The sequence below is a fragment of the Callospermophilus lateralis genome, chromosome 18 (assembly GCF_048772815.1).
Source record: "Callospermophilus lateralis isolate mCalLat2 chromosome 18, mCalLat2.hap1, whole genome shotgun sequence".
NCBI classification, from domain to species: domain Eukaryota; kingdom Metazoa; phylum Chordata; class Mammalia; order Rodentia; family Sciuridae; genus Callospermophilus; species Callospermophilus lateralis.
The window spans coordinates 10,320,886-10,450,732 of NC_135322.1; the positions used below are offsets into that span (position 1 = coordinate 10,320,886).

Here is a 129,847-nt window from a genome sequence, read left to right on the forward strand (position 1 = left end):
ACGAGTTCAGTGCTAAATTTGCGGCTGCGCAGCTGCAGCCTGCTGATCGAGCCGGCTAGAGGGCAATTGTGCGCTTGCGCCGTGTTGGGGAAATGAGAATGAATCCCGGGCTGTGAGGTTGTCTGAGCTGACTGGCGCTAGGCGCGCGTGCGCCTTGGCTCTCGGCGCGTCCGGGGGCGGGGCCCAAGAGAGGGGAGGGAGAGGGCGGGGGGAGGGAAGAGGCCGCAGACGCCCGAGCCCTGACCCACCGGCAGGCAGGGGCTGCGGCGGCGCCGGTGAGTGACCCGCGGCCCGACTCGGTCCCCCCCCCTCCGCGACCCTCACTCTTTCTGAAGTCCCAAATAGCCTCCGTTGTCCCCTGCTGGTCTCGGACCCCCGTTATCTCCGGAGGTCTCCTCAATTCCTGGCAATCCCAGCGCCCCCACAATCCCCGCAGACCCTAATCCCTAATATTTTATCGTCCCAGCTCTGTCGCTGACCCATTAGCTCCCATCTCACCGCTATTTCCTGACATATCCTCTCAGGGCCCCGTCTCATGGGTCTTACAGATCCCCCATTGCCCTCGGAACCCCCAGAGCGCCTCTCTGCTCTAGATGTCCTCTTGCTGCATAGTCCCTTCGGCTTCTCCTTATCCCCATGCTTCTTCGGCCCCCGAGACATCCGCATTCTCCTTCTCTTTACTCTTCTCCCGTGCCCCCGTTCTCCTCTAACTCCTGCAGACACCTCCTTTCCTTCCACTTTTCTTTATTTCCCTCCATCCCTCCAGACCCTCCCCCAATTTCCATCAACTCTTTGGCGAGGCACTCTGCGCCGCGAGAAGCACAGAATGAGCGCTCAGCCGGTGTCAGCTATCAGTAGGCACTTCTGACAGCCCGCCGTCCCCGCCCCCGCCCCCACCCCTGCCCAGGGGACTTAGGAGCCCTTGTCCGGGCGGCGGGGGACACTGAGCCCCGGCCAGCGCTGTACGCCCTTTGCCCGCAGCGCCGGCGCCCCCCATGCGCCAGGCGGCCGGACAGCGGCGTCGGGGGGCGCCATGGCCTCAGCGGCGGCGGGCGAAGCGGAGGAAACTACCCGGCTGCGCAAGCCGCGCTTCTCGTTCGAGGAGAACCAGATCCTGATCCGGGAGGTGCGCGCCCACTACCCGCAGCTCTACGGCGCGCAGAGCCGTCGGGTGAGCGTGGCGGAGCGGCGGCGAGTGTGGGACGGCATAGCCGCCAAGATCAACGGCATCACCAGCTGGAAGCGCACGGGCCAAGAGGTGCAGAAGCGCTGGAACGACTTCAAGCGCCGCACCAAGGAGAAGCTGGCCCGCGTGCCGCACTCCACGCAGGGTGCCGGGCCCGCCGCTGAGGACGCCTTCTCCGCGGAGGAGGAGACCATTTTCGCCATCCTGGGTCCTGGTGTGGGGGGATCAGGCGCTGGTGCCGGGCCAGAGGAGCCTCCTGCAGCCGCCCCCTCACAGCCTCCTGCCTCCTCACAGCCGCCGGCCCCTAGCGCCTGTGCCCAGCGCTATGTGTTGTCGGAGGACCGACGGGCAGGTGAGTTTCTTCACCATCACCTCAGCGAATGCAAATGCACAGTCTTCTTGCGTTGTTCAAGTCCTTTATGTAGCTAAGCAGATCCTAACTACAACTCTGGGAAGCGGGTGCTGTTGTCCCCATTATACCGTTGGGAAAATTAAGCTCAGAAAAATAAAATGACTTGCTTCAGGTCCCACAGCTAATGACTGCCAGAGTCAAGAATGGAACCAGACCTAGGAGACCTGGCTTGAGTCCACCCCGGGGATCATCTCTGCACAGGCAGGACTCATTAAACTCATCCTAGGGTAGTGATTTTGGAAGTAGACTGTCTCCAAATAGGGTGCCAGTCACAATTTTGCCACTCAACTATGGCATCCCAGAAGCCACTGCGTGTCACTTTCTGCCTCTGTACATCACTTTCTGCATCTGTAAAGTGAAGATAAGAATAGTCTCCACCTTCAGGGGTTGCCGGGAAGACTAAATGAGTTAATTTGGGCGAAATGCTTTGTACAGAGTCTGCTAACAGTCAAGGTTAGCACTGGATATAATGGTTAATGCTGGGAAGTACATAATGTTTCACTAATTTATAAGTCAAAGACTGGAGAAGCCTGGTAACTTTCTCAAGATCATGCCTCCAGTACAGGTATGGAGAACTGGGTACAGAGACTCACTTCCTGCTTAGCCTAGTCTCTGGATTATCATTTCTTCTACTCCATTTCTGAATACCTGCCCTGTGCTAGATGGTATAACACATCAGTGACTGGGACAGCTGGGGGAAACTGCGATGGTTCTGAGTGATGGGACTGGCTGGGGCAGGGGAACCCAGGGGTTGTGGGAGTCCAGAGACAGCATCTGGCTCAGCCTGGGGGTTGGGGGATGGAGGAGGGGATGTCCAAGCTGAATGAGACACAGCATGCATGAAACAGCCAGGAGTATTGGCACAGGCCTGTAATCTCAGCAGCCCTGACACTGAGGCGAGAGAATTGCAAGTTCAAAGCCAGCCTCAGCAGTTTAGCCAGGTCCTAAGCAACTTAGAGAGACCCCATCTCAAAATAAAAAAACAAAAAAGGGCTGGGGGTGTGACTCAGTAGTTAAGTGCCCCTGGGTTCAATCCTTGGTATGGAAAAAGAAAAGAAAAAAACAGAATGAAGAAGAGTAGAGAAAGTATTCCTGATAAAGGGAAGAGCATGTGCAATGCAGAGAGGCAAAAAAAAAAAAAAAAAAAAAGCCAATTTTTTGAAGCAAAATCATTGAACAAAAGTTTTTAGATGAAGTCAGAAAGGTAGGCAAAGTTGAGACTATGTTAGGCTATGGTGGGGAGTTTGAATTTTATTCATAGTGAAGGGTTTGAGAAAACAAGGAACATGGATAAGGCAACTCAAGAGCATATGATTCATAGAGGCTCATTCTCCCACCCAAGGTCACACAGCAAGAGTGTGGGGACCCAGCACATGTGTTTGTCCCAACTCCCAGTCCATGCACTTAACCACTGGGTATGTTGCCCAGCAACAATAATTGATATTTTATTGAGTTACTGAGAGTTAATGGGTATACCAGAATCTGATTACACATGGCTTGTAAGTCAAGGTCAGGACTTTGGACTTCATCATATGGGAATTTCAGAGGCATAAAAGTGTCTTGAGCAGGAAAGTCACATTCTCGGTTCAGGACCTTTCTCAGTTTGACTTAAACCTTGATGTTTTTGTAAATGACCCCAATGAACCAGAGCACAGAGGACAAAGTTATTTTTTATAATGCTTTATTAATTCACTCGTTCAATACGTATTTATTGAGAATCTCTTCCAAGGCAAGGCAGTATTGCAGGTGCTGGGAATACTGTAGATAAAAAGATGAATTCCCTTCCCTTACAGAGCTGATGTTGTAGTTGGGGGAAGCAGGCCACAAACAAGTATCCCCCCAAACATATCATATATCAGGAAGAAAAATACAGCATATTAAGAAAGTAGTAAAGATAGAAGGGAGCGGTATAGGCAGGGCATTCCAGGAGGGCTTCTCAGAGGTGATAAAAGGAAGCAGAGTCCTGAATGGAGACATTGAGCCTAGTAGATGGTTTCCAGCTAGAGGAAGCAGAATGTGCAAAGTCCCTGAGGCAAGTATGGGCAGAAAGCATCCATCATTAGACTCCCACACTGTGTAAAACTCATAAATGGAGAACTGCTCATATTGAAGGACAGAAATGGGGCCTGGGGCAGCCTCGGGCAGTTAGAGTATATATAAACCGAGCGTGGTGATGTACTCCTGTAACCCTAGCAACTGGGGAGACCAAGGCATGAGGATTGCAAGTTCTAGGCCAGTCTCAGCAACTTAGCAAAGCCTCTGTCTTTTCAATTAAAAATAAATAAATAAAAAGGACTAAGGATGTATCTCAGGGGTAAAGTAACTGTGGATTCAATCCTCAGTACAAGAAAACAACAAACTAAGGATCATTTATCTCTGACATAGTATTTGAAAGAATAATAGCATTGAAGACTTACTATGTGCCAGGCATTGTCTTAAACCCTGTATCTATAGTGGGTCCAGGGATCCCCAGGGTGATCCTCAGGAGGATGTTCTAGTATTTAGTCCCATCTTTAAACATGTGCTCAATTACAGGTGGGAAAACTGAGGCCCCAAAGTTATGAATACATATGATTTTAGCTGCCATAGTGGCCTTTCCCTGACTCCTGTGAGCCCTGTGGGTTTGCAGGCTGGATCACTTTCCATTCCTTTTTATTCAATAGCCTAGAAAAGTCAGGTTTCCAAGTGACGCATTTTCTATGCTCCTTATAAGGAAGACTTGACACCCCCACCCTGCCCCAGAGTCATAGCCCCTGCCAAGCTGTAGTTAAAAGCACAGGCTCTTGGGGCTTGGGATGTGGCTCAAGTGGTAGCGTGCTCGCTTGGCATGCGTGAGGCACTGGGTTCGATCCTCAGCACCACATAAAAATAAAATAAAGATGTTGTGTCCACCTAAAAAACTAAAAAAAATAAACATTTAAAAAAATTTTTTAAAAAAAGTGTAGGCTCTGGAGCTAGCCTGGATCCAGACCCCTCTTCCACTGCTCTGGGACCCCACCCTGGTCCTCAGGTCACCTCATCTGTGGAATGGGGTAACAGCAATAGAATCCACCCAGAGAGTGGCTGAGAGGACTGGATGAGAAATGTGTCAAGGACTATCAGGTCCAACATCTCTCTCCTGGCCTCCCAGGCTGGCTGGTCCAGGGGGCTGGGCCCCCAGCACTTAGACAGGAGGTGGCTGGTGGTTTGGGGGAGACTAGGACCATCTGATCTGGCCAGGAACATGAAGGCAGCTTCCCCAAGGAGGGAACATCTGAACTGAGCAAGGGGAGGTGCCAGGCCAGGTGGGGTGTGACACAGGGGGAGGGAGCAGCATGTGTGTTGGCCGTGAGGGAAGAGCTGAGACCTCATCTCTGTCTCCGAAGGAAGGGCTGGACTTGCCCCGTGGGCACTGGGACCTGCCACAAGGACCTGGGCCCTGGGCCCAGTCAGTGCTAACTCTGGAAGTCACAGTTCTTTCCTCATTTGAAGAAAAAAGAATTGCTACTAGACGTTATTCTAGCTGCTGGGTAAATAGCAGTGAGCAAAATGGAACCGACTTCAGGAGGAGACAGATAACAGAGATGGCCTGCATGCAGGGCAGATGCATGCTGGGAGAAAACCAGCTAGGGCTAGGAGGGAGAAAAAGGAAGATGGTGGCTATTTTGTATGATGGTCAAGGAAGATGATCCCCAGGAGGCCGCATTTGAACCTGGAGGAGGTGAAGGAGGAAGCCAGACAGGTGAATGGGGAAATGTCCTCCCAGGCCAGGGCATCAGCAAGTGCAAAGGCCCTGAGTCAGGAGGAGGCTGAGTTTTGAGGGCCAGCAGGGAGGCCAGAATAGCTGGAGCCTGTGAGGAAGGTAGAAAGAAGGGAGGAGATGAGGTCAGGGAGGCAATTGGGACCAACAGTGCAGACCTTGGGGCCTCAAAGACTTTGCCTTTATCCTAAGTGGAATGGGGGTCTCAAGAGGGCTTGAACAGAGAAAGGACAGTGTCTGACTTATGTTTTTTAGAACAGCTTTGTTGAGATGCAATTCTCACAGCATGCAACCCACCTAGATAATTCAGGGGCTTTTAGTATATTCAGCGTTGTGCAGCCATCACCACAATCAATTTGAGAACATTTTCATCATTCCAAAAAGAAACCCTGCACCTCTAAATCACTTAAGCCATTTCCCCCAGCCCTAGGCAACCACCAATCTACTCTGTCTCTAGAGATTGGCCTCTTCTGGACCTTTTGTGTAAATGGAATCATGCCATACAAGGTTCTTTGTGACTAGCTTCTTTCCTATTGCCTGATTGGATTTTGGTTGAACCCCTCGGCCGCTGATGAAGAAGAAGTGGAGACAGGGAGCCCAGTGAGGAGGCAAGCGCAGTCCTCCAGGTGGAACGGGACAGCGGTTGGAACAGGGTGAGGGCTGGGGAGGTAGAGAGAAGAGGTTGAGTGTTGCATTTAGCTTGAAGGCAGAGCCAGTGGTGTTTGAAGTGGATGGTGTCTTGAGAAGGAAAACCACAGTGAAGGTGTTTAGCCCCTGCAGCTGGAAGGATGAAGCTGCCATCTAGCAGTGATGTGGGTGGTGGAGGAAGGAGAGGTGGGGGAGGATCAAACGCTTAGCTGTGAGCAAGCACATCCAAAGCATTACGTGGTTCAGGGACTGTGCCCAGGACGCAGCTGGAGACACTGAGAAGTAAAGTCGGGTTCAGGGCAGAAATTCAGGCTGGCCCAGAATCTGGAAGCCTTTGGGTACAGATAGTTCAAATTCAGGAGTATGAATGAGATCCCAGGTGAGTGGAGACCCAGGAAGAACTGGAAAATCCTGGCCTCCTGGTTTGAGGGAGCCTCCAGAAGCACCTCCTGTGTTGGAGCACTTCTGTCTCAGGCCTCCCACCTCCCCTGGGTCTAGCACTGCAGCCTGAGAGGTGTGGCTGTGTCCAGATGGTTCACAGCCTGGCAGAGAGTGGCTCTTACTCTGAGTGAGATGGGAGCTGCTTGGCCCCAAAGGAGGCTTACAAGACCCCTTTCTGCTAAAGCTGGCACAGACCTGATAGGTTGAATGTATTGATTCTTCCCTGGAGACCAAGACTGACCCATGGTCATAGGCATCTGTTCCAAGGCATCATGTGACTTAGGTTTTTTATATTTTCTTTTATTATTATGATGATGATGATGATGGTACTGGGGATTGAACCCAGGGGCATTTAACCACTGAGCCACACCCCCAGTCCTTTTTATCTTTTATTTTGAGATAGGGCCTTACTAATTGCTTAGTGTCCCGCAAAATTACTAAGGCTAGCTTTGAACTCAGGATCCTCATGCAGCAGCCCCCTGAGCTTCTGGGATTATAGATGTGCTCCACCTCGCCCTATTGCTTAGGGCCTCACTATATTGCGGAGGCTGGCTCTGAATTTGTGATCCTCCTGCCTCAGCCTCCGGAGTCACTGGAATTAACAGTCAAGCACCACCTCTACTGGCCTGACTTAGGTTTTAAAGAGTTTAAAGGACCTTTCGGGCCAGGGTAGGGGAGAAATGAAGGAACCAGAGGTGAGAGGGGAATCATGCATACCTTACCTGCATGTCTCTCTCTACAGATACACCAGCCCACAGCAAGGGGGGCTCCAGCAGCCCGGAACCCTGGGCCCGGCCCTCCCGCAACCCCCAGGAAGGGGGCTGCCCACAGTCCAAGGAGCGTGAGTCCCCGCCCCCTCCGGCCCTGCAGACGGTCCAGCTGCCCCGCCTGGCCTTGTCTCCACCACCCTCAGCCCCTCCACCGCCACCCACGCCGCTGGCCCAAGTGGCACCCTCATCTCCCAGCCCCCCGCCCCCTCCTAGACCTCCTCCCACGCCCGTGGTCCCAGACCCCTCCCTGGACTTCCTGCGGGCCCAGCAGGAGACTGCCAATGCCATCCGGGAGCTGGCTGGCACCCTTCGGCAGGGACTGGCCAAACTGAGCGAGGCCCTCAGCGCCCTGCTGCCCCTTCTGCCGGGAACCCCAGTCGACCCGCTCCCCGCGCCGCCGCCCCCGCCCCCTCCCGCGCCTCCCAGGCCCCCGCCGCCCCCGCCTGCGCCCAAGGTGGAAGTAACCCCAGAACCCGTGTCGGTGGTGGCTGCTGTCGTGGATGGGGCTGTGGTGGCAGCCAGAGGAGTCATCATAGCCCCTAGGAGCGAGGAGGGGGCGTCCCGGGCGACCCCAGCCCCGCTCCCTCCGCATGACTCCCCCCCACACAAGCGGAGGAAAGGGTTCCCTGCGCGGAAGAGGCGGGGCCGGTGGAAATCGCCCTGAAACCTCCGCTGCCCGCGCTGCTGCCTGCGCCCCCTTCCCCCAGCTTGGCGCAGTCGCGAGAGGGGCGATGCTCCGACCCCTCCCAGCTGCACGCTGGCTCCCTGCTCCAGGGGGTGAGCACCCCACTCCCTGTGCTAGTTAGTGCCTGATTCTCTGGGGACCTCTTCGGAGGCTTCCCCAGCCCCTTTCTCTGGTACAATGCTGTCTGCCTGGCTGCCTCCCCTAGCCCTGACTTCTAAGCCATCTATTTTATGTTATTTATTATAATGCCCTTTGTGGGTTGGGGTGGGGGGAACCTCTCGGGTCTGCACATCCCCTCTGCCCTACCAACTCCTGTTCTTAACTTGAAGAGAATTGACCCGTGGGGGCCTCCCCAACCCAGACTTTGGAGGGGGTAAAAATTGCTAGACAAATCAGAATATGGATGACAAAGAGGATGTAACTATCTGTACCCTAAGGAGAGGAGGGCAGGGTTCTGACTGAGAGGTGTGGGTTGGGTCCTCCACCTCTCATTGCCTCTCTGACCTCCAGAGCTTAGCCCCCTCCTTTCTCCTCAGTGGTGACAAGATATCAATAAACTTATTTTTCATACAATTACTTGAGGCTGTGTCTGAGACAAGCCTGAGAGCTCCACACCTCCGGCTGCCCCGCCCCCTCCCGGGCAGGCCACACCCTCTCCAAGTTGGAGGCAGGTGGTTCGTTTTCCAGCCCCCCCCCCCCCTTTAAAGCCATTTCAAGTTCTGTGTTCAAATGAAATCTGCCTCATCCTTCAGGTACCAGCCTGAACGTCCTGGATCTCCCTCCCCAAGGCAGAGATGGGTCTGCCTCTTAGATTCTCACAGTTCTATTTCATGATATGTCTAAGTGAACCCAGGCCTTATCTTTTTATTACATAGCCTCCAGAATTTGAGGAAGACAAGAACTTGTTTTTGCTTTTCTTTTTATTTTTTTTGGGGGGTGCTATTTGGGTTTTGTTTAGGTGCTGGGGATAGAACCCAGAGACACTTAACCACTGAGACACATCCCCAGCCCTCTAATTATTATTATTTTTTTTAATTTTGAGACAAGGTCTTGCCAAGTTGTTTAGGGCCTCCCTAAGTAGCTGAGGCTGGATTTGAACTTGTGATCCTCCTGCCTCAGCCTCCTGAGCCGCTGAGATTGCAAGTGTGCACCCCCATGCCTAGATTGCAACAGGTTCTCTTGTACTGCCTGCTGCAGGGTCTGGTAGCAAAGTAAATAATAACCACTACACTGGACTCAGGCCTGGTGTTGCCCAGGCCAGCTGTTAACTGGGGGCCTACATTATCCTCATCTGTGAATGAGCATAAAGATGTAAGAGTCTTTACTTTCTACTATTAGATGTATACATTCTTCAGGTCTCAGCTCAAATATTACCTCAGGAAATGTTTTCCTGACACCAGTTAAATTTAATGTCTCTCTCCATCACCAGACTGAACTTCCTCAGGGAAGGGTGTGAACCTATCTCTAATCACTCCTGTGTCCCCAACATTGCCTAGCACACAAAAGCGGTAATATACTGCTTTTTAAAGTAATGTACAGCTTATAAACAAAAATTTCCACTTAAGATACTTCTGTTTTCCTTTTTCTGCCAGAGTGAGGATGGAACTCAGGATCTGGGCATGCTAGGCCAGCACTCTACCATGAGCAACAGCCCCAGCCACATGGCAGTCCTCTGTGCCAGGCCCCAGGCCAAGTTACATGCATTCTTGCATTCCAGACTGAAGGAACCCAAGGAAGAACAGACTCTAAAGATCTCCATTCCCAGCCCTGAGAAGTTTCTGGAATGTCACAACTGGTCACAGGCCAGTTGGTCCCACCTGAAGCCTGAATCTGGCCAGAACTCAGCTCCCACTAGTTTTTTTGTTTGTTTGTTTGTTTGTTTGTTTTGTTTTGTTTTTTAATGCAGGGATTGAACCCAGAGGCTCTTAACCACTGAGCCACATCCCCAGGCCTTTTTTTATGTTTTATTTTGCTAAGTTGCTTAGGGCCTTGCTAAGTTGCTGAGACTGGCTTTGAACTTGTGGTTCTCCTGCCTCAGCCTCCCAAGATGCTGAAATTACAGGTGTGCACCACCTGCCCAGCTCTCACTAGTATTTAAAGAATGGCACAAAGGCAACTCCCCCCCTCCCAGTAATAAGGATTGAACCCAGGGATGCTCTACACTGAGCTACATCCCCAATCCTTTTTCTTATTTTGAAACAGGGTCTTTCTTGCTAAGTTGCTGAGACTGGACCCAAGACTTCTCATCCTCCTGCCTCAGTCTCCCAAATTGCTGGGATTACTGGCGTGGACCACCAAACCCAGCACAAAAGCAATTTGGGAGCTAGGTGTGGTAGTGAGTACCTGCCAATCCCAGCAATCTTGGAGGCTGAGACAGGAGGATCACAAGTTTGAGACCAGCCTAGCAACTTAGCAAGACCCTGTCTCAAAAAAAAAAAAAAAAAAGCTTGGCATGCTTCTCAGTAGTTAAGCACCTCTCCAGTACCCCCCAAAAAAGGTAAGTTTGGGGACATGAATGGCCATTTTTAATGGTTCTGTACTTTTAACTGATTTTTTAAAAAAACAGCCCACAATGCTGTGCTGCTGTCTGCCTCATCAGAGCTAAGTGATGCTGGCATCCTGCCCTTGAACTTGCAGGAGGGTTCCTAAATGAACTGGATCTTCTGACTAGAGTTTCTCATGAATAATGTCTACAAAGAAATATTTTAAATTTCAGATTTAATCAGCATATATGCAAAAGGTCTTGTGTTGAAAAGATAGAGCCACAAGATAAAAGCAGCGTGGATGGCTGCCTCACATACCAGGGCAGCTGCCTGGGGGTCCCCAGGACTCCCCTCAGAAGTTTGCAGGAACAAAAAGTAAACTGTTTAAAAAATAAAAATAAAGAAGTAGGGAGGATGACAGACTGAGGGTATAGCCCAGTGCTAGAGGGCTTCAGCATGAGGCCAAGGATTCCATCCTTAGCACCAAAAAAATAAAACGTAGCTAGTACATGAAACTTGTGATTGTGGAATAGTATTCCTTAGGATGAAGCAAAAATGGGTAATCTTTTCCCTCCAAGGGAGAAAAAGTGTTAGAATAATAATAGAGTTGGTAGGTAATTGTAAAACAAACAACTTTAGATAGCAGAAAATCCGGGCAGCTGTAGCGCAGTGGGTTGGGAGCAGAGGAAGGCAGGCGGACTCCCCAGATTGAAAAGCACTCTGCGTGCAGACTGGCAAGTCATCCACGTATTTTTGAGCACAAAACACGGACCCCAGCCCAGAAAGAGGAAGGAGCTTATATGCGTTAGAATCTGGAGACCCGCATCGCCCCTCCTCAAAGTCTGCCTTCCCACAGTTTCCAAGACTGGGAGAGAAGACAGGGGGTCCTCAAGCCTGGCTGGGCCCACCACGTAGTAAGCACTCAAGGTTGGGGAAGGGTGGTCTGGCGCTTGCACTCCCCGCAGCAATCTCCTTTTGTTCGCCATTTCCTGGCCCCTTCTCGACAAAAAGGCCTGCAAAAGAGGGTAAGGTAACCCAAACCCCATACACCGAAAGCACGGAAAGAGCCCCAAAAAGTTGGGGGGGGGGTGCGTCAGCGAGAATAGCGAAGGCCTCCCCCAACCTTCCAGACAGCGGAAGTGCGTCATTCGGCCGCCCCGCAGAGCATTTTGGGAATAGTAGTGAAATTGGAGGGGTGGAGCAGAGAAGCCGGCAGTGTAACCCTTTGGAGACCGAAGCGATCAGGCAGAGTTGGAACAGAATTAGAAGGCGCTCGGTCACTCCCCTCTAGCAGATCAGAAAACTGAGGCAGGCACTAGGCTCGAAAGCCCTTAGCCATTTCCGTTCTCTGGCTGTGGTCCGCCCCAGAGGCTGATATTTAGAATGCTGAGAGAAGTCACAGTGCCAAGTATACACAAACCTCCAGTGGCCGGCTTCCCTTGCCTACCCTGAACCATCCAATCAGGACCTCTTCGATCCGCCCCAGGAGCTGTAGCTTTCTTAATCCGTCATTGGCCTTCTTCTAATGGGCGGGGAAACGGAGGCTCAGCAAGGGCAAGACTTTGGCCTAAAGGTGCACAGCAAATCAAAGCAGAAATGGATTGCCCCGCAGCCTGTCCAGTTTCGGCAATTTCTTAATCCGTGGTATCTTTGATCATTCGTATCACATCATCATGACCCTATTCTCCTCTGAGCGCGCAGAACTCCCCGCCCAGTGGCTAGTAGTATTGAGGATTGCTGGGCGAGAGACGGCGTTCCCCCACTGTTGCCCGCTGTCCCCTTTAAGAGACGGCCCCGGCGGGACTACGTTTCCCAGAAGGCTTTGCCCGCGCGTTATGTAACTTTCCCTGCGAAGCGGCCTCTGGGGCAGAAGGAGGTGGAGGCGGCGGCGGCCGTTGCAGCAGCGGCGGCGGCGAGAGCGGCGGGACCCCGAGGCGGCGGCGCCCGCGGCCCATCGCGGGGCCCGAGTTGTGCGCCTCAGCTCGCAGCCCGGACCGAGTGGGGGCGCCGACGAGCCTCTGTCTGCCTTTTCAAGGGAGGCGGGAGTGAGGAAAAAGGCTTAGGGCCCAGGGGGCGGGGAAGGGGGGCCGGGCCTGGATCCGGCGGGGAGGCCGAGCCGGAGGCCGGACTGTGGCTCGCGCTGTCCCGGGAGCGCGGATCGAACGTTGGCTGCGCGGATCGAACGTCGGCGGCGGGTGGAAGGCGGGGACCTGGCGGCGCGCGCGCGGGGACCATGGCGTCAGTACAGGCGTCCCGCCGCCAGTGGTGCTACCTGTGCGACCTGCCCAAGATGCCGTGGGCCATGGTGTGGGACTTCAGCGAAGCGGTGTGCCGCGGCTGCGTGAATTTCGAGGGCGCGGACCGCATCGAGCTGCTAATCGACGCCGCCCGCCAGCTCAAGCGCAGCCACGTGCTCCCGGAGGGCCGCTCGCCCGGGCCCCCAGCGCTCAAGCACCCAACCACCAAGGACCTGGCCGTGGCCGCCGCGCAGGGTCCCCAGCTACCGCCTCCGCAGGCCCAGCCCCAGCCGTCGGGGACCGGCAGCGGCGTCTCCGGCCCCGACCGCTATGACAGAGCCACATCGTCTGGCCGCCTCCCGCTGCCCTCGCCAGCCCTGGAGTACACCCTAGGGTCCCGCCTGGCCAATGGGCTGGGCCGAGAGGAGGCCGTGGCTGAAGGGGCGCGCAGGGCCTTGCTTGGCACTATGCCCAGCTTGATGCCCCCCGGGCTGCTGGCAGCTGCGGTGTCTGGCCTGGGAGGCCGAGGCCTGACGCTGGCGCCCGGCTTGAGTCCTGCCCGTCCACTTTTCGGCTCCGATTTCGAGAAGGAGAAGCAGCAGAGGAATGCAGACTGTCTGGCAGAACTGAATGAGGCTATGCGGGGCCGGGCGGAGGAGTGGCACGGGCGTCCCAAAGCTGTGCGGGAACAGCTACTGGCGCTGTCTGCCTGCGCCCCCTTCAATGTTCGCTTCAAGAAGGATCACGGTTTAGTGGGGCGGGTGTTCGCCTTCGATGCTACTGCCCGCCCTCCGGGATACGAGTTCGAGCTGAAGCTCTTCACTGAATACCCCTGTGGTTCTGGCAATGTGTACGCTGGGGTCCTGGCCGTGGCTCGCCAGATGTTTCACGATGCTCTGCGGGAGCCTGGCAAAGCCCTGGCCTCCTCTGGCTTCAAGTACCTCGAGTATGAACGCCGTCATGGCTCGGGCGAATGGCGCCAGCTGGGCGAGCTGCTCACTGATGGTGTCCGCAGTTTTCGCGAGCCCGCTCCTGCCGAGGCCCTGCCCCAGCAGTACCCAGAGCCGGCCCCTGCAGCTCTGTGTGGCCCACCTCCACGAGCCCCATCCCGGAACCTGGCACCCACGCCGCGCCGGCGCAAGGCCTCCCCTGAGCCCGAGGGCGAGGCGGCTGGGAAGATGACAACGGAAGAGCAGCAGCAGCGGCACTGGGTGGCACCTGGCGGGCCATATTCTGCTGAGACCCCTGGTGTGCCCTCACCCATTGCTGCCCTGAAGAATGTGGCGGAGGCCCTGGGTCACTCTCCCAAGGACCCTGGTGGCGGTGGAGGCCCTGTGCGTGCAGGGGGTGCTAGCCCCGCAGCCTCCTCCACCACCCAGCCACCTACCCAGCATCGCCTAGTGGCCCGCAACGGTGAAGCAGAAGTCAGTCCCACAGCGGGGGCCGAAGCTGTCAGCGGGGGTGGTAGTGGCACAGGGGCGACCCCTGGAGCTCCCCTTTGCTGTACCCTGTGCCGAGAGCGCCTGGAAGACACCCACTTTGTCCAGTGCCCCTCGGTGCCCGGACACAAGTTCTGCTTTCCCTGCTCGCGGGAGTTCATCAAGGCGCAGGGCCCGGCTGGGGAGGTGTACTGCCCCAGTGGAGACAAGTGCCCGCTGGTGGGCTCCTCTGTCCCCTGGGCCTTCATGCAGGGCGAGATCGCCACCATTCTTGCTGGTGACATCAAGGTCAAGAAGGAACGGGACCCCTAGGCCACCACTGCCACCAGGCTACTGCTTCCTCCCCCCTTGCCACCCACCGCAACTGCGGATAAATTATTCCCTCCTTCACCCAACCCGTGCCATCCCCACCTGTGTACATACCCCCTTCCTCTGCCCAGATGGGTCCCCTGGAGTAGATGCATTGTGGGTGGGGGGACAAAGCTTGTGGCTCCTGTCAGAGGGGGTGTTTGGGGTTCCGTGGCCCCTCCAATTTCCCTCTCCCCTCTTTGGCTTGGCTTTGCTGCTGCTTGTAGTTGGGGAGAGGTGTCCGCTCCTGGAGAAGGGGCCCCCTGAACACTCGCTCTTTATAAACGAAGCAAAAGCATTTTATTGCCCCCCTCTCCCACCCTGTACCTCCTTCAATAAACCGAAAGATGGTTTTTTTTTTTTTTTTTTTTTTCCTTCCTTTCTTGGTCCCTCAGTTGTGTAGGATGCTGCGCCCCCTCTGGGACTAAACTGTTCCTGCAAGGGAGAGGACGCTGCGTTGTAACCTCCAGGTGGCGCCCTTCGCCCAGGCGGGCCGCTAGTATTATAATTGCTGTTTTAACACTGGTCAAAAATTGTGGCCATCGGTCCGTTTTCCAGGTGACAGAACTGAGGTTCAGATGGGGTGGCCTTTTCATGGGAACCACAGACAAGCTCGTAACAGGCTAGCCTTCCGTAGCCGGCCTACATAATCTACCCAGAATGTGGCGTCCTCGAAGGTTGGAGGGCAGGCAGCGGGAGGCTTCTTGGAGGGAACGAGCTGCTAAGAGAATTGAGGCCAGACTGCTAGCGGGACTGCCAAAGAAGAGGAAAGTAAACAGATACCTTGAACTAGGTGACTGCTTGCTTGCCTCAGTTGGTACCAGGAGGCAGATGTTTGGGAAACCTGAACTGGGGTCCTCATCTCTGGGAGGCCACCCTAGAACACTGTCACAAGCAGGGTAAAAGACATACCCCCCCACACACACACACACACACATGCTGCGGCTGCCTGTGATGTTCGCGGCCTTGTCCCGCACCTGTCCTGGTGACTGATCATTAACCAGGACTTCCTGCTTGCTGGCGTCACGGGGCGGGGCCTAAGCGTGCTGTGGCAAAGTAGGGGTTAAAGCGAGAGGGCGGCCCCGGGAGCCCAGGCGTCCCCCACTCTTACGACCTTTCGGTTCCGGGAAGGGTGAATACTGGGCCAAAAAGGCCAGCGGATGGGCGAACAGAGGTGGAGAATGATCGCACCCTTCCAACTGCGCTGTGCTCAGACGGCTCTGAGACCCACGGGTCCCCAGGTGTTTCATCACCTAAATCCCAAGAACCCTAACATCCTGACCTACGCTTTGGGATCACAGGGGTCCCACCCACACCTGCAGACCCAAAGTCCTAACTCCCAAATGCTAAGGACCCTGTGGCTCCCTCCACATCTGGGGGACCCATCCCCCCATTCATCAGCTTTCAGGTGCTCTGCCACCGCTGGCACTGCCAGTCTGGGCTCTGGGCAGGGCTGAGAAAACCACCCCTGATTAAATATGCTAGGTGATAAGCAAGGGAGATGCTGGAGGGAGCTCCAGACCGGGCTCCCTCCTGACCCAGCTCTGCAGATCCAAGCCAGGGTGCCCTCCTCCCCCAGATCCTCAGGACTGCAGGCCTCCAGACATCTGGGCCTCTTGCCCCAGTAGGGGGCTGCAGAGCTGTGGAGTGGAGGACACCTGGTCCTTTAAGAGCAGCTGGTAGGTGGGTGGGGGGCAGGGGAGTCACCCCCAGCCTAGCTGGTGTGTATTCTAGATAGAGGCTGGGTTAACCATTAACTGAGCAGGCGGCCTGACCTGTGGTGTGGGGGCTGGGTCAGTCCCCTTCCCCCAATGCTGGGGTGGGGCCAGGGTGCTGGGGTTCTAGATTGATTTGGGAATTAGTAGGTGAAGAGACACGGAGAGAGACCCAGGCAAAGACACAAAGAGACCAATTCCCTGAAAGAGATAAGGAGGCACAGGAGCCAGAGACCCAGAGAGACAGGGAGAAATGGGAGAGAGCCTTGGAGATGTGGGACAGGAGGCAGAAACAGAGGGAGAGACAGATGCTCAGAAGTGAACTGAATGGAGAACTGTCCAGGGGTGAGAGAGACCAATACAGAGATAAGGTGCCAAGAACAGAGATCTAGAAGAAAGGGGCAATGTAGAGAGAGCAGAGGGGAGCGGGGGTATGGCTCAGTGGTAGAGCACTTGCCTGACATCATGCAGGCCCTGGGTTCCATCCCCAGATTCTGCCAAAAAAAAAAAAAACACAAAAACCGCAAATGGGAGACTGAAACCAGGGCAAGACCTCTATTGGAATTGAGTCAGGACATCTCAACCCCTAAAGTTCTCTGACAGACGGAGAACATGGGAGCTCTGGGAGGAAGATGAGACTGGCCCTGCTCTGGTCATTTGGTTCCCAGAGATCAGAAAGAGGCCTAGTTCATTTTTCCCTATCCCCATCCTCAGCTGACTCCTCCAGGTTGCCCTCTCTGACTCCATTAGGTGCCATTTCTGGGTTCCTACAGCCCCCTCTGCTTTCAGGCCCTGGCCCTGCTCATTCTAATCATCACTGTCTGACAGCTGGACTGGAAGCCCCCTGAGGGCAGGGTTAGGGCTGTGTCCCCAGCATCACCCAGCACAGGGCTAGGGAGCTGGATGCATTGATGAATGTGCTTCTCTCCCTCTCATTCACGGCAAGACAAGCCTGGAGCAGGTGATCTGGGCACAGCGGGGAGAGAAGGCAGCCCCTGTTCTCGCTGGTGTTCAGGTGGAAGACACAGACAGGCCTATGAAATATATCAGCCATGGAGCAGTAAGTTCTAAGAAGAGAAACCAGGGAAAGGAGATGAAGAGTGGCAGGGGGCTGTTGTAGGAGGAATGTAGGGAAGGGGGATGACTCTAAGAACAGGAGGATCAAGCCAGGGGAAATCTCCCTGGATAGTGCACGCAAAGGCCCTGAGGTAGTTTATCCCGGAAGCGGTCAGATGGCCAGAGCATCTACTGCATGGGGGAAAGTCATAGGGAATGAGATCAGAGGGATCATGGGGGAGCTACAGGAGCAGTGGCTCTGATAATGATTTTGGATTTCATTTGAATAGGAACAGGTGGAAAGTTTCAACAGTGGCTAAAGGAATGGAGCAAATGAGACAGAAATGGCCAAGACTCAACCAGGTCAGACATAGGTCTCTGTGTCCAGTGCTACACAGAGGGCCTAGCATGTGCCCGATGACCATGTGCGCACGAGTGAATGAGACCCAAAGTGACAAAGAAAAATTCAAATGCATCTAGGTGGATGGACTCACGGACCCCCAGGAGAGGCCAGTTAAGGACCTGGGGACACCCAGGGACAACAGATGCAGACAGACAGACAGCAGCCCAGCTGAAGAGTCCCATTCCTTCCAGAACCTCCCCACCAGGAAAGCTTCCCAGGAGCTGGAAAAACCCCCCCAGGCCTCCCTGCCTGCCCCACCATGGCGTGCCCACTCACACCTCGGGCAGAGGAAGCTGGCAGGCCCCACAGGAACCTTTCTGTGCCCCGGGGGGGTGGGGGGTAGGCGCGCAGGCGGCAGGGACGAAGGGAGAGGAGTGGCAAGCAGGCAGGCAGCGGGCAGCGGCTGCACAAAGGACCCAGTGTCTGCCCCTCCTGCACCGGTACAGATATAAATAATATGTGCCTATACCTTTATATAGATATACCAGAGGGCTGGGGAGGGACGCTGGGGGCTGCACACTCCCCTAAGGGCCCTGGCATGGCAGAGTCGGCCCCTGTGGGGGCTGGGGGCTCAGAGAGCCGCAGACATAGTGGCTAAGAGCGAGAGACTCTAAGAAACTTAGTTAGTGAGAAGGGTACTGATCCTGGGGGCTCTGACAGCCCAGAGCCAGGCAGTGGCAGACAGAGTCACTGGTTCCTCTGGAGACACATCGATGAAATGGAACTTCACTGGAGAGCGAAAAAGCCACAGGGAGAGGGACGCGACAAAATGAAGACAAGGGTCATTTCAGAGAAAGGCAGAGCTACAGAGAAACCAGGTGAGAGACAATCAGGACAGAAAGACAGAGGTCAGAGGCACCCAGAGAGAGGACGAGACAGCAGGCTGGGGTCGAGGCAGGGACTTGGGACATTGGTGTCAAGGGTAGTGGGCAGCCAGGACACGTCTCCAGTGGGAGGGGGTCTGTAGACTGGTCCAGCCCAGCCCAACCGAGCAGGCAGAGGGGCAGGGGCAGAGGCCAGGAGGCGGCCTCGGGCCGGATCTTGGTGTTTACCTGGGGCAGGCACTGCAAACAGGCGCCTGGCCTGGCCCAGGCAGCCAGGGTGGGATGGGCTGGGCCCCAGCCCTGGCACCAGTGGGCCCGACACGCCCACCTGTGGCCTGCGTGGTGAGTAACACCCACAGTGACACCTGGGCAGATGGTGACACATAGCAGAGGGGGACAGACAGTGACACACAGTGACAGATATAGGCAGACCCACAGTGACAGACACAGAAGACCATGACAGGCAGAACAGAGACAGACACATGAACACAGTGACCCCTACATCAACCCAGTGGTGGACACCAACCCAAGACCGACACCCCGAAGAGAGACGCCCACAGACACCCGACACCCAAGCTCATGAGTGAAGCCCAGTGACAAGCACAGCAGTGCACATGGTAAAGCACCCAGACCGCTGGCCTCTGGGGTGCTGCCTTCCATAGCAGCAAGTTGTGGCAGGCAGCAGGGGTGACCACCACAGACGGCTGGGGCCCCCAGGCCATTGTACTGCTGTTGTCCCTCCCATCTCCATAGCGGCTGTGGCTATGAGACTGACTCTGAGCCAGACCACCTGGGGTCAGTTGACACACCACTCACTGGCTGTGTGACTGTGTGACACTGGGCAAGTCACTTCTCCCCTCTGTGCCTCAGTTTTACCAACGATAAAGGGGGGAGGAGTTGGAAGGGATTGGATGGGTCGGTTCTGTAGGGGGCTCATACAATGCTGGACACGTGGTAACCCTAGTAGCCCCCCACCCCCCAGGTATCAAACCCAGGGGTGCCTTACCACTAGACACAGCTCCACCCACGCCTTAGCTTTTAAATTTTTTTATTAATTAATTAATTATTTCTTTGGTACCAGGGATTGAACCCAAAGGGCACTTAACCATGGAGCCACATCCCCAGCCCTTTATTTTTTATTCTGAGACAGGGTCTCACTAGATTGCTTCCAGCCTCCCTAAGTTCCTGAGACTGGCTTTGAACTTGGCTCCTCCTGCCTCAGCCTCCCCAGTAGCTGGGGATATATGGGCCTGCCTCTGCGCCAGCCTTAGGAGCTTCTAATTATTATATATTATCATTGGTGGCCTCATTACTGTCTCAAACCTTCTGATGCAAGGGTGGCCTTCTGCCCACAGAAGGGACCCTGCCCTATCCTCTGTTTCCCCACCCAAAGGCCCCTCCCTTGGACTGTGTCACCTCAGGCGCCTAGCCCAAGCCTGGCTGTGTCCCCATGGCTACCCCTCCATCCCTCATCCCTGGCGTCCTCCTGTCTGTCCATGCGTCCCATGTCTGATCGTGGTACTTTTCCACGCTGGACATCAGCCGGCTGTCCCTGGGTGAGGGTCACACCTGCCCACTCCAGGCCGGCTGGTGGCCACCAGACACCCTGAGGGATGGCCCCACCTTCCCCTAAGGACCCTACAACAACACCCCGCCCCTCCGGCCACCTGAGGTCCCTACTGGGGCGGCCTGAGGCCCGAGCCTGGGGACAGGAAGCCCCAGGCCTGGCCGCCCTGAAAGCCTCTTTCAGCCTGGGCCTCCTCCCGCCACCACCGACTCCTCCCGCGGAATAATATTTGGGCTGTTGGCCGGGGGCGGGGGCCAGATCCGGAGGCCGCGGGGAGAAGCCAGAAACCGCAGGGCTTCCTGCCTCGGGCCCAAGACTCCGGAGAGACCCCCAAGCCCGCGGGAGGGGGCGGGGGCCCGGGAGACTGAGGGCCTTTCTCTCGGCCCCAGTTGTTTTTTCCAGGAACCAGGAGGAATTCCCCGGCCTGCCCAGGACAGCAAGGCTGGTGGACGGCGACGGGGTGCCAGCACGGCAGGGGGCGGGGGTGACACGCAGCCGGCCAGGCGGGCACAGCGACAGAAATAGAGGGCCTGGCCTGCGAGGTGGCAGGTAGAGAGAGGCGGAAACTCCGGACCTGGGAGGAGGCGGGAGGCCAGGGAAGCCAGACCAGAGCCAGGAAAAGATCGCAGGAGAGGAACCCAAGAGAAAGGAAGAGCCAGAGACCCAGAGAGGTGAGAATGCCAGAAGAGTGAGAGAAGAGTTGGGGACAGAGTGACACTGAGACTAGGAGAAAGGAGAGAACTGGGAGACCGGAGGAGCAGGCAGTCACTCACTCACAGGTGGCTGAACAGAGTCTCTGGTTTTTGGATGACAGAATGGCTGGCTGGCTGAAGAAATGAATGAGTGGTCAGGGTGACCAGAGAAGCCAATGCCACCAAGAAAGGCAAAAGCAAAGTGAGGACAAGCCACCGTCAGAGCCTGGCACAGTGGCACACACCTGTGATTCTAGCAGCTCAGGGGGCTGAGGCAGGAGGATTGCAAATTTGAGGCCAGCCTCAGCCACTTAGCTGAGCAAGACCCTGTTTCAGAATAAAAATTAAAAAGGGCTGGGGATGTAGCACTGTGGTAGAGCACCCCAGGGTTCAACCCGAGTACCCCCCCACAACACACACACACACACACACACACACACACACGACTAACCTGCCCTCCTGTCTCAGCCCTGCTGAATGACCTGGCCCAGACCCTTCCCATTCTGGGCCTCAGTTTCCATAATGAAAAGAGAGGTGTGGAGTGCAGGGCTGTGTTTCTGGGACAGCCTCCCCTGGGCAAGCCCTGGAGGAACAGATACCCCAGACCCCAAGCCAGGAGAGGAGGACCCAGCTCCTTCCCCACACACCCACCTGCCTGCAAGGGACAGCCAGCAAACTCCGCACAAACTCACACACAAACGCAACATGTCAGGCACACGGCCGAGACAGGAATCACACACACACACAACAGCAGGCAGACATGGAAGCCGTCACCCACACACTCTTGTGGAGGCAGTGGGGAGACACAGTGATACACGGGGACCTGCAGGTGTGAGGCCCAGGGAGAAGTGCACAGAGAAACACGGAACAAAAAGACACACACACGAGTCTGATATTGTGACCCAGAGTGAGCCCATGCCCAGAGTATGGACAGACACACAAACCCACCCAACGGAGGGCTACAAGCAAGTAGATTCCCTGCAGCAGACCGCAGGAATCCCGCCAGGCAGCCATGCTCCACAGGCACAGAGCAGGCCACACTCATACCCTCCAACATGCACACGGCCTCCAGTTCAACACCTCATCTAACCTTTACCCCCACCCCCAGCCTAACCAAGATGTGAGCAGCCCCTAGGCTTCAGAGCTAAAGGTGTGTATCTGCGAAGTGGGGGCAGGGAGATGACCTTGGTCACCACAGAGCCACCTCCCCCTGCTGCTCTGGCCCCACTGCTGCGGGGGCTGCTATCGATGAACAAACTGTCCTTGGGGTCAGGGACAGCAAAGAGCCAAAGGTCAGGTCGGTGCCTCCCTCAGCCCTTCCCCCAAAGGAAGCCAGCTCTTGGGGGCAGAAAGGAGAGGGGACAGGGGAACAGAAAGTCAGGTGTTCAAGCTCTGCAGGGCCCGCCAAGGAAAAGAAACGTTCAGTGAGAGGCAGACACGGTGCCTTTAATGGTCACACAGCCAGTATCCCGCTTCCCAGGCAAGAACTAGACTTCAGTAGAAATTCCCCACACCTTGACCAGCCACTTCTGGGGTCTCCTGGACCAGGGTGGGGGATGAGCCTCAGAGAGAACCAAGGAATCTTCTCTCTTCCATCCCCCACCCAACCTGCACTGAAGAGACAACTGACCACATGGTGCACGCAGGGCTCTGTGGTCATCCTGGTGCACAATGGTGTCACCTGGCCCACAGGTAAATATCCAAATACCCCATGAGTCAAAAGAGATGTCATGCAGAATGGTGGCCAAGGACACCAGAGCCCCCAATGGGCCAAATATGCCATTGAAATGATATCACCACTGTGCCCAAAGTGTCCATCAAAATGTCCATCACAGAATCCAAAGAGCCACCCAAGATGTTGTCCCAGATGGCGGCCATCAAAGCACCCCACGGATCAACCCATAACATCAATCAACATGACAGTCTTCGCAGTACCCCACGGGCCCACCAAGACGTCCATGGCGGTTATCACAGTACCCAGTGGATCATCACAGTAAGTAATAGACCAAACGAGGTGTTAGCCAATGGGACAAGCAACATGTCACCAGAAGGACCAGGCCCCAAGAGCCTGCTGGCGTGAACCACAGCCATACCCCACCACCATGTTCCCATCCCCCTGCTAGGATGCATTGAGCAGGGAGCGGGCATAGAGGCCCTGGTAGTAGACCCCAGGCTCCCCACTCTCAGCCGCATAGCCCCCAAACCCCACGTCCAGTTTAGGAGGTGCCGGAGTCTGTTCCGACATCAGGTTGTTGATGGAGAAGGGGTGGTTGAAGTTGTAGGGCGCATCCAGCTTCAGCTCCCCGGGGAGCTCCAGGCCAGTGAAGTAGGATGTGGAGGAAGGGGGCGAGCCACAGTCCAGAGCCCCCACATCTTCCCCTCCCTGGGCCTCTGCTTCAGGGGGTGGAGGCTGGGGCTGGGGCAGGGAGGTGACTGTGGCAGTAGGGGTGGTGGAGGTGGCAGATGCTGTACCGTTCCTGGTGGCAGTGGCCCCGCCGTTCCCTTTCTTCACCTTCTCCTCTAGTTTGAAGCGCTTCTGGCGACGCAGGTAGCAGCCGTTCTCAAACATGTTCCCGGAGCTGGGGTGCAGGGCCCAGTAGGAGCCCTTTCCCGGCTTGTCTGGGGAGCGTGCCACCTTGACAAAGCAGTCGTTGAAGGACAGAGAGTGGCGGATAGAGTTCTGCCAGCGCTGCTGGTTCTCCCGGTAGTAAGGGAAGAGGTCCATGATCCACTGGTAGATCTCGCTCAGGGTCAGCATCTTGCCTGGGGCCTGCTGGATGGCCATGGTGATGAGTGAGATGTAGGAATATGGCGGCTTGGCATGAGCCAGGGGCCGCCGGTACCCCTTGGGCATCTCTTTCCCGTGCACCAGCCCAGGTCCCGGGGCCCCGTACCCTGAGCTGCTGCCTCCGCCACCACTGGCACCCAGGCCTGGGAAAGTGGGCCCCAGGGGCGCTGCAGGAGCTGGGGGCGCAAGGGGTCCTGAGGGTAATGGGGAGGAGGGAAGCCCTCCAGTGGGGTAGGGAGAGCTCAGAGGGTTCAGGGTCATGTAGGAGTTGAGAGGGGCCATGGTGGGCACTGGGGTCACTGGAGAGTAGACCTGCGGAAAGAGAAAGAGATAGGGGGAAGGGTTAGCAGGTGTCCACGCTGCTGGTCAGCAAGGGATTAGCAGGTGTCCACGCTGCCTGTCCACCTCCTATAAAAACCTCTTCCGTCATTATCTCCCTCTGAAGGCAGCTGTCTTTCAAAGTCTCTTCTCCCTCCCTGTACACCAGCTCTGTACCCCCACCCCCCACCAATGCTCCCACATTATCAAGGGCATGTTGGAAGAGGTTCTCAAATTGTGGTCAGGGACAACCTGGGGAAATCTGAAACCCTTTAGGGACACATGAGGTCAAACCCATGTTCAGAACCATCTCACGATGTCCAATGGACTTTTCCAGAAGTTCCATGCAAGCGACATTGCAAAAGATGGGACTATGAGAAGCAGCTATGAGACTCCAGCTGTCCTATCAAGCCAGACTTGACTTGGCAAAATGCGAAACAGTGCCACTTGTCTCACTAAAGTTTTGAAATATAATTGCTTTAATAAAAACATGTTATTTGTATTAATAAATGATTGTTAATTTAAAATGACTTAATATATATATTTAAAATTTCTTCATCTTAATTTTGAATATGGTAAATATCGATACACAGAACCCCCAACAGTTTCCGTCTTCATTTTTTTAAAAATATGGTATTAGAGATAGAACCCAGGGCCTCATACATGCTAGGCAAACCTTAGCAGACCACTTCTTACCATCTTCAGTAAAATTTAAAAGTGTAGAGACATCCTGAAACCAAATAAAATCAGTTTTTTTAGAAAAATTCAGTCTCTGTAGAGACTATCAAAACTTGCCAATGCCAAGTATATTGGGAAAAGTTGTTTTCAGTTAGCAATCCTCACACCTCAGATAAATGTCATTGGCTATGACATTGCCACTGTGCGAAACTTTCAGAATCAATTTTTTTGACTTAAAAAAATGAGAAATTAATCAAAATTAACCAAGTCAATTGAGAAACTAATTTATCTAATAAATTTGTACTTTTCAATTTAATAAGTACTTAATATAAATTGCTAATAATCTAATCATCTGTATAGCTCTTTATCAGTCTTTTAAGTTATAAAATTACAGGGTTTTTGTTTGTTTGTTTGTTTGTTTTTGAGAGGTCTTACTCTGTTGCTCAGGCTGGCCCTGTACTCCTGGGCTCAAGTGATTCTTCTGCCTCAGTCTTCCAAGTAGCTGGGACCATGGGCATACATCACTATGTCAGTTTAAAAATTACTGTTTTTATAGATCAAAATCATCAGGGCTTGGTGGTGCTGGTCGTAATCCCAGCATCAGGAGGCTGAGGCAGGAGGATCGTGAGTTCAAAGCCAGCCTCAGAACCTTGGCAAGACCCTGACTCAAAATAAAAAGATAAAAAAGGCTGGGGATATGGCTCAGTGGTTAAGTGCCCTGGGTTAAATTCCCAGTACTCACCCCACTCCTAAAAAAAGATCAGAAATCACATTTTTACCTAACATATGTATTTCTATGTACCATCAAATCTAACACTTGACTGTAAGCTATACATTATTTTATATGTAAATGAAAAAAAAACCACAGCTAAAAATCACTAGATATCATGGATTATACAACATAACCCATTCTCAGAAATGTTCAAATGGGGAAAAAGTGCACGTTAGCTCAATGAAATATGTTAGTCATTCTGCACATTTTAAAATCACCCTGTAGCCAGGTATGGTGGCACATTTCTGTAATCCCAATGAGTCACAAGGCTAAAGCAGGAAGATGGCAAGTTCAAAGCCAGCCTCAGCCATTTAGCAAGGCCCTAAGCAACTTAGTGAGATCCTGTCTCAAACAAAATAAAAAGGGCTGGGGATGTTGCTCAGTGGTTAAGTCTCTCTGGGTTCAATCCCCAGCACCAAAATCAAAATCACCGTCTATACAGTCACTCAATGATCCATTCAACACGTAGTCATCAGCCACCTCTGTGCCAGGCACGGCTCCAAGCACTTCCCAGAACTGTCAGCTCCTCATGTCCTTAGACCCACACTCTGGGGGAAGTGCTGTGAGGATGCTCTGAGCTTCTACAGCTACAGCTGAAAAATTGAGGCCCAGACCTATGTCGTGGATCTTGCAATAAAAGCAGAGAGCAAGGGCTGGAAATGTGGCTCCATGGAAAAGTGCTTGAGGCCATGGGCTTGCTCTCCAGCACCTCAAAATACACACACACACACACACACACACACACATAAAATAGCTGGGGCTGGGGCTCAGGGTGGAGTGCTTGCCTAGCACAAGTGAGGCACTGGGTTCGATCCTCAGCACCATATAAAGATAAATAAATAGAATAAAGGTATTGTGTCCATCTACACCTCAAAAATTTTAAAAAGAAAATAAATACAAAAGCAGAGATGGAGACAGGTGCAAGTGTCTGTCCTCCTGGAGCTGAAGAGGACAGTGAGCGCACAGTGTGCTACACAGTGGCCTCTCTTTATGTACCCACAGCTCAGCTCACCCACTGTGTTCCATCCTCTCATCCTCAGGTCTCCATCTGCCCCAGTCTGTCCCAGTTGGGGTCTCAGGGTGCTAAGGTGCTGCCAGAGCCCTGGCTAGAGCCACCTTGGCTATGGGTTAGTGGAAACCATCCGGATCCTGCTGGCCCCAAGGTCCAGTCTGTGTATCTGTCTGTTTTTCCCTTTCTTGGTGTATGTGTACTCCTCTTCCTCTCCGGGTCTCTCTACCTCCTCCTTTTTCTTTCCCTGTCTGTTCTCCCCGTGGTCCACCCCCGTCTATTTTTCCCCAACCTCCCTCCCCAGCTCCCTCACCCCCATATCTCCCCTCCCAGTCCACCCTTCCTCCTGCAGCACATCTCCGCATCTGTTTATCTTCCTTCCCTCAGCATCTCTGTCTCCCCAGAAGTCTCACATTGAACTTGGAGCCACAGTTCCTCCCCTGGTCCATGCACTGGTTTCCCCAGGTTGGCAGCTTCTGCTCTCTCAAGAATAAGGGAAGGGATGAGCAGGAAAGGTGTTGGATTCAGGTGGATCCACAGAGTGTTTCTAAATCTCCTTGAGCTCTCTGGGACCCCAGGGCCCTCCTTTTTTGGCTCACTACCCACCCGGAAGTCCTCCTTGAGGTCTGACCTCAAGCACTCCAGCTGCTCTAATCCACCCTAGGCTTTCCCACACCCGTGACTGGGATGAACCCCTAATGTCCGGGTCTGAACCGGATCTCCCCCTACAGGGTGGGGCTGAGATTGGGGGGAAGCCCTCAAGGGATCTGCACCCCCACCCAGGAGGCTGCAATTTCTCCCCTTTCATTTCCTTATTGTTTCTGGAGAAGGGTGTGACAGGGAGCAGAGACAGTGGGAAACCAGAGCCTGGTTTTTATGGGAGGCTTCATATTTCCCACCTTTAAAATGGGGGAGCAACTGGGTCAGCTGATCTGCGTGAGCCTTGGACCAGTGGGGACACCCCAGGGTCAGAACTTTCCATGTTCCCTCCAGACAGCGATCCAAAGGTGTTTACTTCACCCAGCAGGAGGGTGAAGGGGACAAGAGGTGGTCTGGGGACCCTCAGTTTTGTGGCTGGCTGAGCACAGGTGTCTCTCCCCATTGTTCTGACCCAAGAGGATGAAGGATGTTTGCATGATGGGAAGGCCGGGGAGACCCTCAGACAGTATGCATATGTTTGCTCTTCCAAAATACTCCCCCAAATGCTGATCACCTCCAGGCTGCCCAGTTTGGATCCGTTTGAACTACAGCTCCTCCTGCCTAGTCCTCCACCCGCAACATTTACTTCTTAAGGTATCCCCGGAACATTCATTTGTAGTTGGTCACCTTAAATCCTCAGTTTAGTCCTGGAGCTCTCCAGGGATGCCGCTGGGATCCCCCACTACCTGGGCCTCCACCTCTCACCCTGGTCTCTGCTCTCCCCATCATAGAACTGATACCTCCAGCCACCCTCCACTTCTCAATGCTCCCAGTCCCTTCCCTAGACAGCCCTGCCCCAATCCAAGTGCACCTCACACCTCCCCAGACCCAGGACTGGCCCCTCCCAGGCACCACGCCAAGCCCTGCAAGCCTGGGGATCCAGGAATCCCACTCAACTGTTTCAAAACCAGACCAGAGCTCCCCATAACCCCTAGATCTTAACTTCTTGCAAACTATTCCAGGCTCACACATGTCCAGACCCCCATGACAACCTCCCCAATCTCACAATCTCGATTATAGAGCAAGTGAGCAAAGCAAGAGTCCTTGCAGTAAGAGGAATATGGGCTAGATTTGGAAAAGGACTTTCTGTGGGCTTAGGTTGAGGGAATTAGGATATGCCCCTGCCCCCTACTCTGGGAAGCCTCGTCTGAAATGGGGCTTGATGGGGGCTTTAGAAACGTGCAGGTTGGCGGCTGGGGGAATAAGGAGGGGCACAATTTGAAATCCTCCAGCCTCCGATTTGGATAAGCTCTGCTGAGGGTGATGAATGGGGGCAGGGGGGTGAAGATGGACTGACTACCTCTCCTGCAGATGCTGATGGCCACATCACTTGCTCTTTAGTCCCCAATGTTGACACGGCCTGGGTGCTGGTCTATCTAGGCCACCTGTTATTTCAGACTCCCCAAGGGAAACTACATCTGGAGAGAATCTCTCTTACCCCTGAACCACCAACCCCATTTGTGATCCTTTCTTAGATTACCAGCTGATCCTTTTCCCTGAACCCCAATTCTGATTTCCACTCCCACCTTCAACACTGTATTCTAGCCCTGGCTCCCTTCCACCTCAGACTTCCCTTAATGGTGACTCCCTCTATCTCTTAGTCCCTATCTTTCCCCCTTTCCTTTGAACCCCATTTCCCGAAATCCTCCTGCTCTATCGCCTACCCTGGAGCTCTGATTCATGCTTTAGGATTGTTCATTTTAATCCCTCGGATCTCAGGGCCCAACACCCGGCCCTCAGGTTTAAGATGCGACCTGACCCTTGCCTAAATTTTCCTCCCATCTAAGCCTTGCCTAAAGGCGCTCTCCAGCCTTGTCCCGCGTCCCTAACTCCCAAACCTGGTCTCCCTGTCCCTAGCTCCTCGACTCCCAGCTAGATTCCTTGGGCCCCTTGAGCACACACCACGGCCCCTGCCCCCACTTAAGCCCACAGCCCGATACCTGCCCCCCACCTTCCCGCTCCGCGGTCCCCGAGGACACACCTCACCCGCCTCCGGGTAGTAGCTCCACTCGGCCAGGTCATGAGCCTCCATCTTCACCGAGCCCAGCATCCCCCGGTCCTGCGCCCCCACCCGCCCCGGCTCCGGCCCGGGGAAACCGAGTGCTCGGGCTCTCTCGCGCCCGCCCGTCCGACTGCCCGGGGTCCCGCTGTCCCGGACGCCGCGGGAGGCGGCTACGCTTTATAGCCGGGACACCCCCGCCCTCGCCCGCCCAGGGCTGCCCTCCCGCCTCCTCGAGGGCGGCGCGCTCGGACTGGGGCGCCCCCTGCGGGATCACGAGGACACCGACCTCAGACGTCGGGAGTCGCTGCCCTGGGATCCGAGAGCCAGAGATGGATGAAGAGGGAGGGAGCTACGGGTGGGAGACGCTACTGCTACTGAGGACCCGGAGGGCAGAACCATCCAGGAGCACCCTTCTACCCCAGGGGGCTTCATCGTCTGGACCTGAGAAAGTGAAAAGCCAGAGCCCAGCGTGTTCGACCTAGGAAAGGAGAGCTGGGGGCACTATGACCTGCGGAGGGACCTGTATGCCATTGTAAGAACCAGCCAGAGACGCCCACATTCCAATGGGACCCACAGGGACATTGAGGCTTCCGACGGCTGTAAAGACTTCAGACTGTGTATAGGGTCAGGCCTAAAGGTGGAGCGGCTCAGGGCCTTTGCTTAGACCCCATCAGGGCAACAGACCACCTCCAAGACCCATGAGCTTCGCCCAGGAGCCTCCCCACTAGCCTCCCCACCAGCCGTCCAGGACTCCGAAGCTCCGCGAACTCCATTTCCCAGAAGCCTTTACTCCCCCTTTCCGCCCAGCGCCTTTGCTAGGGACTACATTTCCCAGAAGGCATGACGCTCGAAGGCCGGAAATGGAGGCCGACCGAGAGGAGGATGGGGGAGGGCGGAAGGCAGCCCGCGAGGCACGAGGTAGAGGCGGGGGCGGACCGCAGACTGGACTCCATTTCCCGGCGGTCCTGCGTGTGGGGCGCGTGCGTAGTGTCACGGCGGCGGGCGGAAGATGGCGGTGGCGGCGTCTGCGAAGAGGCGCTGCTGAGGGGGCGCGAGGGGGACGGAGGCCGGAGCCGCGGTGAGCGGGAGGCGGCGTGAGGGCCTGGGGACGAAGGGAGGAGGGGCCCTGATGAGGCCGGAGCGCGGGCGGAGGGAGGCCTCATGAAAGGAGAGGGGCGCAGTGGCGTTCGAGGCCCCCGTTTCTTCCCCCTGCTCAGGACCCTGCTTTGGCTCCCTAGTGCCCTCGGGTAAAGTTCCACCGTGGGCCCGCAGGCGCGTCCACCTGTCGACCTCCACTCTCTGCCTTTGCTCGCCCCCCACCCAGCGCAGCTGCACCGCCTTTCGGCTCCTCCAACTCGCCACGCGCCTTCCCGCTCAGGCTTTTTGCACCGACTGTCCCCTCTGCCCGCAACATCCTGTTACCCATTCTGCCTGGCTAACTCCCATTCATCCTTCGGGTCTCGGGCACCGACGTCACTTCCTCTGCGAAACCCTCCTTTCCCGCCCTCCACCCCGAAATCGCCTGCTCAGTGTTTTCATAGGCCTCTGTTGCTTTCCTTCTTGTCACGCACGGCCTGACTTGTTGTTAGACCTTTATTTGTGTGCTCTCTGGTTGTGTCTGTGACCATGAGCTCCCTGAGCACAAGTGTGTCTCAGCCAGCGCTGTGTTCTCAGCACAGTGGCCACCATCCTGGCGATACCCAGTAAATGTTTGTTGAATGAATGAATAGTACTCCCAGAGCCACTCTGGAATAACAGGGAAGTAGTCATGTTCCCAGGTGGGAGTGGGGCAGTCCACTCCTTAAGGAGTATACGGGTAGAGAGGGCAACCAGTGATATTGCTTGTAATAGCCAAAGACTACAAACATACCAAATGTTCTTCTTTTAGAAGACTGGCAAACAAACAAAAACCCAAGATACATCTGCAGATAAAATATTATGCAAAAGGGGTTCAAGAAAATGGAAAATAGTAATTATTGTACAGCATACAGTCAGTCCTCTATCCTGGGTCCACATTGTGGATTCAAACAACCTTAAATTGAAAATATTTGGGGACAAGGGTATTGTGACAGTACTGAACATGTGTAGACTTTTTTTCTTGGCATTCTCAACTATTTACACAGCATTTACCTTGTATCAGGATTGTAAATAGAGTTGATTTAAAGTATGTATGTGAATGGGTGTAAGTTTACATAAAAACTGTACTGTTTTATATAAGGGACTTGAGAATCCATGGATTTTTGGTATCCAAGATGGTGATGGAGCCAATCCCCCTGGGATACTGAGGATCAACAAAATAGGGGAAATGTATATTTAAAAAATAGCAACTAAAAGGTAAACCAGAAAGCAAAAGAACAAGGAATTGGTAAAAAAAAATTTGGTAGGTCTTGATGTATTATGAAAAGAATGGGAGGGCCAGGTGCCTGTAGCACACACTGATAATCCCAGCAACTCACAAGGCTGAGGCAGGAGGATCCCGAGTTCAGAGCCAGCCTCAGCACTTAGATCCTAAGCAACTTAGTGAGACCCTGTCTTGAAATAAAAAAAGGGCTGGGGATGGGACTCAGTGCTAAAGTGTCCCTGGGTTCAATCCCCAGTGCCAGAAAGAAAAGAAAAGAAAAGAAAAAAAAAGAATGTGAGGGTTCATTATGTTCTGATTTGGGGTGGCAGTATATTAATTGTAAAGTGGTCCTGCCTCTTGGCTTAACGAACATACTGGGTTGAAGAAATTCCTTTCAGATAAATGATACAGCATAGTGGTAAGTTAACGATTCTGTATACATATTTTCAGCTCTACCTTTTACCAGCTGTGTGCCATCATTCAAGTGACTTTACCTCCCTGCCTTCGATTTCATAATTTGTAAGTGAAAATTAAACAGTATCTTTGAATCTCCAGCATCAAGAAAATAGAATGAAGTTAACTCAGACTTGGTGTCATGAGGTTTAAGTGAATTAACACATACACTAGAATTACACTGAGCAGGTAGAAAATGTTCTTTAAATATTAGCTTTCATTTTTTAAGTATTCTAGAACCAAAGGGCAGAAATACTGAGCCCAGTGATTGGGATTCTTTGGCAGGAGTGTTAATTCATTCAGCAGGTATTTATTGAACATCTACTAGGTGCCAAGCACTGTTCCAGGCTGGGAATATGGAAGGTGAACAAATACCAACAAATCTCTGTCCTCTTGGAGCTTGTGGACATGTGATGTGTTGGTGATGATTAAGTGACAGAGGTGGAGGGGTTGACTTTGAAGTAGGGTGGTCAGGGAAGGGCTCACTGCAGAGACATTTGAATGGAGACCTACAGGAAATGAGGGAGTTGGTAGCCACAGCTGGGAAGGAAAAGACATGTGAAACCTTTAAGAAAGGATGTGCATGGCATGCTCACAGGACAATGAGCACAGAGGAGGGGAGCCCTCTCCCATCAGGCCTTGCAGACCTTGGTCGGGGCTTTGGTTTTGACTCTTGAGAAAGACACAGGAGTAATCGGCAGGGGGAAGTTAAGGCGATCTGTTGGATGCCACTTCCTGCTGTAAGTAGCTACTATGGACGACGTGTTGGGTTTCTTTTTAAGAATGTATCTTCATCCTCTTCAAATTATTATGAATTTCAGTGTGCTTCAGATCTTTTTCCATGTACACAACAATAATAGTTACCTTTATCTAGTGATTACTGTGTACACGAACTCATCCTCAGAACACCCTGGGAGTAAGCACTGTCACTCTGTATACAGTTGGGCTCACCTCAGGTCACTCTGTATCTGCACAGAAACAGACGAAAGTGGCCCGAAGGGCATGTGTGGATGTTATACAGCAGGCCAGGGGGCCTTCCTGGTGAGTTCCCTCCCTCCTGGTGTATTGCGCTGAGGTCCACCCAACTGCTTTTATGCTGTTTCCTTCCTCCTTTGCTTTTTGGTGTATCCTTTGAGGTTTTTGTTTTTGTTTTTGTTTTTGTTTTAAATATTTATTTATTTATTTTTAGTTCTTGGCGGACACAACATCTTTGTTTGTATGTGGTGCTGAGGATCAAACCCGGGCCGCACGCATGCCAGGCGAGCGCGCCACCGCTTGAGCCACATCCTCAGCCCTTTTGTTTGTTTTTGAGATGGGTCACACTATGCTGCCCAGGCTGGTCTTGAACTCCTGGGCTCTAGTGATCCTCTTGTATCAGAGTACCTGGGACTACAGGTATATGCCACCGTGCCGAGCAATTTTTCTGTCTTCTTCCTTCATCAGTATATGCATACTTCTTTCTCTGATGAAGAGGGAGCGGCATGGCGAACCTCATCTTCTCCTCTGTCGGTTTTCACATGGCGTGTGCATCCTCTGTGCAGAGATTTTCCTCATTCCCTTTACTTTTTCCCTCTTCCTCTTTAGATCTGCATAGTCTCTGTTTATTATGCTGGTGAATCACCGTCTTTTTCAGCCAGCCCCCTATTTGAGAGCACATTGTCTGCTCTAGCAGCTTGCTATTGTAAGTGGTGCTGAAGTTGATGGGTATCTGTGATTGCTCTCCACATGAAATCATTTTGCAGTTTTGCAGTGTGACTTTAAAAGATGCTACAGTCTGGGCTGGATTGTGGCTCAGCGGTAGAGCGCTTGCCTTGAATGTGTGAGCAACTGATTTGATTCTGAGCACCACGTAAAAATAAATGAGTTTTTAAAAGGTCCACCAACAACGAAAGAAAGATGCCATAGACATTCCCTCATTTTTCAAAACAGCCCTGTAGAACTCCAGAGACTGCCCGAAGCATGATGGATTTAGCAGTCTCCTCTGATGTAACGAGTCCCTGCTGTGGGCAGGTCTTGGTTCCTCAGAGCTGTCTTGGAAAGTTTACTCTGTTGTCCGGGCCACAGTACAGCCCAGATGTAGAGACAGGAGGCAGAGGTCAGTGAGGCGGCTGTTGGGTGTTCATGTGGTCATTGTTTAGCATTTGTTTGTGGTCAGCCTGCTGTGGGTAAAGTATGAGAGATGAGGCTTAGAGTTCTCTGACCTGGGAGACCTCGCTGTCCCCCTGACACACATACATAAGCCAGAGAGACCAGCCCTGGGGGAGAGGAGAAGGCTGGCTGAGTGGAAAGGAGGGTTGAGCCCTTTTCGTCGGGATGAGTATCTGTCCCAGCCCTTCTACAAGGGCCTACAGCTTGAGCCAACCTCTTCTTTTGCAGGCAGTACCTGACAGCAGCCATGGCAAGTGGCAGTGGGGACAGTGTCACCCGCCGGAGCGTGGCATCACAGTTTTTCACACAAGAGGAGGGGCCAGCCATTGATGGCATGACTACCTCAGAGAGGGTGAGCACAGCAAGGGGCTGGGAGCGGGCGGGCAGGCACAGTTCTGGCCTCTGCATGACACCCCAGGTGACAACCCTGGGAGTACAAGGGGCTGGCAGAGCCAGCTTCATCACCCATCTCCCCTCCTTTCAGGTGGTGGATCTCCTGAACCAGGCAGCGCTGATCACCAACGACTCAAAGATCACAGTGCTCAAGCAGGTGGGGGCAGGGTCCTGGCCGGGAAGGACAAGTGTGGGGACCTGGGAGCCTGTGAAGAGAGAACACTGGTGCCCACATTCGCTCGCCTGGTAGATGCCTGCCAGGAGCTCAGCCGGGCCGCATGCTCTCATTCAGTTCTCTCTGAGGCTCCATGGGGGTGGTGGTGTCACTGAACACACAGCAGCAGAACTGAGAGTCCATGTGGTCAGTGGGGCACTCTAGCTGAGCTGGTACAGTCCCAGGTTCTGGGCCCAGGTCTTCTGCCCTTCATCTTTGTCTTCCCTTTCTACCAGGGTCCAGTCTAGAGGGAAAGACATGCCTGTCACCAGACAGTGGTGACCCAGAGGCAGGTCTGGTCTGGAGAAGCCCAGGGATCTCCTGGCCTAGCGATAGCCAGGGCTGGGGTGGAGGGGTTCGGGAAGAGCTTTCTGGAAGAGGGGACATCTGAGCCAAGCCCTGGAGGATGGGGTGGTGAGAGGACACCAAATGAGAGGAGAGGGTCTCATGCTGAGGGCACAGAGGCGAGCGAAAGGCAGAGGAGGGCACGAGCTGAGCGGCTGTGCATGGAGCAGAACCTGAGGCAGTGGCATCTAGAGATCCAGTGCCACCTCTGAGGTAGAGCTGCTGACAGCGGTGTGAACGTGGGGGCCACTTACCCACAGTTCCTGAACCATGGAGTGAGGCCCTGTGCCTGCTCGGGGTTTGCAGGAGGAAATCTGTGGGAGGGGCTTCTCTAAAGAGCCTGGCAGGTACGAGGGTCTCGGGAAATGGGTTTTCACGTCATAGGATGCTTGCTGAATGGTGACAGTGTGAGACAGGGAGAATTAATAGGCAGTTAACCTCAGGAAGGTCAGGCCTGGGCATTGCCCACCTTCCTTCAGCCCCTTATGCGTCATATCCTTGCCACATACCTGCCAGGACCTGTACCTTGCAGGATCTCACTGAAGCCTCCCAGCAAACCTGTGAGCCGAAGGTTCAGGTCTCATTTTAGAGAGTAGCTGACTGAAACTCGGGAAGGGGTAGCCAGTTGCCCGAGATCAGGTGGTGAGTGGCAGAGCAGGAACTGAACTGAGTTTCTCTGCTGCCTAACCCCATGCTGTTTTCCCTCTACTTCTGACTGCAACAATTGGACCCTGGTTTTGTATGTGTGATGCTCCTCACCACCCCAATCTCCTTCCAGGTCCAGGAGCTGATCATCAACAAAGACCCCACACTACTGGACAACTTCCTGGATGTGAGAGTGAACTACTGGACAACTTCCTGGGCGAGGCGGTGAGGGGAGGGGTCCTGCTGGCGCCTGACCCGCCTTCCCGTCCTCTCTGACATTGCAGGAGATCATCGCTTTCCAAGCAGACAAGTCGATTGAAGTGCGAAAATTTGTCATTGGCTTCATCGAGGAGGCATGGTATGGGGCAGTGCCGGGGCCACCCCTGGTGGCATTAGTCTCTTCAGCTCTTGGTCTGGACTGGAGCCTGCCCTGGGGTCCCACTCTCCATTTCCTGGACTCATTCTCCCTCCTATTTACACTTATTCCCCTCAAAATACCTAGTAAGATGGGAACTCAGGGGCCACATGTGATTCTTCAGCTTCCCCTGCACTTCACATTCTCATTGTGAGTGGGGGCTGTCACCCTGCTCTTGGGCTCCATGCAGCAGTTTGTCATTTTTGGCCACTTCCTCTGCCCTACCTTGGGCCACGCCACCATTCCCTGTTGCCCGATGACTTCACTGGCCGCCTTTTTGTCTCCTGTTTACTGACTTGACTCTTTTTTTTTTTTTTTAATGAAATGAAATTCACATAACAAAAATTTAGCTATTTTATTATTGTTATTTTTTTCTTCTTAAGAGACAGGGTCTCACTGTGTTATCCATAGGCTCTGAACTCTTGGGCTCTAGCAGTCCGCCTCAGTCTCTGCAGGAGTGGGGACTACAGGTACACAGCATTGCACCTGGCCATAACTGTCTTAAAGTGAGCTCTTCAGTGGCATTTAGTACATTTACAATTTAGTTCCACAGCATTTCATCCCCCCAGGGGAAGCACCACACTCCTTCCCTGCTTGCACTTTTGCACTTGAGGGCTAGAGTGATCCTGCTAAAATGTGAATCGGATGTCACCACTCCCCAGCTTTCAAACCCACTTTCAGAGACCTGTTGGCCCACCGTCTCACTTAGGTTGAAGCCCAACTCTTCACCTGGCCCCGTCTCCCTCCCTGTCCTCCATCTCCCTCTCTGCTCCTCAGAAAGCACTGGGGAGTATCACAGGCTGTCCACTTGCTGTGCCTGCTGGGGACCCTGGGCCCCAGGTAGCCACATGGTATGCTCTTTCCTGGGTCTCTCTCAGAAAGCCCTGACTGCCCCCTTTCCTCTGCACTCCTCCTGTGCTACACTTTGTAGTGTTTTTACTTGTTGAAATTACCTTAGTAATTTTCTTGCCCACAGAAACATGAGCCTTGCAAGAATAGGGCTTGACATTTCTTATTGGCCACTATATCTCCAGGGCCTGCCTGAAACAAGTTGGAGCTAGCAGAGACTGACTGTGTATTTGTGGAACAAGTAAATGAATTTTATCTTAACAGTAATCGCAGGATGCTTTTGCCTGTACAGCATAGGGTCCTTCCCTAATTTTCATCTGTGACCTTCACAGAGTACTCTCGGTTCCCCTCTTATTATGGAAAGGGAAACTGAGGCTCTGGTAAAGTGACTTGTTTAAGTTGGGTCATTTACTTATGGAATCATTAGATGTTAACTCGATGCTTTGTGACCAGAAGAAAGTGAAATAGCCCATATAAGTGCTTTCTGTTTGCCAGGCACTGTTTAAATGCTAGACCTACTCCGATATTTGATCCTTAATATTGACTCTGTGGTTTAGTTACTTGACCATTTAATTGAAGAGAAAACTGAGGTTTGGAGAGGTGAAATGAGTTTGGACACAGCAGTGAGCACAGCCACGTGCTGTTCCTGCCTTTGTGGAGCTGAAAGTCGTTTCTTTTTTTTTTTTTTAACTGATTTGATTAATGTTTAATTTCACATTGTAAATATATACTGCAAGAATCTCATGTGCTGAGCATTATGAGTTGGCCACCTTAAATTCTTTTGTTTTTCGACTGGTTATTTGAGACTTTTTATTCTCTGTGTAAACAAAAGTGACCCCACTGGTACTCGGCACATAGGATAGAGTGCCCACTTAAATAAACAAGACTAATGAATGTATAAAACAAAGTGATTTAAGTAACACTGATGGATGGTATTTATCTAATGCTTTCCAGGGGTTGGTTCTAAGCACTTTAGTGTTGCAATTTTCACAACCTATACAATAAGTACTGTTACTACTATAAATAAGGTAAAGTCACGTGCCCAAATTCACACAGTTGTCTTTCTCTATAACTCTTCATGTGAAAAGCAGGGCCTTAAGAGGGTTAAGGAGAGGGGATTGCAGGATCAACCAAGATGGAGGGTTCAGGGGCAGCTCAGACCAGAGGTGTCAAGCATTGTTCTGTGGTTCCAGATTTGCTGGCAAACAAAGCAGGTGTAGTCCTTGACCTTGCTACCTCCATTCCTGTTCCCTAGGATTTGGGCCCTGAGTTCCCACAACCTGCCCTAATACCACCTTGACCTTGCCCCTTTTCCTCCATCTCCAGCAAACGAGACATTGAGTTACTGCTGAAATTGATTGCAAACCTCAACATGCTCTTGAGGGACGAGAATGTGAATGTGGTGAAGAAGGCCATCCTCACTATGACCCAGCTCTACAAAGTAGCCCTGCAGGTAAGCGCTCCCTCCCCATCCAGGGGCATCCTATCTGATGGTCTGATTTACAGACTAATCTATTGGAGTTCAAATCAGGTTCAGACCAGATTCTTGATGGTCAAGATGTGCTTTTGGTCTACGGGACTAGATAACAAGGGGATCTGTGTTGTCTTCTGGGTCATGAATTTGCTGCTAACCCATCCTTATTTCCACCCATCTGTTCATTTATTCATTTACCAAACATTTCCCAGACACCTCCTTTCTGCCCATCCCTGTAGGGCCACAGCAGTGACCAAGATACTCCAGGTTCTGCCTTCACAGAACTCAGCCTAGTGAGGGAACCAGGCCCTGATGGAAAAATTATGTGAATATCGATTTTAGGCTGGGATATGAAGAGGACACACTAGGGAACTGTTCATCGGTGTCAGTGAAATTAATGAGGCCATTTAATCACCACCACCCTGAGGTCAGCATTGTTACTCCCTTGTCTTCCTTAGAATCCGAAGACAAAGGGTTATTACTTCGAATCATACCAGGGCAGAGCCAGACAGGGTCCTGTCCTCAACATCACCTGACACTGAACTGGGGACCGTTGGGACTCAGTAACTGTTAACCAGATGAATATTCTCGTCACCCACAGGTCTCTAGGAATAGTGCAAGGTGCTGGTGATTGATGTGTTGTCCCTCTCTTTTTCTTCTATTCCTCCCTGGCCTCTGGCAGTGGATGGTGAAGTCACGGGTCATCAGTGATCTCCAGGAAGCCTGTTGGGACATGGTGTCTGCCATGGCTGGGGACATCATCTTACTGTTAGACTCTGACAATGATGGAATACGAACCCACGCCATCAAATTTGTAGAGGGCCTCATTGTCACCCTGTCACCCCGCGTGGCTGACTCAGAGGTTCCCCGACGCCAGGAGCATGACATCAGCCTGGACCGCATCCCTCGAGACCACCCCTACATCCAGTACAGTGAGTGGTGCCCATCCTCTGCTGCCATTATCCACACTGGTACCCTTCCCCCCAACCCCCAGACTTTCTTTTAATAATGTTTGTTTGTTTATTTTTAACATGGACACAATGCCTTTGTTTTATTCATTCATTTTTATATGGTGCTGAGGATTGAACCTATTGCCTCACATGTGCAAGGCAATCACTTTGGCACTGAGTTGCAACCCCAGCCCCTGCTTTTGTTTTAGTTTCTGAAGACAACATAATACAGGTAATTCAGCGGTTAAGAGCCCTGAGGCTAGGCTTCAATCCTGCTTACCACTTCCTCATATGCTGAGCCAGTTACTCCTCTCTGAACTACACTTTCCTTTCTTAAACAGGCTTGTAGTGAGGTTCTGTGAGAGTGCAAACTAATAAATGTCAGTTATTTCATGCTTTTCTTAATTGAATTATTAAAGTAGTACATACGTATGCTGTAACTGGCAAGTGATATGGGTTGGGGATGTGGGGGATAGCCTCCCTTCCCCAGTGGGGAAGGGAAGTGAACACTGGAAAGAGCATGATTTTCTTCCAGAATACTTCCAGGGATGCTGTGTTTGCTTTTTGGTTTGCAAAATCAAGACCATGCTTTATATTTTCAGCTGAAAGACATTAGGGTGTCGTGGCTTGTGTTTGACTCTCAGCTCTTCCATTGGGCAAGTGACTTACTCTTTCTTTCTCTGAGCCTGTTTCCTTTTTGCTAAACTGGGGACCATTATTATGGCATCTACTTTAGGGTAGAGGTATGGGATTTGGTAAGATAATATGACTGGCATCAGAGCATTCTGTAAGTATTAACTATTCTTATGTATCATTTAACAACTTCTTTAAACAATATGAATGACATCCTTTCCTACCAAAACCATGTTCACATGCTCCACAATATTCCATGATGTGGTTGCCTCATGTTATGATAAGCAGTTCTCTATCAATCAACATTTACATCGTGTTTTATTCACTATTTCAAATAATATGGAATTCAGTATGTTTACCTACCAAACTTTTTAAGCATTAACTGTTAGGGACTGGATTAAGGATAGTGGTGCTACAAGAGACGTGTAAGCTCTTTGTCTATGTGTGTATATATGTATGTATTCAAAATTCAGCAATATAGTTCTTTTTGGTAGGGGGGTACCAGGGATTGAGATGTGGCTCAAGGGTACTTAACCTCTGAGCCACATCTCCAGCCCTTTTTTCTGTTTATTTTGAGTTGCTTAGGGCCTCATTAAACTGCTGAGGCTGGCTTTGAACTTGGTGATCTTCCTGCCTCAGCCTCCTGAGCCACTAGGATTCTAGTCATGTGCCACTATGCCTAGCAACAATATAATTCTTGTAGTCAGTTTTCAATAGATGGATATTTAAAAATATTTCTAGTATTCTGTTATTGTAAATCTATGCTTTAACATTCTCAAAACTTAATTTTTATACTTATTAATAGTCTCATAGGCCAGCCATGGTAGTACACACCTATAATCTCAGCTGCTGAGGAGGCTAAGGAAGAAGGATTATAAGTTTGAGGCCAGTCTGAACAAGTGAGCAAGGTCCTATCTCAAAATTTAATAAAATAAAATAAAAGGAGGGCTGGGGATGAGCTCAGTGGTGGAGCACCTCTGGCACTAAATTTTCTTTTTCCTGACATCTATACACCTGAGTATCAGGACTCAGCCTTCTTTTAAGCCCCAAAGGTTCTCTCTCCAAAGGACTGGGAGAAAGAACCCTGCTAACAGGTTTTTCTCCTTTCTCTCAGATGTGCTATGGGAAGAGGGCAAGGCAGCCTTGGAGCAGCTGCTCAAGTTCATGGTGCACCCTGCCATCTCCTCCATCAACCTGACCACAGCACTGGGCTCCCTCGCCAATATCGCCCGTCAGAGACCCATGTTCATGTCTGAGGTGATCCAGGCCTATGAAACCCTGCATGGTAAGTCGAGCCCCTCCCTCACCTCTCCACTGGCCATACTTCCCTTGCATAAAGAGATGTGAGCTAGGTAGTGCCCCTGAGTGCTGTTGTTATTCTAGACACTGTGGACACGAGGGAAGGGTTCTCTGTATTAGTAATTTTTAGCATGTGGCAGAAACCTAGTTCCAAAATGACTTTAAGGACTAGGGATGTCACTTACTCGTGGGTACTTGCCTAGCTCGATCTCCAACACTGCAAATTAAAAAAAAGAAACCCAAACTTGCTTTAATATCAAAATGCATGTGAGTGAAATGTCATAAAGTCTATGAAATACTTTCTGTTCTAGCCTTTCCCTCTGGCCTCCAAAAAGGGAGGCTATATATTCTAAAATCAGCAAAATGTTTGTTGATGAGTATCTAGAAATAGAGAATATTTTCTCTGCTTTTCTACACAGATAAAAACTTGAAAGTCTGGAGTTGAATCACGAATATATGCAGAATCACGGATCAGTCTCTGTCCATCTTTTGGCTCTATCTTCTCAATGTTGATTTCCTTTTCTGGGTCTTTCCTTGGGGTAGCGAAGAAGGTGTCCCATAGCTCCAGGCTTCCATTCCAACCACTTAGCAACCGCCAGGGAAAGAGAGTGCCTGCTTCCCCATCATTCCAGCAAAAGTCCAAGGACTGATGCTCATTGTTTCTGATTGGCTGAGCAGAAATTATAAGCCTATCCCTGAACCAATCACAGTGGCCAGGGGAATGTTGTGTTCTCAGTGGCCCCCCGTCTCACTTGCACTTAGATGGAGGATGGAGACAAGGTGGTCCTCTCAAAGAGGAATGGGAGTGTTGTTGGCTGAGGAAGGGACAGTGGACACTGGGCAGGAAAAATTACAGGCATCCTCTTTTGCGCTCAAGCAGAGGAGACTGGTTCATCAAGGTGACCAGCAGACATTGGAAGGGGAGTTTGTGGAAGTGAGGGTCCAATTATAGCCCTACACAGGGGAAGGGTTTAGAATCTAGACCAGAGATAGAGGCACCTGAGATTTTATGTTTAATAAAGTGGAGGTTGTGTTTTTCTCTGTGAAGGGGACTAGTACACTTAAGGGTTTTATGCATCAGCCTATTAGGGGGAGAGCCACACACTAGATCTCAGAGCACAGAGCTTTCCTCGGAGTTGCCTGCAAGACCACTGGCCTAGATTGGGGCTGGGAATTTAGACTAGCAGGACTCCTGGAGATCTGTCCACAGCACCATACTCTCTTCTTACAGCCAACCTCCCGCCAACGCTGGCCAAATCGCAGGTGAGCAGTGTACGCAAGAACCTCAAGTTGCACCTATTGAGTGTGCTCAAGCACCCAGCCTCCTTGGAGTTCCAGGCCCAAATCACCACCCTGTTGGTGGACCTGGGCACACCTCAGGCCGAGATTGCCCGCAATATGCCCAGCAGCAAGGATGCCCGAAAGCGGCCCCGAGATGACTCAGATTCCACACTCAAGAAGATGAAGTTGGGTGAGCTGAGGCTGGGGCCTGGCAGGAGGGGGCCATGGGTCATACCCTGTTTAAAAGGTTCAGTTATTTACATTAAACTGTTTAATTTGCATTAATATCATGAGTTATATAATGTAATGATATATAATAAGTGAAAGCAATAAAATGAAAATAGTCTCCATCTTCTCCCTCTCCTGAATCCTCAGGATCACAGTCATGCGCCTACTGTACTTGGCTCTTTTTGAAGTAATGGAGGGTACTGGGAATTGAACCCAGGGTCTCATGTAAACAAGCAATCACTGTGCCACCAAGCTTCATCCCCAGCCTTCTTTTGGAAGTAATTTTTAATGGTTATATTAATAGCCTTCCTTAACACCAATTTTTTAAAAAAATATGACCCATGTTTGTTTCTAGAACATATACCAAAGATTCTTTTTTTATGTTAAAAAATAAGGAATTTTGGTAAAAGGAGTGAGTTGTGAATCTAGCTAGGTTTTTCCATAGTTAAGCATAAGCAGTGTCTGTACAGCCATTTTCTGTGCAGGGCAGGTCCCGTGGTGGAATTTCTGGGAATGGTGTGTGGGGTGTTAAAGTTATTTTGACTCATCAAGTTTATTTTTCTATTTTATTAAACTTCTAGTTTTGAAATAATTTTGAGTTTAAAGACAAGTTACAGAAACAGTATGGAACATTCCTGTGTATGCCTCACGGGATGTTGAACATGCATTACCTCAGGTGGCAGGTCCCTTTTAATCTCCCGCATCCATTCTTTAGCCCTCCTTGGACTTTCTGACATCGACATTAGGAAGAGTCCAGGATGGTAGTTTGATAGAATGTCCTGTCGTTGAGTTTGTGTGCTTTTGCCTCATGATTGGATCAGGTTATGCACCCTCAGCAGTGATGCTGGGGAAACCATGCCCTGGCCTCTGTTCATGGGACTTGGAGGTGTGTGGTAGCAAGTTGTCCCATTACTCATAATGTTAATTTTCTTCATTTGGTTAAGGTGGTATGTGCCAGGTTTCTAGTGTCACGGACTCTTTTTTAGCTTCATCTGGGATGGGGGGGCACACCCCTGTAATCCCAATGACTTAGGAGGCGGAGGTGAGAAGATGGCAAGTTCAAGGCCAGCCTGAATTTAGCAAGACCCTGTCTCAAAATAAAAAGGGCTGGAGATGTAACTCAGTGGTAGAGTGTTTGCTTAGCATATGTGAAACCTACGTTTAATCCCCAGTACCATAAATAAAAGACCAAAAAAAGTACCATTTTTCTCTTTGTAAATACTGAGCTGGGGGAGATCCTTGAACCTGTGAATACTTTTTCTTCTAACTTTCACCTTGTAGTTATAATGTCCATTGATATTTGTCTGAATCTATGATAGCTGTACAGTTTATAAAAAGATCTTCTTTCCACATTTGTTAGTTGGCATTCTCCTCTAGGGAAGAATTTTATTTTCATCTCCGCAGTTTATTATCAGTAAGGACTCATGGGTTCTTTTTTTCTACGTTATAATCTGTTGCCATTGTTATTTATTTTCTTGCTCAAATTTCCTCATACTTAGGCACCTGGCTTCTATCTTCTTTTAACGGGTCCAGTAACTCTGAGCATTTCTTACGTTCTAGCATTACAAGACGTTCCAGAGGTATCTTGTATTTTCCCTGGAAACAGTCATTCCTTTGAGTCTGTTTTTATTTATTTGTTTGTTTGTTTGTTTGTTTGGGGGGGGCATGCCAGGGATTGATCTCTGGCACTCGACCACTGAGCCACATCCCTACCCTATTTTGTATTTTATTTAGAGACAGGGTCTCTCTGAGTTGCTTAGGGCCTCACTAAATTGTTGAGGCCTTTAACTCTCGATCCTCCTGTCTGAGCCTCTTGAGCCACTGGGATATATGGTGTGTGCCACCGCTCCTGGCACGGTTTCTTTCTTTCTGTCTTTTTTTAAATAATGTTTTGTATTTCTACACCTTTATTTTACTTATTTTTACGGGGTGATGAGGATCTAACCCAGCACACGTGCTAGGCATGCACTGTACTATTGAACCAGCCCCTGTCCTGGCATGGTTTCTTTTAAGGAGGGAATAGTTTCAGAAATAAAAGTCCAAGCACTGAATGTGCTCATTGCTACTGGGTAGATTTACACTCTTGCTTTTTTTTTTGGCAGCTAGGGGTACCAGGGATTGAATTCAAGGGCACTCGACCACTGAGCCACCTCCCCATCCCTATTTTATATCTTATTTAGAGACAGAGTCTCACTGAGTTGCTTAGTGTCTCACCGGTGCTGTGGCTGACTTTGAACTCTCAATCCTCCTGCCTCAGCTTCCTGAGCCGCTAGGATTATAGACATGCGCCACCGTGCCCGGCAGATTTAGTCTCCATAGCTGTTGCCAGGCTGGTTTCCAAAGCACCGCAGCAGTGTATGGCACCCTTCAGTGAATCCACCAGCCTTGGGCAGACTGTAAACTCGCTGGGCACAAATGGTGTCCTTGGTGTGGGTCTGCACTCTGGCCTGTGTTGAAGCCAGACTGTGTATCTGTTTATGTTTGGTGGCCATTTTCATTTCTGCAAAGTGCCCATAGTTTTTGCTCATTTTTTTCTAGGTTGTCTTAAGCAGTGGGCTGAATTATATATGCCCTTGCAGAGTACAGGGCCAACTCTTTGTGATCCTTACAAACTGTTAATATAGCCATGTAACATTTTATCACATTCTTGCCATACACCTTTATAGATATAAATTCAAGGACCATCTTTTTTTATTTTTTTAGGTACCCGCAAATGAACTCAGGGACACTCAACCACTGAGCCACATCCCCAGCTCTCTTTTGTATATTATTTAAAGACAGGGTCTCACTGAGTTGCTTAGCGCCTTGCCATTGCTGAGGCTGGCTTTGAACTCGCGATCCTCCTGTCTCAGTCCTCTGGGATTACAGGTGTGCGCTATCACACCTGGCAAGGAACATCTTTATGACATAGAACTTTTTCTCTATGGTTCAAAGTATTGGTTTCTTTCCCTTGGGCTAGGACTGTTGTCCTGTGTCCAGCCAGTCTGCTGTTGTCTGTACCATCAGTGCTGCAGGGAATTCCCTGTGCAGTTGACCTTAGTGTGAGTTTTTGGGGTACTTACCTACAAATGAAATTGCTGTATCAACAAGGCATGCACATATAAAATTTTGATCTACTATCAAATGCTTTTTTTTAAAAAATGTTTATTTAGTTGTAGATGAGCACACCTTATCTTTATTTTTATGTGGTGCTGAGGATTGAACCCAGTGCCTCATGAGGCAAGCACTTTACCACTGAGCTACAGCCTCAGACCTGTCCAATGCTTTTCCAGGCCATGTGTTTACATTTTCATTGCCTCTGACATCTGTTACTACTAACCATTTGATTTTTTTTTGTTAATCATATAAGCAAAAAATGCCATCTTGTTGGGTTTTGAGGGTTTTTGTTTTCTGTATTTTCCTCATTCCTAGAAAAGTTGAATACTGTTTCAAAGATAGAGGTTTGGGGGCTGGGTTGTGGCTCAGTGGTAGAGCTCTTGCCTTGTGTGTGTGAAGCACTGTGTTTGATTCTCAGCACCACATATAAATAAATAAAAAAAATAAGGTCCATCAACAACGTTAATAAAAATAAAAAAATGGAGACTTGTATATAGTAAATCTCTGTGAAATGATTAGTTGATTGACCTTTTATTATTCTTGTCTTCTGGGCTAGCATGTAGATCAGTGGTAGGGTGCGTACCTAGTATACACAAGGCCCTGGGTTCCATCCGTAGCCTTGCAAAACTAATACTGAATAATATTGTCTTCATAGAACTTGATGTGATTAGGTAGGGGGTTTGACTTATTCCCATTTCCCAGATGAGAACTGAGGCCCAGAAAGAGGCAGGTTGTTGCCAGGCTCATATGTTGGAGGTGGGGCTGCAGCCTTGGTCCTCATCCACTGTGTGGTGCTGATGCTAAGGCCAGTGGAGGCAGGGCCACCTGGATCCCATGCCAGAAGAGGGCCACTGCTTTTTACAGAGCCCATAGCTCGTTCTCCCCTATCTCAGAGCCCAACCTGGGGGAAGATGATGAAGACAAGGACTTGGAGCCTGGTCCATCAGGGACTTCAAAGGCCTCCGCCCAGATCTCAGGCCAGTCAGACACAGATATCACAGCTGAGTTCCTGCAGCCTCTGCTGACGCCCGACAATGTGGCCAATCTGGTAAGGATGGCAGCCTGTCTTCCCCAGGGCAAGGAGGGGGGATCTTCCCGTCCATTCCCTGTCCCCACACCGCACTCGCCACCTCCTCGGATGGCACCAGAGGGGTTGTCCAGCAGGCCCTCCCGCCCTTGGTAGACCTCATCCCTACTCCTTTAGGAAGTCACTTGTCACCACCACTCAGCAGGCCCTCTTTAAGTGCTCTGAGTCCCTGTACCAACCCCCTCACCCTGGTCACTGTCCTCTCTCCATCAAGGGGAGGGTCTGCCAGCTGGAGAGCCAGGGGTGGATAATTGAATTGTTGTCCATGTGGCTGGGGCTGGCTTTCTGATCCCTTGGGGGCTGCAGTCCCCTAGAGCAAGCATAGGTCCATCTTGGGCACTATATTTGCTCACTGCCTGGGCACAGGACCAGTACCTGTTGAGTTAGTGCTTAAGGAAGGAATCCCTCCTGGGCCCCCTGCAGGTCCTCATCAGCATGGTGTACTTGCCTGAGACCATGCCTGCCTCCTTCCAAGCCATCTACACTCCTGTGGAGTCAGCAGGAACTGAAGCCCAGATCAAGCACTTGGCTCGGCTCATGGCCACACAGATGACGGCTGCAGGACTGGGTCCAGGTGAGTGTCTCATGGAGCTGGCCCAGGCCCGAGATTGGCACTAGCCACTCCTCATGGTGGTGCAGAGGAAGATCGTGTGCCATTTAATGTGTGAATAATCACAGACGCCTTAAATAGAGTGAGTACTCGGTATTCTCGGGATCTGGGCTTTGAAATCCAGCAGACCTGGATCTGGGATCCAAATTGAACCAGATTAGATCCTTCACTTATTAACTCTGTGACTTTTGTTGGGTTCTTTAGCCTCAGGGAGCCTCAGAGCTTTACCTACTTCAATAGTGCTTTTGAAAAATAAGTTGTACAGAAAAATGCACAACTCTGAAGTGTACACCTTAGTGAATTTTCATAGTGAAAACACCAGTGTACCACCATCTAGATCAAGGTAGCCATCTCCATTACTCTAGAAAGTTCTTGGATACAATCCACTCAAAGCAGCTCACCTCCAGAGCACCCACTCTTCTAGTGTCTGCCCCCTAGAGTAGTTTTGCCTCTTCTTAAATTTCATACAAATGGAATCGCAGAGGCCTGGCTTTTGCTTGCTGATAAGTTTTTGTTATTGTGTGAACTAGTAGTTTATTTTATTGTTCAGTAGTATTTTCTCATGTGAACACACTGCCATGGGGTTTTCAGAACTCCTGATCCTGGACCTGTAGCTTGTTTCCAGATTTTACTCATCATGAATAAAGTTGCTCTGAATGTTTGTGTGATATTTTGTTTGATGCACACACACACATGCCTTTGTCTGTCTTGAGCATATACCAGGGAGTGGAGTTTTGGGGTCGCAGGTTAGGGTGTCATCAGTGCTAGTAAGAACTGCTCATTGGGCTGGAGTTGTAGCTCAGAGGTAGAGCATTTGCCTCGTACGTGTGAGGCACTGGGTTCTATTCCCAGCACCACATATAAATAAGCAAATAAATAAAGGTCCATCAACAAGTAAAAAAATATTAAAAAAAAAAAAAAAGAAAGAAAGAAACGCTCATCGTGCTTCTGAAGTGGCTGTATCATTTGACATCCCCCACCCCACCCCCCCAGCAACAAATGGCACCTCTAGGTTAAGCCTCGGGTTATTTTGCAAAATGAGAATAAAGAGGTTGCAGGTTTCCTTGGGGCATCTTGGGCACAAGGTGCAGCTGGAGCGGAGCATCCTGAGGGGTCCGGTTGTGCAAGTGGGCCTGACATCCTGGGTGTCCCCTCAGGTGTGGAGCAGACCAAACAGTGTAAGGAGGAACCCAAGGAAGAGAAGGTGGTGAAGCCGGAGAGTGTCCTGATCAAGAGGCGTCTGTCAGCCCAGGGCCAAGCCATCTCTGTGGTGGGCTCTCTGAGCTCCATGTCCCCATTGGAAGAGGAGGTGCCCCAGGCCAAGAGGAGGCCAGAGCCTATCATCCCTGTTACACAGCCCCGGTGAGTCCTTGTCTAGGAGCTGGGCAGGGTGGGAGCCTCTGATTCCAATCAGTGCTATAACCACTAAGCCTTTGTGTTGTCTGTAAAAATGGGAGAATAGTATCTCATAACCATCAGGGAGAATGGTGTCAGCTGGTAATGATGGTCAGGCTAATGAGGTAGAAAACGTAGGATGAAGGCCGTCGTGGTTGAAAGCATCGCTTGATCCTAGCATGTGGTGAGGGCTCCTAGTTGTCACTCTCATTCTATTTTCGTCTCCCTCACATGTGGACCACAAACCCCAGCTACCTGGGCTTGTGTACTACTGAGGGGACCTCCCGCCCCCTCTAGGCTCTCTGTCCCTTCCCTGCTCCCTTCTTGCATCACACCCACAGCAGGTCCCCTCCGAAGGCTCTGTACTTATTCTTTCTCTACCTGGAAAGCTGCCCCTGGTCTTGGTGTCTGGTGCCACCTTCACTCAGGTCTCTACTCACAGGAACCGTCCCTAAGCAAAACCCAGTGGCAGCTCTCCCTGCCCCTTGCCCTTGTCCCTTGCCCCTTGCCTTGCTGGGCCTCAGAGTCATGGGGAATTTAGATGCAGCATGAGGACAGGTAGCACCTGTGTGGCTTATCTTGTGCCTGAGGTGGGGAGAGTTAGCAGATGGGCCCTGGCTACACAAAGGATGCTCCAGGTCACTGTGTCTGACCCTGTTCTCCTGCACAGGCTGGCAGGTGCCGGTGGGCGCAAGAAGATCTTCCGTTTGAGTGACGTGCTGAAGCCCCTGACAGATGCCCAGGTTGAAGCCATGAAGCTGGGTGCTGTGAAGCGGATCCTGCGGGCTGAGAAGGCTGTGGCCTGCAGCGGGGCAGCACAGGTATGCCTGTCCCCCAGCTGTCCTTCAGTCCTTGCCCCAAGGGTCTGCCTCATATCCCAGAAAAGAGCCTATGCAGGGTCCTACCTCCTGGCTGCAGACGCCAGCTCTGCCCCTTCCAGAATGCAGGCACACATTCTTCACCAGTCCTGGGGCCAGGCCAGGAGGAGGGCTGTGCCTGTGGTCCTGGTCCTTTGTGATTGTCGGCATTCTTAGGAGCAGGTTTCACTGTCAGGCACACCTTGTTTCAAATTGATTCTGCTGCTTGCTACTGCTGTAACCCTGTTAATCAACCATTCCCCCATTATTTGAAATTGGTTTTTAATTAGGCAGTAGTATATGGAAGGACACAGGCTGTTAAAAAAATATTACCACAGCTGGGGATGTGGCTCAGTGGTAGATCGCTTGCCTAGCATTCTCAAGGCCCTGGGTTCTCATGACTGCACTGGGGGTTCCAAGTCCAGGTGGGAGGAGCTGCAGGGTGTGATCATGGGGTGCTGGATGGCCCGGCCCCACCCGTCACGCTTTCTTGCTGCTTTACCAGGTGCGCATCAAGATCCTAGCCAGCCTGGTGACACAGTTTGACTCAGGTCTGAAGGCTGAGGTCCTGTCCTTCATCCTGGAGGATGTTCGGGCCCGGCTGGACCTGGCCTTTGCCTGGCTCTACCAGGAGTACAATGCTTACCTGGCAGCGGGTCCCTCAGGCACCCTGGACAAGTACGAGGACTGCCTCATCCGTCTGCTCTCTGGCCTGCAGGAGAAACCAGACCAGAAAGATGGGTGAGGGAGACACCCCTGTGCCCTCCTGACTCCCTCCTGTGTCCTGCTTTCCTTTCCCTCTTCACCATCACCCATGTCAGTTGCGTGCCCCCCCCACACACCTGCGTTTCCCTTTTTGCCTCCCTGTCTCTGCGTGCAAGGATTCAGCTTTGAGTGTGGAGCCTGGGTTGTGCTCCCTGGGCTTTTGCCCAGTTCTGCCACATGCTTGGAGTGGCCTCTGCACTTGCCTCTGGGCCTCTTGTTTTTTTAATCTAGCGTCCTCCCTGTTCTTGGCCTCAGCTTACCTGTTTGTCCTCCATTGGGCCGCTCTGGTGGCATCTTGTGGTGTTGATGCTGTCTGGTTACTTCCCCTCGAAGAACTTCCATGTTTCTCCGTTGCTCTTGGGGGTAAAATACAGCCTCCTAAGTCTCCTGGCCTATGAGTCTTGGTGTCACCCAGGCTCTTTAGCCTTTCTCTGCCCCTCTCCCCCCAAATTTCAGCCACTTTGGTCTTCTGCCTGTTCCTTGACACTCCGAGCTCAGGGCATTGGCTCCTTCTGTCCACTCTGCCTAGAACTCCCCTCCCCCAGCTCTTCATGTGGCTGCTCCTTCTCATCCACCAGCATTGACTCAAATGTTATCTCAGGTGGTCTTGTGTGACTCCCACATCTAAAGTAACAAAGCCTTCTCCACCTGCACCCCGTTCTTCCCTCTCATCGTTGAATTAAGTGAGTGAAGTTAAGAATCCATTGACCAAAGGGAGAAACTGACTTTCAGAGAAGTCTCTGCCCAGATCAGCCAGCTGGTGGCTTTGAACTGTGGCCTATTCATGTCAAAGCTCTGGAACCAGCTTTGGGCCACTGGGAAGCAGATGGCTTTTCCTCTGCAGCTGTTCCCTGTGCCTCCCTTGGCAGGATCTTCACCAAGGTGGTGCTGGAGGCACCACTCATCACCGAGAGTGCCCTGGAGGTGATTCGCAAGTACTGTGAGGATGAGGTGAGCCAGGCGGCTGTGGTGCCACAGGGACCTGCTGGTCATGCAATCCGGTTGGGGACAGGGCCCGCCTCAGGTCTGAAGGGCACAGAACCTAGACCTGGTGGTGGGGCTGGCATGGGAGGCCTAGTCTTTTGACTTGATCAGGGGGAAGTAAGGGACAGATTCCAGGGCACACGGCCATAGATGGCGTTCTGATCCCCTCCCTCCTGCCACAGAGCCGCACCTATCTGGGCATGTCCACCCTTCGAGACCTGATCTTCAAGCGCCCATCCCGCCAGTTTCAGTACCTGCATGTCCTCCTGGACCTCAGTTCCCACGAGAAGGACAAGGTGAACCCTGTACCACACTGGGCTGTGCTCAGTTGGTTGTGTGTGGAGGCCTTCCCCTGTCCCCAGCAAACAGCCAGCCTAGTGGCACGAGGTCACTGAGAAACAAGGGATGCCAGCAGCATGTGGTATCCCCCCCTTGCATTCCACCCACGTTGGTGAGCTTGAACGCATTTTGGTTTTTTGGTTTGGTTTGGCACCAGGGATTGAACCTAGGGGCTCTTAGCCACTGCGCCATATCCTCAGACTGTTTGATTTTTTGAGATGGGGTCTCACTAAGTTGCTTATGACCTTGCTCAGTTGCTATCTTTGAACTTGCGATCCTCCTGCCTCAGCCTTCTGAGTTACTGGGATTACAGGCGTGGGCCACCACGTCTGGCTTGAACCCCTAAAAGCTGGACCTGACTAGTCAAGGAGCCAGTGTGATGCAGACAGTGAGGACATGGCATGCTCAGTGCTGGAGCAGAGCAGTGTGTGGCTGTGAGAGCGCTGGGAAGGGGTGGTGGGAGAGGTGGAAAGGCTCGTGGGAGAGAGGAGTGTGCTGAGGCCTGGGCTGTGAGTCGGGGGTGTGCTCTGGATGGGGCCTGATGGGCATGTACAGGGCCTGATCAGGGCTCTTGACTTGTCCCTGTGCCAGCCCTTTGCCAGAACCCTCACCTAGTGGCCTGGGAGTATCCCTCACTCAGTGTACCCCGGTGTACTCTCCATGGTCTGTGCTGTCACTGGGGGCAAAGTGGTGCTCGTGGCTCCTGGCAGATGGTGTCTGAGTAAAATAGACCAAGCCCATGTTGGAATTCCAGGCAGTGGGGAGCCTAATGTGCCAAGTCGCAAAGCCAGAGACTTGGCAGGCAGCGTCACTTTTGAGGAACCGAGGAAAGCTCAAGCTGTGTGGAGTAGTGAGCCAGGCGAGGCCTGGGAGACTGACATGGAGGTGGAAGAGAGGTCATGGTGTTCAGCAGCTGGGAGGGGCACCTCCCTCCCACTGGCAATGGGCCTTGGCCCCATCCTCGCTGTGCTGGCCGTTTCTCATGCTGGGCTTGTTTTCACCCTAGTGCTGCTGAGAAGGGCAACTGGCCCTCCCCTCCTGGTGCCCACTGTACCTTTCTCATGCCCCTCTCTCCTCAGGTGCGTTCCCAAGCCCTGCTGTTCATCAAGCGCATGTACGAGAAGGAGCAGCTGCGGGAGTATGTGGAGAAGTTTGCCCTCAACTACCTGCAGCTCTTGGTCCACCCCAACCCACCCTCTGTGCTGTTTGGAGCTGACAAGGACACAGGTTTGGTGCAGGTTCACCAGATGTGTACTGAGCCCTGCCCAGCCTGCTAGGGAGGACACTCAGACCAAGCGATGGGAGCGGGCAGGGCTGGCACAGCTAGTCAGGGGGGACCAGGAGCCCTGGTGAAGAGGGTGCCTGTCCTGTCCTGAAGGGGCCGGAGAGACCTAAAGACAAGGAGGGCTAGGCACTGTGGGCTCCAGGAAGGACTTTCCAGCTAGGTCCCTAGCAGAGCCCCAGGTCCTCAGAATTAGACAGTGAAACCTAGGCCCCAAGTCAGTGGACCCTTGCCTGGGAAGGTCAGGGGTTCTGGTGAAAGCACAGGAGGCGAGGCTCAGCCTGGGTGCAGGGAATCCTGCCTAGGAGAGCACTGTGAGCCCCAAGACGAGGAGGTATGAGAAGAGGAGCTGGTAGGGCGAGGACCTGGAAGGCTGGCCTCAGGGGCTGCTGCTCCCTTCTCTGCACAGGGCAGATGATGCCAGGCAAGAAGCTAGGGGCTATCCTGAGGCCACAGAGCAGTCTTGGAAAGACTGGAAGGGGATAGGGTCAGATTGCATTTTAGAAAGATGCTTCTAGTTGCCATGGCTTCATGGTCAGAGGCGGCTGGAAGCAGGAGTCCTGCCCCACTTCCCTGGAGGATCTGCTTCCCAGTGCTGGCTCCCTTTTCTGCCTGCCCCCTTTCTCCCATTGCCCTGTTCCCTGGAAAGGAAAACACTGGGGTCAGGGGTTGGGTGGAGAGTCTGATACCTGGCCCTGTCCTGCCAGAGGTGGCTGCGCCCTGGACCGAGGAGACAGTGAAGCAATGTCTGTACCTCTACCTGGCCCTCCTGCCTCAGAACCACAAGCTGATCCACGAGCTGGCCGCTGTGTACACCGAGGCCATCGCCGACATCAAGCGGACCGTGCTGAGGGTTATTGAGCAGCCGGTGAGGCCCCTGAGCCCACCAGGTTGTGCCCACTCCCTGGCAGGGCTAAGTCCCCAACTGCAGTTCTTGCTCAGGTGTCTGCTTTAGGGCTAAGCCCAGAGGGCTATCACCCTGGGCCTGCAGCTCAGTGGCTCGTGGGTGGTCATCCGTATTTGCAGGAAGAGACAGGTGGGCCCAGCGGCTCAGAGCCTGAAGTTGGACAGACCTGGGTTCATATTCTGCCTTTTCCTCTCTCACCGTGCCCTTGCGTCCTGTCAGTGAAAACAAAGGGCATGATCCAGTCTCCCAAGCATTTCAGGAGTCTGAACACATGCATATCATTCTCTGTGCCCCTGTTTCTATTGGCTTTCCCCTCCATCGCCAATAGAAATCTTAAGTTTTCTTTACATAAAAATGTCCCCCCTGCCCTTCTCCCTGGAGCCACAGGGCTGCCCACAGGAGAAGCAGCTCAGTGGCAGGCCAGCCCTGCAGCTCGCAGTGTCCGCCCTCCAGTTTGCCATGGGATTTGAAATGACTTTCATAATCTCATCTCTGCCCTGGACTTTTAAATTGGAAAATTTCTAACAGACACAAAGGGAGAAAGAACAGTGTGTTCTTCCCCACACACCTGCCTCCAGATGTGATGGTGTGCTTACCTATAAAGTGGGGAAACAAGGTTTTCTGTGTACCTCCAAGGTGAGCCACCAGCAATTTGCAGGAAAGAGCCCATCACGCTGCAGGTAGCCAGTTTTCTTCATGGCTGTAAATGTTTTTGAGCAAAAGGGATCCTGACTCCTACTACCTGTGTTGACTCCAGAGCCAGCAGCAGGCTGAGCCTGGGGTGTTGGCCAAGCTGATGGTCATGGGAAGGCCCTACCCAAGGAATTGGCACACAGGCTAGATTCAAGACAGTGGAAGAGGAGGCAGCATCAAAGAGGCCAGGGAGCTGGAACAGGTCCCAGTTGAGACTAGGAAGAGCCCGGTGTGTCTGACCTCTACTCCTACCACCTTGCCCAGAGGTCCCCCAGCTATCAACTCCATGTCCAGTTCTCCTGTTCCCAGCATTCCCCTCAACGATCTCCCCTGATACCCCTGGCCTCCCCAAGCTCTCACCCTGGTCAAGTCCTCCTGATCTCTGCTTCTAGATTCGAGGAATGGGCATGAACTCACCAGAGCTGCTCCTGCTGGTGGAAAATTGCCCCAAGGGGGCAGAGACACTAGTCACTCGATGTCTGCACAGCCTCACAGATAAAGGTGCCTGGGCTTTTCCTTCCTGGGCCTTCCCTACATGTTCCCAGCCCTGGGAGTCAGGGCTGCTGGATCCAGATGACTGTACCTAGTGGGTCTCCTGTCCTGGGGCCCTGGCTTCTCTCTTTAGAGCAGGATATCACTGGTTGCCTGTGGTCAGCCAGGGCAATGGGGGTCCCTGCTGGGCAGTTGAGCTGTCCCTTACCCACGTGCCTGTGCCTCCTCCTCTGGTGCTCACCTTCACCTGTCCTCACCACCCCAACTCTGCTTCCTGCTCATTCCCCTCTGCAGTGCCACCTTCCCCGGAGCTGGTGAAGCGGGTCCGGGACCTCTACCACAAGCGGCTGCCCGATGTCCGCTTCCTCATCCCAGTGCTTAATGGGCTGGAGAAGGTACAGCGTGGGCTGTCCGGCTGTCCCCTGCCAGCGTGTGGTGGGATGGGTGGCCAGAAGCATGAGAGGCAAGGTGGAAAGGCAGCTGGCCTATGGCCAGGAATTTCCATCAGCTGGGCCCTGTGGGAGATGTTCAGGGGCGTAGTCCCAGGGCTGCTCCTGCCTTAAGCAGGTCACATCCCATCTTAGCTGAGGATTCCAGTGGTATCCTGTGTGTACACATGGTTGTCCCAAGGCCTGCAGACACACTGGTGTCCCCTATGTGGGGGAAGCACCTCCTCAAGTGCTGCATCCCTGGTGGGGTATCACCCTGTGAGCCTGGGACATTGAGCCAGCCTCATCTACCTAAGGATGGTGTGCTCTGTCCATGCTTGCAGGGGGAGCAGCCTAAGTGGTGGGAGGAAGGCACAGATGGGGGCTGGAGCCCTCCCCAGGACAAGCACATGGGGCCTATTGGGGAAAGGGTGGGGTATATCTGATGGTGCCCACCCACCTCCCCTGTAGAAGGAGGTGATCCAGGCTCTGCCCAAGCTCATCAAACTCAACCCCATCGTGGTGAAAGAAGTCTTCAACCGCCTTCTGGGCACCCAGCACGGTAGGTGACAGGTGATAGCCCTTCTTGCCTCCCTCCCTCAGGTGGGCACAAAGGGCATACAGAGTGCCTGGGGAGGCATATATCGCCTTCTGGGAGAGGCATCTACTTGTGCTGCTCCCTGCCTTGGTCTCAGTGCGTGCAGTGCTCCCAGGCCAAGGACTTGGTCCCTCAGATCTTACCTGGATCCCTCAAGCTGTGGGCCAGGGGCATTTTGTCTGATATGGTCAGAAAAGAAAACTATCAAGTAATGAGGGTTCCTTGCCTCCTCCCCCATGGCCAGAAACACCACACCTGCTGGTTTTGTGCCCAGGAGGGCCTGGGGTGTCCAAATGGCAGCAGCAGAGGACCACCCCACATACCGCTACTCTCCCCCTCCCACTCTGTGCAAGTAGCAGAGAAGAGTTGGGACACCAGGCACCTATTGGCCTGAAGTAGGTGCCAGACCTGAGATGAGGCAGGAGAGTGCCTCTGTGACCATACTTCACGGGGGCCACTCTGGGTTGTGATCATTGCCCTGCCCTGCAGATACCCATGAGCATCTGTTCCATACTAGAGCTGGTGCTAGGAGCCAGCTGTGGGCCCTCCTGGTCCACCTTCAGGGGCCACAGCAACCCTGCTGCACTGACAGGCTTTGGTGAGGGCAAGAACCCAGGTGGGGTGAGCAGGGCAGGGCGAAGGCCTCCGAGCTTCACCCACAGACCTCCCCTGCTCCAGCCCTGTCCTAGCCCCTGTGAAGCAGGGCATCTCATCTTTACAGCTCCCCCCCCACCGGTCTGGGTACCTCGGAGCCCCCACTTAGACCCCCCCACTGTCTCCCCACTCCTCCCACCTGCTGCAGGTGAAGGGAACTCTGCCTTGTCCCCACTGAACCCTGGAGAGCTCCTGATTGCATTACACAACATCGACTCGGTGAAGTGCGACATGAAATCCATCATCAAAGGTGAGGTGCCCCGCCCCCCACACTTAAGTGGCCAGCCCCGTGGGGTGTAGCATCTCCATGGCCTCACACAACTGGCTGGCAACCGCCCCATTGAACACTGCGCCCTGCAGCCTGCCTTTGGCTCCAAGACACCGCGTTCCCCTCTATTCCACTCCCAGGTCATACTTTTCAGGCCCTCACCTTTTTCGGTCTCCACACAAGGCATGGCATACCTACATACTGTACTGGCACAGGGTGGTCCCAGGGAATAAGCAGGGCCCCCTCTCACCTCCACCCCAAGGAATGGGAGGAAGCAGGGCCCACAGTGAGTAGTGGTTGGAAGCCACTGCTGCGAGTAGACGGAGCAGAGTTGGGACACCAGGCACCTTTTGGCCTGAAGTAGGTGCCAGGCCTGAGATGAGGCAGGAGAGTGCCTCTGTGACAAGGAGTTGGCAACAAACTGGCCAGCTCTCACTGCTCACCACTCACTCTGAGCCAGGCTCTCCTTATTGCCCACGGCTTGCTCTTGTGGGTGCCATCATATTACCTGGTAAGAATGTCGACTTTCACTTTGTAGACAGAAAAGAATTCCAGAGAAGTTAAATAACTTGCACAGGACCACACAGCACCTAGGCAGTGTGACAGAGAACAGAATCTGAACTAGGTGGACCTGAGTTAAGGGTTCTGCCCACACACACCCTGGAGCTCAGGGGGCCTCCCTGAGGAGAGTTCGTCCCAGCTCTCCAGAGCCCCTGCACTCCCTCTCTCCATGAGGTTTCTGGGTCAGGAGCTGTCCTTGCTCTGGAAATGAAGTCCCTGCCTATTCCCTTCTCTGCTCTGAAGACGACTGTTCTCTGACTCCCCTCATCTCGGGTCTGGGGCCTCATCTCTGAGCTTCTTCCTTCATGTTCTGGCATGGAGTGGCTTCTTCAGCGTGCTTTTCCCTAAGCTCTCCTCAGCAGGTGCTCTCCGAGACCCCTACGGCAGGAGAGGAGCTCATAGAGACGTGAAACTGGGGCGGCACCAAGGCCTCTAGTGGGAGAGCAGTGGGGGAGAGAGGAGTGGGTAGGCTATGGTCCAGGAGTGCGGGCATTAGACTCCTCCTGCCCCCTGCAACTTGCATTTTTTGCAGTGCTGGGGATTGAACCCGGGGCCTCATGCGTGCTAAGCGTGTGCTTTTCCACGAGCTACACCCCCTCCCCTCCTCAACCTCTTTGAAGTACTGAGCAAAGTTCCACCCTGTTCCCAAGGGCAACATGTTCAGATAGATTGCATACAGTTTGGGGGGATCAACAAACTCCATCATACCCACTAAGACTGTCCTTGGACCTGGAGCAGAAGCCCTGACCAGCCTAGGGTGGAGAAACCATGGCCCAGGGAGGAAAAGGGCCTTGCCAGCGGTCATGCAGGTGGCCACAGCCAGGGCCCTGAAAGCTTCATCAGGGCCTGCCCTTCTTCATGCACCCCTTTTTCTTGCCGGGCTCTCAGGCCTGCACATGACCGCCATTCCTGCTGAATCCTTGCACCCAGTCCACCAGCCCGGCCCAGAGCATACTTCTTGTTTAGGCCCCGGTAGTTCTGGCTGCACTAGCACTACCACCACAAGACCCAGACTGAGAAGTCCGGTCTTCACTTGTGACTTTGGAGCCAGTGCCCCTGCCATTCAACCCCCACCACACATATACAGACACTGGCATCTAATGAATGGCAGTGGGAAGAAAAGGTCATGGCCCAGGAATGGTCATTAGACTCCTTGAATGCCCCGTTTGGGAGGTGGGTACTGGGGATAGAACCCAAGGCCTCATGCATACTCAGCAGGTACTCCCCCACTTCTAACTAGACCCACCCTAACACTTGGCTCAGCCCTGTTCTGGCTGATGCTGGGCTCATGCAGAGATGGTGTCAGACCCAGTCCTGTCCTTCCAGGTTCAGAGCCCAGAGAGGGAGACACTTTGCTGGGACAATCTCAGCTCAGAGGACAGGGCTCTGATAGGGCAGCCAGGAGGACCTGTCTGACCTAGCCTGGCTGTGGGACTTCCTGGAGAAGGTAGTAGCCCAAGGAGAGCAGGAAGTCTTAAGTAGGGGTGAAGTGGTCCAGGGCTGCACCAGCCAGAGCCAGGTGGAGGTCAGGTTGGCAGGCCACATGGAGTCCTATAGGCCCCAGTGGTGATTTGTCTTTGATCTCTCTCGGTCCTCTGGGGGAGAAAGGATCAGGTTTGAGCTTGTGGGAGACCCCTTAGGCTCCTATATGGAGAGCATATTAGAGGCTGAGCGGGCAGCCCTGGAGGAGGCCGAGCAGGATTGAGAGTTGGGCTAGGGAAGGGGGTTGGCTCTGGAGTCCTCTAGGCAGCAAAGCAGGCTGGACCCATGGCCTCTGATCATGAGAATGAGGAATAGGTGCCTCCTCAGTTTCCGGCAGGTCCTCAGGTGCACTCTCCTCTGCCCCTTCAGCCTTTTTCCCGGGTCTGTCTTCCTGAAGAACACCCCTCCTTCCTCTCTGGGCCCCCTGTTCCTTGTAGGACCATCCCACCCCATTCTCCACTAATCTCTCAAGGATTGGGGGATCTCTTATGACTCAATAAAGACTTCCTTATTGACAGATTCACATGGCAAGTGGTGTTTGGGGAAGGTGGGCTTGAGGCAGCTCCTGGGGTTTCCCTACTAGCACAGTGGATGGGGTGCTGCCACCTCTCCTGGGGGTACAGACCCTAAGGCCGGCCTTTCTGGCTCCTGCAGCTGAGGTATTCATCATATGTCCCAGCCCCATCCTCATCTTGTCCCTCCTTTGCCTGAGAACCTGCTGTGTCCCTGTGTCCTCACACCTGCCAGCCCTAGTATCCCCCATCATCCCAGCACCAGCACAGACCCTCATGCTCCTGACCAGCCTGGTGGAGGGCCACCTTCTGTCCCCTCTGGAGAGGCTTATGGAAGTCAGTAGCTACTTTCCCAGGGCTGTCCTCAAAGGGGCTATGGTGTCCCCAGTGTGCCTGGCATGAGGCTTCCAGGTGGTGGGACATATCTTCTCCCTAGCACTAAGCCCATAGGTGACCAAAGGCCAAGCTGAAATGTGCCCTCAGGAGGGGGCCTTCTGCTGGGGCCTGGGAGCTCCAGGAAGCTGAGGTGGCCCCTGTCCTCACATGTGGCAGCAGGGCTGAGGCTCTCCAAGGGTGGTTGGACTCCCACTCCCCAGGGGTGGCTGGGCAAAGAGAGGACAGGCCCACTCTCCGCCTCCTCACAGCCACCAACCTGTGCTTTGCGGAGCGGAACGTATACACGTCGGAGGTGCTGGCCGTGGTGATGCAGCAGCTGATGGAGCAGAGCCCCCTGCCCATGCTGCTCATGAGGACCGTCATCCAGTCCCTGACCATGTACCCCCGCCTGGGGGGCTTCGTCATGAACATCCTCTCCCGCCTCATCATGAAGCAGGTAACCTGCCCTTGGCCATCCAGCCCTGGCCCCCAGGAACAGACTGCAGAGGTGGTGCTGAGGACAGACTGGAGACCACCTGAGCCCTCCTCCCCCCAAGGGGAGCCTGGCTGAGCAGGCCCATCAGAGACCCCTTGCTCTGCCTCCTGCCAAGAAAGCACAGTGCTCCAGGGGCCTGTGACTCGGAAGGCCACAGGGTGGTGAGTGAGGGCAGCTGGGTGGTAGGAGCGGTGTAGGCTTGAGGGGCTGCACACAGCACTGCACCTGGCCAAGATGCATCCCACAGCTAAAATATAGGCCAGATTTCAATAGATGAGAAATCAGAGCTTTTAGAAATACCAAGCTGGGCATGGTGGTACATGCCTGTAATCCCATTGACCTGGGAGGCTGAAACAGGAGGATCACAAGTTTGAGGCCAGCTTCAGCAACTTAGCAATACCCTATCAAAATAAAAAGGGCTGGGGTGTAGCTGAGTGGTAGAACACCCCTGGGTTCAGTACCAAAGAAGAAATAATGACCCCAAAAAAAATCTCACCTGCAAGCACCAGATAGTAGCACAAAGACTGCCGCTTTGCAACATCTGGCTTAGAAACTCAATGCAGAAGCAGACAGGTTCACATTTGGTTTCTGCCCCCACCTCCTGTGACCCTGGACAAGTCCCTGTACCTCTTCCGCCTTTTTTTAACAGGGGTAAGGTCGCCCTCTTGAGGCTACTGTGAGAATACGTGAGACCTTGCTCGTCTAGACTGACAAAGGAGAGCTGGCGGGAGGGGAGGACGGGTCTCAGTGTTTTCCTTTCCCAAGTTGCCTTCATGTTCCAGCTGCCTGGATTGGGAAGGCAGAGCCCCCCACCCCCCCCCCCAGTGGGAGGTCAGAGCTGTGTATAGCCCAGAAGAATCTCAGACAATGGGATTTGGGTTATAATCTCAGCAAGGTCTTTGCCCAGTTTCCACTGGGTGCGGCTGCGGCTCCTCCCAACAGCTCCCTCCCTGCCTGGTCCAGGTGTGGAAGTATCCCAAAGTGTGGGAGGGCTTCATCAAGTGCTGCCAACGAACCAAGCCCCAGAGCTTCCAGGTCATCCTGCAGCTGCCACCCCAGCAGCTGGGAGCTGTCTTTGACAAGTGCCCTGAGCTCCGGGAGCCCCTGCTGGCCCACGTGCGCTCCTTCACCCCCCACCAGGTACCCCAGGGTGTGGATGGGTATGGTGGTGCAAAGGGATCCCTGCTGTGCCACAGAAGATCAAGGACTCTAGAGGTTTTGGGGGTGCCTAAGAGGGCCTCCGAGCCAGAGTTCTCCACAGCGCCTCCTCTTGCTCTACACCTAGCAAGCACACATCCCCAACTCGATCATGACCATCTTGGAGGCCAGTGGCAAGCAAGAGCCAGAGGCCAAGGAGGCACCTGCAGGGTCCCTGGAAGAGGTGAGGGTCCTGCAGCCCACCAGTCTAGATTCCCCAACCCTTGTCAATCCAAGCCGGCAAGAGCCTCCCACCTCCTCCCACTCTGAGAGGTGCCGGCTGCCTAGGCTACCTGTGTCTGCATACCCTCCTACTGAAAGAGGGCGGCCCTTTTAATTGCTCACAATAAGACGCTCCTGACCTAGCACCCTCCTTGCTCTCCGTAGCAGGGTGGTCTCTGACTCCTTTACCCCATCCTCTGCGAACACTCTCCCTGAGCTTCTATGTGCCCCTCCCCATCCCCAGGACGACCTGGAACCCCTGGCTCTGGCCCCTGCTCCGGCCCCTCGGCCCCCTCAGGACCTCATCGGCCTGCGGCTGGCCCAGGAGAAGGCCTTAAAGCGGCAGCTAGAGGAGGAACAAAAGCTGAAGCCTGGAGGCTCGGGAGTCCCCGTGTCTTCCTCGTCCTCAGCCCGACCGGGTCCTGCCCCCACGGAGGAAACCATGGATTTTCGGGAGGAGGGGCCTGAGTGCGAGACCCCAGCCATATTCATCAGCATGGATGACGACTCTGGGCTGACCGAGGCCGCACTCCTGGACTCTAGTCTTGAGGGGCCCTTGCCTAAGGTAGGGGTGGTGATCAGAGATGCAGTGGAAGACTCAAAGCTCAGGGTGAAGTGTATGCCAGGCCGGGGGAGTGGGGCGATGAGGGCTTTGGAGGTGCGACCACACTCTTGATGTACTGCCCCTTGCTTTCTGCCACCAGGAAGCAGCAGCCAGCGGGCTGACCTCAAAGGAGGAGCGGAGCCCCCAGACCCTCGCCCCTGCGGGGGAAGACGCTGTGAAGACCCCTAGCCCCGCCACGGAAGAAGCGGGGGAGCCGGAGACCAAGGGGAACAGCTGACGGGGACGTGGGGGGCGGGCCGGGCGGTGGGTGCTTTGCCTTAAAAACAATAAAGGAAACGGTATGGGCACGGGTGCCTGTGGCCCTCAAAGCTGGAAGCCCCTGGTTGCGCCTGCGCACACGCTGCTCGTGGCGGGCGTCCCGCGCGGTTTAGTAACGGCCCGCCCCTCCAGACCTTAAAGGCCGGCGACCCTGGCTCCGTGGCAGCCGGGTGTGAACCCGCGGGCGACTGGTCTGGCCTTCCTGTTCTTAAGCCTTCCTTCTAGTCGTCTGCGCCCCCTTTCAAGCCATGGGGGACCCTCCGCCCAACCCTGAGGCCCCTTCCCAGCAGTCCTCGAGCCGGAGGGGCTCCCAGGCCCAGGCGCAGCGGCGCAGCTGGGACCCCTCGCAGGCCCAGGCGGCGTTCCCCGACGAGGTGCAGCAGGCCCTGCTGAACCAGCAAAGGGGCAGTCGGGGCAGCCGGCCCAGTCGGCCCAGTCAGGAGTTGCGGGCGAGCCAAACCAACCTCCGCTGGTCACAGGGGGGCAACTTGCCCGAAGATGAGAACTTGCCGCTGTACCAAGCGGAGGAGGGCATAATGGGAGGTGTGGAGTACCAGCCCTCAAGCACAGGCTTTCCCTTGCAGTTCCAGACCCGGACTTACCTGGATGAAAGCGGAATCCCAGTGGAGGAACAAACCACCGACCTAATGCAGCAGCTGCAGCAGCTGCAGCAGCTGCAGCAGAACCAAGGCGGCTTCTTCCAACAACTGGAATCCCCTGTCTACCAGGACCCCGGGGCCAATGTCTTGGGCCAGTACAGCATGTACCAGACAGATGACCCGCAGTTCATGCAAAACACAGAACACGGGCCCTACCTAAGGGATGACCCTGCCCTGCATTTCTCACCCTCGGAGATGGGCTTCATGAATTTCGGTATGGAGATGCCTGAGCCGCAGCCTCGGGAGCTGGCAGTGCAGAATGCCAAGGCCTACTTGCTGCAGACCAGCATCAGTTGCGACCTCAGCCTGTGAGAGGCGGCCAGGAGCCAGGGGTGGGGGACCCACACAGGGAGGGGCCTGCCTTGGCTGTGGGGTCTAAAGAATCAAGCAGGGTTGTCCTCACGGGAAACCACTGACCCCCTCCACGCATTAACAACTAGGAACTGAGGCAGATGGTAGCTAGTGCATTTACCCCACACTCACCAGCACTTCTCACATTAGAATCTAGTTCTCACAGCTGACCTTAGTGCATCTCTGACCCTGTTCCACAGAGGAGACTGAAGTTAGGTTGATTATCCAATATTACAAAGAAGTTAGGTTGATTATCCAATATTACTCGGTTAGGATGCAGCAGAGCCAGGATTCCAGAAAAGGGATTTGGCTTCTGAGGCCCCTGTTCTTATCCATGCAATTTCCCTGCCCAAGGAAGATACTTGCCAGAGGCACTTAGCTGAAGTCTCAGTACACCTCTCTGACTCCATTAGATACTCATGAAGTTCACTTCTAGCAAGATGAACAATAAACATTAAAAGATGGTAAGGTGATGGTAAAGGCTAAGGTGAGAAATAAGGCAAGGAATGGGGGATGGGGTGTATGTTAACCAGGGGCCTGGAGGAGGGGAGGGCAGGCACTCCAGATCACTAGAGGGAGGGTGGTCCATGAATAGGGCACAGCAAAGGCAAAGGCGTGGAGGCCTGCTGTGTATGAGAAACACCTAAGAAGCTGTTTCCGGAACTAAGGGAGGAAAGGGAAGATTAGGAGGAAATGAGGCTGATGAAATAATATGTCTTGCTGAAGCAAAGAGCTGATTCTATCCCTCCTGTGCTCAGAACCTGCAATGGTCCCTCATTGCCCTCAGGAGGTGTGGGCTCTCATTAGAGCCTTCAAGGTCCTCTAGTCACTACCCTCCTACCTCAGACCCTAGAATCCAGTCAAAATTAACTTCTTGGTGGTCTACCAACAAATCTCAATTCTTAGGAGCTTCAGGTTTCCTTCCTGAAAAGCCCTGGCTGGTCTCACCTCTTCTTACCAACTTACTCAGCTTTAGTCAGGGCCCTTCATTCTCCACCACGCTCAAGGCTGCCAACAAATTGGTCACAGGGGGGCAGCCTCAAAGGAGGCTGGCCTCAGTTCACACACCAAGAGCTTAAACTGACATGCTTTGAAATCAGACCAACCTACTTTCAGATGCTGACTATGCCACCATTGGGTGACCTCCTAACCTCAACTTTCCTAAGCCTTGGTGCCTAGTCTGGAGTGTGGAGATCCACAGCTATTGTGCAGATTCAACATTTCTCTCTAGTGGTGCCTGGCTTTCAAGAATGGAAACCATTACAATAATATTATCACTCTGTATTCCTTAAATCCTGAATCCCACAATCCCTGCTCTCTATTCCAGCCACACAAAATCATCATGTTATTTCCAACGTGCAAATAACCCGCATCTCAAGATCCTTGCACATTTCCAGTCATATCAGCAAACCATGACAGTTTTGCTACCCTTCCCAAACCTTTTTCTTTTTCATGCCTTATTGCATTGGCTATGACCTTATGAATGGTGTTACATGGAAATGGATAAAGTAAATGTTCTCATTCACAATCTCACAGGGGAAACTATAATTTTTCACCATTATATTTGGTATGTGTTGTAGATTACTTGTACCCTAACATCATAAAAAAAAAAAAAAAAAACTATTCTTGGACTGGGAATGTAGCTCAGTTATAGAGTGCTTGCCTGGGTGAGAATCTGAATTCCATCCCCAGTGTTGAAAAAGAAAAGACTTTCTATTCCTAATTTGTTATATAAGATTTTTTTAATTATGAAGAATTTCTCTGTACCAATTGAGGTGTTCTTATATATCCCCTTTCACATAACATCTTAAATCTGATGAATTAGATTATTTAAATGTCACTCAAGCTTTGCAGTCTTATTAGCTCAATTTAATGGTGGCATGTCATCCTTTTTTAGGAATTGCTGGATGCTAACACAGTCACATGTTGCTTAATGGTGGGGTTATTGTCTGAGACTTGTGCGTTGGTTATTATTGTGCATGGAGTGTACTTGTACTAAGTGTACTAAGCTACAACGTCACTAGGTGATATAATCTTAGGATACCATTGTCCTATATATATATACCCATTGCTGATGGAAACATCTTTGGGCTCAACTGAACTTTGTTTAGGATTTCAGCAACTTTTCCTTTCCCCTTGTGTCGTTGGGTCTTGGTATAAAGATTACATTAGACTCATAATGTGTCTCGGAGCCTGTCCACCTGCTATTCCCTCTGACCAACACTCTCCTTCCCCCCCAAAAAAAAAACTCATCATTTACCCCCTAACTTCCTTCAGATCTCAGCTTAAATGCCACCTGGTGAGGCCTTCCTTGGCCTCTCTATTTAAAATTGCAAACCATCTCCCATGCCTGGTAATCCCTACTTTATTTGTCTCAGTAGAAATTACTCCCCCATGCCAGGTGTGGTGGCGCACACCTGTGATCCTAGCACCTCAGGAGGCTGAGGCAGGAGAATCACAAGTTCAAAGCCAGACCCTCAGCAACTTAGTGAGACCCTGTCTCAAAAAAGGGGCGGGGGAAGGGGCTCGGGCTGTAACTCAGTAGTAAAGTGCCCCTGGGTTCTAAAAACAACAAAGAAATTGCCACCCCATGGCTGGCACCATATATATTCTGCCTATGTGATCAATGGCGTCTCCATGTCAGAAGGTCAGTTCCACAAGGGCAGGGATCTTTTCTCTTCCCTACTGTGTCTCCAGTGAACTGACTAGACTATGTCCTCCACTCCTCCCCACGGGAGGTAGGTATGAGCACCTGGTGAACCTGCTGACCAAGATCCTGAACCAGCGGCCCGAGGACCCCCTGTCGATCCTGGAGTCTCTGAACCGCACCACGCAGTGGGAGTGGTTCCACCCCAAGATGGACACGCTGCGGAATGACCCCGAGATGCAGCCCACCTACGAGATGGCAGAGAAGCAGAAGGCGCTGTTCAGTCGGGGCGGCGGCGGCGGCGGCGGCGGCGGCGGCGAGGGCGAGCAGGAGATGGAGGAGGAGGTGGTGAGTGAGCCAGTGGGGAGGGGCGTGCGGGGGGCGCCGTGGGGACCCAGGCTTAGGGTGCGGCCTGGGCTGAGACCTGGCTGAGGCCAGAAGCGACTTCAGTCTGGTGTGTGGGTGGGGCGCAGAGGGCCTTGAAGCTCCTCTGCCGCTCCCGGGGCGCGGTGGGAGCCTGGAAGCAGGGAAAAGGCCGGGCAGCTCCGCTGTTAGGTAGCTGACCCCCGGCTGTCACGTGGACACGGAGGCTGGTCTCGCCTACCACACCTTAGCCCCCACCTCCCTCTCCAGAAAATAACTGTGCCCTGGGACGTCTTCCTGAAACTCAGGGCCTCTGACTCGAATCCATCGCTCCCCTTCCCCAGCCTTAGTTCCCCGTGTGTCAACTAAGTCCTGCCAGGAACTCTTCCACCCGCGACTCGGTAACCTTCTGCCATCCACAGGTTTCCAGAATTAGATGATGCTTAAAATTTAGGTGAAATGTTCTTCCAGTTCAACAAACTTTTGTTTAGGATCTAATAATCCTGACATCTTTAGTCGCTTGCTAAGGGATCCAGGAGTGTTGACTTATTTTGAAACAACCCCGAAAGGCAGATTTATTTATGATTCTCATTTTATGGAGTTAGAAACTGAGGTTCAGAGGGCACTCAACTAGAAAGTGCCCAAGAAAGGAAAAGGAAGGCAGGACCATGACCTCTAAAGCCCAGGCTGCAGCCTCTACTACACATGTAGATAAGGCTTGTTGGTCGGCCGTTTCTGATTATAGGATTCTGCACACAGTGGGGTGGGAGGACGCAGGAACTGCACTGTGACAAATGAATGAATCCTTGGGTGAGCAGAGTGCACAGGAGAATCCAAGCGCTACGCCGGAAGGGCAGCTTTTAACTGCCCTGAGAATACGGGTTCAAATTTCAGACCACCACTTCACCCTCCTAGAACTACACCCGCATCTAACCCACGTCCTTGGTGGCCCCACCTCCTAGAACACTGTGCCCTCAGGGGTCCGCCCCTTTAGAAGGCCACGGAACGGAGGCTTCACTCCTCAGGCCGCCTTTCCCTGAAGACCCGCCCCCGTTGATGCGTAAACCGAGTGATGCTCCGCCCCTTTAGGATGCCTAGTTCTGGGAGACCCACCCCCTTGGAACTGCAGAGCTGGCCCCGGCGGGTGGCGCATGCCTGTTATCCCAGACACTCTGCATCGCAAATTCACACCCGTTTTAGCAATTAGCGAGACCCTCAGCAATTTACCAAAACCCTTTCTCAAAACAAGAAGGGAGCCCGTCGCGGTGGGGGACGCCTGTAATCCCAGCGCCTAGGGAGGCTGAGACAGCAGGAGTTCAAAGCCAGCCTGGGCAATTTAGCGAGGCCCTTAGCAACTCAGTGAGACCCTGTCTCTAAATAAAATACAAAATAGGGCTGGGGATGTGCTCAGTCGTTAAATGCCCCCGAGTTCAATACCTGGTACCAACCAAAAAAAAAAAAAAAAAAAAAACAGTAAGCGGGCGGGGAATATAGCTCCGCTGGTAGAGTGCTTGCCACTAGCCTTGCATGCACAAGGCCCTGGGTTCAATCCCCAGCACCACCACCAAAAAAATAAATAAATAAAAAAAATAAGAAGAACCCTGAGCATATATGGCTCAGTGGTAAAGCACACCTGGGTGCAACCTCAAGTACCAAAAAAGAGAAAAACAAGAGTTCTCAATTTGGGTCAGTATATGGCAAAACTGTGGGTGCTGTTTCATAAAGAAATCAATGATTAATCGATTTGTTTTTCTGTCTTGTCTGAGCAAATCTCTTAAATTCTCGCATTTTCTATTTCTTCCAAATGGCTAGGTACACACAATCCCTAGAAGTATTTATAGAATAATTCATTCTTTTTCTCAAGTTTCTTGAAGTGCCACCCCCGGCTGTCTCCACCTCGGGAGCTGGCCCGCACTCTCCCTTGGGTGTTCCTTGCTTTACCTCAAAAGCTTCTTACTCTCAAGATGGTGGTATTCTTCCATTAATTGTATTTCTTACTTTTTCTTTTCTTTCTTTCTTACTTTACCCTTAAAGACATCTCTCCCTTGTGATAGCCCACATTCTCCCTTGAATCTGTATCTGCTTTTCCTAAATAAATCTGGGGTGGGGGGTGGAGAAAGAAAAAGAAAGGCTACCTGTAGCACTGTTTTCTCTGGGATGGACTCCGCTTTCCGGGTCACTGTGCTGTGCACACCTTTTGCCCCTGGCCGGGCTCCTCCTGTGCTCGGTGTACATCCGTCTGGCAGCAGGGCTTGCTATTTTGGTAGCACACTTCCCATCCTGTACCTCTGTTTCAAAAAGTGTCTGACTCCTCTCATTTATAATTTTAGACTAACTGTAGTTATTTTTTAAACCACATTCCAAAAACTAACACCTTACTGTACTTGTTTAACAAGGGAAATCATTTTAAGTTAAGAAACATATGATTCTGGAGAAATAGACACAAGTGGCTTGGACAAGATCCACCGTTGCCTCACACATCATAGCCAGGAGCTGACTGTCCAGGACTGGCAAAGTGGCCCACCCACCCCCACCGCCCCTCATAAAGGGCACCGAGCACTGCCCTCCCCCCTCACTCAACCTCCCTCCCTGTTCTTAAACCAAGAAAGCAGTTCCTAGCATCAGAGCAGCCTGACCTGAACTCCATCTCTGTCCACTGCAGTCAGGAAGGGCTTATTTTTGGTACAAATGTTTGATTAAAGCAGTCCAAGCAGTTCAGCAAGACACCATGGCTTGAATGTGTCTCTGCTTTCCTAAATACATCTTTGACTGCATCTCTGAAAACAAGAAGATTAAATAACAACAACACAACACCTGGAAGTAGGCAGAGCTGGTGCAGAAGCTCTGCAAGCCAGGAGGAACTTAGCTCTTTACCACACCTGTGCCACCTTCTTGCCCAGGTCCATGTTTCATTCCTGAGCCGGTCACTTTTTTTTTTTTTAACTTTTTTTTTTTATTATAGACATTTTAAACACATTTCAAAGTAGAATAGTATGATAGTCAGACATGTTTCCATCAAAGAGCTTCAACAAATGGCCTGTGCTGCTTTATCTATTTCTCCTACTTTGTCATTATTTGAAACAAACCTTAGATATATTAGGATTTCTTCCTGAATACATCACTATGTATCTCTGAGATATTCGTCTTTTAAAAAATAAAACCACAGTCTCATTAAAAATCCCTCAACCTAATAATAATTCTTATATACTATAGGTGGTCACTTTTTGTTTGCAAAGTGGCTACCACTGCCCCAGACATCCACACCTCCTTCCAGAAAAGGAGAGATATTTTGCTTGTTTGTATGTCTCCCTCCTTTTTTTTTTTTTTTTTTTAGAGAGAGAGAGAGAATTTCAATATTTATTTTTCAGTTTTCGGCAGACACAACATCTTTGTTTGTATATGGTGCTGAGGATCGAACCTGGGCCGTGAGAGTGCGCTACGGCTTGAGCCACATCCCCAGCCCTGTCTCCCTCCTTTTTTAAAAAGTCAGAGGGGCAAAAGTTTTCCCAGAAGTGCCTCAGAAAGCTTCCACTGGCATCTCTTTGGCAGACAAGGTGGGTGGTGGAGGTGGAGAAGGGGTTGGGGACCGTTCTGGGTTGAGCAGGAATTCAAGGGTAGGGACAGGGCTGGATCTCAAGCACAACTTGGAATCAGGGATCCCAATGGGTCACATCACCTCTAGGCCTCTCTTCCCACCTCCGCTACTTTTTCTTTAGGCCAACTTGTCTTTCCACATGGTGGCATGGAGCCCCCAAACCCCCCAGTTGCACATTAACTTGTTAAAAATTCCACCCAGGGGTTGGGGACATGGCTCAGTGGTAGAACCCTTGCCTAGCACATGTAAGGCCCTGGGTTTAATTCTCAATACCACGTAAAAATAAATAAATAAACCTATTATTATTTTTTTAATGCACCCAATTGCCACTAGGAATTCTTTTCTCCCAGATCCCAGGTAGTATTTTCCTGTGTATGGTAACTGGGAGAGAGAAAAAGGAACAAAGTCTGGGCCACAGAGTTGGGTGGGTTGGTGCACTCCTGTAATCCCAGTGACTGGGAAGCTGAGGCAGGAGGGTCATGAGTTCAAAGCCAGCCTCAGCAAAAAAGTGAGGTGCTAAGCAACTCAGTGAGACCCTGTCTCTAAATAAATACAAAATATGGCTGGAGATGTGGCTCAGTGGTCCTGAGTTCAATCCCCAGTACCAAACAACAACAACAAAAGTCCAGGCCAGGAAGTCGGGGGGAGGGGGGATGTAGAATAAGAGCTACAAACATGGTCTCTGGGGTCCAAACAGCTAAGTTCAAACCCAGTTGTCCCAGAAAATGATTTCCGGGCAATGGGTGCCATTCATGCCGTCTCTGCATCCAGTCACAGAGCAGGGTCTGATCTGCCATTTGGGGAACCCTGTGCATGGTGGATTCCAGAAAAGGGATGGTGGTGGGTTCATGGGCCTGCCAAAGCACATACCCCGAATAGTTGCCCATACCTAACCCTTCAACTTTCCTCCCTGCTGCAAGATGACAAGTCATGGGGTTGGGTGTTGACTCCGCCTCCTGAGTTGCTGATGGCAACATGGGCTAGTGATTGAAGTTTTGCATCATTTCGGATTGAGGGAAAATGCCAGCATCACTTTAAAAAGAATCGTCCTTCCTCCCAGAGTGTGAGTCAGGGAGTGGTCTATCAAGCCTAGGACCACACAAGCCACCAGCAGCTGAGAGCCACATGTCGCAGTTCTTGCTGGTGCAGCTGTCCCCCCTGCCTGGCTGAAGGGCTGAGCCACTGGGTCCCTTGGGAGCCTGGCAAAGAAGGGTGTACTGAGGCACAGCTTGCAGACTGCACATGGGCTCTTACATTTCTGCCCTGAGCAAGACACACATCCCTCCTGCTGTTATTTCCACGGGTCAGAGGAAATGGCAAGGGGGGGTGGGGATGGGGAGGGAGAGACTACAAACATCTGTGAACAGTAGTGTCACCCAGCAGACCTGGGAGGAAGATGGAGTCCATTGTCCATTTCAACACTGTGCTCCAAATTGAGTTTTTTGTTCTGTTTTGCTTTGTTTTTGTTTTGTTTTGTGGTGCTGGGGATGAACCCAAGGCTCCCCCAGATGAAGCCTGGGCTCTACCAATGAGCCACACCTGGGCGCTCAAAACTGAACTTTTAAAAAGTTTGGAGGCCAGATGTAGTGGTGGCACACGCCTGTAATCCCTGCTTCTTGGGAGGCTGAGGAGGAGGGCCTTGAGTTCAAATCCAGCCAATCCAGCCTCAGCAAAAGCAAGGGACTAAGCAACTCAGTGAGACCCTGTCTCTAAATAAAATCCAAAAATAGGACTGAGGATGTGGCTCAGAGGCCGAGTGCCCCTGAGTGCAATTCCCAGTAGCCCCCCCAAAAAAGTTTGTATCTTCATCAAATGGGATTATTATTATTCAGCGCCTCACATTATTCACACGTGGGTAGAATGTGTCCTCCAAATACTGGATTCTGCTGGATTCCATTCTCAGCTCTTAAGCTGTTCTCACCCTTTCTGAGCCCCCTTCCCCAGAGCCCCTGGCCCCCATCCAAGCAGATGGTGGACCGGGAGGCAGTGAGGGCAGGACTTCGCACTCCATCCTCTGACCTCGCTGATTCCTCAGTGTGGTTTTCTTTTCCACCAAGGGACATTCTCCCCAGGTACATCCCCTGAACTCACTGGCCAAAACTGCTACCATGAGCCCTTCAGCTACATAGTGTTTTCGGTTGCTTGACTCCAGAGTCAGAGAGCTTCAGCCTTCTTCCCTCCCGCCTCCGCAGGTCGAGACCGCGGTGCCCAACATCATGGAGGCCGCCTTCTACTTCGAACAGGCCGGGGTGGGCCTGAGCTCGGTGGAGAGTTTCCGCATTTTCCTGGCCCTGAAGCAGCTGGTGGAGCAGCAGCCCATTCACACGTGCCGCTTCTGGGGCAAGATCCTGGGGCTCCAGCGCAGCTACCTGGTGGCCGAGGTGGAGTTCCGGGAGGGCGAGGAGGAGGCCGAGGAGGAGGAGGTGGAGGAGCTGATGGAGGGCGGCGAGGTCGTGGAGGCGCACGGCGAGGAGGAGGGAGAGGAGGACGAGGAGAAGGCGGTGGACGTTATCCCCAAGCCCACGTGGAAGCCGCCGCCAGCCATCCCCAAGGAGGACAGCCGCACCGGCGCCAACAAGTACCTGTATTTTGTGTGCAACGAGCCGGGCCGGCCTTGGACGCGGCTGCCGCACGTCACGCCCGCGCAGATAGTGCACGCCCGCAAGATCAAGAAGTTCTTCACCGGCCACCTGGACGCGCCGGTCATCAGCTACCCGCCCTTCCCCGGCAACGAGGCCAATTACCTGCGCGCCCAGATCGCGCGCATCTCGGCCGCCACGCACATCAGCCCGCTAGGCTTCTACCAGTTTGGCGAGGAGGAGGGGGACGAGGAGGAGGAGGGTGGCGCGGGCCGAGACTCATTTGAGGAGAACCCCGACTTTGAGGGCATCCCAGTGCTCGAGATGGTCGACTCCTTGGCCAACTGGGTGCACCACATGCAGCACATCCTGCCGCAGGTGAGGACCTGGGGCCCCACCCTCCACGCCCAGCGCAGAGCAGGGTGACTCAGGTGTAATCCACCTAGGATCAAGGCCTGTGTTCAATAATACTCACCCATCCATCCATACATCCATCATCCATCCCCATCCATCCATCCATCCATCCCTCATCCCCCTTACTCCCATCTATCCAGTCACCCACTCATCCATCCCCCCACCCATCCGTCCATCCATCCACTCACCCACCCATCCATCCATCCACTCACCCACCCATCCATCCATCATCCATCTCCCATCCATCCATCCATCCATCTATCCATCCTCCATCCATCCATCCATCCATCCCTCATCCCCCTTACTCCCATCTATCCAGTCACCCACTCATCCATCCCCCCACCCATCCGTCCATCCATCCACTCACCCACCCATCCATCCATCATCCATCCCCCATCCATCCATCCATCCATCTATCCATCCCTCATCCCCCTTACTCCCATCTATCCAGTCACCACTCATCCATCTCCCCACCCATCCGTCCATCCCTCCCCCACCCCCTACCCCCATCCATCCACTCACCCACCCATCCATCCCCCACCCATCCATCCATCCATCCACCCATCCACACATCCATCCATCCCCTGTTCTGCTACCCCATCCACCCATCCACCCACCCATCCACCCATCCATCTTCCCATCCCCTCCTTCATTTATTCAATAGGCGTTGGTTGATAATGCCCATTGGGAGTCCTTGGCACCAGCAACATTTTGAAGATCAGAATTTTTTCAGATTTTAAAAAGATGGTTCACTGCATGTAACATACATTATGAACACATCTGGCAATGGGCAGGGGGACTCCAGCCCATAGTTGAATGCATCAGTATTTCTGTAGCAAATTAGAGTAAACCTCTCATCAGCTCAGATTGCTGCCAAAACACACACACACACACACACTCACTCACACACAGAGTTACACACACACACACACACACACTCACACACACACACACACACACACACATAGAATTAAATACTTTTTTTTTGTACTAGGAATTGAACTCAAGCTCCCTCTACCCCTGAGCTCCACCCCCAGCCCTTTTTCTTTTTTCTTATTTTTTTTTTCTTTTTGGATTGTTGATGGACAAAATACCTTTATTTTACTTATTTATTTTTTATGTGGTGTTGAGAATTGAACCCAGTGCCTCGCACATGCTAGGCAAGTGCTCTACCAACTGAGCCACAAACACAGCCCCCTTTTTGTTTGTTAATTGAGACAGGATTCCTGAATTTTCTGAGGCTGGCCTTGAACTTGCAATCCTTCTGCCTCATCCTCCCCAATAGCTGGGATTATAGGCCAGTACTCTGCTCCTGGCCTGCCAAATGACTGATGAAAAAAATTTTTCTTCTTTGTGGTGCTTGGAATCAAACCTAGGGTCTTGGGCTGCTAGGAAGTGCTTTTCCGTGGAAGAGCCTCCAAACATATCCCCAGCCTCCAAACATTTGTGGCATTCTGAGCTTTTCAGATTTAAAATTATGAGCCAAGGATCATGGGTCTGCATTTATTGTATGCCTGGTGCGTCCCAAGTGTACATCATACATTTATTCATTCAAGGAAGCACCTGCTGCATGTGGGAGGAACTTTTAATTAATTAAACTATTATTGACTTTATGGGGCTTTGAATTTTTTTTAAAATTGTAGACTTTATGTTTTATTGAATCTAAATATTCCCTTTTTTTGAATCCAAATACCCTGTACCCGGTCAAATGACTCCTTTCCAGATCAGTACAACTGATCATTCATATTCCATGGTGATGAGACAGGGATCTCTATGCTGTGCTCTTGAGTTCATTCCTTCAAGAAGCATTCAGCTCTGGGCAGCGTGGTAGTGCACGCCTGTAATCCCACTGGCTCAGGAGGCTGAGGCAGGAGAATCATGAGTTAATTCATAGCCAGCCTCAGCAAAAGCAAGGCGCTAAGCGACTCAGTGAGACCCTGTCTCTAAATAAAATATAAAACAGGGCTGGGGATGTGGCTCAGTGGTCAAGTGCCCCTGAGTTCAATCCCCCACCCCCTGCCAAAAAAGAAGCATTCAGCAAGTTAGGTGAGAGGCTCACACCTGCCATCCCAGGAACTTGGGAGGTTGAGGCAGGAGGATAGAATGTTGGAGGCCAGCCTTAGCAACTTAATGAGACCCTATCACAAAATTTAAAAAAGGACTGGGGATGGAACTTACTGGTAGAACAGCATGGGTTCCAATTCTAGCCCCCCACACACACAAAGAAAAAGAAGGAGAAGAGGAGGAAGCGGAAGTGTAAGCAGCAGCATTCTTTGGCTCTTGAGTGTCTGTGGAATCCAACAACAATCCAGTGACAGGCACACCTCCATTCCACAGACAAGCAGAGAGAGGACATGGGCTGCCAAGTGTCAGCCACTTGAGGGCAGAAATTTTAAGGTCTCTTTGCTCAAGGATGTGTCCCCAGCACCAAGAGCAGGGCCTGCATCTAACAGGTGCTCATTAAATATATGATCAATTCCTGTAATCCCAGAGACTAGGGAGGCTGAGGCAGGAGGATCATAAGCCCAAGGCCAGCCTCAGCAGTTTAGCAAGGCCCTAAGCAACTTAGTGACACCCTGTCTCAAAATAAAAAATAAAAAGGGCTGGGGATGTGGTTCAGTGGTTAATTGCCCCTGGATTCAATGCCTGGTGCAAAAAAAGAACTATCAATAAGTGAATATGGGGGTCATAGTCAATGGTAGGTAGGAGGCTCCACCTCACTAGGATCATCTCACTAGGATCAGGTCCCTGGCCTGGGTAACTAATCCTGTCTTCCTGCCTATGCCTGGGTCCCTAAGGACAGGGCCAATGTTCCAGTGTCCTGTCTGGCCCTCACCTCCAACCCTGGTATAGGCTGGCCTCTGACACTGGGGATGTCACCTGACCTTTCTTCCACCCCCAGGGCCGCTGCACTTGGGTGAACCCTTTGCAGAAGACAGAGGAGGAGGAAGAGCTGGGTGAGGAGGAAGAGAAGGCGGATGAGGGAATAGAGGAGGTGGAGCAGGAGGTCGGGCCCCCACTGCTGACGCCACTCTCCGAGGATGCAGGTAGGATTTACGGGGAGCCTTGAGGAGGGCTGGGTAGGCAGACTGCCCAGGGCCATCCATCAGTGAGGCCATCTCTTCAGGTCTCAGTTGTTCTCATCTGTAAAATGGGCATCACAAACTGCCTCCCCATGGGTTATGGTAATGCAACCATATTTGGAATCACACCTGGCACCTGGCAATGGCCCTGATCTGGAGACAGGACTCCTTTGAGTCCCATGTGGACCTGGGGGAGGGATATATGCTTAGGGAGGCCCCTGCAGAGGAGGCAAGACTTGGGCTGGACTTTGGATGAGTGAACAGGGATTTCTATCTTTTTTTTTTTTTTGTACCAAGGATTGAACCCAGGGGTGCTTAGCCACTGAGCCCCATCCTCAGCCATTTTTTTTTTTTTTTTTTAATTTTGAGACAGGGTCTCACTAAGTTGCTTAAGGCCTTGCTAAGTTGCTGATGCTGGCCTTGAACTCATGATCCTCCTGCCCCAGCCTCCTGAGCCTCTGGTTATGCAGGAGTGCCACTATGCCCAGTGACAGGGATTTCTTGAGGTTGAGGTACCTGAAGGAAAGAGGAAGGAGAGGCTTGGACAAGGTAGGACAGGGTGAGGGGACAGAGCCTGGATGTGAACCCAGATTCCGTGAGTCTGCAGCCTGCGCCCTGCCCTCAGCAGCTGGATCCACACTGATGACAGACCTAGGAGGGCCGGCTGGTGCCCGACACTGCAGCAGGTACACTGCAGACATTGTCACCAGGCCTCCCTGTCACCCTGCAAGATGAGTATCCCCATGTCCCTGAGGCCTAGGCAGAAGCGGAAGACTGTGCACTGGTTTGTGGCAGTTCCCCTGGACCCTCCAGTCCTCCAGATTTGTTCCTTTCCTGTCCCCCACCTCCTCTGGAGGAGGCCATGCAGGGCACAGGGACCCCTGACCTCCCTATCACTCTCCGCTTCTTCACTGCAGAAATCATGCACTTGTCACCCTGGACCATCCGCCTGTCCTGCACCCTCTGTCCGCAGTACTCGGTGGCTGTGGTGCGCTCCAACCTCTGGCCAGGGGCCTACACCTACGCGAGTGGCAAGTAGGTCTTGTCCCTGTCCTTTCCAGCAGGAGACCCCCCTAGGTCTTCTTCAGAACCAGGGTAGGCAGGGGAGCTCCTTAGGGTGGGAGAGCCCCTCAGGAGCCGCCAGGACTGACCTTCCCCAGCTCACAGGGCTTCCACTGGGGCTAAGATGAGACGTCCCGTGCTGGGCCAGTGCATGAGCCCACGGCCCCAGCTACTCCAGAGGCTGAGGCAGGAGGATATTGAGCCCAAGAGTTCAAGGCGAGCCTGGGCAACAGAGACTCCACTCCAAACAAAACAAATGCCAGATGAAAGTATGAACCCCTTGGAGGAAGGAATGGAGGATCAGAGAGGGGAAGAGACTGGCCCAGGGCCACACTTGTGGGATATAAACCTGGATCTCTGACAGGGAGTCTCATCTCTGGGGGACCCGACTCCTCTCCTGGGTCCCCTGGATCTTCCAGTTAAGGGTCTTCTCTCTCTAGGGCAGAAATCTTTCTCACCAGGATCCTGCTTCAGTTGCTGTCAAAAGATGGGCAAACTGAGTCACCCCTGCCTCCTCCCATCCTGGCTCCACACTCCTCTCAAGTTCCTCGGGGTGCTACCAGCCCTGTCCACCAGAGGGCAGGATGGTTTTCATAGATTTCCTTTTTCCCTATAAATGTGAACCTGGGCTGCAACCCCATGTTGTCACGGTGGGATTTCACGTAACTTGATACTTTAACCACATCCTTTTCTCTCCCTCCCTCCCTCCCTCCCCCTCTCTCTCTGTACTAGAGATTGAACCCAGGAGCAATTTACCACTGGGCTACATCCCCAGCCCTTTTAAATTTTACTTTTGGGACAGGGTCTTGCCAAGTTGCTTAGGGCCTCGCTAGGTTGCTGAGGCTGGCCTCCAACTTGCCATCCTCCTGCCTTAGTCCCTGGAGTCGCTGGGATTTGAGGCTTGCATCACTGTGCCCAGCTCTTAACCACATTCTTGGCTATTATTTTTTCCTTCTCCAGAAGCTTGGAAGAGGCACATTTGCTTTTGCCAAAAGGCTTCTTCTGATCACACCCTAATTTACCTACAGCCCTCTGAGGGCAAAAGTTCCAGAGTCTGAGCTCCACTTGCTCATCCATCCTCCTCCCCATCCAACCACCAATTCACCCACCCTCCCATTCAGCCACCCAGTCTCCATCCATTATCCATCCACTCTTTTTTTTTTCCTTCATAAAGACTTGAGCCAGTCTGGTGAGATGCGCTGTCATTCCAGCGACTCAGGAAGTTGAGGCAGGAGGATCTCAAGTTAGAGGCCAGCTTCAGCAACTTAGCAAGACCTGTTTCAAATTTAAAATAAAATAATAAAGAAAGAGCTAGGGATGTAGCTGTGTCTTAAAGTGCACTGGGTTCAATCCCACTACCAAAAAGAAGAAAACCTTGAAGTAAACTATTTGCCAGCTATGTGCTGGACTCCAGGCCCCAGAGCAGATGGAGGGAGCACAGGCATTACTTGTACAACACTCCTTCCGCCCCTCCCACCAAATACTCTGTGACAAAGTCTTGTAAGTGCCACCAGGAGAGTGCAGGGCCCACTGACAGTACCACACTGCCATTTTTCCTAGGGCATGGGGGGATCAGGGAAGGAAAAACACCCTTTGATCTGAACTCTGCAGGAAAAGAAAGAGGTGTCAGGGAGAGGCAGGCAAAAGGAGCCTGGGATCCCCAGCGTCCTGTTCTGTGGGTGGCGGACTCAGCCAGGATCTAGCTAAGATGCAAATTCTGGTTCTGTGTGTCTGGGATGGAGTCTGAGATTCCCCATTTCTATCAAGCTCCCTGGTGAGGCCAGACCTTCAAAGCTACTGGAGCCAGGACAGGCGGGGATTGGGGGGCTTCCAAGGAAGCCATGTGTTGGAAGGCTCCCAGAGAGCCCTGGAGAGTTGTCAAGAATGCTCTTGAGAATTGCAAAGCCATGAAAATAAGGTCAAAATAAAACTGCTCCTCCAGGGCCAGAGCCCTGTGTCTCTGTGTCTTTCTCTCTTGCTCCCTCTAGTTCTCTCTGCCCTGCTCCCTGTCTGTCTCTCCCTGTCCCTTAGTCCCCTCCTCTTGTCCTGTTTGCTCCTCTTTCCTTCTCTGGACAGGTAGAATTGGTAGAATGAGGATCAAGGATCCCTTCTTGCTTATTCAGCCTCTCACCAAAACACTGACAGCAGGGCCACTTTGTCTCATTTATTTACTGCTGTGTCCCCAATACCTGGACCATTTTATTTAAGTTCGACATAAATAACATGAGCCACATGTGTAAATAAAAATTTTCTAATAAAATAATCAGACAAAATGAATGTTAGTAACATATTTATCCTGAATATCTAAGATGTTATAATTACTTGGTGATATCAATCATGAAATAATCATTAATGAGCTACTTTTCATTCTTGTTTCACACTAAGTCTTCAGAGTCTGTATACACAGCACGTCTCAATCTGGATGCTAAATTTTCATCAGAAAGACTCCACAACATTTACAGTTAAAAGAGGAGGTCCTTGTTCCCAAGTTGCTCCAGGCATACTAAGAAGTTTTCCCATAATGGAACTGAGTATCAGTTTTATTATTTAAATTGGAATTCACTAAAATTAAATAAAATCCACTTCAACCAACGACAGCAGAATCCCTTCCTCTCAGGCCTATCCACAAAACATGCTCTGGGACAGATCTTGTACTGAGTCTTAAAACAAATCTCATTTGATATAAAAGGATTGAAATCATATAAAATATGTTCCCTGATCACCACAGAATGAAATTAGAAATCAGTAATAGAAGGAAACAGGAGAAATTCACAAATGTTTGAAAAAAAAAATACACATATAAATCACAAATGAGTCAGAGAGGAAATCACAAAGCAACTTAAGAAATTAAATAAAATTTAAAATTCAGTTCTCCATTCCCAGTCACCACTTTTGAAGCGCTCTATAGCCACAGGCGCTAGGTCTGGGCAGAACAGGTGCTCAGGGAATAGCTGAGAGAAAAACCCTGGTGGGCACATTTCATCTGTCCCCTAGTGACTTTGCAATCCTGTGATGCCTATGCTTGCTCTCATCCTTAAGTTTCCTGATATCTCGCTGCTCTCTAGGAAGTTTGAGAACCTCTACATTGGCTGGGGCCACAAGTACAGCCCCGACAACTTCAACCCGGCCCTGCCAGCCCCCATTCAGCAGGAGTACCCCAGCGGCCCAGAGATCACCGAGATGAACGACCCCACGGTGGAGGAGGAGCAGGCCCTCAAGGCTGCCCAGGAGCAGGCCCTGGCGGCCGCAGAGGAGGAGGAGGAAGACGAGGAGGAGGACGAGGATGAGGACCTGGAAGACTGAGCCCCTTTCCCCAAGCAGGTAGACAGCAGCTTTCCCTTATATATAGTTAGTTTTGAGCTGTGTTCTCGCTACTGACTTGCTTCCCGCCCCTGGAGGGCAGAAAGGAAGCTTCTCAAAATAAACTCGGCCCCGCCCCCCCAGCAGGGCCAAGTCACTCATTCATCTGTTCACCACATTTGTTGACCTGGATGCCAAGCCAGGGCTCTGGGGCTCTTCCGGGGACACAGACATTGCCTGGGAGAGACTCTCCATCTTCTTCATTTATCCATTCAGGTAGTCATTAAACAGGACTCCTGTCAGCCCAGTCCTGTGCCCAGGACACAGAGGTGACCAAGTAGCTCCAGCCCTGCCTTCCTGGGCTCAAACACTACACAAAAGACAGACAATGGCAACTCAGATGATGGGGCTCAGAGGACCAACAGAGCTCCTGAGCAACTCTGATAGGGTCAAGAAAAAAATGGGGAATGGCATTCCCAGCATAGGGAATGGCATGTGCAAAGCCCCAAGAGCAGGAGAGTATGATGTGATGTACTGAGGTACTTTCTCAAACATGTTTACATGGGACTTAGTGTGAAGGGGTAGTGGTGAGAGATAAGGTTAGAAAGAGAAATTGGCAGGGGCCAGATCACACAGGGCTTAACTTTACCCTGAGAGCACTAGGGATGGCAGGCGGTCACCAGCAATAGAAGGTCCTAAACATATTTGTGTTTTAGAAAGATCCTTCTAAATGCCAGCCCCAGCCCTGCCAGCCCCCATTGGGAGGGTAGGTAGGAGTGACACAGCAGGCTGGGAAACCAGAAACAAGGTTGATGCAGGTGATGGGGGTTCTTAGGAAGCCGAAGACAAGTTTGGACAGGGCTGTAGAGAGGAAAGAACGAGGAAAGAGGAATTCAGGCAGTGGAAAGCAAAAGACTTGGGAACTGGAAGAGAAAGGGAGTGAAGAGAAATGGTACAAATCTAGGAAGACACCTGGTCTGTGGCCCAGGTGACCCTAAGACAGGGACACAGAGAGGCGCAGGATTTGGAGTAAGATGCCAAGTTCACCATATGACTTGTTGAGTGTGAAATACCTCTGGGGCATTCTGAAAAGAAATCTGGGAACTCACTGAGTACATGGGTTTAGGGCATGGGTGTCTTCAGCAGAAGTGAGGGGACACTTTGGGTTACTGCATCGATCATTGGGACACTAGTGACAATGCAGGAAACAATAAAATTTTAGAAGCAGACATGGGTTTTGGAGGCGTGTGGTTATTGAAGATAGTGAAGTCATGGATTATATATATAGGAGGTTAGTGAAAAATTAACCAATAGTGGATCAGATGGAATCCTGGGGGGCTTGTGGATACGCAGGGGTCCGCCAGGATTTGAGGGACCATCAAGGGGTGGGGGAGAAGTGATGCTTGTGGTCAGCCAGACTTTGAACTGTCAGTGGAAACTCTGGAGGTCAGTAGGGAGTATTGTTGGAGCTCTAAGAAGACACAAGGATCAGCTGGGGCCATCTGTGACGTCATAGGAAGGATCCAATTTGAAGGAAGCTATCTCTTGAGGGTCTCTCCGTTGCTAGGCAAACGGTTCCCAGAGCGCCGTTGTTAGGGACTGAGATTTCCAACTGGCCACGCCCTCTTCCCCTGAGGGCCCTGCCCCTGCAGCCAATCACAAGTCGGATAGCGACACGGAGGCCGCGCCCATCTTTTGGCCCCGCCCACAGTCCCAGAACCGTTACCTGAGCGACGGCCCGGGCTCTTCCCGCCCCCGGACTCGGGTGCCAATCGAAGGGGCGTCGCCAGGGCAACGACCCCACCTCTTCCGGTGTGGGCCCCCGGCTTCCGGTAGGGGGCCCGGCTGCGGGCGGAGGTCCGGCAGCGGCGGGGCCCGGGGGGCGCCCAAGATGGCGGCCGGCGGCTCAGAGAGCGGCTCGGGCCCCGGTGCTGCCATGGGGGACTGCGCGGAGATCAAGTCGCAGTTCCGCACCCGCGAGGGCTTCTACAAGCTGCTCCCCGGCGACGGCGCCGCTCGCAGGTCTGGTCCGGCTTCCGCCCAGACCCCGGCGCCACCCCAGCCGCCGCAGCCCCCGCCCGGCCCTGCCTCCGCCTCCGGCCCCGGCGCCGCGGGCCCGGCAGGGTCCCCTCCGCCCGCAGGCCCTGGGCCTGGGCCCGCGCTGCCGGCGGTACGCCTTAGCCTCGTGCGCCTCGGGGAACCCGACGGCGCTGGGCCCGGGGAGCCGCCCGCCACGCCCGCTGGGCTGGGAGCAGGAGGAGACCGCGTCTGCTTCAACTTGGGCCGTGAGCTTTATTTCTACCCCGGGTGCTGTCGCCGCGGCAGCCAACGGGTGAGTGGCCAGCATCGTGGGGGCCTGTATGCTGGGAAGACGGAGGTCCCAGGGAAGTGATATGAGAGTCCCCAGATTGACGTGGGGCCCCGAGAAAGGCATCCTAGATGCAATTGACATCACAGGAGACAGGATTCTTGGAGGTAATGGAGGACTGGAAGGTGATGGGGGAATTCTCCAGCGTGGCGTGTTCTGGACGCGGGGGCGCAATCTGAAATGATATGAGGTCTCCCCCGCCGGGTTCCAGGGTAGCAGGCATTCTGCAGGTGATGGCGAATCCTGAGGTGATCAGGCTCAGATCAAATGGGCAACTCATAAGTCTTGGCAGTCTGGAGGTGTTGGAGGGGTTCTTAAGACATGGGCAGCACAGGAGTGAGGAAGATTCTGAAAGTATTAGAGGTCTTAGAGGTAATAGTGACTGAGATCCTAGAAAAATTGGAGCCTGAAGGAATTGAGAATCCAAGCTGATGGGAGATCTGAGGTGATGGGAGGTCCTGATATGGGATCCTAAGGGTCATGGGCATCTCTAAAGTGATGTAGCTCCCAGAGGGGCAAAACCCCTGGAGAGATGGAGATCTTGAAAGCCCAGAAGTAAATGAATGTATCTAAAATGTGAGGGAACATGAGGTTGATGGGCCCCTGAATTGTGCAAATTGAAGGGAATCCTGGGGATGTTGGGCTTTAAAGTCCTTGGGATTTGAGTGACCCTTAGGTTTTGGGGTCTTGGAATATTGTGCTATGTCCCAAGGGAGTTGCTGAGGTCATGGAAGAGAGCTGAACTCAGCAACCATAGGCTCCATAAAGCCTGATGGCTATGAGTGAGGATGCCCCTAAATTCAGGGTGGGAGGGTCCAATTTTGGAATGGCACTGTGATCTTTGGAAGTATGCTTCTAGGTCCATTCCAACCCCCCTTCCTCCTCCCTATCCCCTCCCCTGCTTCCGCCCCCCCCCCCCTGATATTTGGGTCTCCTTCCTGTCTGTGGTTGCTCACTCCCTCCCCACCCACCTGCCCACTTCCCTCAGGGATTTAACCTTGCTTCCTCTTAGCGGTTTCCCCCAACCTCAGCCTCTCTTCCTTCCTCTCAGTGGTATAAACCAATAACTGCTTTTCTCCCACTGCTCAAGTCCATTGACCTCAACAAGCCTATTGACAAGCGGATCTATAAGGGCACCCAGCCCACCTGCCACGACTTCAACCAGTTCACTGCTGCCACAGAGACCATCTCCCTGCTGGTGGGCTTCTCGGCTGGCCAGGTGCAGTACCTGGATCTCATCAAGAAGGACACTAGCAAGCTATTCAATGAGGAGGTGATTGCAGACCCCAGATAACCTTTTTTTTCCCCATCCACTCACATGCTATTTGCCATAGGCTGCAGCTTCCTGAGAGCAGTGTAGGCCTGAGGGGCGGGTGGCGAGGAGGTAAAGAATGAATTGCCAAGGGCATGTGCCATGTTAGCCCTGTACTGAACACTTTATTTCTCAAGTTTTCATCAACAGAAAGAGTAAGAAATTATGGTTCCCATTTTGCAGATTAGGGGACTGAGGCCAGCTACTGTTTGGGACTTTTTTGATGTCTTACTTTGCAAATTCTGAGCTCTGTGGGTTTTGGATTCGAATCCCTTTACTCACTGTGATTTTGGGAAGGTGACTGTTCGAGTCTCAGTTTTCCTCCTCTGTAAAATCGTTTCTTGTCCAGAGAAGACTATTGTAAAATTATACATGGAGATTGGCGCCTGGCCCAACTTGGCTAAAGAGGAAATGCCAGCAAGTGACCTTATCTGCAAGCAGGGACTGCTCTTGTCCTGTATCTCATTCTTAGAGAAGGTGTTCCAGAAATATTCTCAGAATGAATGGCTGAGGGAAGTGAGTGAAAGAGTGAATGGATTAAAAATTCATTAGCTCATCCATTCACAAAATAGTTATTGAGCATCTATCCTGTGCCAGGCATCGTTCCAAGTACATCTCAGTGAACAGACAGACAGACGGGCCTGCTCCCGCTGAGCCTTCAGTCAGGCTGGGGAAGCAGGCACTTGAGATGAGCTCAGCGTCCAGTGTGTCGGCAGGTGGTAAGACCCGTGGAGAATGCACTGCAGGGAGGGCAGGAGGGGTGCTGGTGAGCTTAAAGAGGGTATTAAGGAGGTGACATTGAAATGAAGACCTGAAGGAGGCGAGAAAAATTCCCAGGGAAGGACATTCTGAGTAGAGGGAATGGTCAGGACAGATTCCCTGAGGCAGGACAGCCAAAGGCCCTGGGGCTGGAATAGTGATTGGGGGAGAAAGGAAGGTAGATGAAATAACCTGGGGGGGTCATGCAGAGCTGGAAGGTTGGGGGGACTGCCTTTTCCGAGTTAGGCGGAAGCTGTGGAGTGGCCTTTCACAGCTTGGTCAGTCCAAACCATAGAACAGAAAGGGTTTTCTCAGCCCCACTAGGATGGAGGCAGCTTGGACCCCTGGCAGAGGCTTGTCCTTCACACACAGTGGCTACCTCAGGGCTTTAGGGCTTGGTCTTCTCTGGAACCCCAGTTGGGGAAGGTTGCAAAATGTTTGTTCAGGGCAGGGCAGGGCCAAGTGCTGGCTTGTATTTAAATGTATCTCTCTGGTGACGTAGAGAAGAGCCAGGCGCTGCAGGCCAGGACGAGCACTGTGGGGTTGGCAGCAGCTGGAGCCAGGGGGCTAGAGTAGGGTGGGAGGGCGGGGTCAGTTCTAAGGGTCCTTTGAGGGGTAAGCCCACAGGATATGTTGGAGGATTGGATGTGAGCTACGAGGAAGGAGAAAAGAGGAGCAAAGGTGCCTGGAAAGTTCTGAGCAGCTGGCAGGAGGGGCTGTCATTCACTGGTCCAGGGAGTGTGTTCAAGGCACCCCCTGTGTGAGCTGCTCACGCCAGGCCCAGAGCCCAGAACCAGACAGAGCAGGATCGCTTCATTTCTGTGAAATTTCTTGCTTTAAGCTTGACATGGTGAAGAGGAGGGAGAGCTTTAGGCAGAGTACAGTTCTCTGACGGGCAGGACTGTCCCCTTGCCAAAGATGGGAGGTTGAGGCTCCTTAGAACTCCCTGGGGCCACCTCCAAGGTAGACTTTGTTCCCTGGTCTTCCTATGATCCGCGTCTGTCTCCCTCAGCCTGGGAGTTGCTGTGCCGGCAGGGCCTGCTGCTTGAGCTGGCGCATGTCCCAAGGCCTTGGGGGTCTGGGTTGGGGACAGGTAGGCCAGGGGTTCTTAGCTTTCTCCCAATCCCAGTCTGTCTCCCCTTGCAGCGGCTGATCGACAAGACTAAGGTGACATACCTGAAGTGGCTCCCTGAATCGGAAAGCCTGTTCCTGGCATCTCACGCCAGTGGCCACCTCTACCTGTACAACGTCAGCCATCCTTGCGCCTCGGCCCCTCCCCAGTACAGCCTGCTGAAGCAGGGCGAGGGTTTTGCTGTCTATGCTGCCAAGAGCAAGGCGCCCCGCAACCCGCTGGCCAAGTGGGCAGTCGGCGAGGGGCCCCTCAATGAGTTTGCCTTCTCACCTGATGGCCGACACCTGGCCTGTGTCAGCCAGGATGGCTGCCTGCGTGTCTTCCACTTCGACTCCATGCTCCTGCGGGGGCTCATGAAGAGCTACTTTGGGGGCCTGCTGTGTGTGTGCTGGAGCCCTGATGGCCGGTACGTGGTGACAGGAGGTGAAGATGACCTGGTCACCGTGTGGTCCTTCACTGAGGGACGGGTGGTGGCTCGGGGCCATGGCCACAAGTCCTGGGTCAATGCTGTGGCCTTTGACCCCTACACTACACGAGCAGAGGAGACCACAGCAGCGAGTGCTGATGGGGATCGGAGTGGTGAAGAGGAAGAGGAGCCCGAGGCCACCCGCACCAGCTCGAGTGGGGGAGTCCCACTGTCCCCGCTGCCCAAGGCTGGCTCCATCACCTACCGCTTTGGTTCGGCGGGCCAGGACACACAGTTCTGCCTGTGGGACCTCACCGAAGATGTGCTCTCCCCGCACCCGCCCCTGGCCCGCACTCGCACGCTCCCTGGCACACCCGGAGCCACGCCACCCGCCACAGGCAGCTCTCGGGGTAGTGAGCCGGGCCCAGGCCCCCTGCCCCGCTCCCTGTCTCGCTCCAACAGCCTCCCCCACCCGGCAGGTGGTGGCAAGGCCAGCGGCCCAGGCACAGTGGCAGAGCCGGGCACTCCATTCAGCATCGGCCGCTTTGCCACCCTCACGCTGCAGGAGCGACGGGACCGGGGGTCCGAGAAGGAACACAAGCGCTACCACAGCCTGGGCAACATCAGCAGGGGTGGCGGGGGAGGCAGTGGCGGTGGCGACAAGCCCAGCGGCCCCGCCCCCCGTAGTCGCCTGGACCCTGCCAAAGTGCTGGGCACCGCACTGTGCCCACGCATCCATGAGGTGCCACTGCTGGAGCCCCTTGTGTGTAAGAAGATCGCCCAGGAGCGGCTGACGGTGCTGCTGTTCCTGGAGGACTGCATCATCACCGCCTGCCAGGAGGGCCTCATCTGCACCTGGGCCCGGCCCGGCAAGGCGGTGAGTCACCGGCCCGCAGGAGGATGCTCTTTGGGAAGAGGCGGGTGTGGGCAGAGGGTTTGTCATGGCACAGCCTCTGGCCACGTGGGATAAGGGCAAGCGTGGAGATCTTAAGTGTTGCAGAACAGGACTTCTGAGGCTTAGGGTTGGCTTCTAGAGCCCTGGCCTTCAGTCAGCAGAGAAGGCCAAGAATGAGAGGGGAGGTGGCAGGGCCATGGCCGCCTGCTGAAAGAACAGGGAATGGTCCCAGCATGGCCCAGTCTTAGTGCTTGCCACATGAACTAGAAGCTATTTCTATGGAAAATCTGGATTTTAAATGTTGAGCTTGGTAAAGTACTTTGGGCCAATATTCCAGGGGCGAGTTGAGCGGGGGGGGCCTGGCTCTGGCCTGGGTACTGGGCTCTGAGCATCTGAGCCCACTGCAGACTCTGGGCTGGCAATCAGACCCAGGGCCCAGGCCTGCAGTTCTGCTCCCTGTGCGATCCCAGGCAAGTCACCACCCTTCTTTGAGTACTCATTGCCTCTTAGGGCAGAGTGCTTTTCAGATGGCCTGTGGTGAATGCCCCCACCTCTAGGGTGGCTGTGGGGTTTAGGCACCTTGTGAGTGTGGAGCTGGTCTTGGTGTCTTGTCTCCCTAAGGTCTGGGCATAGTACCTAGGATCCCAGATCTGAGGGTTGCCACTCGGATCTTTGGGGCCTTGATTTCAGAAGCTTAGAGTTCTGCATCCCTGGAACCCAACAGCAGTCTCAGAGGCAGGGGTGGGGGCGCTTGGGGAGTCGGACTGAGTCCTGAAAGAGACCCCTCTGTCTCCCTAGTTCACAGACGAGGAGACCGAGGCCCAGGCAGGGGAAGGAAGTTGGCCCAGGTCACCCAGCAAGTCAGTGGTAGAGGTAGGACTGACCCTGAGTTCTTTCTCCTCCAGCATCTCAGGGGTTCAAGTTAGAAGTCCCCCCTCCATTCAGTCCCTGTCCCATCATCTGCCCAGGATTACCGAGGACTTGAATTATTTTATCGGAGTGCCGACTGCTGCGACAGAGAAGTTAGCTGAGCTGAGTGTGCCCCAGCCTAGGGTGGCAGCCTCAGGTCTGGGGTGGACTGAGGGGCAGGGCCAGGGTGGCAGCAGCCTTGAGGACTCCTGGCTGGCTCCTTGTGTGGGCATAAGCAGAAGTCCCAGGTGGTTTCTAACCTCTCCCATCTCCCTCTCCTCTTCCCCAGGGCATCTCCTCCCAACCAGGCAACTCCCCAAGTGGCACAGTGGTGTGAAGCCGTGGATGTCGGGGGTCCCCCACCCCATGCCCCCAACCTCCTAGCCATAACCCTCCTTGCTGACCTCACGGATCAACGTATTAACAAGACTAACCATGATAAAAGGACTGTTCCAGCCCCCCGCCCTGCACAAATATCGGGGGTCCCCCAGACTGGCCCACGTATGGGGGATGTAGCAGCCCATGGGGCCTCAACCTTGTCCCCACCCACTGCCAAGTACAATGACCCCTTCCATTGAAACATCAGTGTTAACCCACATCCCTGTCCCCAGCATGTGACTGGTCATTCCTGGGGAGAGGCTCCCCACCACAAGGAGCTCCAGCTCTGCAGTGCCCCTGGGCTGAGGGGGCAGGGCAGGGGGCTGTCCACCCTCTGGCCCTCACCCTAGCCCACCCCACCTCTTGCTATTGTCTGTGCTTTTGAAGAGTGTTAAATTATGGAAGCCCCCAGGGCCCTCCTTGTTCCCCATGACCTCTTATTTATACTAAAGTTCCCTGTTTGCACAGTGCTGAGTCCCCTTTGCGAGTGAGAGGAAGTGTGTGGAAGTGTGTGTGTGTGTTTGGCTGCTACAAAAGGAAGCAGCTGCCAGGCCTGCCTCCCTCAGCCTGGGGAGGGACAGGGAAGACAGGGTCCACTGCACATGGAGGTGGCACCTTGTGGGGGGTCTGTGGGAGAAGAGTATCTGATTATTCAGTGTCTTGAAGGGGACAGCAGGGGCCCCATTTGTCAGTGGGCATTTTGATTTTAAAGTATCACAGCCACTCCAGGGCATGCCCAGAAGCCCAGTCCCCAGACAGCTCCCCAGGTTCCCTGTGAATACCCTGAGCTACCTTGAGACAGGTCTTTGCTGCCCGATGCCTCGGGCCTGGCCCTGCCTTGGCCCCGTATCCAGTGCCACTGGAGGCCGTGATTTCCTCTGGAGAGAACTGTCCACCCTGAAAAGACAGACTGATTCCTCCTGGCCACCTCTCAGAGCCTCAGGGAGTGGCGCCTTCCCGCTCCACCCCCAACATGTTTCTGTTTCTAATCCCAGTCTGGGCAGGAATGTGGCCACCAGGCCAGGGGCCAAGGAGCTATTTTGGGGTCTCCTTTGCCTGGGGAGGGCCTGGCCACATCACTTTCCTCCCCCAGCCTTTGGACAGCAGGTCACCCCTGGCCCTGGCTTCTGAAAGCATCCCCTCCTGATTCTCTCCTTACCACCCCTTCCCTACCTCCCGCCAAAGAGAAAGCGTGAAGCAGAGGGCCCAGGGGCTAAATTTAACTGTCCCAAAGTTGGATTCCACTGCTGAGTCACAAGAAAGGCTGCTCTGGCCTCCAGCCCCCCTTCCCAGGCCTCAACCCCTTTCGCCTCCCCCCCCCCCCCGCAGTGCTGGGGCTTGGCAGGAGCCAGGGGGGTAGGTCCTGGGTCACAGAGCCTTGACTGGCCCCTCTGGGCAGTGGGAGGACTCCTCTGGACCTCGTTCACACTAGCTTTCCCCAGGCTCCACCTTTTTATTGGGGGTGCAAGTTAAGATTCTCAGTTCCTGCAGTCTGGCACCACAGTGTCCTGAGGGGTGCTGGAAGGAGAGTTGGGGTGTTGGCTCTTGAGGGGTTAAAGCTGGGAGGCGGGAGGAGGGCTGGACAAAGGGGTGGGGAGAAAAGTAGGAGGCCTCAGCTGCAGAGAAGTGGCCAGAGGCCCAGGGGACAGTCAGGGCAGGCAGACATGCGGCCAGGACTCTGGGGCCTGGACAGGGTCTGCCAGGCCCCGTGACAGGAGGACCCCGTGCCCCGGCCCGGGGAAGGGCCATGGTGCTGTCTGCCCAACATGTCAGCCGAGGTGCGGCTGAGGCGGCTCCAGCAGCTGGCGCTGGACCCCGGCTTCCTGGGGCTGGAGCCCCTGCTCGACCTTCTCCTGGGCGTCCACCAGGAGCTGGGTGCCTCCGATTTGGCCCAGGACAAGTATGTGGCCGACTTCTTGCAGTGGGGTGAGTGCTGCCTGTGTGGCCCCCGTGGGTGGGGCAGGGACAGGGGCCTGGCTCTTAAGGAGCGGCACAAACATGGAGAGATCTTGCACGGAGGCCCAGAGCTTGGACCTGGGTTCTGGGGCAACATGCCCTACCCATTGTGCCACCCTGGCAGGACAGAGTAAGGCCAGCAGAGGCCAGGGCAGCCGTGACTCAGAGCCATGGCTGGGGAACCATGGCAGGCTAGGCTGGGCCTGGCCTCCTGTTTTCTTCCTGCTCCTTCTGCCCCAGTCCAGAGCTAGGACATGTTTGCAGCCATCTCCTAGGACCCTCTCCCCCAGATGGCTTCTATGGTCCTCTACCCTGGTTCCCAAAGTGCAGGGGTTAGCCAAGAGGGATAGCATGGGCAGCTGCCAGGGGTGTAGCTGACAGGCAGGTGCTCGGCGCCAGCCTTTCCAGCTACCCCAACAGGTGCCCAGGCACCCGAGAGGGTGCAGTGACTCACAGGCCCTGAGGAAGAGCCAGCTCTGCAGACAGGCGCCACTAGATCCCCATCCTCCTGGTTGAGGAGGAACAACTTGGGGTTGTTCCCTTTCTCCCTGGGTTCTGTGATGCCACCCTATCCCCCATATATTGGTCCCTGCTAGCCTGGTTGGGCCAACCCGTGCTCCCTGCCAGCTCCTGCCTCCTTTGGTGGTCCTATTTCAGGGCCTCTAACCCTCTAGCTGTCCTACAAAGACCTTTCTCAAAAGGTCTTCCCAGGACCTGGGGACAAGTCTGGGGGAAAAATGCCCCAAGGCCAGTTTCCTGCCCCCATGCAACACCCAGCACAGTTTCAAGCTCTCTTTAGTTGCTGTCACCTCAATACCTTTTCGCTTTGTCACTCCACATGCCTGTTCCCCAGTGTCTGCTGTTGGCCCTTGGCCTGTGTGCCCTTCTCGGTCATTGTCTGAACCTTTCCCAACTCCCTTTAGTTCCCTATCCTTCTCTTTATGATTCAGGGCCTGCTCTTCTCCTCCTCTCCCATTTCACAGATGGGAAGGTGGAGGCCAAAGGCTAGGCCACTCAGTCTCTGGAAGACCCTCCCCTCCCCACCCCTTTCCTCTGTGACTCTCTTGGTCTCCCTTTTACCGAGTGTAAAGCTGGCTGGCAGGGTAAACTGAGATCTGGGATGGGGGCAGGGGTCTGGCTCTCCTGGAAGAAGAAAGTCCTTTTGTGGCCTGAGCTGCATCCTGCAGCCCCTCCCCTGCCAGACTTCCAGGGTGGGGGAGGGGGCCTGGGTTCCTGCTGCCTTAAAAGGGCTCAATGTCTTGGCGCTCTCCTCCCTCCCTCATCCTCCCCTTGGCCGGTTCTTCCCTGTGGGCCCACTTTCCCTGAACCCCCTCTCTCACCTCCACAACCTACTCAATTTCCCCTCTTTAATGCCCATACCCATCCCTTTTCCACCCTGCCTGCCAGGTTCTGGCTTCTTCCACCCTGTAGGAGGCCAGGCCTCCCTCTGAACCTCCCACTGCCCCTGAACCTCAGCCTCCACTCCTGGCCAGTACCCCTTGCTGCTGAGCCTTTCTAGCAGTAGGCCCTCCTCAGCTGGAGCCCTCCTGCTGCCTTCCGGGAGGACTGCTGGACGCCCCAGCTGTGCCTTGGCACTGGTGTCCCCTCAGGCCTCCTAGCTCAAATTCTGTTTCTCAAAATGTGCTTCGAGAAGCACAGCACCTCATCTAGACTGCTGGACACAGCTGCAGCTCTGGGTCATAGCCAAAGACATTCAAAATGAAAAGTTTGGGATTGGGTATGGGGACCGAAGACGGCACCTTAATCATCATCCAGAGTGAGGGTGGAGGGCCTGAGGCTCGGGGGTCTGGAAATGGGCTGTCTCTGCACCTGCTCTTCAAGGCTTCCGCTCCGGGGTATGTGCTGCCCAGCTCTTCCCACCTTGCATCCTCTGGCCCAAGCCCTGTGCCAAAAACAGGTCCCCAGGCATCTCTCCTCCACGGGAAGGTCCCAGAACATCACATGGTGTTTATGTGGGAGAGCTACAGTGCAGCTGAGGGGAAGAGAGAAGGGGAGACTGAAGGACAGACCCTTGTCCATCCAAGTGACCCTCTGTTCTTCCCTCTACCGTAGCGGAGCCCATTGCAGCGAGGCTTAAGGAGGTTCGACTGCAGAGGGATGACTTTGAGATTCTGAAGGTGATTGGACGCGGGGCATTCAGCGAGGTGAGTCCTGAGTGGCCCTGTGGGCCAGCACTTTATTTGCTGTGGGTGGGGCACAGGAGCTGGAGCAGGGCCTGAGAAATTGATGAATGGACTGAATGTTAGAACCTAAGACTGAGCCTGGGCTGGAGGCGGGGCTTGAGGCCCAGGGGCGTGGCGTGGCCACTGCAGGGTGAGGCCGCAGCTGGGTGAAGATGGTGTTGGAGTCCGGTCCAGGCCCTTTGGTTTTCCCAGTCATCTGGGCTACTGTCAGTCCCTGTGTTTCCGCCTGCAGGTAGCGGTGGTGAAGATGAAGCAGACGGGACAGGTGTATGCCATGAAGATTATGAATAAGTGGGACATGCTGAAGAGAGGAGAGGTGGGGGCCCGGGCTGGGGGTGTGGGGGGGAGGGTACAGGATCTGCTCTCCTGGCCCTTAGCTCCTCCGGGTGTCACACAGGTGTCGTGCTTCCGAGAAGAGAGGGATGTGTTGGCAAATGGGGACAGGCGCTGGATCACGCAGCTGCACTTCGCCTTCCAGGATGAGAACTACCTGGTGAGTTCGGTGGGGAGAGGAAATGGCGGGCCTGAGGCGGCTGCCCCTGCACGCCTGTGAGAGTCTGTCTCGGTAGGAACTGCGTCTCAGGTAGAGGAGGGGGTGGGAGGTGATGTCCTCAGTGCTCCTTTCCTGGAGATTCTGGGTGTTTTGTGTGAAGAGCCTGTTGGAGGAAACTTCCCTGGGGTGAGAGCGCTCTGCAGCATTTCCGGCGCAAGGCCTGCGCTGGGAGTATCTGGGATCTATCTTCTGAGCCTTGGGAGGTCTTTTTTCCCTTAGTGTCTCTGGGAGGGGGAGCAGATCTGTCCTGGGACATCCTGGGAGGGTCTCTGATTTGGCCTTGAAGATTTAGGGTTTCTCTGGTATGGGGCTTCGAGGACTCAGGAACGGGTGGCTCTGGGAGTCCTTGCCTCTGGGGATCAGAGATTGGTGCCTAGGGAGGGCTACTGATTCCCATGACGCGCCCCCTCTCAGTACCTGGTCATGGAGTACTACGTGGGCGGGGACCTGCTAACGCTGCTGAGCAAGTTTGGGGAGCGGATCCCGGCCGAGATGGCGCGCTTCTACCTGGCCGAGATTGTCATGGCCATAGACTCAGTGCACCAGCTGGGCTATGTGCACAGGTGGGCGTGGCAGGGGCTGAGGGGCAGGGCCTGGGCGGGGCCCTGAGAGGGACAGCAGGGCTTGTATGGGACGGGTCCTGGAAGATGGAACCCAGAGCTGACCGGTCTACAGAAGGACCGCTTCACCTCTGTTGGGGCTCACTGGGGGCGGGGCCTGGGGAATGAGGTCCAGAACGGCAGAACCCTCCCAGGGGCGGAACCCTAGGTGCGGCACTAGGCAGAACTGCCCAAAGGGGCGGAGCCTGGCGAGAAAAAGACTCAACATTCTTCCCTCTTCCCTCTGCATAGGGACATCAAACCGGACAACATCTTGCTGGACCGCTGCGGCCACATTCGCCTGGCAGACTTTGGCTCCTGCCTCAAACTGCGGGCTGATGGAACGGTGAGCAACTCCGCCCACCAATGAGGGGACGTGGAGGGGCGGCGTGGGGGCGGGGACTAAATTTAGATGCTCCAGAAGGAAGGAAGCTACCCTGGACCAAGTGTGTCCTCTAGGGCAGGGTTGGACAGGTCAAGGAGGTGGGAGGGGAGGGAGCACACGTTCGGTTAGGAGGTGGTTAGGAGGACTGCTCTGGTCCTGTTGGCACAGGTGCGGTCCCTTGTGGCTGTGGGTACCCCGGACTACTTGTCTCCAGAGATCCTTCAGGCTGTGGGCGGCGGCCCTGGGACAGGCAGCTATGGGCCTGAGTGTGACTGGTGGGCGCTGGGTGTGTTCGCCTATGAAATGTTTTACGGGCAGACGCCCTTCTACGCCGACTCCACGGCTGAGACTTACGGCAAGATTGTCCACTACAAGGTGAGCTCAGCCACAGCGACCCGTTGCTGCTCCACAACTGCTCCCAGGCCACCATCTCTTCTTTCACTCTTCCTCTGAGCAGGAGCACTTGTCTCTGCCACTGGCAGACACTGGGGTCCCAGAAGAGGCTCGAGACCTCATCCAAGGTCTGCTGTGTCCCGCGGAGATAAGGCTAGGACGAGGTGGAGCAGACGATTTCCGGAAGCATCCTTTCTTCTTTGGCCTTGACTGGGAGGGACTTCGAGATAGCCTGCCCCCCTTTATTCCGGACTTCGAGGGTGCCACCGATACTTGCAACTTTGACGTGGTGGAGGATGGGCTCACTGCCATGGTGAGCGGGGGCGGGGTAGGTATCTGCGGCCCCTGTTCGGCTGAGGGAAGCTCCCCATCCCCCTTCCATAAAATTGGGGTAATTACAGTGCCTGCCTCTGGGGTTCCGAGTCGTTCATTACCTAGAGTACCTGCTGTGCCCACCCAGTGCTTGGGACCCAGTCCAAATGGGGAAGACAGTCCAGTCCCCAGAGTTATCAGGGCTGAGATGGAGTACAGAGGGCTGGGCTCTTGACCCAGAGGGAAGGTGCTGGAGGGTTTCCTGGAGGAAGGGGCTATCTGAATTAATTCCTGGAGGAATGAGAGGAGAGAGGCAGGAGAGGAAGCTTCCTTCCTTCCTTTGTCCATCTCGCCTTTTCTCTCTCTCTTTTTTTTTTTTTTTTTTTTGGTACCAGGGATTGAACCAGGGGTTCTTAACCACTGCCACATCCCCAGCCCTTTTATTACAGACAGGGTCTCGCTGAGTTGCTTAGGGCCTTGCTAAGTTGTTGAGGCTGGGTTTGAACTCGAGATCCTCCTGTCTCAGCTTCAGGTACCACAGTGCCCAGCTGCCCTTTTCATTTTTTATTTTGAGATAGGGTCTTGCTAAGTTACCCACGCTGGCCTGGAACTTGAGATTCTCCTGCCTCAGCTTCCTGAGTAGCTGGGCCTGGTGTCAGTTTAACAAGCTGCCCCAGAATCCTTCACTCAGGCCCAGGTGCCCTTCTATTGGGCAGTTCTGGAGACATAGCACTGACCAAGTCAGCTCTGGCCCCTGCCCTCATCCACTTACACCCCAGAGAAGGCTGTGATTAGAGTGTGGTGAGGGCCTTGAAGGGGAAGCAACAGGCGACTAGAAAAAAATGATGGGGAGGTCATTTTAAATGATCCTGGAGTTGGAGCACACCTAAGCCATGACAACAAAGACAACTGTTGGGCCATGGTGACCAGCAGTTGTCAGGGGCCAGCCCTGGTAACTGCTGGTCACATCTGTGTGTTCCTTGCGTAGGAAACACTGTCGGACATTCCGGAAGGTATGCCACTGGGGGTCCACCTGCCTTTTGTGGGCTACTCCTACTCCTGTATGGCCCTCAGGTAAGTGCACCTGTGCAGCATGTGAGGTGTAGGAGAGTGCCGGCCTGCAGAGGCCCCAGGAGGAGGCTCAAGACCACTGTGTCCAGGCTTATTGGTGACCCGTCGGTTTGTGGGATCAATATTCTTTCTTCTTTTTGCAGGATCATTTTAGGACAAAGCACTCTTAGGAACCCTAAAGTACTTTAACATTTTAGATTCAATTGCAAAACCTTAGAGCCCGTAGGCTTGGTCTTCCAGAATTCTGCAACCCTAGACTTTTACATTTCTAGTACTCAGAATCAGGGGTAAAATAAGCTTGGAATTTTACAATCAATTTTGACAGAATATAGTCATGTAACAATAAAGCCTTTAAAAAGCATCAATTATATAAATGAGACTGCTTATCACAAGTAAATTAAGAAATAAGATTAAGGAAAAGGAAGCTTGCATCTGAGCCCACCATTAGCGACATCCCTGGCTCGAAGCTGGCAAACATGTTTATCCACCGTGAGAACAAGTTGCTTCCTAATCTGCAAACGGCATCCCTTATCAGTCATGAGCATGTCTAGTCTCCTCCTCACTGCAGGTCAGGTCAGGTCAGGTCAGGTCAGCTTTAACACGTCCTGTTACAACCCAGGCTGCTACAAACAGCCAACAGGTTGGTCTCAGAGCTTGTCCAGGGTACCAAGGTCCTTGAGGCATATTCCCATGGGAGAGACTGCTGGTCAAAGGACGCCACTTTTATTGAAAGTTCATATTCTTAGGCGATCTCTGCCCTACACCCCCTCCCAGCAGCTGAGCATGAGGGGGTGTCCTAATAGCTTCAGTCACAGTCTGGGGAATCCCACATCCAGTCTTATGACCACATCTTTGGAGGTGCCCAGAACTTGGCAGGGTCTTCCTCATTAGGACCCCTTCCCTGTTCTGAGGTCCTAAGGAGAGAGGTATGCAAAGGTGATGGGGTTAAGGGAGGGAAGGTACAGACCCTGGAACATGGCGTCTGGGCCCCAGCTCCCAGGGGCCTGAGGCCACATGTGAGACAGAGACGGGCCTGTCAACTCACCTGACAGTTGGTCCTCTTCACTCCCCCTCACCCCTGGTTGAACCATGGGCCAGCTGCTCCATGCCCTTAGGCCATGGGTTCCCAGGGCTTGGCAGCCTCTTGGGTAGGAAGGACTCTTCCTCCCCTCTTCCTCTTTGCAGGGACAGTGAGGTCCCAGACCCCACACCAATGGAACTGGAGGCCCAGCAATTGCCTGAGCCACGTGTGCAAGAGCCCAGCGGGGAGCCCAGGATATCCCCAGCAGAGGACATGGTGAGTAGCTGAAGGAGAGGCTGGTCAGTTGCAGCAGGAGGGACCCGCTGGCACTTGCCAGGTGCCTTGTGCCTCTGGGAATTTAGAGGACAGAAACAGACAAAGCAGCAGAGATAAAGTCACTTCAGTCAAGAGATGGTCCCTATGAGGACATCAGAACAGGGCACTAACTCTGTGTGTGCGTGGGGGGCTCTGAGGAGTCTGAGTCGAGCATTGGTGAAAGAGGCAGGGCCACCCATGGAGAGAAAAGTGTCCCATGGTCAGTAGAGAGAATATCAAGAGCAGAAGCCCTGAGGGGACCCTGCTGGTTTATCTGAGGCTGATTTGTTCTGAAAAGTGACAGGAGGGTCAGTCATATGGCTGCATGGTACATGAGGGGTGGGTGCAGAGACCAGCAGGAAACAAACCAAGCAAGGCCTTTTGGTAAAGCCACCTTGTCCTGGGGCACTGGGGACTGGAAACATTGGATCAGGGAAGGGACATGGTCAGTCAATCTGAGTTTTGAGAACAGCTCTTTGCTTCCTGTGTGGACAGGAGGGGACTTGCTGAAGCTATGGGGATTCTAGAGACAGGGTGACGGTGGGGAGTGGATAAGCTGTGCTCCAGGAGCCACAGGCAGCCCCAAACCCAGTCCCTACCCACAGGCTGAAGTGGCAGATCCAACTGCTGCCCCCGCGGCAGAGACAGAGTCGGAGGTGACCCTGCGGGAGCTCCAGGAAGCCCTGGAGGAGGAGGTGCTCAGCCGGCAGAACCTGAGCCTCGAGCTGGAGGCCATCCGCACGGCCAACCAGAACTTCGCCAGGTCGGGGTCGGGGCACAGGGTCCCCGACACCCTTGGCACTCTGCAGCCCAGACCCCAGTGGGTCACGTTTCTTTCCTCATCTCAGTCAGCTACAGGAGGCCGAAGCCCGGAACCGAGACCTGGAGGTGCACATCCAGCAGCTGCAGGAGCGGCTGGAGTTGCTGCAGACAGAGGGAGCCGCAGGCGAGTCCCTCATCTGCCCCCTTCCGGGAGGGCGCCGGGAGGAGGTGGGCCAGCAAGGGGGACAAGTTGGGGGAGGAATGGGGCCCAGGCTGGGGCACGCCGCGCCACCTCCCTTCTCTGCCCCTTCACGCGCCATACGCCTCTCTCTTCTCCTTCCAGCTGTCACGGGGGTCCCCAGTCCCCGGGCCACGGATCCACCTTCCCATGTAAGACCCCTCTCTTTCCCCTGCCTCAGGCCTGCTAACCCCCCTCCCATACAGATTTAGGGCTCACCCTATCTCTTTGGGGCTCCGTAGTCCCAGATCTCCCTCAGTTCGGGCCTCTCATCAAATCCCTCCGGGGATCTCCCTAGATTCCTCCCCCGACCTCGACTTTCCTCACTCTCACCCGCCCCCATCCCCTGCCGAAGGAGGCAGGGTTAGGCTGGGCTCCGATCGGGTCACCTGTCCCTTCTCTCTCCAGCTAGATGGCCCCCCGGCCGTGGCTCTGGGCCAGTCCCCGCTGGTGGGGCCAGGCCCCATGCACCGCCGCCACCTGCTGCTCCCTGCCAGGGTACGTCCCACGCTCTCTCGCCGCCGCTGCCGTGCCCCGGCCTCACTCCACCCACCCCATGCCACCACCGCTTAGCTGCACCCCTTCGGGGCTTGGCCTCCGCGGGAAGGGAGGATGCATAGGCAGCCAATCAATACAGGCCGCTAGGAAGCGGCCAATGATGAGCTGCGACAGGATTTCTGGCTGGCGAGCCGAGAAGCCACAGCTGCCAGCTGTAGGGGGTGTGGGGCGGGATTGGAGAATTAAGGACCCTTATAGGCATAGGCGGGTCGGCTCTCAGGAACCAATCAGGCCGTCCCGAGTGCTGATCCCGCCCTCTCGCCCGTAGGTCCCTAGGCCTGGCCTATCGGAGGCGTGTTCCTTGCTCGTGTTCGCCGCTTCTCTGGCTCGTGCCACCTCCTTGGGCTGCATTGGGTTGGTGGCCAGCGCAGGCCATCTCGTCCCAGTCTGTCATCGCCCGGGAGCCACCTTCGTCCCCTGAACCCTAGACCTCAGGCTTGGTTAAAGGGTTGGATGACCCGGGCTCGGCCTAGAAGCTGCTCCCACCGCCTCCCAGTTCATACCGCTCCGAGCGCGGGTCTTCGCCCAGCTCCAATCCTGTGATCCGGGCCCGCCCCCTGGCGGCCGGGAAGGGAGGAGCCGGATCCTTGGCCGGCGAATGGGGTTAGCGGGGGACTTGCAGCCAGGAATGTTGTTGCTGCTGAGGCTGCTGCGGCTGCTGCGGCTGCTGCTGGGGGAAGCTGCCGATCACTGCTTTCTTCTGGGCGGGTTGAGGCCCCGACGTGGATGGGCAGATCGCGGTCCAGAAAAGGCAGCCGACCGGAGCTCAGCCATCCTCGACCTGGATGGGCAAATCGCGGTCCGAAAAGGCAGCCGACCGGAGCTCAGCCATCCGATTTTCACCCTCCACGCATCTGCCATCTGTTCGCAAACCACAAATCCTCCCTGTGCATGAACTCCTATTCTCCCCGGAACGTTCTACCGCAGCGAACGTCCGGCATCACCTCTGCCTGCTCCCTCGGGAACCTTTTGCTTTTGCCAGCCCCCCTCACCCCTTACGTGCGCTGCTCCAGGAGCCACAGCTGGCTCCGCCCGTCTCGGTGGTTTGGATATTTATTGCCTTTATCCTCCGACTTGCTGACAGCCTCCAGGACCCCATCACCCTAATCCACATTTTGGATGCACTGAGACTAGACATTCCTCGGTATTTATTGTCTGGCCCCACCTAGGACCTCCACCCCCGACCCTCGCAAATAAAAGACCCTTTCGTCTGCCTGAAGCTCTGGACTCCGCGGTGTAGCTGTGTACGCGTTATGGGGAGGAGGTTGCCCGGTGGGCCAATCAGGAGGCCAGTAGGGCTGGCCAATAGCTTGGCGGGGAGCTACGGGACGCAAAGAGGACGAATCCGGGAGGGAGAAGGAAAAACATGAGGGGCGGGACCTCGGCATCCAGCCAATAGGACATGGCGAACTGGCCACAATGAGGCACCGCCCCCCCAGCTGTGGCTCAGCTGTGCCACCCCAAGGGTTGAGAAGAAGGGGGCTGGGCAGGCTAGCGCGCCGCCGTCCTTCTTCCACTGCGCCTGCGCAAGCCACGCGCATCCGCTCCTGGGACCTACGCTTAAGAAAAGTTGCTGCAAACTTTCTCCCTGTTTCGCCCGCCCCTCCTCCCTGCCAGACCCGCCCCCCTGCGGAGCCGGGAATTCCGAGGGGCGGAGCGCGCGCCGAGATGGGAATGGGGGGGCCTTCAGAGGACCCTGGAGACGGAGGCGTGCAGAAGCTCAGTCTCCGGACGGAGGTGGCTTCGCGCCCTTAGCTCTCCTGGACGGACCGTTACCTTCTCTGTTGTCCCGATGGGAAATTGAGGCCCTGAGCCAGAGGCACACGCTGGGGGCGGGGGGGGGGGGACAAAAAGCGCGGCCAGAGGCGGAGGGAAAACAAAGGGAGAATCACGGACAGACGGAGAGGGGGACGGACACACAGAGACAGAGACCCAAGTGTAGATCTGGGGTCTGGCATTCGGGGGGCAGGGGGGGGGGTGTGGCGAGAAGATCGGGAAGCGCTAGGCGGGGGCAGAAAGAGGGGACGGGCGGGGGAGGGGGCTGGTGGAAACCCGAGGGAGGAGAAGGAGGGAGGAACTTCCCAAAGTTGCAAAACATGGCTACCTTGCCTGCCGAGCCGAACGCGGGGCCGGCGGCCGGTGGGGAGGCGGTGGCGACGGCAACCGAAGAGGAGGAGGAAGAAGCGCGCCAGCTCCTGCAGACTTTGCAGGCAGCCGAGGGTGAGGCGGCGGCGGCGGCCGGGGCCGGGGCGGGCGAAGCGGCTGCGGGAGCGGAGGACTCGGGGTCCCCGGGAGTCCCTGGGTCACCCCCGGAGGCCGCTGCCGAACCGTCCACGGGCCTCCGCTTCTCGCCGGAGCAGGTGGCGTGCGTTTGTGAGGCGCTGCTACAGGCGGGCCACGCTGGTCGCTTGAGCCGCTTCCTAGGCGCACTGCCCCCGGCCGAGCGCCTACGTGGCAGCGACCCGGTGTTGCGCGCACGGGCCTTGGTGGCCTTCCAGCGGGGCGAGTACGCCGAACTCTACCGGTTACTGGAGAGCCGCCCCTTCCCCGCCGCCCACCACGCCTTCCTGCAGGACCTTTACCTGCGCGCGCGCTACCAGGAGGCCGAGCGAGCCCGCGGCCGCGCGCTGGGCGCAGTGGACAAATACCGGCTGCGCAAGAAGTTCCCGCTGCCGAAGACCATCTGGGACGGCGAGGAGACCGTCTACTGCTTCAAGGAGCGCTCCCGCGCCGCGCTCAAGGCCTGCTACCGCGGCAACCGCTACCCAACGCCGGACGAGAAGCGCCGCCTGGCCACGCTCACCGGTCTCTCGCTCACGCAGGTCAGCAACTGGTTCAAAAACCGGCGACAGCGCGACCGGACCGGGACCAGCGGCGGCGCGCCCTGCAAGAGGTGAGGGGATCCGGGAGGCGCAAGTCCCCCTTTCCCGAGGACACCAGCCTCCAACTCCCCGTGCCCACTGCTGGAGTCTCGGCGCCGGGCTTCTTGGAACTTCCCGCTCACATCCTTAGGCCTCCGAGATGCGTAGGGACTAAGCGTGGATGGATCAGGCCCACGTCCTCGTTCCTCTCCTCCGGGGACCTCAAGCGGAGGCCCGGAGACCTCTTCTTCCCGCTGCTGCACTCAAAGTTCCAAATCAAACCCCCCTGTGTTCGGGATCTCTGTGGGGCAAACAGTGCGAAAATGAGGGCCTCTAAAGGGGGTGGGGGAGGGGCCCTTGCCCACCCTACCCCGGGCAGGGGTGGCTTTCTGGGCGCTTTCGCAGCCCGGCCCTTCCCTGACCGTTACTCTTACCCACCCCCACGCCCCCTCCAGCCTGAACAGCATGGTCCGGCCCCTGCCTTTGTTGTGAAACGTGAACCTTCCCCGGCTCCGGTTTCCCTGTAACCCAAGCCCTTCCCCTCCCACCCCGCGCGCACCGGGCCTCGCTCTCCTCTGACGCCTCTTGGGAGGGACGCTGGGAACTGAGCAGGCAACTGCCTCCTCACGGTCCAGGCCACGCGTCTGCCTACCCAGGGGACTTGGGGGAAGCCCTGGTGCACGGCCCTGCCCAGAGAGGCCCTGCCCAGAGGCAAACGCCCGGAAAGCAGGCTGTTCTTCAGGTTGCTCCAGGGTTAGCTTTCCCGCGGTGGTGGCTACCAACGCAGGGTCCTTGGGTGGCCTTGGGATGATCTATGACCCTTGAAATAGTCCACAAAAGCTGGGGCTGGGGCAGGTCGGGAAGCAGGGGTCAGCCTCTGCTCCTGAGAGAATCTCGCCCTCGGGGATCACAGCTAACCACCCTTTCTCCCTCCAGCGAGTCTGATGGGAACCCCACTACTGAGGATGAGTCCAGCCGAAGTCCTGAGGACCTGGAGAGAGGGATGGCCCCAGTGGCTGCCGAAGCTCCCACCCAGAGCTCCATCTTTCTGGCAGGGGCCACCCCTCCCACTCCGTGTCCCGCCTCCCCCTCCATCCTGGTAAATGGGAGCTTCCTGGCTGCCAGCAGCTCCCCAGCAGTTCTCCTCAATGGCAGTCCTGTCATCATCAACAGCCTGGCTCTGGGAGAGGCCTCCAGCCTGGGGCCCCTACTGCTCACAGGAGGAGGGGGTGCCCCTCTACCACAGCCCAGTCCCCAGGGAACCAGTGAGGCCAAGACCTCCCTTGTCATGGACCCTCAGACTGGGGAGATTCGGCTGGAGGAGGCTCAGTCTGAGGCCCTTGAGACCAAAGGAGCCCAGGTGGCTGCTTCGGGGTCAGCTGGAGAGGACATGGCAGGGCCCCTGCCCCAAGTGGTACCTGGCCCCCCACCAGCTGCATCCTTCCCTCTGCCTCCAGGACCGGTGCCCACTGTGGCTGCCCCCCAGGTGGTGCCACTCTCCCCACCCCCCGGGTACCCCTCGGGCCTGGGGCCCAACTCCCCACTATTGAACTTGCCCCAGGTGGTGCCTACCTCCCAGGTGGTGACCCTGCCCCAGGCTGTGGGGCCATTGCAGCTGTTGGCAGCTGGACCAGGCAGCCCTGTGAAGGTGGCAGCTGCAGCAGGCCCTGCCAATGTACACCTGATCAACTCCGGGGTGGGCGTGACTGCCTTGCAGCTGCCTTCAGCCACCGCCCCAGGTACTCCCTCCTGCCTCCCTACGACCTGGATGCAGCTTGGGGTAGGGATGTCACTGGGTTCTGGGAGGAGGAAGCATCTCATCCCTGGTGTTTCCCTGTGCCCTCTGCCAGTGTGCCCCAAAGTTTTTGCCACACATCCTGAGGGAGCCATTTGCCTGCCCTCCAGCAGCTTCATCTCTACATGCTCTTGGTCAGCTGCTTACTCTTACCTAATTCCTCTCCCCACAGGAAACTTCCTCCTGGCCAACCCTGTGTCTGGCAGCCCCATTGTCACAGGTGTGGCCGTGCAGCAGGGCAAGATCATCCTCACAGCCACCTTCCCCACCAGCATGCTGGTTTCCCAGGTCTTGCCACCGGCCCCCGGCCTGGCCCTGCCCGTGAAGTCAGAGACAGCCATCTCAGTGCCTGAAGGAGCCCTCCCGGTGGCCCCCAGTCCCGCCCTCCCAGAGGCCCACAGCCTGAGCACGCTTTCTGCACAGCAGCCAACACCACCCACTGTGGCCACCTCTGCAGCCAGTCTGCCCTTCTCCCCGGACTCTGGCCTCCTGCCCAGCTTCCCAGCACCCCCGCCAGAGGGTCTGATGCTGTCACCTGCAGCTGTGCCAGTTTGGCCGGCAGGGCTAGAGCTGAACACAGGAACAGAGGGGCTGCTAGATGCAGAAAAAGGGCTGGGAACACAGGTTCCTCACACCGTGCTGAGGCTGCCAGACCCTGACCCTGAGGGGCTGCTACTGGGGACCACGACAGGGGCTGAAGTTGATGAGGGGCTGGAAGCTGAGGCCAAGGTCCTGACCCAGCTACAGTCGGTGCCTGTGGAAGAGCCCTTGGAACTGTAACCTGCTCAGCTTCATCAGTTCTTCTGACAATGGTGCTCAAGACACAGGGACAGTGCCTAGGTTAGCAGTCTGGGGATCCTACACACACTATATCCCTCCAGCCTGGGTGGCCTCTCCAAGTCCTAGAGGTGCCAGGGAACACGCTATCCACTCCCTGTCTAGGATTCTGTCCCTCTCTGCACGGGAGGCCTCTGTTACAGCCCTCTCCTTGCTGTCCTGCCGTATGTATGGGGAATTTGGGGGCCTGATGCGGGCTCTGCTCTCCTCCATCTGGTACTAGCTGTGAGCTGAAGACCCTGCGGAATGGCCAGATCCCCTGTTCCCTCTTCTCCCTAACACACTATTAATAGCTCCACTGATACCCTGTGTTCTCAGAATGCTTGGAATCCGAGGGTGGAGGACAAAGTTTTGGGCCCAGAGACTGATGGACCCTTCCCCATGCTTCTCCCTTCTTGCTAAGAAGGGGTGCAGGTGTAGGCAGAGTGGGGTCTCCCCTTCACTCCTCTGGACTAAAGCCACATCACCTCTAGCCCCAGACCAAAGATTCCCTTGTCCCCGGGGCAACCCTGACCCTTGTGTCTAGTTTGTATCCTAAATCTTTATTTTTCTAGGATATGTTATGCCTCCATTTCAATTAAAATAAAGTTAACAGAACCACCAGGGCTATGGGTCACCTTCCAAACAACTTGCCCAAAGGACAACTGAACAGCAGCAGCCCTGCCTGAGAACATGGCTCTCTGACCATGCTTCCTAAGAAGGGGGCTTGAGTCCAGGCTCTTGGGCTGAGGAAGGTGTGGGCAGCGAGGTGACTTTCAAACTGTAGGCCCTGGCATGGCAGGCCTCCAGAGCTGGGTGGGAGGACCACCCAGGGCCAAAGAAGCAGGGAGACACCAGAAGGCCTACCCTGTTTCCTTTGCTGGCAACAAGGATTCCACTTGCTTTTATTTCGTTTAAAACAATAAATAGTCTATAAATAGAACGGGGCAGGGAGGGGCGAATTGAGCATGAACAGGTTGAAACCATTTGATTCTGGAGACAGGATGGGCAGAGTGGAGTCCCTGTTCCCCAGCGTCACCTGCCTGCATTTCATCTAGGGTTTTTTTCCCACCCTAAGGCTCCTCTAATAACCATGGGGTCAATAAATACACCTCTTCCCCAGTCCCACGGGAGCTGGCCCAGGGACCCACAGTGGCAGGGGCTGAAGCCCAGAAGGGAACAGATGCCTCTTCACCACAGGTTCCTGGTTTCCGAGGAGTGCTGCAGAAGCTGAGGTGAGGGAGCTCGCCTAGGTGGACAGCCCTCTCACTGGGGGTGAAGAGGTGGCAGGTGGGGCAGGTCTGGGTTGCTGTGTGCCTTCTCCGCCAGCAGCTGGTAGAAAGGCTTGGGGGTCTCCCAGTCCTCGTCCTCACTGCTGGAGTTCTCCTGCTTCACAATGCGGTTATGCTGGCGGCTGAATCTGCGGGCCTTGATGCTGAGGGGAGAGGTGGCAGTGGGGCAGGTTCCTCTCTCACCTCCCACCATCGCTGTCCCACCCCTGGTCCTCCAGCGCCAGCAGTGACCAAGGCCAAGGACAAGTGGGAGGCCAAGCCCTGGGTTCCAAGTCCCAGGCTAAGACGGGACATGGCCAAGGGTCCCTTGCTGGAACCCCACACTCCAAGGGGCTTTGGGGTGTGAGAAACTTTGTGTTGAGGAGTGTTCCAGGGACCACTTCAGAGGTGGCCAGTGACAGCTATCCGGAGTTGGTGGAGAAGACGGGTTTCGGGGAGACAGGGATCAGAGGCAGGAGGGAGGAGGCCAAGCAGCAGGAATTGAAAGCCAGGCTCTGAGAGCTCCCGGTGGCAGAGCCGGGGAGAACCTCTAGCAGCAAGGTCCAAAACCCAGTGAAATCATCTGCCTTTCTGAGCTACTAGGTGACATCTCTCTCTGTCACCTCCAAGTCTTTCAGGAAAGACTCAGCTCAGTGAGCTCCCGCCCTGTTCCAGCACCACAGGCTCGAGGCTCTGAACCCTAGAGGAAGGCTGGGACCTGCTGCTGGCTCCTCACAGGGTCTCTGGCAGGGCTTCTTACCAGTATGGTCTCCGCTCCTGCGGGGTCATCACCCGCCACAGCTGGGCCAGTTCCTTGGTAGCCGCTGTGGATGCAGTCCCAGGGCAGGCTCTGGAACAAGAGGGGCAGGAGGGGTGGTCAGGAGAGGCCTGTGGAGACCAGCAGTGCAGCCACACAGGGTCTCTGGCCCTCTCCCAGCCTCAGCTTTCCCATCAGTGCCCTCTCCCATCCCTGCAGCCCGCGGCCCCCATCATACACCCTCCGGAACTGAGGTCAAAGAAGGGAAAGGCATTAAATAGCTGCTCCCAACTGAGAACCCAGTGTCCAGGAGGGTGAGGTGGTGACTACAGGCCAGCACCTAGACCTTCCTGTACAGGAACCCACTGTCCACTGTGGCTCAGGACACACCCAGGCCCTGGCTTCACTCTGGCAGCGGCCGGCTCAGCTTCCTCCCCACAGGGACTGCTGGGGGCAGACTGGACTTGAGCCAGAGCTCCCAGGTATCCCTGTCCCCAGCATTCTGGAGAATAAAGCCAGCTCAGGAGAGCAGAGTTGGACAGCATCGTTCAGCCCTGGAACCAACCACATCTTAGGGCAGGCAACATTGGCCCCTTTTTGTTAAAGTTATACAAGCAAATTAATTTCCTTTTCTCCCCTCAAATTTGAGCTGGTTTCACTGCGCACAGTTGAAAGGACCAGATCAGTGCGACAGGGCTGGGGAAGAACTGTGGCCGTGGAGGGGCTGGTGGGTCCTAGGAAAGGGCAAGTAACTCTCACAAGTGGGAGCCACACAACCTGGAGGCGGAGTGAAATCAAGGACCTACCAGGGCTGCCGGGGACCTTCACCCACCTAATGTACTGCTTCCGGTTCATCCTGCAGAACATGATGAAGCCGTTCACACACTTTTTCTTCATCTGGGTAGGACACGGGGCTTTCTTGCTCTCCTTGGGCTTCGAGGGGCCCTTGCTGGTCCGGCCCTTCCTGTTCTTTCTCCCACCTGTGGGCAGGGTTGAGGCCCTCCGGGTGGGGGTCCATGTATAGTCGTCATCCTCGTCACTAGAGGACTGCAAGCCCTCAGGGTCGACCTGCATGTCCTGGATAGAGAAGAGTGGTAAGTGCCAGGGCAAGAGAAACCCACCCGCCTTCCGCAGATGCCAGCCCTCACCTCTTCCTGCCCCCACAGGGACTCCGAGTCGCTCTCCTCAGTGCTGGGGCTGGACTGCACCTTGCTGGCCTCACTCAAAGAGAGGTAGCAGTGGTCCAGTGAGACCGAGGACTGGCACAGGCTGTGGGAGTCAGGGGGCGCTTCAGGTGCCTCTAGAGGTACGCTCTGGGCCATGATGAAGGAGAAAGATGGTTGGGGTGGGGGCTGGGATCACCCTCCACTCACTGATTTCCCAGGACAGAATGCAAGCAGCCTCACAGTCTCCACAGCCTCGGGACACTCAGGCACACACTCCCAAGTTCCCATAGCAGGCTAAGTGGGGCAGGAATGGCTGGGACGACTTGTTTCCTCCCATCCTGGGGCAGTGTCGCCTCCACCCCATCAGCGTACTAGTGGCTTAGAGGCTGTGGTGCTCTGGGAAGTCTGAACTTCTTTGAGCCTGGATCTCATCTACACGACAGGGGTAGTAATACAGGCCTTTCAGGGCTGGGAAGAACCTCCCACAGCACCCAGCACTAGCTAGGAGCTAATGGCATCGATTTTGTTTCTGCCACCAACTCAGATACTCATTGAGGCAACACTGGAGGAAGCATCTGTGGAGGACTAGAGCTGCCTCTCCATTAGCAGTGACCTTCTGTAGCAGAGGTGCTTCCCTGGTTGGCCCAGGGCCCAGGAGGGCTGCAGTCCTAGGTTTGGTCTCTACTCAAACTGAGAATTCCTGGGCCACTCTCTGGGTTCAGGTTTTTTCTCACCCATCAAACAAAGTCAGGAGCCCCCTACTTGGTAGATGGATGGGGGCAGGTGGCTGGGTGGCTAGAGGGCTGAGGCTGGGAATGGGTCAAGCAGGGAAGTGGGGTGACATATGGTGGATGTCGCCTACCTTCTTTGGGGGTGCCTCAAGGGTACAGGCAGAAGGTCGAGACTCAGGCTCTAAGAGCACTTCTTCAAAGAGGCCTGTTGGTGGGGATACCACAGTGCTGGCTAGAACAGAAGTGCTTCTCCCACTGCACTGAGCCTCTGCCCTGCTGTCCCCACCAGCTGGAACCTCCTTGTCTGGCCTTCTCCTACCCCATGTCCAATTCCCCTCACAGGCCAGCTGCCATGAGACCCCTCCAGCCCCAGGGCGGAGCATGTGGCTCCCTGATCAGGCTCCTGAACCTTTCCCTCTCTTGTGCTGGGCTGTGGGTGCCTTGAGACAGGGCCTGGATGAGATAGGGCTCTAGGTGGCCAGAGTACGGCATAGGCCTGAGCACCTGGTGGGTGCCCCATGTTCTGAGTGACTGCAGCCTCAGTCTTGCCCTGGAGGCTCACCTTGGGTCAGGTACTCATTGCCATCCTCCAAGATCTGTTCTGGCAGCAATTTTCCCGGGGAGCTGAAGAGGGAAGGACTTAGTCCTAGGATCTCACTCGGGTGGCCTGTCACACTCCAATTATTGATTTGGGGAGGCCCCAAGGCCACTGGGCTCCCTAAAGAAGAAACACGGGGCTCAGTAATATGGTTGGAAATTGCCCTCCCCTCAACAGTAGAAGGCTTTGAGGAGATGGTGCCAGACACTGGGGCCAGGGGACTCGTTCCTGACTGGGCGTTCCTATAGAGGGGATTAAGAGACATAGTGCCTGACATTATTTCAGGGATAACAAAGGGAAAAAACCATCATAATGGGTCAGATTCAATAGACTGATATATCTACCTGCAGCTCTGTGTTAAGAAAGATTCTGAGGTAGTATCTGGACTCAAGGGAAAGAATGATAATTGATTAGCAATGTCTGTCTTAGCAACTAGCATCAAAGTGACAGCAGGAATAGTGCAGTCACCATCCCTGTTCTTAGCAGATCCCCATTCTCCTTCCCACTTTCCCCTGCCATAGAAATCCTCAGAAGGAAGAGAGACAGTTTCAGTCACCATGAGGGCTGCCCTCTGGGGTCCAGGCAGGAAGCCACGGGTCAGCATCTGGGACTTCCTTGTCCACCTCCTCATTGGAATCACAGAAGACCAGCTTCTGCCTGTGACAGGTGGAATTAAGAGGCAAACACAGAGCCCTGAGCTGGGAACTGCTGTGTGACCCCTCCAGTGTCTCCTGTGGCCAGCTGTGTACAGGTCCCAGGGAGCTCGGTCAGCTGAGCGCCCAGCCTCCAGGGGCTTCTAGGCCTATGAGGTGAGCTGGCGCAAGAGGGGCAACGCTGAGGGCAGTGGGAGGAGGACCTCAGTGAGGACTGCAGGACAGGCAGTGTCACAGGTGGGCCTGGGGAGTGGGCTGTCCATGAAGAGGGACCAGAATGTAAAGCTCAGAGGCCGGGGCATGGCGAGCATTCTCTTAGGTGTGAGAGTTAGGGTGAGGGCAGGAGATGAGGTCACAGAATGTCTCCAGTGCCAGTTAAGATAACTGGGCTCTACCTGCTAGGCACCAAGGAAGGGTCAAGGCCAAGTGCTCTGTGTTAGAAAAGCTACTCAAGTGAAGATGGGCTGCAGGGGGAGACTGGAGGCAGAGAGGCCAGTGGGGAGGCTGTGGCCAGGTTCTGAGAGATGGAAGCCAGACTCCAGAGAGCTCAGTGCAGTCAGCGTAAAGCAGGCCCAGGGCAGTGCTCAGGAGAACTGGCAAAGGATGAACACCAGCCTCGTTTCTCAGGACCTCTCACCATGCCAGCCCAAACTCTTGTGCCTCACCCACCAGTGCCCTCAGAGTGCCCTCACCTGGAATAGGGGTGTATCCTGCTTAGGAAATGGATCCCTTCAGCCCCTCTCTGGGCCTCCAAAGCAGGGTCAGGCTCTCCATCCTGGGCACTGTTTGCACAACAGCAGCCTGGGGGGCAAATTAGGATGACTGCTTCTGTGGGTTGACATAGAGGATGGGGAAAAGCCAGGTTCTGCCACCCAACTTTCTGCTCCACCATCCTGACCAAAACCTTAGTCTATAGGACCTCTGTGTGAGGCTGGGGGTGCCCAAGTCACCCTGAAGTTTCTTGAATCTCATATCCCTATCAGAAGCTGTAATGAGGATAAAATCCTTAAGTGGAATGACAATAATAACAAGCAAGAATGCAGTGCTTACTGTGGCCAGCCCTGTTTGAAGCACTTAAAATCCTTTTCAGTGACCCTTTGCTGGAGGACACCATAATTATACTATAGGTAAACTGAGGCACTGAGATATCGGGTAGCTTGCCAATGTCGTAGTTAGCAAGAAGATTGATGCACTCCCTCAGCCCCGGGCTGGGTCAGATGCCTGTTCTGGGGCCAACAGCCTCCTGGGAAACCCAGGAAGTCTGGTCACTGTGGACCATCAGCATCTGGTGATGTGGGCGATTCCTTCAGTGGACTGTGACCTTAGTCCCTGATGTCAGGAGCACTCTGCACACGGCCTGGCCCGGAGCAGGCACTCAGAATGGGGGCTACATGAATGAACAGAGGAACCAACTGCCCTAGGCCTTGAGTTCAAATCCCCTCTCTCCACCCAGCTCTTTGCTAGATGCATCAGCAAGCCTATTTCAGTTGGTGGAGTGACAGGGCAATCACAAGAGACATTGTGGCTGCTTCAGGTGAGGTCTTCTCAGGATACCCTACCCTGTCCCACTTCTGTGACCTGAAGCCTAACAGGAAGGTAGCCCTGATCTTCTCCCTCCCTTACCCACAACAGAGCCTGAAATGAGAAAGAAAACTGGGGAAAAAACCATAAGCTCCGTGAGATGAGGGGCAGGGTCTACTCTGATCACCACTGTATCCCCAGCTACTCAGCAGGTCCCCAGCAAAGAGCCTGTAAAGATGAAACTCATGGTGAGGAAAGAGACCAACTTGCGATGTCACCAAGGACGATGTTTTCGGCTATATCCAGCAACGTCAGCTGGGATCTTCCTCCTTCTCCATCGCCTTGAAATGAGGCAAATGCAGCTTTGAGGTCACACCAGGGGTCTGGGCATCTTGGAGGGGTGGTGATCCCCCTGATGTTTCCTTCTTTCTGGTCTGGGGACGTGGTCACCGTCTTCTCAGGTTTGTCTAGGGCCAGGGAGCGGCGAGGTTTCTGGTCCCGCGTCTGACGTTCTGAGAATGCAGAGAGATGGGTGTCAGAGGACCCTGTGTGTGTGGGGTGTTCCCTGACTACCCCAGAATATGGCTCAGGTGGGGACCTCCTTTGCTCTGGGTTGACACCCTGTTTTAAAGCTGTGTGTGGCTTGGTCACTCACCAGCCCTTCCAGGCATGCTCAGATACTCAAGCAAAGGTCACTTAGCCCAACCCCTACCTATATACCTTGCAAGCTCTTAAAAAAAAAAAAAAAAGACACAGCTGATCTGATGTTCCACCACAGACAGAGGGCACCCAATTCTCTAGGTAAAAAGCACAAGAATAGGATTTCTTTTTCTTTTTTTTTTTTTTTTTGAAGCACCCCAGGTGATTTAGATGTTTAGCCAGGGAGTCACCGATGAGATCCAACTTTTTTTTTTTTTTTGGCTCTACTAGGAATCCAACCCAAGGCTGTGGGTATGCCAGGCAAATACTGCACTATACCCCTGCCTCTCCGGCTCCCATTTTATAGGCACAGAAACTGAGTCCCACAAATGAGAAGGGGAGCAAGTGAGTAGCATGGCTGGGGCTGGCCCCAGGACACTGCCTCCCACATGTGGATCTTCCTGTCACTGCACACTCCCAATTCTCTGGTCCAGAATGATTACTGAGTACAGGGCAGTAAATAAAAACAGCAGCTGCACTCCTTGGACCTGACCAGTGTCTCTCACATGAGCTCTGCTTGGGCAGAGTGCATGCTTGTTCTCCTGTGGCAGGTGCTGTGTTTTCCAGTGAGGAAGCAGAGGTTTAGAGGAGAGTGGCCCACTCCAGGCCACTGAGCTCCTACTAGGAGGAGTGGGATCTGACCCTGGCATAGTTTGCTGAGCAGACCCCTGAGCAGGGCCATGGAAACCCTGGAGAGAGAGTCCTGTTCCATTGACCCCTGCCTTCTTGTTCTGCTCCGCTGACAGCTCATACCTGGTGCTCGAGTCAGCTTCTTCTTCCGAGGTTTCCGGCAGGCCCCCCAAAGACGAGACTTCCGAGAGCATGGGGAGCTGGAGGGGGTTGAATGTTTCCGCCTGGCTGGGCCCACAGCTGGGTTCCGACCCAGCCCTGCTGGGACAGAGAAGTGGACAGGTCAGATCCTAATCCTCACCCTAGCATGTTTCCTGCTCTCTAGATGATGCTTCCTAACCCTGGGATAAGGCGGGCCCCCAGGCAGAACTCACATATGGAATTGTGATTTGGGCAGGCCCCAAGGCCACTGGGCTCCCTAAAGAGGAAACATGGGGCTCAGGGATGTGGTCAGAAATTGCCCTTCCCCTAACAGTAGAAGGCTTTGAGGAGATGGTGCCAGACACTGGAGCAAGGGGACTCATCTGACTGAGCGTTCCTGTAGAGGGGATTAAGAGGCACAGTGCCTGGAAACCCAGATGTGGGAGGAAGCAGACCTGTCCTCAGTTGCACAGCCAGGAGGCAGAAGCACAGAGGCAAAGTCAGGTTCCCCAGGGCTGGCCAAGAGGATGAACAGACTCACCCCTTCCCAGATGCCTCTTCCCCACCCTAAACCTGTTCCTTCTCATCTTTCTCAATACAGTGAAGGTGCTACCACCCACCTGGGGTCGCCCTGGGCCTCTGCCTCTGGCCTCTCAAGTCTTCCTTATTATTAACATCTCCCAAGTTCACCCACTTCTGTCCACATTCCCAGCTACAGTACTAGATTGGGCTTCATTGTCTTTTGTCCAGAGTTATTCCTAAAACCATTTTCTCTGATATCCCTGATTCCAGTTTCTTTCTTCACAATCAGTCCTCTAGATGTCATGGACCCTGTTCTAGGACAAAACAAAACAAAAAATCTGCCAGGTGTGGCATTGTGTGTTTAGAATCCCAGCGACTTGGGAAGCTTAGGTAAAAGGATAGAGTGCCTGGGAACAGAGAGACTCCATCCATCTCCAAACCAAACCCCAGGGCAATCACAAGAGACATTGTGGCTGCTTCAGGTGAGGTCTTCCCAGGATACCCTACCCTGTCCCACTTCTGTGACCTGAAGCCTAACAGGAGGGTAGCCCTGATCTTCTCCCTCCCTTACGCACAACAGAGCCTGAAATGAGAAAGAAAACTGGGAACAAAACCATAAGCTCCGTGAGATGAGGTAACTCTCATCGTCTTCATCTCTCTCTGTAGCTGTGTACCAGAAGCCCTTCAGGACCTCACCCCTGCTCCCCCAGCCCCTGGTGAGCCCCTCCAGTCTCATCTCCTGCCACCCTGCCTGAGTATCTCGCACTCCAGCAACACCAACAGCACTGGGCACCCTGCGCAACACTGGGTGGCCGCTGCTCCAGGTGCTATTTTTCTTTTTCTTTAAAGAAAAAATATGTATGTACACACACACACATATATATATTTTAAGTATTTCTTTTTAGTTATACGTGGACATGATACCTCTATGTTATTTATTTATCTTACATGGTGCTGAGGATCCGACCCAGTGCCTCCCGCATGCTGGGCAGTGCTCTGAGTGCTCTATGCTGAGCCCCAACCCCAGTCGCCTGTTGTTTCTTCATATGTATTTAATCCCTACCACAAGCCAAGTGCTGGTGTGTCCTGTTCTGCAGAGGATGGGAACTGAAGCAAGCAGGCTGAGGTCATGGAAACACACTTTAGTCCTGATCTAGCTCGGGATGCTACATGGTCCCTCCAATCACACTCACCACTTGCCTGTCCCCAAATGTCCCACATGGGCCTCCTCATGCCTTCACACTCTCACCCACATGGTTCCTTCTGTCTGGCAGGGTCCCCTTCTTCTGCTGTCCTTGGAAGCCCCTCCTCTAAGCCCCCACAGCATCTTGAACAACTTTCTGATGGCTTCCCTCCATAAAGCTGTGAGAGTCCAGGGCAGGGAGGGGGACTGGACTCATCTAAGTTACTCAATGTCCACAATGGCCAGGACAACATTTGGCCTGTAGCAAACACTAGGAAACATTGTCTGAACTGCTTACCCCCAAGTCCACCTTCCCCATCGCTGGTGTGGAATTTGAGCAAGGCCTTGGCCACATCGATGTTTCTTTGGAGGTACTGAATGTAGTGCAGGACGTGAAGCAGAATCTCCTTCTGCCCCCAAAAGAAAGACAGGGTTGAGCACAAGAGCCAGGACTCAGGAAAACGTGAGGCTGCTGGGAACCAGAGACAGGCAGGCCTCAGGCCCCTACTTCCCACCTCTCCCAAGCAATGCCAAGGTCCTCCAACTGTTCCTGTTCTACTGTTAAGACCTCGTCGAGGCTCAGTAAGGTGGCAGGGGGTGGGGTGGGGTGTCACTTGAGAAAACAGGCTTAGAATGCCAAAGGGATCTGGAGAAACGAGGTAGAAAAGCTAGAATCTGAACTCAGGTCAGCCTGCCTCCTGGTTGTTTTTCAGCACGTACAGCTCAGCTTCTGGCCCCTGGCTCTTTGCTCATGCTGTATTTCCGGTCTGAAAATCCTCCTCTTTTCCCCCATGAACTCCTCACCTCTATCTCCTCTTCTGGTTCTCCGCAGCATGCCCGCCCACCTGATCCCTCTCACCCAGACTGGCTCAGCTGCCCTCTTCAGCACTCTTGTAACACCCTGGGCCAATTTCAACCAGGGTACTTGCAACGCTGTTTTATAATTATCTGTTGACATGTCCTTCACTTCCACTGACCTTGAACTACTTGATGGTGAAATTGTGGCTAATTGATTTCTGTATCCCAAGCATACAGCCAGGAACTATCAGAGGAATGGAACCTCCCGCCAAGAGGATGCCTCCTGCCCAGTGGGTAGGCATCGCCCATCCAGTTACCTACTGCCTCCTGAGTTGATATGGGATACAGAGCTAGAAGAGGTATGTCAGGGTAAGCTAGACATGTTTTGTTTGCCTTCATGGAATTTACAGTCTAGTGAGGGCAACAGACCCTAATCAACTCACAAATCATTCAAAATTACCAACTATATAATAAGCATTATGAATAAAAGATCACAAACAAAGGATCCCAAAATTAGGGTGTCTGGAAAGGCTTCTTTGAGGAGGTAGCATTTAAACAGGCCTAAAGAGTAGAGGGAGGGCTAGGGATATAGCTCAGTTGGCGGTAGAGTGCTTCCCTCGCATGCACAGAGCCCTGGGTTCAATCCCCAGCACCACACACACACACACACACACACACACACAAAAAAAAAAAAAAGAGTAGAAGGAGTTATTTGGGTGACAAGGTGAGGGAAGTTCACCAGTTTTGAATCAAACTGGATCCACAGAATAATAAAAAATCAGAAATAAACTCTCAAACTTCAAATAAGGAAACAGGGTCTCATGAGGGGGTTTACATGAAAGTATTCCATAAAATACAATATAGACAGTCAGTGAAATGATTTAGTAGTATCCAAAGAAGGATGCTATAACAGAACTATATAATCTAAGGAATACGTGTGACATAGCCATGAGAACATTGGTTTTAAAACCTGGATCCAAACTACCACTTGGTTGTGCATTAAAAACAGGTCATTTTATGTACTTCACCAAGTTTTGATTTTCTCATCTGTGCAATGGAAATGAGGATATTCAGCTGGGCTCTGAGGACTGCCATTAGGCTAAATAATTAGAAAACAGGGTGTTGGTGCCTCCCTGTAATCCCAGTGTCTCAGGAGGCTAAGGCAGGAGCATCACAAGTTCAAGGCCAGCCTCTTTGTGAGACCCTCCCTCAAAATAAAAAAAACTAAAAGGGCTTAGTATGTAGTTCAGAGGTAAAGTGACTCTGGGTTTAATCCCCAGTACCAAAAAAAAAAAAAAAAAAAAAAAGTAAACAATTGGTGAATGTAATATTGTCCAGCACAGGGTGTGATACATTGATTGCCTAATAAATGCTTGGTTGAAGACTGAATGCGATCACCTTTACCAGGTTTCCTAGGGATTTAAAAATATATATATTGCTAGACAGTGGATTTTTTCCAAGAGCTGATACTGTCTTTTTTTAATATATTCCTTCTAATAACAGGATTGGCACAAAATTAAGTCTTTGTTAACTGTCAAGTAATTTATAAATGTTACTTGTTATGACTAGTTTAAAGGTTGTATGCAGAAAGCAATTGAGAATCACCCAGGATTCAGCAGAAGCTCGTATTTGATAACTGGGGAGGGTGGCCTTGGCTGCTGCCCCTGAGGTTTGAATCCCAGGGACCTTATCACTATCTCAACAGATGGCATCGATTCAGCCATTCAATAGACATCCACTGAGCTCTTTGTGACAGCAGGGTTGAAGCACAGGGCTTTGGAATGACATTTCTCTCATTGCCCCGCTGTGTGCCTCTGGGCAGTGTGACCCCTCTGAACGTCAGTTTCCTTAAACCAAAGTGAGCCTACCCATACATCTCTCCCAAGCCTTGTGGGATGATTAAATGAGGATTCGAATCTAAGATGCTTAGCAGTCAAGATCTGGCATCTGGAACTCTCAGTAAGTTGGGAGCAGCTGCTCCTGCTCTCTGCTCTAGGCAGGGCCCTGGGGGTCCTGGAGGCCCTGGGGGTAGAGATTTTTCCCTTATGGGATATGCACTGGCATAACTCTCCATCTAAAGGAGTCAGAAACAAGGAAATGCTCATGGTACTATGTTGAGGACTACATGGGGTAGGGGGCAATTAATCAGCCACAGTGGTGTGGAAGGACACCACAAACCTCCAGTCTCAAATACAGGGAAGCCACACCTAATAGTTCATGAGCCATCACACAACCCTGGGACTGGCTATGGTGTCTTCACACAGAGACAAGTTTGACCATGAGATGCTGGGCACTGACTGGGGATTGAATTTGCAATCTGACCCCCAAACCTCCTATCTTAAATGTTCCCCCTTTCAACGCTGCCCTTGCCCCCACTCTGGGACACCCAAGACAGAGTCCCAGGCATTGTCTGCACTGGGATGCAGGTAATACAAGGAGCAAGGGAACCAGGGCTGAACTTCAGGAGGGTGAAGACAGGGAAGAAAGATTCCTAACACAGCAGAGGATAAATGGTGAACAAAGTATTCTGAAACCTTGGAAGAATTCCAAGAGATGTGGTCATCTGGTCAGTTACGAAATGTTGCCTGTCCCCTGACTAGTCTGTCATTCCTCAAGGGAAGTGGACTGTGTCTTTATCGTCTTTCGCTCCCTAAGAGCCTCAAATACACCTCTGCACATCAAATATGCAAATGCTTGACAGAAGAAACAATTCCTCAAATAGTTCACATAAGAATTCCAAAGAGGGCTGGGGATGTGGCTCAAGGGGTAGCCCGCTCGCCTGTCATGCGTGCGGCCCGGGTTCGATCCTCAGCACCACATACAAACAAACGTGTGTCCGCCGATAACTAAAAAATTTAAAAAATAAAAAGAATTCCAAAGATATCCACATGCTAGTCTCCAGCACCTATGGATGTGCTATGTGCTGCCTGATATGGCAAAGGGGACTCTGCAGATGTGAGTTAAAGATCTCAAGATGGAGATTACTCTGGAGCATCCAGGTGTGCCCAATGGAATCACAATGGCTTTATAAGAGGGAAACAGTGGGGGTGGGGGCAGGGGACAAAGGCAGAGAAGGTGATATGGCAACAGAAGCAGTAAGAGAGGGGAGAACTTTCAAGAGGCGAAGCTGCTTGCTAGCCTGGGCCCTCATGAGCCAGGGAGCGTAGGTGACCTCTAGAAGCTGGCAAAGGGAAAGGCAGTGGACAGTCCCCTGGAGCCTCTCAGAGGAACCAACCCCACGGACACCTTGACCAGTACCTCTGATTTGGGACATCCTACCTCCAGTCTATAAGAGAATAAGTTTGTGTCTCTTAAGTCACTAATTTTGGGGTGATTTTCTGGTAGCCCTAGGAAACTCATAAAAGCACCTACTGTTGAGAGAGATTTAAGAGGAAGATTCAACATGACCTGTGGTTGATGACATGTGGTGGGCAAGGAAAAGCCCAGGTTTGGGGTCAGGCAAATCTCTCCAAGACACCCACTCCTCTGAACCTCTGCAAAGACAAGTCGCACATTCCAGTTAGGATCAGTTATTCCTGTGTTCAAATCTTCATCTTCCTGACAGACTCTGAGTTCCCAGAGAAGAACTGGGTCTCAAATTTCTTTGCCTCCCTTGTTGTAACCAGAACAGCTTCTGGCACCCAACAATATTTCCAAAAATGGTTGACGAATGAATGAGTACATGAGTGAATGAGAGGAGCTAAAGCAAGAAAACGTCATATCAAGCCTTCAAGATCTCTGAGTCTCATATTAGGCTATTTCCCCTGGGAGCAAGGTGTTAGCTTGGCACCATGTACATTTATTGAAGAGCCTATGGGGACATCCTGGGAAACCACACCCAGTCCTACCTCACAGATCCCAAAACAAGAGACTTGAAGAGGGAACTGATATTTATTCAGGGTATGCAATGTGCAGAACCTATCACAAGTATTATGTCATTTTGGCCTCATGATATCTCTGGGTAGTGGTAGTTATATTTCCTTGTTTTAAGCCAAGAAACTCAGGAAACTGACCAGAGTTCTGCAGCTGTGAGCTGGCGGCGGGCGGGGGGGGGGGGGTGTCTCAAACCTCTGGCTGTTGGACTCCGTATTCTGTTCTTCCCTCCCAATTCCCCTGTCTCTTGCATAAAAGGACTGCCAGGCTTCTAGTCATGGGATCAGGACTCCTAGAAATTCCTTCAGAGAAGGACCATACCCATTCCAAGGCTGACTCTGAAAGGGTCTGCTAGGTTTTCCCAGCTTACTGCTATCTGAAGACCTGTCTCCCGAGTCTGCCTCCTTTCCACCAGTCCCGCACCTTGGTGAGCTTCTTGGTGCCAGTCTTCGGGGCCACAGGTAGCAGCAATGCCAGCTCTTGCAGCTTGCTGGAGTGGTTTTTCTTCTGATTCCTGGTTTGGGACGAGAGCTGGATTTGGTTAGGACATCCAAAATTGAATTTGTAATCTGACCCCCAAACCTCCTGTCTTAAATGTTCCCCCTTTCAATGCTGCCCCTGCCCCCACTCTGGGACACCCAAGACAGAGTCCCAGGCATTGTCTGCACTTGTCATTCTCCCTTAACCCCTTGACCAGTTGGCCACCAAATGCTTCCCCTCCCTCCCTCCCCTTCTCTCCATCTTCATAGCCACCCCCCAAGTCCACCCTGATATCCTCCCGGGTCCCCCAGCCTCCTATCTGGCCTCTTCCATCCTACACTCTGCTAGGGGCAGGGTGGGCTTTCCTGCTTCAAACTCCTCAATGTCATCCCTCCCTCCCCTTCTCTCCATCTTCATAGCCACCCCCCAAGTCCACCCTGATATCCTCCCAGGTCCCCCAGCCTCCTATCTGGCCTCTTCCATCCTACTCTCTGCTAGGGGCAGGGTGGGCTTTCCTGCTTCAAACTCCTCAATGTTATCCCGTTGTTAAGGATCAAGTTTAAACCCTTAACATGGCTTATAACACTCTTTCCACCCAGCCGCACTAACCACTCTGGTCTCATCCTTCCTTTGACTCTCTCACATGAAATGATCCTGGTCCACATGATGGGTGACATGTGCTGCCAAGTTGCCCAGACCCTGTGCTCACCTGTCTCTAACCCCGCACAAGGCTTACAGCTGTGGGGAGCACCACCGTATCCCTAACACTAGACAGAGCCTGGCATATTGTGGGAATTCACTGCATATTGGATAAACGAATAATAAATAATGGCATGAAATAAGTTGACTCCTGGGAACCTGCAAAACTTAATTCCTGAATTCATGATTTACAATATACCCATGAACACAACCCTCCACCCCTCTTTCCTACCACATGAAGATACAGGGATGCTGGAGACCCTCTCCCAAATTACACCACTGCCACTACCCATGCAACTCCTCTGGGGCTGCCCAAACACCTCAATGCCACCAATCATTGTCCTTCCTTCAGGGCTCACTTTAGTTGCTACCTCCCTTGCTTTCCTCCTCCACTCTAAATGTCCACAACACTTTGTGTCACCTACAGCATGGCCAAGACAAAAACCAACTAACCAACCAACCAACCAAACAAACAAACAAAAACCTCCCTTGATTACTCATGGGGTTAGCTCCAGTTTGCACCTTTATAAACTGATACCTCCGGTAGGCCAGGCCCTGTGCAGGATACCGTGGCAACGGGGGTAATGACTCAGGAAGCAGTGTATGATGTGGGAGAGGCACTCATCTTCCTAACCAAACAGCAAATTCCTAAAAGAATCTCTCTTTCATCCATTCATTCAGCAGTTACTTACTGAGCACCTACTTTGTGTCAGGAACTGTTATAAAAATACATAAAGTCCCTTCTTCTTGAGCTCACAGTATAGTCAGGGATAAAGTAATAAACCAACTGTTACAAAACCAAACATAAAGTTGCAACAAGGACCAGACAAAGCTATATAATTTTCAAGGGGGAGCATTGCAAATGAAAAATGGGTCTTGTGCCAAAAATTAAGAATTTCATGATGGTAGAAAGCAAAGAATTAACCAATCATCCTGCCTTTCTAAAAGCAGGGTGCTAAGCGATTATCTAGGCGACATGTCCATGAAGTTGGCCTCCTGATGAGAATAAAGGAGAGGTGTTGTTTGGTGATATAGAAGTTTGCAATAGGGGGCTTTGACCTAATAAAGGAAGGGCTTGTAATAGGAGGATTTGCCTTAATCAACAAGGTCTTTCCTGAAGAAATAAACCTGACCAGAACCTGTTCTAAAGGACAAGTGGAAAGATACAGGTGAAGAGGGAAAGAAAACATTCCAAATAGAGGGAACACGTGCAAAGGCCCTGTGGCAGGACAGAGCATTGGCAAACTTAAAGGAAATAAAACTGGCACGCCAGGAGCACAGAAAGCAAGGAGTACTGTGGGATGAAACAAGGATAGAGAAGGAGGTAAAGGCTGGATGAGGCAGGGACTCAACTGTAGGTTCACAGTGAAAAGGAGTTCGCCTTTATCTTTAGACCAATCAGAAGCCATTTAAGGGCTTGACATCCTTTGATATCCTCCTTAAAATCTTTGTGAACACAAGTGGCCATATTGATTAGTCGACTAAATGAAAAAAAAATCAACTGGTCTCTAAATTATATCATACACACACACACACACACACACACACACACACACACATATATATAATTTGGGAGGTGGGTATTAGGGGCACTTAATCACTGAGTCACATCTCTAGCTCCTTTTATTTTGAGACAGAATCTCTCTAAATTGCTTAGGGCCTCAATAAATTGCTGAGGCTAGCTTTGAAATTACAATCCTCCTGCCTCAGGCTTCCTAGTAGCTGGGACTACCAGTGTGCTAGGGATTTCTTTTTCTTTTTTGCAGTGTTGGGGATGGAACCCAGGGTCTCACCCATGATTGGCAAGTGCTCTATCACTGAGCTAAATCCTATCCTCTTGGGATTGTTTTCTTGTGTTTGAAGCTAGGAATTGAACCTGGAGCCCTGCACAAGCTAGGCAAGCACTCTATCATTGAGCTACATTTCCCAGCCCAGGATTCCATTCTACTCGTGCTTGCCTAGCATGCACAAAGCCTTAGGTTCAATTCCCAGCAGTGTGAACACACACACATATAAAAAAAAGAAAAGAAAATGAAATTGGGCTTGGTACTTATTTTTTGCATACTACCTTTCTTCTGTCCTAGAGGGACTCCTGGAAGCCCAGAGAGAAACAACAATAACAATACAGGCATGAAGGAAGAAACAGGATCCAGGTCTACTTATGTTTAAGCTGTTACTTGCTCACATCTAAGAGGGTTTCAAATTAACCATAGTTCCTGATAGTTTATTCTGGATTTTGCAAAGACCTGGGAGAAGATTCTGGGCAAATGCAAAAGTTCTAGAAGAAAAAAATCAGGAGGAAGCAAGAGTGACTAGGAATCTCAAACTCTAGGTATCCCCTGGGCAGAAGTACTGAGTAGGTTCAACCTGGGCTCTGCTCTCAGGGGCCTCTGAGACTCATGTACTTCCTCCCAAGGCTGCCTTTCTCTTTGCTGGCTGCTTCTGGTTTTAGCCAATTTCTTTTCTCATAATCCCTGTAATTTTCACCCACTAACTGTAGTTCTGCCCTTTGGGTCTTCAGGGAACAGGTAAGCTCTAGCCATGCAAGGCCTTATTCTGTCTCTCTAAACTGCCACTATTTTCTCTTTGGGCCTTTATCATCCTTTTTGCCTGGAATATTCTCTTGCATTTTTGCATGGTGGGTTTCTTCTTTACCATTTAAGCATTTAGTTTAAATGTAACCTCCTCAGAGAGGCCTTTTGTGACCATCCAACCCAAATAAAATTCCTTTATCATTTATCACCATCTGATATATTACTTTTAAAATTATTTAGCCATTATAAATATAAACTCCAAGAAGGCAGGGATTTTTGTGTTTATTTACTGTTATCTACCAGGCAAACTTATCCTTTAGTTGCAACAAGCACAATGCTGAAGGCCTGTGATAGTTTTAAGGACTCATGAAATGTTTTAATTTCTTTTAAAGTAGAAGAAAAAATAAATACAACCAAATCTGAATGGTATTTATCTTTATATCAATGCTATTTTTTTTTTTTTTTTGTTAGTGAAGGAAGGGGACTAAGAAGGCAAAATTTTAGCGACCATAATTCATAATACACCCCTGGCTGTATCCTCAGCTCCCAAAATAATGCCTGGCACTTAGTAGGTATCTCAATAAAAAAATTGTTGAACTAATGAATGCCACTTCTGTCCTGAGACAGCCTTTGCCCTTTTTGGGAGGAAAACACTGGGGATGAGACCCAGGGCTTTATATGCTAGGCAAGTGCTCTACCACTAGGATACATCTCCAGTCCTTTTTATTTTTTGGTACCAGGTATTGAGCCCAGGACTGCTTAACCACTGAGCTACATTCCCAGCCCTTTTTATTATTTTTTATTTTGAGACAGGATCTTGCTAAGTTGCTTTAGGCCTTGCTAAATTGCTGAGACTGGCCTCACATTTGAAATCCCCCTGCCTTAGCCTCTTGTGCAGCCAGGAACCTTTCCATCTTTTGACATGGAAAATAACTAACAGTTGAGTTTAGTCTTTGAGCTAATCAGCCTAAACACACCATAGTTTCCTTATGTTATGTTAGATGAGCTAGAAGGAGCTTCACAAAAGCCAGTCCAAACATCTCTAATTAGATTTGGAAAAACCAAATCCTGGGCTAGGGATGCAGCTCAGTGGTAAAGCACTTGCCTAGAATGTTTGAGCCCTGGGTTTATTCCCCAGCACTACCAAAAAAAAAAAAAAAAAAAAAAAGTCCTAGTACCTAATCTACCTTAACTAAGAACTAAGAGGAAATACTACCCCAAAGTGAGGTATCATAATGATTGATTATAAGATCTAACTTTTGGCTGGGCACAGTAACACGTGCTGGAGGATTACAAGTTCAAGGTCAGTCTTGGCATTTAGCAAGACCCTGTCTCAAAAGAAAATATAGAGCTGGGACCCAGGCCCGGTGCACACTTGTAATCCCAGTGGCTCAGGAGGCTAAGGAAAGAAGATCGTAAATTCAAAGCCAGTCTCAGTACTTTATCAAGGCCCTAACCAACTTAGTGAGACCCTGTCTCAAAATAAAAAATACAAAAGGACTGGGGATGTGGCTCAGTAGTAGAGCACTCCCAGATTCAAACCCCAGGTTTCCTCACCCCCCACACAAAAATAGCTTCAGCTTTTGAAGCAGATGAACTGGAATTCAAATCCTAGTTCTGTCACTTGTTGTGTGGCTTTATACAAGTGCTTTAATCTCTCTGAGTTAATTTTCTCCCTCATTTATAAAAGGGAGGTGGCTAGGAAAAAAAAATAATCTGGTCTGGAAGGCGTTCTACACAGTACCTGGCACATACAGAATGCTATGAAATGTTAGTTCAAGAGAAGGTGTACAGGGGCTGTGACTGTAGTTCAGCAGTAGTGCTCTTGCCTGGCATGTGTGAGGCACTGGGTTCAATTCTCAGCACTGCATATAAATAAATGAAATAAACGTCTATCAACAACTAAAAAAAATTTTTAAAAAAGAGAAGGTGTACAATCTTTTGTCAGAATGAGTCAGGCATAAAGAATGTTAGAGAACAGGGAGCTGGCAGGGCACAGTGGTGTATGCCTGTAATCCCAGCAGTTTGGGAAACTGAGGCAAGAGGACTGCAAGTTTGAGGCCAGTCTCGACAATTTAATGAGGCCTAAGCAACTTAGCCAGACTCTGTTTCAAAATAAAAATAAAAAGGTCTGGGGATGTGGCTCAATAGGAAAATACCCCTGGATTCAATCCCCAGTACCCTCTCCCCACAAAGAGAGAACAAGGTGCTGGGTACTATATTAGATGACTAAGGTTGATAATATAGTTTTTGCTTAACCAACATTCAATTCCCTTTTTCTGGTCATGGTACCTCAGTTCTCCTCTGGGCAACCAGTACATGGGGTTCAGAAAGGCTGGCCCCATCTTTCCCTTCTAGGAGGGAGCACAGATAGAATCAAGTTCCAGCCAAGAAAACTGACAGTGAGTAATTCAGGGCTAGGCTCAGAACCCCTGGTCTGGCCAACCAGAGTCAATCAATTTTGGAAAGAGGCTCTCTATGCTGGGTTGTCAAACTGGCAAGATATGGACCTGAGCTGCTGGAAAGCATCTGCCCTCCCAAAGGGAAAGCCTGCTTGAGAAGGAAGACAATAAGAACAAGAGCAGAGCTGCAAGGCAGATTTCTGGCAACATCATTTAACCCCCTGTCCTGCAATAGCCAAGCCTAGTATCTCTGAATTTTTTGTTTAAATTATCCAATAAATCCCCCTTTATGTTTAAGCCAGTTTTAGCTGGGTTTCTGTTCAATGCAACTAAGAGTCTTTATTAATATAAGGACCTCACATTTAGAGAGGGGTTAAAAAAAAAGACTGAATTGTTGGTCATCTCTGGGATTCCGGGAGGAATGGGCAGCGAGATAGGCATTCTTCATTTTCTTCATGGTGCTACTTCTGAGCACAGTACCTAAGTAGAGAACCTGAACAAAGGAGATGCTTAATTTTGGAGTTGAATGAATGAATGAAGATAGATAAATAGAAAGTCATTAGGGGAGGCAAGCACAGTGGTGCACACCTATAATCCCAGCAATTTGGAAGGCTGAGGCAGGAGAATTGTAAGTTCAAGACCAGCCTCAGAAAATTAATGAGGCCCTAAGTAATTTAGTGAGAACCTGTCTCAAAATAAAAAATAAAAATGGGCCGGGGATGTATCTCAGTGGTAAAGCACCCCTGGGTTAAATCCCTAGTACCCTCCCCCCGTCCAAAAAAAAAGTCATTAGGGAAGACTATAGGAGATAAAATGAACTCAGGCCATTTTTCTTTTCGGGGGTACTGGGCACTACAGCCAGGGCACTCAATACTGAGCCACATTCACAGTCTTTTGTGTGTGTGTGTGTGTGGTGCTGGGGATTGAACCCTGGGCCTTGCGCATGCAAGGCAAGCACTCGACCAACTGAGCTATATTCTCAGCTCTCCCAGTCCTTTTTTGTATATTATTTAGAGACAGGGACTCACTGAGATGCTTAAAGCCTAAGTTTCTGAGGCTCGCTTTGAAATCACAATCCTCTTGCTTCAGCCTCCCAAGCCACTGGGATTACAGGCATGTACCATGGCACCTGGCTGTCATTTTTCTTTTTTTTTTAATATTTTATTTATTTATTTATTTATTTTTTGGTGTAAATGGACACAACACAATGCCTTTATTTTTATGTGGTGCTGAGGATCAAACCTGGGTCCTTCCCGTGCTACAAGTGCTCTACCGCTGAGCCACAATCCCAGCCCCTGTCATTTTTCTTTATCCAGACTTTGGACAGAGGGAAAAATCTGACACAACCCTCAATTTGTATAAACCCCATTTCCAAGAATCCTAAGCCTTGTGATGTGGCTCAGCGATACAGTGCTCAGTTAGTATGTATGAACCCTGGGTTGGATCCCCAGTACCAAAAATAAAAATAAAAAGATTCTTATTAGTACAGTGCCCCTGTGGTATAAATCAGTGGTAGAATGATTTCAAGAACCTGGGTTCCAGGAGGGCTGGGTTGTGGCTCAGTGGTACAGTGCTTGTCTAGCACGTGTGAGGTGCTGGGTTCTATCCTCAGCACCACATAAAAAAGATAAATAAATAAAATAAAGGCATTGAGTCCAACTACAACTAAAAAATAAATAAATGAATAAAAAGCTGGGTTCCATCCTCGCAACAAAGGAAGAAAAAAAAAATGTCAGCTTCCTCAGAATGCTAATGCCCATAAAGCCCTTAGAGGTAATCTTTGCCAATTACCTTAGATTTCTCTTATCTGGGAAATGGTGAGAATATTCTCACCTACTTCCTTTAGGATTGTTGTAAGGATTAACAGATACCATACAACCAAAAGGGCTTAGCAAAGAGTCTGGCAAACAGTAAATGCTCAGTAAACATTATGTTATTATTATTCAGAGTGGCTGGAGCTATAAGGGAAGTAGAGGAAGCCATTACCTGTCATTGGGACCCAGGCAACTGGCTCTGGGCTGTTCAGGAGAACACAAGTATCTGCTGGAACCCAACATCTGCAAAGAGGAAAAAATTATTAGTGACCATTATGATTCCAGGAGGAATTGGCCATGTAATAGGCACCCTTAATTTCCCCCATAGTGCTTCTTTAAGCACAGAGATCCCAAAATAATATCCCCCATTCCCAACAACTATGGGCTCAGAGACCTAAATTAAACTCTAAACTGAAGTCCATGAATCCCAAGTTGTAAATCTGAGTTACTAAATCATGACTTGGACCTAAAACCAAAACCATCCAGCAAATTCCCAAATTTTGACTTTGGTGACATGCCAGACCCTGAAATGGACACTATTAAACCTGAAAACTGGCTTCAGACCTCTCTATATTGTGATATAAATACACTAAAACTATGACTTCAAACACCCAAAGTAAGGACCTAGAAACCAAAAGGAGTTCCCCCATTCCTACAAATCTTAACTTCTAATACTGATACCCTAGGCCCCCCAAATGACAACTTCTGATCCTCAAATAGAACCCCAATCCTAATATCAAGCAGACCATAAACATCAGTGCTGAAAACCCAGATCCTAAAGTATGAAATACAAGCCCCTCCAAAGCAAATCCCAATCCCTAAATTTACTTCAGATCCTAAAATAAAGGATCTAGACCCCCAAACTGTCACTTCAGACCCTCTAATTGTGACTTCAGTCCTAAAACTGGGATCCAACATGAGTCCAAGACCCCAGACCCTAAAACTGAAGCCCCATACTTCATGTGGGGGATTCCAGGCCCTCAAATTTAATTATCAAAGACCCAAACTGGGATTCCACATCCTAATCTCATATCCCACCTCTACATGGAGATTTGAAGCCCAAGATCTATACTGAGGTTTCACTTCCCCAAATCAGACCCCAGAACCCCTTCAAAATGGTACCCCAGAATTCCAAACTAAGAACTTCCCAATCCCCCAATAAGGATGTCCCAATTCCACCAGGAAAGCTTTCAGTCAAACGCGAGATCTTCAGATTCCAAAATCCGTCCCCTCCAGACACAAACCCCAGACCCCAGGCCCGGAGTCGAGAGACCCTACCCCTCTGCTGCTCCACCACCTCCAGCAGTAGGTCCAACCGGCCAGGGTCCCCAGCCTACGCCCCGCTGAGACCCCAACTCTGCCTCTGCTGCCCCGGCCTGGCCCCATCAGTGGCCCTACACCCAGCGCCCGTCCGCCCTCCTGTCCCCGGGGAGGGGGGGCACGGCCGCACGGTGCCACTCCGGGGACCCCAGGGTCCCCTCATGCCAGCTAGAGCGGGGGAGACCCCCGCCCCGTTCCCCTTGGCCTCCAGCACCCGCCTCAGGACGTGCAAAATGGCGTGAGGCCCTCCTTCAGGTTTCACGCCAGCCCCACACTCGGGAGTCAGATCAGACAGCCTCTCGCGCTGGTCCCGGGAGGCGGACGGCGTGCGCGCGAGAGCCCCCCGTCGCCTAGTTTTCAACCCCGGCGTGGGATGGGTGCGAATTCCCCGGGCGCTAGGCTTCAGCGCGAGCCTGTGGCGCGAGGCCTGAAGAATGGAACAGGACTGAGCTTCTGAGGCCAGACCACGCCCCTACCAGTTCGCGCCAAGGAGTGCTGGGCGCGAGACTGGAAAGCGTTATAAAGGCAGGGTGCAAGTGGCCGTGCGCACGCGCGCCCGCGGAAGGGTCCTGTCCCCCTCCACAGAGCGAGCTCAGCCTCGTGCCTCCTGACAAGACTTTTGCTGGCACGCGCCATGGGGCTGACCAATCAGCGCTTGCTCAGCTTCCCGCCTTTTTTGCAGGCCACGCCCCTCTTGCCCTGTTTCATTAGCTTCTCACAGTCCAGGATCCTTGAATCCTAACCAGGAGGTGGGTGTTCCCCAACTGCCAATTTTCAGGAAGAGAGAGATCTCGCCAGCTTCCCCTTCTGGCCCTCTGGTGCCCCATTTTCACCTTTCCCCTTCAGTGCATATCTAATTAGGAACTATTGTGTGCCAAACGTCAAAGAATCATGCTGGATGCAGGGAATTTTTCTAAGCTTCCCTGAATTGAGCCTTAGTAGTAGTTCCTTTCACGAAGATTCAAGCTCCTTGAGATGTAAATAACAACAACAATAACAACAACAAAACTGGTGTACTGTACTTTTAGGAAGCTCAATCTCATGACCCATGAAGAGAATGAACTGGAAAAATCTATCTTGCGAGGGGGGATCTAGCCATGCAATTAAGAGTAGAAATACTGGGGTCCAATATATTTCGGTTCAAATCACTTTTTATGGACAAGAGGCGTAATTTCTGTCTTAGTTTTTATAAATTTAGGATGATAGTTCTTACTTGGGTTGTATGGAGAATGTCTGGCATAA

General features: G+C 52.9%; 9 protein-coding genes, 1 long non-coding RNA gene and 1 pseudogene across 18 annotated transcripts; 7 read left to right on the forward strand and 4 right to left on the reverse strand.

Moving 5' to 3' along the window:
* The first annotated feature begins 213 nt into the window (after positions 1–213).
* Mypop (Myb related transcription factor, partner of profilin) lies at positions 214–8,465 on the forward strand. Of its 3 annotated transcripts, none has more exons than XM_076838327.2 (3): positions 214–275; positions 982–1,538; positions 7,169–8,465. In XM_076838327.2, the coding sequence occupies exons 2-3, from the start codon at positions 1,034–1,036 to the stop codon at positions 7,858–7,860; spliced, it is 1,197 nt and encodes a 398-aa protein (XP_076694442.1). In that variant the 5' UTR covers positions 214–275; positions 982–1,033; the 3' UTR covers positions 7,861–8,465. The 3 variants fall into 3 exon arrangements, with proteins under 3 accessions (XP_076694442.1, XP_076694441.1, XP_076694439.1); XM_076838326.2 differs by having other exon boundaries at positions 215–275; positions 767–1,538; XM_076838324.2 differs by having other exon boundaries at positions 221–1,538.
* Positions 8,466–12,452: 3,987 nt separating this feature from the next.
* Positions 12,453–14,747, forward strand: Irf2bp1 (interferon regulatory factor 2 binding protein 1). Its single transcript, XM_076838351.2, has one exon. The coding sequence runs from the start codon at positions 12,598–12,600 to the stop codon at positions 14,350–14,352; it is 1,755 nt and encodes a 584-aa protein (XP_076694466.1). The 5' UTR covers positions 12,453–12,597; the 3' UTR covers positions 14,353–14,747.
* An 8,017-nt stretch (positions 14,748–22,764) lies between these two features.
* Positions 22,765–28,959, reverse strand: Foxa3 (forkhead box A3). Its single transcript, XM_076839480.1, has 2 exons — positions 28,891–28,959; positions 22,765–23,745 (listed from the first exon to the last, which is right to left on the reverse strand). Exons 1-2 carry the CDS (start codon positions 28,957–28,959, stop codon positions 22,765–22,767), a joined length of 1,050 nt encoding a protein of 349 aa, XP_076695595.1.
* Positions 24,521–24,641, reverse strand: LOC143384562 (U4 spliceosomal RNA; annotated as a pseudogene).
* A 946-nt stretch (positions 28,960–29,905) lies between the features above and the next one.
* Positions 29,906–62,770, forward strand: Sympk (symplekin scaffold protein). Of its 2 annotated transcripts, XM_076838234.1 has the most exons (28): positions 29,906–29,989; positions 31,703–31,771; positions 34,082–34,205; positions 34,338–34,403; positions 35,584–35,637; positions 35,735–35,808; positions 38,041–38,167; positions 38,871–39,120; positions 40,886–41,056; positions 42,302–42,541; positions 46,569–46,723; positions 47,186–47,336; positions 48,530–48,734; positions 49,438–49,588; positions 50,130–50,365; positions 51,259–51,340; positions 51,556–51,669; positions 52,792–52,939; positions 53,702–53,862; positions 54,987–55,095; positions 55,381–55,481; positions 55,986–56,076; positions 56,915–57,016; positions 60,234–60,421; positions 61,424–61,600; positions 61,746–61,841; positions 62,124–62,444; positions 62,584–62,770. In XM_076838234.1, exons 3-28 carry the CDS (start codon positions 34,101–34,103, stop codon positions 62,719–62,721), a joined length of 3,813 nt encoding a protein of 1,270 aa, XP_076694349.1. In that variant the 5' UTR covers positions 29,906–29,989; positions 31,703–31,771; positions 34,082–34,100; the 3' UTR covers positions 62,722–62,770. The 2 variants fall into 2 exon arrangements, with proteins under 2 accessions (XP_076694349.1, XP_076694348.1); XM_076838233.1 differs by lacking the exon at positions 31,703–31,771.
* Positions 62,771–63,010: 240 nt separating this feature from the next.
* Rsph6a (radial spoke head 6 homolog A) lies at positions 63,011–80,818 on the forward strand. Its single transcript, XM_076839146.1, has 6 exons — positions 63,011–63,729; positions 66,515–66,767; positions 72,570–73,334; positions 76,273–76,417; positions 77,371–77,488; positions 80,581–80,818. The coding sequence occupies exons 1-6, from the start codon at positions 63,011–63,013 to the stop codon at positions 80,816–80,818; spliced, it is 2,238 nt and encodes a 745-aa protein (XP_076695261.1).
* A 1,740-nt stretch (positions 80,819–82,558) lies between these two features.
* Dmwd (DM1 locus, WD repeat containing) lies at positions 82,559–89,441 on the forward strand. Of its 2 annotated transcripts, XM_076838893.2 has the most exons (5): positions 82,559–83,147; positions 84,274–84,456; positions 86,401–87,669; positions 88,486–88,560; positions 88,886–89,441. In XM_076838893.2, the coding sequence occupies exons 1-5, from the start codon at positions 82,707–82,709 to the stop codon at positions 88,931–88,933; spliced, it is 2,016 nt and encodes a 671-aa protein (XP_076695008.1). In that variant the 5' UTR covers positions 82,559–82,706; the 3' UTR covers positions 88,934–89,441. The 2 variants fall into 2 exon arrangements, with proteins under 2 accessions (XP_076695008.1, XP_076695009.1); XM_076838894.2 differs by lacking the exon at positions 88,486–88,560 and having other exon boundaries at positions 82,560–83,147.
* Positions 89,442–90,583: 1,142 nt separating this feature from the next.
* On the forward strand, positions 90,584–100,560 carry Dmpk (DM1 protein kinase). Of its 5 annotated transcripts, none has more exons than XM_076839136.2 (15): positions 90,584–90,900; positions 93,004–93,095; positions 93,367–93,450; positions 93,532–93,627; positions 94,102–94,250; positions 94,539–94,632; positions 94,840–95,046; positions 95,129–95,392; positions 96,365–96,450; positions 97,633–97,744; positions 98,389–98,546; positions 98,632–98,729; positions 98,889–98,935; positions 99,192–99,281; positions 99,610–100,560. In XM_076839136.2, exons 1-15 carry the CDS (start codon positions 90,741–90,743, stop codon positions 99,760–99,762), a joined length of 1,890 nt encoding a protein of 629 aa, XP_076695251.2. In that variant the 5' UTR covers positions 90,584–90,740; the 3' UTR covers positions 99,763–100,560. The 5 variants fall into 5 exon arrangements, with proteins under 5 accessions (XP_076695251.2, XP_076695250.2, XP_076695253.2 ...); XM_076839135.2 differs by having other exon boundaries at positions 99,196–99,281; XM_076839138.2 differs by having other exon boundaries at positions 95,129–95,377.
* Positions 96,628–102,614, reverse strand: LOC143384071 (uncharacterized). The gene is made up of 2 exons (XR_013089249.2): positions 101,446–102,614; positions 96,628–101,167 (listed from the first exon to the last, which is right to left on the reverse strand). It is a non-coding gene; the product is annotated as an uncharacterized LOC143384071 (long non-coding RNA).
* On the forward strand, positions 101,369–105,437 carry Six5 (SIX homeobox 5). The gene is made up of 3 exons (XM_076839134.2): positions 101,369–102,234; positions 103,139–103,941; positions 104,170–105,437. Exons 1-3 carry the CDS (start codon positions 101,438–101,440, stop codon positions 104,775–104,777), a joined length of 2,208 nt encoding a protein of 735 aa, XP_076695249.2. The 5' UTR covers positions 101,369–101,437; the 3' UTR covers positions 104,778–105,437.
* A 642-nt stretch (positions 105,438–106,079) lies between these two features.
* Positions 106,080–120,965, reverse strand: Meiosin (meiosis initiator). Its single transcript, XM_077105668.1, has 14 exons — positions 120,961–120,965; positions 119,780–119,870; positions 114,984–115,095; positions 112,963–113,097; positions 111,777–112,022; positions 110,682–110,790; positions 109,893–109,993; positions 109,301–109,456; positions 109,025–109,027; positions 108,870–108,943; positions 107,990–108,154; positions 107,674–107,918; positions 106,845–106,934; positions 106,080–106,248 (listed from the first exon to the last, which is right to left on the reverse strand). Exons 1-14 carry the CDS (start codon positions 120,963–120,965, stop codon positions 106,080–106,082), a joined length of 1,701 nt encoding a protein of 566 aa, XP_076961783.1.
* Positions 120,966–129,847: the final 8,882 nt, after the last annotated feature.

What these genes read in the sequence shown, in the direction of transcription:
- Mypop (XM_076838327.2), top strand. Translation starts at nt 1,034, where the DNA reads ATGGCCTCAGCGGCGGCGGGCGAAGCGGAGGAAACTACCCGGCTGCGC. An exon ending in GTCGGAGGACCGACGGGCAG is followed by an intron (nt 1,539 to 7,168) that starts GTGAGTTTCTTC and finishes CTCTCTCTACAG; the next exon opens with ATACACCAGCCCACAGCAAG.
- Irf2bp1 (XM_076838351.2), top strand. Translation starts at nt 12,598, where the DNA reads ATGGCGTCAGTACAGGCGTCCCGCCGCCAGTGGTGCTACCTGTGCGAC.
- Foxa3 (XM_076839480.1), bottom strand. Translation starts at nt 28,959, where the DNA reads ATGCTGGGCTCGGTGAAGATGGAGGCTCATGACCTGGCCGAGTGGAGC. An exon ending in ACTACCCGGAGGCGGGTGAG is followed by an intron (nt 23,746 to 28,890) that starts GTGTGTCCTCGG and finishes CTCTTTCCGCAG; the next exon opens with GTCTACTCTCCAGTGACCCC.
- Sympk (XM_076838234.1), top strand. Translation starts at nt 34,101, where the DNA reads ATGGCAAGTGGCAGTGGGGACAGTGTCACCCGCCGGAGCGTGGCATCA. An exon ending in TACTGGACAACTTCCTGGAT is followed by an intron (nt 35,638 to 35,734) that starts GTGAGAGTGAAC and finishes CTGACATTGCAG; the next exon opens with GAGATCATCGCTTTCCAAGC. An exon ending in GGCTGCAGGACTGGGTCCAG is followed by an intron (nt 47,337 to 48,529) that starts GTGAGTGTCTCA and finishes GTGTCCCCTCAG; the next exon opens with GTGTGGAGCAGACCAAACAG.
- Rsph6a (XM_076839146.1), top strand. Translation starts at nt 63,011, where the DNA reads ATGGGGGACCCTCCGCCCAACCCTGAGGCCCCTTCCCAGCAGTCCTCG. An exon ending in GCCACTCTCCGAGGATGCAG is followed by an intron (nt 76,418 to 77,370) that starts GTAGGATTTACG and finishes TCTTCACTGCAG; the next exon opens with AAATCATGCACTTGTCACCC. An exon ending in TACACCTACGCGAGTGGCAA is followed by an intron (nt 77,489 to 80,580) that starts GTAGGTCTTGTC and finishes GCTGCTCTCTAG; the next exon opens with GAAGTTTGAGAACCTCTACA.
- Dmwd (XM_076838893.2), top strand. Translation starts at nt 82,707, where the DNA reads ATGGCGGCCGGCGGCTCAGAGAGCGGCTCGGGCCCCGGTGCTGCCATG. An exon ending in GCAAGCTATTCAATGAGGAG is followed by an intron (nt 84,457 to 86,400) that starts GTGATTGCAGAC and finishes CTCCCCTTGCAG; the next exon opens with CGGCTGATCGACAAGACTAA. An exon ending in GGGCCCGGCCCGGCAAGGCG is followed by an intron (nt 87,670 to 88,485) that starts GTGAGTCACCGG and finishes CTGTCTCCCTAG; the next exon opens with TTCACAGACGAGGAGACCGA.
- Dmpk (XM_076839135.2), top strand. Translation starts at nt 90,741, where the DNA reads ATGTCAGCCGAGGTGCGGCTGAGGCGGCTCCAGCAGCTGGCGCTGGAC. An exon ending in CCATGGTGAGCGGGGGCGGG is followed by an intron (nt 95,393 to 96,364) that starts GTAGGTATCTGC and finishes TTCCTTGCGTAG; the next exon opens with GAAACACTGTCGGACATTCC. An exon ending in GCCAACCAGAACTTCGCCAG is followed by an intron (nt 98,547 to 98,631) that starts GTCGGGGTCGGG and finishes TCCTCATCTCAG; the next exon opens with TCAGCTACAGGAGGCCGAAG.
- Six5 (XM_076839134.2), top strand. Translation starts at nt 101,438, where the DNA reads ATGGCTACCTTGCCTGCCGAGCCGAACGCGGGGCCGGCGGCCGGTGGG. An exon ending in GGCGGCGCGCCCTGCAAGAG is followed by an intron (nt 102,235 to 103,138) that starts GTGAGGGGATCC and finishes TTCTCCCTCCAG; the next exon opens with CGAGTCTGATGGGAACCCCA. An exon ending in GCCTTCAGCCACCGCCCCAG is followed by an intron (nt 103,942 to 104,169) that starts GTACTCCCTCCT and finishes CTCTCCCCACAG; the next exon opens with GAAACTTCCTCCTGGCCAAC.
- Meiosin (XM_077105668.1), bottom strand. An exon ending in CGTCCTTGGTGACATCGCAA is followed by an intron (nt 110,791 to 111,776) that starts GTTGGTCTCTTT and finishes TTTGCCCCCCAG; the next exon opens with GCTGCTGTTGTGCAAACAGT. An exon ending in AACCGGAAGCAGTACATTAG is followed by an intron (nt 106,935 to 107,673) that starts GTGGGTGAAGGT and finishes CTCTTGTTCCAG; the next exon opens with AGCCTGCCCTGGGACTGCAT.